The 144,179-nt window shown below is 35.1% G+C and overlaps 1 protein-coding gene across 1 annotated transcript; it reads left to right on the forward strand.

Annotated features, from left to right (window-relative positions):
* The first annotated feature begins 4,760 nt into the window (after positions 1 to 4,760).
* Positions 4,761 to 69,896, forward strand: LOC149533645 (replicase polyprotein 1ab protein). The gene is made up of 4 exons (XM_089803778.1): positions 4,761 to 5,455; positions 31,800 to 31,853; positions 36,914 to 37,039; positions 69,273 to 69,896. Exons 1-4 carry the CDS (start codon positions 4,886 to 4,888, stop codon positions 69,426 to 69,428), a joined length of 906 nt encoding a protein of 301 aa, XP_089659904.1. The 5' UTR covers positions 4,761 to 4,885; the 3' UTR covers positions 69,429 to 69,896.
* The last annotated feature ends 74,283 nt before the right edge of the window (positions 69,897 to 144,179 follow it).

Below are 144,179 nucleotides of genomic sequence, written 5' to 3' on the forward strand. Positions count from 1 at the left end.
AGTTCTAGTTTCCCATGTTGTCTTATAGGCCTAAATTTCTTCAGATAGACGAAATGCCCAATCTTTTTTATGGGTAGCTACTATCTTGGTCAAAATTGCTTCAATTTCCCTATTGGTAATTTATGCTTGTCCATTGGCTTGAGGGTGATAAGGGGAAGATTTTCCATGCCTAATGGTATACTCATTCATGAGAGACGTTATCGAATTGGAAGTAAACTGGGAACCTTGATCAATTACTATTTTCTTAGGGATGCAAAATCTAGTGAATATTACTTCATACAAAAACTCTACAACATTGTTATCCCTAGCATGTTTCATAGGTAAAGCCTCTACCCATTTAGTAACATAATCAGTGCAAACTAAAATGTATGACTTACCATTTGATGAAGGCTCTATGGATCCAACACAATCAATTCTCCATTTATCAAAAGATGTAACAATTATGTGTGAATGTAGGGGCATTCTACCAAATTTGGTAGGTCTTCCAATTCTTTGGCATAGGTCACAATTTTTAGTATACCTTATTGCATCCTTGTGTAGAGTTGGCCAGTAGTAAAATTTTGTCATTATTTTGAATGTTGTCCCCTTTCCTACAAAGTGTCCTTCACATCATTCATCTTGACATGCTTGAAGGATGTCATATGTTTCATCTTCCCTTGTGCATCTACGCATCACCTGATTAGGTCTTGTATAAAACATACACCCAACAATCCAAGAAAAGTTGAAACTTTTATCGATTGACAATCTTCTCTCTTTTAGGGAGAAACAAGTTGGCGTTCTTCCTATAGTGAGATAATTTGCAATATCAACATATCATGGATTTTGAGCTTATATAGAGAGCAGATGTTCATCCAAGAAGTTGTCATGAATTATTGTAGAATCTTTTGGAACATGTGAGCAAGAAAGAAAATCAACTACTACATTAGCTTTCCCTAGCTTTTCTACTATGTTGAAATAAAATTCCTACATGAGTAATAACCAACAATCCAATCTTTTGGAAATAGAAGGCTTATTCATCAAATATTTTATGGTACAATGATTTGTATGCACAAATATTTCATAGCCAGTTATGTGGTGTCTAAACTTGTTAAGTGCATAGATCACTACAAGTAGTTCCTTTTTAGTGATAATATGTCACATAAGGAGGGATTAAAAAGCTAGAGCCAGAGGCACACCCAACTATCCAATCACCTTGCTAAGTAAGACAATGGAGAAAAAAACACAAAGAACATCACTAAGGAGAGAAGAAACAACAACACTTTATTGATTCATCAAATTATCAGAATGCATGCCCAATTGTAAGACCTTTTGGGTTAGCACCAACAAATACAACTTCAAAATGCATGATCCAGCTTCAAATTTGCCATTCCAAAAATATCTGCTATGAACTCTCTAAGTCATTTCCTAACCTAAATCAAATACCCCTATTTATACTTACCAGAATGACTTACAAAAGATTCTAGATCATTACACAATAGAAAGGTTGACCTTAAAATGGTCAGCACACATCCTAAGACAAGACCTGAACATTAAATCCATGATCTAAATTAATTACATAAGTTGACTCAAACTAAGGATAAATCATAGACAAACTCGATCAAAGAAGGAATTGATCATCAGAAAAATATCATGCTCACTCGACACATGAGGGAATACTTGACCAACACTGGATAGCTCGACCAATGCTAGATAGCTCAACCAATCCTAGAAAGCTACAATAACTAGGCCATCACTATCTACAGTAACTCAACCATCACTAGCTATAGTAACTCAGTCATCACTAGTTGCAATAACTCGACCATCAATGAACAACTCAACAACAACAACTTGGAAACCACTAGCACTCGGCTCTAACCTACAAAATGAACAAAGATGGAAATGATAGAAAGACAACCCATGATACTCTTGCATCATACAACCAGAGTTGAAAGAAATGATTCTCCTGAATCATTGAGATGTCACAACTTGAGAAAAATCCAACTCAGATTGAGAAATCCATGTAGCATCTTCAACTAGTCTGATCTTCCACTTCACTAAATATTCATAGTAATCAAATCCTCTTGTTCTTTTACTAACTCTCTAATCCAAAATCTATTCAACCTCTTCAATCTACTTCTTAGCATAATCATCAAGTACAAAAACTTCATCATACAACTCATGAAACTTATGTAAATCAACAATATTGAATATAGGAGATATATCCATGTCATTAGGTAACTCAACTTTATAAGCATTACCACTGTCAAACTTCCTCAAGTTCTTACAATTAGGTCTAAACTTCTTCATTTTCAGCTTACTATATGTTCTAATAGGATATTTTCCTTTCTTCAAATGAGCCATCACCTCATCATCAACTTCAAAAATATGATGTCTTCTAGACTTATCAACATTCTCCTTATACTTCTGATTACTTTGTTCTAACTTCAACTTCACTTCATCATGCAAAGACTTCATAAAACCAGTGAATTCTTCCCCTTGAACACTTCTCTTCACCAAAAAAATCTCTCAAATTTGATACACCTCTATGCTACATTCCAGTAACAATCTCAAAAGGTGTTTTTCTTGTACTCCTATTCATAGAATTATTACATGCAAACTTAGCTTGTGCCAATATCATATCCTAATTACCCGACTTATCTCCAACTAAACATCTCAACAAACTACCCAAACTCCCATTCACGACCTTTTTCTATCCATTTGTTTGTGGATGAAATGTGGAATTAAATCTCAACTCAATACCCATATTCTTCCACAAAGTCCTCCAAAAGTAACCAACAAACTTACTGTCTCCACCAGAAATAATACTTTTTGGTAATCCATGCAATCTAACAATCTCTTTGAAGAAAATCTCAACAACATGCACAACATTTGATGTCTTATTACATGATATGAAATGTGCCATCTTAGAAAATCCATCCACAACAAAAAATATGGAATGATACCCTCTTGCTGTCTTAGGTAATCCAAGAAAAAAATCCATACTGATGTCACTCCAAGGTTTCTCAAGAACAGAAATAGGTTTATACAATTCAATATTCTGACTTACTCCTTTTGCAACTTGACAAATTCCACAACTCCTTACAAACTTTTGAACATCGTTATACATATGTGGCCAATAATACTTATCCTTAAGAAAACTCAATGTCTTATCAAGTCCAAAATGTCTAACCAAACCACCACAATGCCTTTCCTTAATCAAATTAACTCTCATGTAACTTATCAGTATACACAATTGAATTCCTTTGAACAACTTACCTTCTTGAATGAAATACTCATCAAACTTTCTCATTTAATTTGATAGATTTGGTGCTTTGCACTCTCTTTACGCCTCTGAAAAATCAGGCTCAGTATCATACAATTCCTTCATTTCATCAAAACCAAGAACATCAACCTTTATCTTGGTCAACAAAGAACGTCTTCTGCTCAATGCATTAACAACTCAATTAGTGACTCCACTCTTATGCTTGATCACAAATGTGAAACTTTGCAAGTATTCAACCCACTCCATATGTCTCTAATTCAACTTATGTTGACTTTCCAAATACTGTAAAGCTTTATGATCAGTATACAACACAAATTCCTAATGCAACAAGAATCCGAGGGTATCCCTATTGGAGGTAAACAAGATCCCTGCAAATAACCACACAGTGGAAGCACAACAACAAAGCAACAACAATGCAAGATCTTATACCAAATCACAACCCTTTATTCATACATAGGAAACTCATCATCAACTTGCACAAAAAAAGATCTAAATCATTAAAGTTGGTTTAGTTGGAAGGTTGTCCCATAGGCTATTCTTAGCCTTGTGGATGTTAAAAATTTATTTATCTATCTATTATAATTGTTGCCTTGTACTTATTAACTCATGGTAACTTATAAATTCAAATTATGGCAAATTTAGAAATACCCCATGATGTTATTAGCATTTTTAAGTGACCCCTTAGAGTTGCCCAATATGTGATAACTCAAGCTATTGTTTTGAAGGAGAATACACATATTGTTCCATAAGAGGAGGCAAGTTGATAATTTAAAATTAAATTTTATATTGTCATTTTTCAATTTTATTTTTATTGTTCTTCTTCAAAATTTTCCACTATTAAAATATCAAATAAATTATAAATGGCTATTGATGTATCATTGCAACTCTTTTGGTGCAAGTGGTAGTAGATATTCTGATTCAAACATACTTGTTGTAGGCTAAAGATACTTGTGTTGTCGCTGGCTGCCATAAATAGGAAGGATTTGGGTCCTGGAAGCAGAACTCCAGATTCTCGAAAATGACTTGTGTTAATCCATAATACACTATCATATTGTTTTTGCTAATTAAACTCTTGAAAAATCTTTATGTATCTCCTTACCTAAAATAATTGGAACCAATGGCGTTGTAGAAAAATGGTACTATTTTAAATTTTGAAATGAGTGAGAATTTTAGAACTTTTAATGAATAAACGAGTCCTATAAATTCTTAAATTTGATCACTCATTTAAATAAAAAATTATATTTAATTTTCACTTAATAAATTATATAGTTTCGTACATGGAAGGAACTAATAAATAGCAAGAAACTATTTTGTTTCAAATTTAATACTAGAACATTCTCTAATGTAAGCAATTTTTTTTTTTTGGGTTGTAAAGAGAATTGCTATAAAATCATTTGGCATGGCTCCACCACGTGGCAAACTATAGACTTCAAACTGCATACTCAGATATACAATCGAAGAGTCTGAAATAAAACCGATTTCATCAGTTCACATTATGACAAAACATCAGAAAAGCAAAATAGCTTTGAGAAAAACACAAAAAGTATTTACTCTTTCTAACGATTCGCGTTGCGGGAAATTGATCAGAAACCCTTAAAAAAATCTTAGATACCAACCAGTTCGATGGCTGTACAGGCCGCTCCACGAGCGGGTCTGCCAATAAATTCACATCGACCGACCTCAAATCTTATTCATGGCGATCATTTCCATCTGCAGACTAGAATTCTGAGTTTTCCTCGAACTCCAGATTTCAATCCCCTGTATATAAATTCATTATCGTCGCACAAGAGCAGAGTAAGGGCGCATGCCGCCAGTCGCAGTGATTTCAATGAGTCCGCTTCTCGGCTCACGGAGGAAGCCCGCAGAAAGGCCGCGGAAGCCGCTAAAAGCGTCTCCGACGCTGCCAAATCCATGGCGGACGCTGCCAAGGAGCGCGTTGAGGACTTTCAGAATGAGCGTGATCTTAAGCGGCGGTTTCGGCGGGCTGCGGACGCCGCCAATGAAAGACTAGGGGATTTTGCCTACGAGACCCGGAGAACCCTGCAGAGGTGGAATCGCGAATTCAGGATTTCTGATCGCATAGAGGAAGCGGCGGACTTGTTCAGGCAGGAGCTCAAAAAAATCGATCGTGAGCTTGGCGTTGGACAGAAAAGTCGCGCGCTTTCCATGGATTTTCGAAGGAATTGGCCCAGGGTATGTGCTAATCTACCATTTATTTTTTCTGTAGTGTGGATAAAAATTACTCTAATCTACAAGAACATAGTTGCAATTCTTTAAATTGTACATAGTTTACCAAAAAAGACTCAGTTTTTCACAAAAGGCGTACTATTTTCTTTTAATTTATAATAAAGTGCAGCATTTCTATCTAGTTTTACATGAAGTGCATAAGTTTCACTTAGTTACTGGAGAAAGTAGATGTAGTCCACTTAAACTATGAAAACGTGTTTAAATTTTACCTAGGACTCGCTGTTTTATAACAAGAAATTGTGGAGTGTGGATCAACACCACCAATCTACAAGTACTAAGTAGATTATCAATTCCACTTAGTTTTGCTATAAAGTACACGAAATTTACTCTAATCACTAGAAAATACTCACATTCAATTTAGGTTATTGGAAAATGCACATAGTTTACTTAATCTGCAAGAAGGTATACAATTTGTTAATGAGGACTGAAAGTTAGAATGTCTACTTAGGTTAATGAGAAAATGGGTGAATTTCACTTTCTGTTTTGCTTTTATGTTTTGTTTTGGAATTCATGACAAGTTTAATATTTTTATTGATAACTAAAAGCCACGATCACAAAGAGTCAAAGACAAACTGACACAACAAATGCAACAGCAAACCAGACAAAGGCTACATTAAACAAAGGGACTGATACAACTAAAGATTATTTTTATTGTCATAGACACTGACCGCTGTTGTTCCTGCGTTGTTCCTATCATAGGTATTTGGAGTGCACATCGAAGTGGGAACATGCCTATCGGTACTGTTATTATCATTAAGAATGATTGGATTATATCTAACTTCCCCACATTACCATTTATTGTTGATTTTGTAGCTAGGCCGGATCCCTTCTTTGGCTGACCTAGAGCTGTTTTGTTAGCTGCAGTCATGGCTGGGTTAGCTCCCATATGTGGCAGCCCCAAGAGTTTAAATAAAATAAATTTAACCTAATTGGTTAACTATGCCCACTCGACCAACCAAGAGATGTGCGTCTTGGATGTTTAAGGCACATATATATTGGAGATCAAAGTTTTCATTCGATTGCCAATTCAAGTGACTTGTAAAGGAGCAGCAGAGGAGATTTATATTCAGGTAGCAGCAGATCAATCTCAGATCAAGAGCAGCAGATTAAATTGAAGACAGCTGTTAGCTTAACAGATCTGTATATGGTAAGTAAGAGATATTTTCCACAGCAACTCAGATCTATATATGATCTGTATATGGTAAGTAAGAGATGTTTTCCACAGCAACTCAGATCTATATATGATCTATAAATTGCAGATAAATTACTGTCATTCTGCTGCCTTATTCATTGAAACAGTTGTAACATGATTTCTACCATTTGATCAATATAGTCTAAGAATTATTGCTGGGTTTTTCACCTCCAAAAGGGAAGTTTTCCCAGGGTAACACTATTATACTGTGTTATGTGTTGCATCCTTTGTTCATTCTATTTACTTTCAGTCTGATTGCTAAAATTAACATAGTATCAGAGCTTGGTTCAAATTAGGAGTAATCAGATTGATAGTAGTTGTCCATTCCTATTTTCATTTTTTCTACTCCATTCAAGATGGTGCAGAGTCTCAGGGTTGACGATAGATTGGATGGTGCTTCCATCTTCATCTCACGAAGATTCCAAATTATGATAGAATTGAATGGATGCAAGCTTGCAGATTTTCTGAATAGAAAATCCATCGAGCCTGAAGATGAAGATGAAGATGAAAAGATTTAATGGAAGAATAAAGATTTCCAAGCTCCGAAGATTTTGATTGATTTTGTGAAGGATCACATTCTACCAATCATCTCTAAGTTGAAGGCTGTAAGCCAAATGTTTAGAGCCGTGGAGGAGATGTATGAAATCAACAACAGCAGCCGTGCCCTAGCCTTGAAGCAACAACTTCGTTACAGTAAGATGTAAAAAGGAAGACTGTCATAGCCATACTACATGAGAATTCCCAATTTGAGAGATCAACTCATCTATTAAAAATGTTGTTGATGACAAAGACCTAATCATGTTAGCCCTCAATGGTCTTCCAACATCCTGGAAATCCTACCTACAAGGGTTAAGTGCAAGGTCAAAACTCCCTAAGTTTGATCTTTTGAAGGCTGATTGCTTTCAAGAAGAATCAAGATTGATCGCAAGAGGTGTTATCAAAAGCTCTCATGGAGAAGACAACCTTGTTCTTGCTGCCCAGTCTAGCAAGAAGAAAGAAAGCTAATGGAAAAGAATAATTTCAAGAGAAAAAGAGATCAAAGGTTTGATTCTGGTCTTGATTCAAATAGGAAGAAGTATCTTTCTCACATCAAGTGCTTTAGATATAACAATTATGCTCACTATACAAGGAGCTGTTTATCTCAGTCAAAACATCAAGAAGCAAATCTAAATGAAGTCTCAAACCAGAAGGACGCTGAAAATTTCCTCTTCATTTCAGCCTTGTCAATAAATATTACACTTGTGCGAATTGAAAACAATATCCAATTGAGGAGAATTAAGTATAATTCGATTGGCCAATAGTAGATTAAGCTTCATGCTTGTAACAAAGTACACATTGAGAAATGTCAAATCCCTCCCTCAAAGTGATATCCGTACATTTCCTTTACCGACAACTATAACTGGGGGGGGGGGGGTGTGTGTGAATCAGTCATCCAACAATTAAAATATCTATCTTCTTTAAACAAACTTAACCATTCAACCAAAGTAAATATCAACCATATTAAGATGCACATAGACAATTACATCAGATATGTTGACTAGGAAAACCTTTGATCAGAGGGAAAACCCCAGTGAGAATGATGCCCACAAGATGATGTACTAATATAAATATTCCTTCTTAGAGGATGGACCCTATTAGGAGTCTATTACAACATTTAGTACATAGAGTCCCTATTAGGAGACTTTGAATCCCTATTAGGGGATTCCAACCCTCTTAGGAGCTGTGCCAACCTTGTAAGGAGTTGTAGTACAATGTATGCAAGAAAAGCCCACTGCCCAAACATGCAATTTCAACTACAAGAAGAGCTCACTGCTCAAACATACAGTTTACTATTATTTTCTTCCTTCTTTTGTTCTGTCAACCGAACCAATCACTGTCAGACCTTGTAGACCAAGTTACGAACCGCGGATCCAAATATCAAACCTCAGATCACTTAGCAAAACCTCGACAATGAAGTTTCCTTCACTTGCGCACTGCTCAGCTCAATTTTGCATTCCACTTTTACTGCTGCTTTAATCAGTCATCAACCATGTCATATGATAAAGGAAAATGTCCTTCCTTTATACCAAGTCCATAAAACAATTCCCTGAGTTGGCTGTTAGACCTTCTCAATTAATCATTATAGGACCACATTAGGAACACGTTACACTTGGCAATAATATTAATCTTTCGCCTTGCAACTTGAATATCTTTCCATACACAAAATATTATGATGAGCGATCTTAGTGATGTCATCACTAACATGTCTTCTTCAAATCCTCAACCTCGATTATCAAAATAACAACTCTGCTAAGAGATATAACAAGTTTACCCGAACATGCCTCAATAAACTCTATCTTAGAACTGACATCACCAAAACTTACATAACTTCTTCCAGACTTATCATTTCTTCTTCCGACGTTAACTGCATACACTAGATACTTAGAAGTATCTCCCATAACCTCAGATAGTTAGAATACTCAATTAGGCTTTCGTACCAACCTGATCTTTCCGTTGTTCTTCTGTTAGATACCACATAAAACTACTATGTTGACATCAATGACAAATTCAGTCATGAATGTAACATATCATTATAGTAACATATCTACCATACTCCCTTATAGGAATATCATCAGCATTCATGCTTGCAACAGTCTCCCCCTTTGGCATTGATGACAACATAGATGAAAAACATCTAGTTCCAAGAGTACCAACAAAAGACTGTTCATCTTTCTTTTCAAATCCTCTTCATCAATCATTCTCCCCCATTGATATACCTCAATGTGCTTTCTGTCAAACTGTCATTCCATTCTGTGCTTCTTCCGAACTTATTGCGCTCATGCCGAACTTCTCCAACTGTCATGTTGTACATGCTGTTTTTCCATGCTTCGAACTTCTCCAACTGTCATGCTGTACATGCTATTTTTCATGTCGAACATCTCCCCCATTGACCTCAATGTCAAAGGTTTTGGCAACCAACTTTTCTACATCAAACTCTGCAACAACTGATTCTTGCTTAGCTCAAGTGTCAAAAGACACTGTTCAAAACAATATTCAACAAGAGTCCTAGATGACTCTGTCCATCATAGATACTCCCCCATACAGGAAGCATCAGCATTCAGTCCAGACAACAATGGTGCTCTGTTACATTGAACTGATGCACTTTTGCATCTTCTTCTCTGATATAGGAAGGGGCATAACCCCAAGCATAGTTCGCAAATACTCAAAAGTCTCTTTAGGATGAGGCTTAGTGAATATATTTGCAGTTTGCTCTTTAGTGCTCACATACTCCAATCTAATTTCCTTTTCTGTAACTTTTTCTCTCAACATGTGATACTTAATAGAAATGTTCTTAGTCCTTGAATGCAACATTGGATTCTTAGACATATTTATCGTGCTTGTGTTGTCACAATATATGACAACAAGTTCATTGATTTCTATCCTTAGATCCTTCAACATCTGCTTCATTTAAACAACTTGATTGCAATTGTTTGTTGTTGCAACATACTCTGCTTCCGCTGTACTTTATGATGTGCAATCTTGCTTCTTGCTTAACCAAGAAACCAATCTTCCTCCAAGAAAGAAGGCTTCACCATTGGTGCTCTTTCTGTCATCCATACTGCCTGCCTAATTTGCATCAGTATAAGCACTTCGAGTAAAATCATTAAATTTGTCATACCACAATCCGAACTTAGATGTTCCTTTCAGATATCTAAATATTCTTGTAATTGCTGCATAATGTGCTTCTCTGGGATCAACTTGGAATTTTGCAACAATTCCAACTGTATTTGCTGTATTCGGCCTTGTGTGAGTCGGATATTGCAATCCTCCAATCATAGATTTGTACTTCTACTCAAATGTAGGTGTCTCATCTTTTGTAGATAACTTGTGTCCAGTTACCATAGGTGTTCCAATGAGGTTACATGTTTCCAAACCAAACCTTTTCAATAAATCCTTTAAGTACTTAGTTTGAGAAATAAATACTCCTTTATTCTGTGCAATTTGTAATCCTAGAAAGTATTTCATTTCTCTTGTCATACTCATTTCAAATTCTTTCTTCATCTCTTCTGCAAACTTCTCACTTTGTTCATCATTTCCTCCAAATATGATATCATCAACAAATATTACCAAAATCATCAAACCATCATCAATTTCTTTCCAATATAGATTACTGTCTGCCATACTTTTGCGATATCCAAGCTTTGTCAAATGCTTGTCCAACCTTACATACTAGGTTCTGGGTGCTTGAGTCAAGCCATACAATGCTTTCTTCAATCTGCATGCTATGTCCTTGTCATCTGTCAAAGGACAACTTTCAGGCTGCTCAATGTACACTTCTTCTTCAAGTTCTCCATTCAGAAATGCTGACTCGACATCCATTTGATACACTTTGAATTTCTTCTCTGCTGCATAGGCTAAGAATAATCTTACTGCTTCTATTCTAGCCCCTGGAGCATAGGTCTCCTCATAATCTATTCCTTCTTGTTGTGAATAACCTTTACATACCAATCTTCTTTGTTCCTTACAACTTCGCCTTGTTCATTCATCATGTTTTTGAATACCCATTTAGTTCCTTTCACATTCTTGTCTGCTGGTCTACGGACCAATTCCCATGTCTCATTCTTTACTATCTGATCCAATTCCTCTTTCATAGCTTGTTTCCAATTATCATCTTTACATGCTTCATTTGCATTCTTAGGTTCAACTTGAGATATCAAACATAGTTCTTCATTGATTCTGCTTTTTATCATCACACCTTTATCTTTGCTCCTGATGATCTGCTCGGATGGGTGATTCTTTATCATATTCTTTCCTGAAGTAGGAGTTGCTATCTTAACTCTTGGCTCTACTGAAGGTTCCGAGCTTTGTTCCTGTCTTGGCTCTCCTTCATTCTACAAATCATTTTTAGTCTCAAGAAATACCTCATAATTCCTTGGTTTAGTAACAACATCATCATCTTAATTGTAATCAACTATTCTTTTTTGTATCCTGAATTTCTCATCAATTCTTACACTTGCACTTTCCATAATAGTCTTAGTTCTCTGAATATAACATCTATAAGCTTTGCTTTTCAATGAATAACCAAGAAACATACCTTCATCACTTCTAGCATCAAACTTACCAATATCATCATCTCTTTTGATATAACACTTACTCCCAAAAATTCTGAAATACTTAACTGTAGGTGAATGACCAAATCATAGTTCATAAGGGGTCTTGTTTGTCTCTTTCCTGACTTGCATTCTGTTCATAGTGTAGATTGCTGTATTCACAGCTTCTCTCTAAAACATCTTGGATACATCATTCTCAGCTAACATAGCTCTTGCAGCTTCTGCAACTGAAATTCCATTCTGTTTAGGGGTTCTTGGAGCTGATAACTGCCTTTTGATTCCATTTTCTTGACAAAACATGTTAAACTCATTTGAAGTAAATTCTTCTCCTCTAGCTGATCTTAAACATTTAATCTTCATACCAGATTCAATCTCAACTCTATTCTTGAAAATCTTAAACCTATCAAATGCCTTAGATTTCTCTTTAAGAAATGTAACCCACATCATTTTAGAAAAGTCATCAACTAGAATCATAAAATATCTTTCACCATAGAATCCTTTAGTCTTTGTAGGACCTCTGAGCTCTGTGTACAATCTCCAACTTCGTTGTAGTAGTAAACTTCTTGCTGGGAAAAGAAGTTCTGTTATGCTTTGCCAAAACAAAGTCCTTATAAATTGTGTTAGTAGGCTTTACAATCTTTGGCAAATCTCTAACTGATACTACTAGTCTTCACAATACTGTCTAAGTTTATAAGACAATCTCTTATGCCATAACCAACTGTCATCTACCTTTGCAACTAAACATGTCTTTTTAGTAGGATTCAACTGAAATACATTACCTCTAGATCTAGTTCTTGTTCCAATTACTTTTCCATCTTTGTCTCTGATCATGCATGTCTTCTCTGTGAACTGCAACTACTAACCTTTGTCCACTAGTTGTTCAACATTCAAAAGATTGTGCTTTAAACCAGCAACAAAATATACATCCTCAGTGTTAGTCTTAGTTATTGATCCAATACCTTTAACTTGGCATGCTGCATTGTTTCCAACTCTGACAATGCCTCCATCCTGATTTTTGAAGTCAATAAACTTTTTCATATCACTAGTCATATGATGTGAACAACTACTGTCAATTATCCAATCAAATTTCTTCTTTGCCTGTGACACCAAAGCTACTCTTTCTGGTCTTTCTTCTTTAATTGCCACAAATCCTATTTCATCATCACTAGCACTCACTGCTTGTTCATCAGAATCATTTTCTTCATTTGCATACAAGCACTCTCTATCTCTTCTAGGTTTGTAATTTCCCTTATACTTTTCCTCTCTTTTAGGACACTTAGATGCATAATGACCATATTCACCACAAGTCCAACATTTAAAGATTTTCTTACCTCCTTTTTCTCTTTTTATCAGAAGGGCTACTCTTTCTTCAATCTTTCTGTCCTCCTCAAATTTGCTGCTGCTAGCAAAATCTCCTCTAGCACTTGTGCTCCTTGATAAATTAGGTCGAATATTCAAGGCACTGAAAGCTATCTCTGTTTTGGTCAATTCTCTGGATTGTCTAAGCTCATTCTTAACTACTTCAAGTCTTCCAAGCAATGACTCCTTTGTGAAATCTTTGGTACAAGATATCAACAATTGTATCATCTGAATTGTTGACTTAAATGCTGGTGTTAGAGTCCTCAATAGTAATTCCATATAACCTCATCATCCTCTTTGGTTCTTCCTTGAGATTTAATACCTACAATAATTTCTGATATCCTGCCTATATATGTTCTTGCAAATTCATCTTCCATCATTTTAGCATCTTGAAATGAACAAATCCAACTTTGTAGCCTCAACTTCTTAGAATGTGCATCACCTTCAAAACTATTATCCAAAGCTTTCCAAATCAAATGTGAAGTAGCAAGTGATTTTACCTGATTGTACTCAATTTCAGGAAGTGTAGTGAATAGTGCTTCTTTGGCTGTCGCACATAAAAAGATTTCTTTCTGCCTCAGTACAATTTTCCAAATCCTTTTCAGCAATGATTGTCTTTTCAGTTTTTGTCAAGATCCAATATCTCGAACCCATACACAATAGATGTGTCTTCATCTTTTCCTTTCAGCTGTCATATTTTGTTCCATCGAACGTCAGACTATCTTTCTTGAACATGCTCACCATGGATCTCTCAAAGTTGTTAAACTTTATTTTTAGGGACTTGATGCTCTAATACCAATTGTTAGAAACAATAGTCCACCAAGATAATTGGGGGAGGGTGAATTAGTTATCTAACAATTAAAACATTTATCTTCTTTAAACTAACTTAACTATTCAACTAAAGTAAACAACAACCATAATAAGATGCACATAGACAATTACACCAGATATGTTGATTAGGGAAACCTTTGATCAGAGGGAAAACCTCGGTGGAATGATGCCCATAAGATGATGTACTAGCATAAATATTCCTTGTTAGAGGATGGACCTTGTTAGGAGACTTTGAATTCTTGTTAGGAGCTGTGCCAACTCTGTTAGGAGTTGTAGTACAATGTATGCAAGAAGAGCCCATTGCCCAAACATGCAATTTCAACTACAAGAAGTGCTCATTACTCAAACATGCAGTTTACTAGTTATTTTCTTCTTTCCTTTGTTTTGTCAACCGAACCAATCACTGTCAAACCTTGTAGACCAGATCACAAACCTTGAATCCAAATATCAAACCTCAGATCACTCAGCAAAACCTCGGCAATGAAGTTTCCTTCACTTTCACACTGCTCTGCTCAACTTCGCATTCCGCTCTTACTGTTGCTTTTATCAATCATCAACCATGTCATATGATAAAGGAAAATGTCCTTCCTTTATATCGAGTCCATAAAACAATTCCTTGAGTCGGGTGTTAGACCTTCTCAATTAATCATTATAGGACCACATTAGGAACATGTTACACTTAGCGATAACATTAATCTTTCGCCTTGCAACTTGAATATCTTTCCGTACACGAAATATTATGATAAGTGATCTTAGCCACTTCATCACCAACATGTCTTCTTCAAATCCTCAACCTCGATTCTTAGAATAACAACTCTGCTAAGAGATATAACAAGTTTACCAGAACATGCCTCTGTAAACTCTATCCCAGAACAAACATCACCAAAACTTACATAACTTCTTCTAGACTTATCATTTCTTTTTCTGACGTTAACTGCTTACACTAGATACTAAGAAGTATCTCCCATAACCTCGGATAGTTAGAATACTCAACTAGCGGTCTGTACCAACTTGATCTTTCTGTTGTTCTTCTATCAGATACCACAGAAAATTGCTATTTTGACATCAATGACAAATTTAGTCATGAATGTAACATATCATCATAGTAACATATCTACAATACTCCTCCATAGGAATATCATTAGCATTCATGCTTGCCACACAATCTAGCAAAAAGAAAGAAGGCTAATGGGAAAAGAATAATTTCAAGAGAAAAAGAGATCATCAAAGGTTTGATTCTGGTCTTGATTCAAATAGGAAGAAGTATCTTTCTCACATCAAGTGCTTTAGATATAACAATTATCTCAATCAAAACGTCATGAATCAAATCTAAATGAAGTCTCAAACTAGAAGGATGTTGAAAATTTCCTCTTCATTTCAGCCTTGTCAAGAAATATTACACTTGTGCGAATTGAAAACAACATCCAACTAAGGAGAATTAAGCATAATTCGATTGGCTGATAGTAGATTAAGCTTCATGCTTGTAATGAAGTACACATTGAGAAATGTCAAATCCCTCCCTCAAAGTGATATCTGTATATTTCCTTTACTGACAACTGTATACTCCCCTCCTCAGAAAAAAAAAATTGAATGAGAGAAAGGCGTGAACTATGTGAACCAATTCTAATGATGTGTGAAATGCCAAGATGCACTAGAGTCAATGTACAAGGTTGTGGATGTGTCATTATTTAATGGGGATGTGGCCATGAATGCATAGGAGGTAGGCTCCTTATTAGAATGCATAGAAGCTTGGGCTTTCTATTGAGACTCTTGCTGTTAAGACTGCGCAATTGTCAATTGTTTCTTGTAATCTATCTTCAGGTGACCAAATTGGTGATAGTAATTACACTGAACGCTCTTCTTCTTAGAAGAAGTCAAAAGTTTACCGGACCCTTTCTGTGGGGTGGACATAAGGTTATCTTTATTCTTGTTCAAAAGAGGAGCTAGTGTAACTTCAAATTGTTGCTTCGATTTATCCTATTACTAAAGCTTGTTGCAGAGATCAAAGAATGTTAGGGTAACACTAGTAGAAGTGATATTGAGTCTCTATGAAGTGCTTGTAGGATTTAGGTAGGCTTTCAGCATGATCACTACCATATCTTCTTCCTCCATCTTGGTGCCAATAGCCTCTAACTGGTTGTCATGTCCCCTTTTCAAATAATTAAAAAAGAAAATCTTTGCTAAGGCAGGCGGGCCCAAGAAAGTGAAGTTTCGGAAAAAGGGGGTTAATCTTTGGAAACCGTTGGACTAATAAATGAAAATTATTATTAAAATAAGTTTCATTAACCTCTCTTGGACGTGAGTTACAGTTATGCCCTCTTTTAAGGGGTTTGGAGGCATTTTGGGCACATTCCAGAACTTGATTTTTGCTCATTCTTTGTTATTCTTCAGAGGCTGCCAAACCTGTGGAGAAGGAGACCCAAGAACGGGAGTTTGCAGGTTTCCAGGGAGACCCAAGAACGGGAGTTTGCAGGTTTCCAGGAAGGCTAAGGACGGGAGTTTGAAGCCATTCCATGTGCATGCTTATACAGAGTTTGCCTTTGTGCTAAACAAGTGCAGATTTGTGAGTTTTCGGGTGTATTTTGGTATGAGTTTGGTATTTACAGTTGAGTATTTCATATCAGTTTGGGTTGCTGCTGTATATCAGACTTTTAAATGTTAAAATAGAGCTGAATATATATATTGGGACGTGATTAAACTTCTGAGATAGATTATTAGTGTTTTTGTGGTGTTTCCGGGCATATTTTGTGCTATTTCGGGAGCCCGATGAGCATAGTTTTGGTCCTACATTTTCGAGCTGTTGTGTAAAGGCTATACGGATCTGGAAATGTCAATTTGTAGGCTGTTATGCTGCTGAAAGTTCTGTAAAAATTTTCACTTTCAGATTTATTAATGATTGGTGAAGCTGTGAAGCTTTTGGCACAATTTCTGGCATACCCGATTTGGGGTTTCTTAAGGAATTTGGTGGATCTTTGGGATATTAGCTGTTTGATTTTAAAGATCTGATTAGAGGTTGGAAATATCATGAAAAATCAGAAAAGGGACATTTCAGTGGTATCAGAGCCATGATCTTGCCAGCCTGAGGGTTTGTAGAAGTTGCAGGTCAATTTTGACAACTACCCAGATCTTGCATGTCAATTTTGACAACTACCCAGATTTTGCATGTCATAATTTATGGTTGCATGTTTCTTCTAATCAGATGCATGTTAAAATTTATGGTTACATTCTACTTCTAATCATTTTCATGTTAGTTCTTGGTGAATTTGGTGGTTGTAGAAGTTTGCATTTCAGTTTTGACAAGTACCCAGATCTTGCATGTCAGTTTTGACAACTACCCAGATCTTGCATGTCATAATTTGGTGGTTGCATGTTGCTTATAATCAGTTGCATGTCCAAATCTATGGTTTCATGCTACTTCTAATCATTTGCATGTTAGTTCTTGGTGAATTTGGTGGTTGTAGAAGTTTGCATGTCAGTTTTGACAAGTACCCAGATCTTGCATGTCAGTTTTGACAACTACCCAGATCTTGCATGTCATAATTTGGTGGTTGTATGTTGCTTCTAATCAGTTGCATGTCCAAATCTATGGTTGCATGCTAATTCTAATCATTTGCATGTTAGTTCTTGGTGCTTGAAGAAGTTATATCCTATTGGGGTTACACTCTACTTTATCCAGAATGGACAGGTATAGTACAGAGTCTCAGAGGAAACGATCTTGGACAATTGATAGCCAAAGTCAAAACAGTAGAAAGGATGGTTATTTAGACATTCGAGATAAACTTATGAAAATAAGCCATGACATGTCTAAACAGTTGGTTGAGCACCACCGTATAATGAATGACATGTTATCTGACCCAGCTAAGGTGGATAAGTTGACTGGATTTCTATTTCGCAAATTTTCTCATAGGACAGATGACATAATTCCTAAGAACTTGCATGAGGAGTTTGAGAAACTAGTTGATAGCCAAGTAGAGGTCTCAGATTCTACTCTTCCACAGGAGGTGGTGGGAAAGGATATTACACAGATTGATAGTAATGGTCAACTTGATACTCAAATTGAGACAATTGTTTACAGATCGTCAAAGGGTGATGCCACAGGTATTCAGGATGGTATAGTTACAACAGGCAGTGATTACAGTGTAGTGGGTTTAGATGAGGATTATGAGGATGTTGTTCTGCATGATGGTGAGATACCTGGTGTAGATAAGCAGACATTGAGCATTCATGACTTTTCTGAGAGAGAGTACCAGGCACAGTTAGATGCTTCAACACATGAGGTTGAGGTTAGTAGTACTTCACATGATTTATCCCTCCAGCCGAAGGTGAGTGAAGACAGTATTGTCACTACATTATCTCATCATGACAGGTATGTGGAGTTGGTTGGTATTGGTCATATTACTCAAGTCAGGATTTTGCTTGAGTTACCCGCTAATTCTAGTTTACAAATATGGACTCGAGATTGTTATATTGGCATTTGGGATTCAGTTGACTGGAGATCTTTAACACTTTTTGGTAGCAGTGTTTGTTTGGGTGCTATCATGGATTTGATTAGCAGATTACACGGTGTTGTCTTTTCTTGTGCCAGTATCTTGTCTGATGTTGGTATTAGTTTTTATACACCGGTGTTGGGCTTTGTTCATATATCCAGTCGACCATACTTGCTGGAATGTGTTGATGATATTTCATATTTGGCAGTGTGTATAGATGAGTCCCAGGATCACATTGGCATTGATGACATCCAGAAGGATGCAATGGGCAGTTTTGAAGACTTAGTTTCCTTGGGTATAGAGGAGTTGGACAACAATGCTAATTTTTTTGATACTCCGTATGTTGATATGAGCTTTAGATTTGATTCACAGGATATGGATGGTAATACTCTAGAGACTAGTAACTTTGAGGACACTCCTTCAGACAGTGCATTAGAGGAGGTTTGTAGGAGACATTCAAGCCAGTGCCATCATGTGTCTAATCAGTTGAGAGTTAGTGACCAAGACATTTCTATCACTTGCCAACATTTTGATGCTGCTCGTCAGTTGTTAGCAGTTTATGGATGGGGTTCTCCTACTAGTGATGAGCAGGGAGGAAGTTATCTTTCCTTGATAGAGATCCACTCTTTATGGGAGGCTATTCGGATTTTGAGACAGAATTATATGCAGTTGGTAGCCGACAGAGATTATCTTATGGAGTGGGGCAGTACAACATGTGATGCATTGTTGGCCAAGGAAGATGAGGTGAGTGATCTTACTGAGCAGCTTGAGGTGACTTCTGAGATTCTTGAGAGTACACAATTGGCTCTCAAGGAGTCACAGTTTCATTTGGCTAAGGTGACCATGGAGTTAGAGCGACTACAGTCTTTACCTGATTCTATACAGTCACAAGCTATGGTGTTTGGTGATCCGAGGATGTCCATGGCTGAGATTGTTAGAGACAGTGGAGATGGGGATGCATCCATCCTTGATACTAACATTGGCATATCAGGTTCATTCCCACTAGAGTCAGGTTCAATTGAGTTGGGTGCTGTAGCAGATTTTTGTGGTGTGCCTGACATGGTGGTGACCTCTAGTACTAATGGCACGAAGACTAGAGATGTTGTATCAAAGACCATGTGTGATGTTGGTCAGCTGATAGTTGGCATGGTTCCTACTAGTAATACTACTCCCTTCGCAATGTCTTCAGAGGTAGTAGTCAGTTCCAACTTGGTTAATGATCGATTGCAGTTAGTCACATCTGGATTGCAGTCTAAGCCACTAACTGAGATTGGTGCATTCTATCGGAATTACACTGTGAGGTATGCTCATCTATCTACCTTTGATGACCATGTTGATGAGATGATGGTACAGAGATGTACTTTGGTTCCTAGTGCTTATCATCGGTTATGGGATAGTTTGATGCCTCGGGATGAGATTTGTGATGGGCATGACATGGTGATAGGTCCTGCAATTGACAGGTTGATAATACATGACTTAGAGCAGGATTTTTGGAGTGATGCTTTAGCAGGTGTTGTTATTGATTCTACTCCTTTGGCTATGACATCTCTTGACTTAGCTGGTGATCAGTGGGTTGTATCACTTCTTCATGGTGAGCTGTTGACCGAGGTTGGTTTTTTTTATCAACATTATATTGCAGGGTATGTACATCAGTTAGCATTTGATCCCTGTGCTGAGGAGTTGATGGCAGATAAATTTGGTTTGGATTCCATTTCTTACTCGTTATCTTGTAATGTCTTTTCACCATCAGCAGTGTATGGGAGTTATGGTTATGAGATAGTGGCCGATGATTTGCAGAGTTGTGTTGACTGTAGGAGTTGTACAGTGTGTGGATTCTCCATACTTGGTACAGTTTCATTCAAGAGGGTTCACCATTGTTGCAGAGTTGGATTGTACATTCCATATAGGCCAGTGGGATGCGTTGATGGTATTTACTATGTTGGTAGTTTGATTTGTCCACTTTACTTGGGTTCTGATGTTCTAAGAGTTTGTGCCTCATGGGTTTTTGATTGTGGTAGTGGTGATTTTGGAGTTTGGTTGAGCTATAATTGTCAATTTGATTATGGATTCCTCTTGGTCATATTGCAGAGGATATTACAGGAGCCTGTGTTAATTGGTAGTAGTATAGTTCATGACTACATTTGGGATCCAGGTGGATTGATTGGTTTATTGTTCAGCCATTGCTTGAGGACAAGCAATGATTGGGAGGGGAGGACTTGTCATGTCCCCTTTTCAAATAATTAAAAAAGAAAATCTTTGCTAAGGCAGGCGGGCCCAAGAAAGTGAAATTTCGGAAAAAGGGGGTTAATCTTTGGAAACCGTTGGACTAATAAATGAAAATTATTATTAAAATAAGTTTCATTAACCTCTCTTGGACGTGAGTTACAGTTATGCCCTCTTTTAAGGGGTTTGGAGGCATTTTGGGCACATTCCAGAACTTGATTTTTGCTCATTCTTTGTTATTCTTCAGAGGCTGCCAAACCTGTGGAGAAGGAGACCCAAGAACGGGAGTTTGCAGGTTTCCAGGGAGACCCAAGAACGGGAGTTTGCAGGTTTCCAGGAAGGCTAAGGACGGGAGTTTGAAGCCATTCCATGTGCATGCTCATACAGAGTTTGCCTTTGTGCTAAACAAGTGCAGATTTGTGAGTTTTCGGGTGTATTTTGGTATGAGTTTGGTATTTACAGTTGAGTATTTCATATCAGTTTGGGTTGCTGCTGTATATCAGACTTTTAAATGTTAAAATAGAGCTGAATATATATATTGGGACGTGATTAAACTTCTGAGATAGATTATTAGTGTTTTTGTGGTGTTTCCGGGCATATTTTGTGCTATTTCGGGAGCCCGATGAGCATAGTTTTGGTCCTACATTTTCGAGCTGTTGTGTAAAGGCTATACGGATCTGGAAATGTCAATTTGTAGGCTGTTATGCTGCTGAAAGTTCTGTAAAAATTTCCACTTTCAGATTTATTAATGATTGGTGAAGCTGTGAAGCTTTTGGCACAATTTCTGGCATACCCGATTTGGGGTTTCTTAAGGAATTTGGTGGATCTTTGGGATATTAGCTGTTTGATTTTAAAGATCTGATTAGAGGTTGGAAATATCATGAAAAATCAGAAAAGGGACATTACACTAATCATCTAGATCCTTGATTTTCAGCAGATGTGCTCAGAGAATTGTCTTCTCATCCATCATGATAGAAAACAACAAATTCTTTAGAAAAAAGGTAGAACTCTTGTCAGACTTTTCATAAAGATCCTTCAAGATGTCCCAAATTTCTTTAGCTGTTTTACTAGAAGGCACTTGAGGGAGTTGATAATCTGTAACTAAAAGTTTGAGTAGCATGACAACATCTCGATTACGTCCATCCCATTTATCCTTATTTGTTTGAACTCGAGTAGGATGTGCTTTTGTACCGAAAACGATCATATCAAGACAACAATATTCAAATATCGTCATCATGTGCTACTCCTAGGTGTTGTAGTTACTACCATTAAACCGTTGATTCCCTTCCAACATAATGTTGGTCAAAGATGTGCCATCAATGAAGTGAAGATTGTTGGTCAACCTTGTGAAGACATGGAAATTGAGGCAGACTAAACATGTTGGAATAAAATGGAAATCAGATAAGAAAATTGGATGAACCTGCAAAAAAAGTTAATATTTTTTGGTTTGAAAGTAACAGATAACCCCAAACAAGTTTAGGGCTGTGAAACTTGATCTCAAAAAAAATAGAAAACCTAGTTGCAAGAATATTAGAATTTAAGATTAGGGCACAAAAAAATAAAAATTACCAAAAAAATAACTCAAAAAAATTGGAATATAGAAATCCCAAAATTGCTGGTACTAAGAAAAATGCTGTAGAGAGGCAATCTTAGGCAAAAGAAACTGGGGTGGAAGTCGCATATTGGAAAGTGTTGAAACATGGGTGGGTCTTAGATTATTAAAAAAAAAAATCGGACGCTTAAAAAACAACTAATCTCCTTTGACCAAGTCCATATCACCTTGAAAGAAATTGCGAGCATTGGAAACAAACAATTTTTTTTTTTGTCCTTTTCCACTTTGCTGGATAGGCGTGAAAAGAACAAACACCGCTAGGAGAATGCAAACGAAATCACTGGGGCAAGCCAAAATATTGTTTGTTGCAATTTGATGGGAGAAGAAAAAAGATGTTGACCGCTTTTTCAATCATCATGGTTCTAGTTGAACCTTCAAAGAATGATTTGGATCTGAAAATGCATCCTCCTTGTATATGGCTTGCATTTGTTGGCTTGCATGATCATATGAACCTAGGATGAGATTTCCTTCTTCACATTTTCGTTATGGGTGTAGTGGGGTAGGTTTCTCATCTATTTCATCTTCATATTTCTCCATCTCTTGATTCAGACATACTTCATGATACCTTGACCTTTGTGCAAATTGAGATGAGGCCTCTAATGAATCATAATCAAGACCAATAACTTGAGAAGGTTTCATAGTACAAAGAGGATCACCTTCTGAAGCATCATAACATTGATTGAGCATGTATCTTACATAGCTTCAAACATCATCATGAACCTCCTTAAGTTTATCAACATTCAAACATTTTTGATTACATTCCTTGAGATGGTCTGCGATAGTTTTACTCATAGACATAGAGTTGATCTCTTCAAAAATTGCATCATTCTTGATATTAACATTGTTCTTATCTGGAGATTGATTTTGAATCCTAGGATCTATAATTTGCATCTGTTGCAATGAAAAGCTCTTGTCTAAGTCATTATGATAAACAACTTCATTAATCTTTCCTCGACTTTCATAAGATCATCATGAATTCCATTGCTTAGTAACATGTTAGAGGAAGACATACATGAGTTCATACCTTGAATTATATTGCCATTTGTCTCCTATTCAATGGGTAGTGATGGAGGAATGGGAAGATCTTTTCTGCATAGGAAGTCATCGTTTGGAGCATCAAGACACCAACTTGGAATAGTGATCACATAAGATTCATCTTCTGGTACTCTCTCTTGGTCATTCTTTTTAACTTATGAGTGCACGCATGTATGAAACAATTTTGATGCCTCTTCATCAAGATCCTTGTTTTCAGATTCATGAATGACTTCTATTACCTTGTCAAGATCTTTGCAATTCTTATGGAAAGGTTTGATACAAACTTCATTTCCCATTCGCTCACTTCTTCTTGATCATCTTCTAGGCACGTGCCTTCTGATAAATCTCTTTTGACATTCTTCTCACAAGGTATTCCATTGGCAAGGAAATGATTTTCACATTTATCTTCTTCAATTTTCTGCAATTTTTGAAGTAATGAAGGGTGTGTTTCAGTAGGATCAAGTCTTTGATTATCATAGAAGCTTTTCAAAAACTGAATTTAATCAAGTTTGATTCAGTTGAGTAATAGGTGTAGGCGCTTAGCTACTTTCTTGGTTGCCATTCTCCAACCTGGACTCCCATAAATCATGCTTTTGAACAAATTCTTCTTAATCTTTATATGTAAAATCTCTTCCTAACAAAGATTCCTGTGTGTGAGAAAAATTGATTGTCTCTTCTATCCTCCTCATTGATTTTTTGCTAAGTTTGAAGCAAAGACAGATGAATCTTTGTTGGATCAAGTCGTGCACCATCGTAAAAACTCTTCAAGAAGTCAACTTGTATAAGTCCATCAAGATCCTACTTTTTCTGAAATGCAAAGTATTCATCGTCACTATCACTGTCATTGTCACTTCTACCTTTCCTTTGTACCAAACCATTGTTTTGAACTCGAACCTTCAGATAGAGTCACCAACATTTAATCTTTCAAACAGAGTCGCCAACCTTCATGCCAAGGAAGGTACCTTTGAAATTTGAGGAGTAATGTGTACAAGTCTTTTTGTTCAATTCCCTAGTAGAGTCGCCAAAAATCTGTTGGTAAACAGATTTGTCACTGTGAGATTGTTAATGAAATTGACCTTGTTTGCCTTGTGAACAATAACAACTGTGCGAATAGTTGGATAGGCTGCAATCGATCACTATCAACTTGTAGTCTTCCTCTGCGTTTGAGAGGGGCAGCTCTCTTGTATGATTAGGTGTATTTGGGTTTTTGTGTACTTTTCACTTGAAAGTGCAAAATGATAGAAATCATAAAACTAGATCAAGTAAATAGCAGAAACCCCACTGATAGGCCTAAGCATATTGAATCAAACTTCCACAACGGGCAATTGGTAACAAGGAGATTTTGAGAAGATAAATGTAATGATGACAAAACATTGATAATAGAGCTTGACATACGAAAATATATGCTATTTTGATAATTTCATAACAAGATACTATGAAGTGAATACATTTTGTGAAATAGGAAGACTATCAGATTGCATAATCACATAAGAGATCACTGACTCGACATACAAAAAGTAGGTGATTCCATAAACAATGAACACATTCAAGATATGCAACTAAATGAATTCTTTATTATTTTCTTGAAAATATACAAGTTCAAGAACATTGAGTCTATAATGCAAATCAAAGAGTCTGTTTTTATAAATTTCTCCAGCATTTCCCCTTTGCAAAAGTTCTCCCCTTTACATTACAAATTGCCTCATATTTATAGGCTTCATTAGGTAACTGCTTTCTCTTTGGGTTAATAACTAACTCCAATTCGCGTGTTTTGAGAGAGGTTAATTAACCTCTACAAAATTAACCCAAACTAACATCAATTGGAACAATTTGGTGTTCAATCCACTTGTTGAACAATTCATTGACTTATTACAACTTATGTGCACGCGCTTCATACATTGCATTTATTGTGTCATATGCGACTACAACGCTTGACCAATCTCTTTGCATTTATCAAATCTGATTCATGAGGCTCTTTCAAAATGCAAGAGAGCAAAAAATAGAAAATCTAAAACTAATTGTTTTCCAGCCAATGCTTGGTTTGATAAGGAATGCAAGAGGGCTAGGAGAAATCTAAGGGAGTCAAATAAAACTAACCTTGACATTAAGGCCTACAAACAGATCCTAAAGAAGAAAAAACTGATTTTATGTTCACAAGGAGAGAGGAGCTAATTTTCTTGGGCAGAAATAACCCTAAACGTTTTTGGAAAGAACTCCAACCGAGGAGAAAGCAAACTGAAAATAATATTATTGCCACCCAATGGTTTGAATATGCTAAGAAACTTTATGAACAAGAGGGTGGAGTGGGACAGCCACCTTTGGTCAACGATGCTACAAATCTTTTCATTGTGCAAGAGATAGAGACAAGGATTAAGAAGTTAGGTGGAGGTAAAGCAAAAGACCTTGTTGCACTTCAAGCAGAATATCTGAAGTGGGGTATGAAAACTCTTGCATCGCACATCACTGAAATCTTCAACAAAATCTACCAAGAAGGGTTTCCGAAAGATTGGACAATCAGCCTTCCAATACCACTTTTTAAGAGTAGTGATGTTAACAATCCCTCCAATTACAGGACTAAAATGATCGATCCCCTCTTTGCTAAACTTTTTGGCAGCATGATAGAAACTAGGATCAGCAAATGGGCAGAAGAAAACCATAAACGTGCTAAAGGCAAGCTGGTTTTAGGCCAAAGCACTCGACAGTGGATCGCTGTGTCACTCTGAGGCACATTATTGAAAAAGAGTGGGAGAAAAAGGAAGAGGTTTTTTTGTTGCTTTGTTGACTTTAGAAAGGCTTTTGACACCGTCTCGAGAGACAAGCTTTGGTTCAGGATGGAAGAATTGGGGATTCCTATGCATCTCTGAGCTGCTGTTCATAGGATGTACGAAGAGGTGAAAGTCAAAATCAAAACTTCAGATGACATTTAAGAATGTTTTAAGAGCGATATTGGGGTCAAACAGGGCTGCCCTTTATCTACTACTTTGTTTGGTTTATATATTGACAAACTGGAAGCGTGGTTAAACATGCAAAAGGGTGAAGGCATTCAGCTAGGTGAATTTGTTATAAAGCTGCTCTTATATGCAGACGATCTCATTTTAATTGCCAAATCTGCCTGTGGTTTGCAAGATCATCTATCTTCTCTTGAGCGCTTTTGCAGAATGTTGGGGATGTAGGTCAATATCAGCAAGACTAAGGTTATGATTTTCTCTAATAATAAAAAACAGCATCAACATGAATTTTATTACAATGGAAGTGTTCTTGAAGAAGTTGCGGAGTATAAATACCTTGGCATCGATTTCAACAAAAAACTAAGTTGGTCTAGTTGCAGGTATAAAAGGACATTAGGTGGGTGGAAGGCTTTTTATGCACTTCAGAATAGGTGCCGTGAAGCGGAGTTGTGGGATTGGAAAACTATTCAAACCTTGTTTGGTCTTCTTGTGCTGCTAGTTGTTCTTTATGGGTGTGAATTATGGGCCAACAACACTACTATAGCACAATGGAAACAAATCGAAGGAATCCAAAAGCGCTTGATCACAAGCAAGTTTAAAATCAAAAGCACTGTTCCATATGATATCATGCTAAGTGAAATGGGGGTTGCTCCTATCGAGGCACTTGCTATGGTTCGCCTTCTAAGCTATTTAAAGAGAATTGAAAAAATGGAAGAGGATAGATGGCCTAAAGTTGTCTTTAGTGACACACTATGTAAGCGAAAAAGGACATGGATGCAACAAAACATCAAATGGATGAGCAAATGGAATATTCAATTCAAAATGTGCCCCACAAATAATAAAGAAATAAAGGTCTTTGTTATGGAGAAATTCTACAAGAGAAATTGGGGAAGTGAGATCGGGAGGAAGAAACTATATTATATAAATGAGTTCAACCTCACTTGTGATCAACTCCAAAAAGCGTACATAGGAGCCAACATTTCTTGGAGGGCTAAAATTCTTATTGCTCAGCTGAGAACCAACTCTCACCAACTTCGTTGTGAGATTGAGCGTTGGAAGAGGCCAAAGGAGGCTTGGGAAGAGAGAATTTGCAGATTCTGCAATTTTGGGAAAGTGGAAACTGAACAATACTTTATTTTAGAATGTGAGGCCTACAAGGATAGCAGAGATAAATTTGCGGATACTATATGTGATAGTTTTTGGCATAACCTATTCAACAAAGAGTACATTGAGCAATTGGGGGGACTCATCATCATCCTACATAAGAAGTGAACAGTGCTACTTAAGTCTGCTTTAGTTGTTTTGGTATCCCATCGGCTATTTTTAGCCTTGTGGATGTTAAATTTTTATCTATCTATCTATCTCCTCGGTGATGCCTTGCTCCATTATACAAAGTATCTCATAGATTCTAATGCTTGATGTGAATCTAAACTCCATCATATATGAAGGTTCCATTTGGATGATGATAGATTTGATCTATTCATTGATGAATCTCATAACAAAAGGATTTCCAAGTGAGCCAATATAATCTAAAGGAGGTTTGAACAAGAATGAGCCATGACTGAACACTATTTACCTTGTCATGCAATAGGAAGAGACGACACTGTTGAAAATACCCATTGACTAGGACTGTAAACTCTGGCTCTACACCTCTCAATTCATTCATCATATTGTGCATAACCTCCATTGATGAACTCACTTACTGCAAATCTATGACTATTGTGATTCATCCACTAAGAAGACATCCCCTCGAGACTCGATTGCAAGCTACTAAGTCAAGAAATTAGTTCCTTGGTTCATGATCCCAAATTTTGAGGTTCCCATCTTGCCGTGACATTAATAATTACAACATCGACCAATTGCCTTCGCTTGGAAGTTCCTGCAGACTTCAACAAATCAATTTTGAGCTTATGTCTTACTCTTTAATTTGCGTTTTCATGCACTTTGAGGCATTTTGTTAAATAATTCATGGGCATCCCTTGTATAATGAGGCATTAAACAACTTTGCACATATCGTGCAGGTTCCCTTGCTATACATTTTGCTTGGGTGGCATTGGGCTGTAAAAATTATCTCACCAGCTCTCCGTTAAAGCAAAACACAGATTATATAGCATCACATACAAGCCACGCGGTTGATTCAGTGACAAACATGCATGACACGGGTGCTATTTCCTTGAGAAGGTGTTTGAAACAATGAATCTTCTATCAGCGATTCATAACCTGCCAATACTCGATATTACCATCGTGGCCTTTATAGAAGCTGTTTCCATTGACATGCTGCTAATGGTTTGGTGAATTAATCAGTATTTGCTAAACATCCAACCATTCTGACTCACCCTTGTTGGGAAAAACATCATCAGTGCACAAGGCAATCATTGCAGAACAGGGTTATCGATCTCCTACAACCACGCGCTTCGACTTCTTTTCTTAGCTGATGTTTAATATGCCGCGGGCTGAGAGGTATGCGTGGGATACATCTCACATTCTTAAGGAGTCCACCTGTCACAAACAAAGGTGAGCATTCAAAACATCTTCTGCCCATGTGGAATGTGTGAATCATCGCAGGTAGACATTATCATTTTCCCACCATAATGAGCTATGGCTTTATTCATCAATCCATCACTCAGTATGCAGTGAATTTCTTTTTCCAACATGCTTTGCATTGGAGACGTCAAGCACTATGGTATTAGTTGCTCAACTTCAGATTGATTCTGTGTGCAGTTGGGATGAAGTCACATGGCCCTTGAGACTTTAATCAAATTCTTTTATTTTGGATGGGATCTGCTATGAGTTTATCATCATTTCTTTGCAACATTAGTTACAAACACTCTGCCGCCTTCCATCTGCATCTTCAGATACACACCCATAACTTCGAAATTTTATACTCCTGCGTGAAATGAACATCTTTTTGAGAGTTCCCATCGAAGTCCACACCATATTGATATTGATTTCACCTTGGGCATGGAGGATTTCAAAAATTTCTCAAACAAATTCTTGCGTTTTCAAGAACTCCAAATATATCTCTATTGTGAACTTGATCTGCTTATTATGAGTCCGCGGAGATAACTAACTTTAAATGAGGTTCATTAAACTCTCAATTTGGGCAAATGTAAGAGTCCAAACTTAGAAAATAATTGGCATGAACTAGTCTAACTCAAAACAATGTGGGAAGTGGTGATGATGGTTCTATCCAGCAAATAAATTCTCCGCAATAGGACAGTGGCAACAATGTAACAATGATAGCACTCAGAATAAAGTCAGACTTTACAAAATATTCAAAAATGCATCCAACCATATATTTGATTTTTACCTCGTGTTTCTCATTCCAACCAGACTTGTGATAGCAAATATTTAGACATATCACACACTCATACCTTAGGTCTGAACAATAGTCCTGGCGTTTTATATAAACAAAATGCAAAGTAAGACAGATAATGAAACCTGATGTGGCCATGAGTGGTCTGACTTTACACGTCCATGGTTTGGTTCGGATGATTGTCATAGGAGTCCTTGTTTGCCGGCGGTGATCAGACAACTAATATGATGCACTGGACCTGCTCTTCAGCAGACGTGACTCTTGATGCCCTGTGGCTGAGTTCACCAATGCTCCCACGGCTGTTACTGGTGCCAGTCATACTCGCAACTCCCGGTCTGTTCTCGTATCATATCAGAGTTTCCATTGTAATGACCAAGCATCTTTGCCTCTCTCTGTAGTGAAGGAAATGAAACACCTGATACCTCTAACCCCATGTTATTGGCTGGTACTGCTACGTCCAATGCCCAGGCTGACAGTAAAACTACCTACCACACTGTAATCTGTAATGACCTTTATCCACACCCTGCAGATGGATCTCGCAGCCCCTAGATAGTATCTGAAAAAATCATCCCTGTGTATGCCTGTTTAGAGAAACTTACTCTTGGGTGCAGATCCAATATTATCAATGTATCACCGAGTACATTCCATGCTAGAAAGAATGAAGTCTCCAATGAGCAGCTGGGGCTATGTCCAACTCCTCACACTGCCTCAAGGGGTTTCGTCCTCAAGAGCAACCTGTCACATTTAAGCAACCTCTATCAATTTGAATGATATTCTATTTAATAGTGTCAATCCCAAGGAAGCTCATTGCTTTTATAACCTCGATATGAGGGGAAGTACAAACAACTAGGCAATGTGGGATAAAAACCATTTTCGTCTTTTAGTAACTTAAGTTACTTTTGTTATAAAAATGACTTAAAGTTACTAACTTTTGTTATAAAAATGACTTTAAGTCATAAAGTAACTTTATAAAATAAAGTGACTTAACTATAGAAAAGCTCCTCAACTTAAATATTTCCCCAAACGAAACCAAATAAATTCCTGTGATTGGCTGACATCCTCTAGATTAATGCCGTTAGCCTATCCAGATGGAAATATAGACCAACAAGGTGCCAAAAAGGCCTAGCACGGAGAAGGAGACATTACAGAAAAGAAATTAAGAATTGTCTCCAAAACACATGTTTTGGGTCTTACACTTAACCTTTTTGGTTTTTAGAGGTTAAGGTTTGGTGTTTAAAATGTGTGTTTGAAGTGCTTTTCTTAACTCCTTTTTTTGGGTAGGGAGGTTAAGAATTCGAATGAAAACACATGTTTTGAACCCCATTTCTTAACCTCCTAAAGTTCAAAGGTCAATGTTTCAATTGAAAACGCACGTTTTGAGAGCTTTCATTAACCTGTCATAACTTGGGACCCAGGTGTTGGATTTCAGAAATTCGAAGTGCTATCCAGAAATTTTGAGCTAGAGATGAGCCAGAGGCATTAAGACCATAAAATTATTTAAAAGGCAATAAATTGCAGGTTCTTTTAAAACTTGAATTTTAACACACTTGAATTTGCTTGGGCTAAATAAGATGCAATTTTGGCATAATCTGGTGATTATGTAGACAGGCAACAGAGTTGAAGTGGGTTTGAACACTTTAGTTTTCATTTTTTTGTGTGTGCTTACATATAATATTTTTTGCATAGTTGATGATTTATTTCTCTGTTCAAGTGATCTGCATGTGTTGAAATGGTAGACTATCTGTGGTTAGTCAGATTGGATGCATGTTATAGTATTTGAGGTGTTTCATCAATTGGGTCTGTTGTTGATGAAATTGTGTGAGAACCATTTTACTAGTTTATAGATGATTAAGAAATGCCTCATAGTCAGGTTTCTGCCCGTCTTATGATCAAAATTATGAGTTGTCAATGTTTATAAAGATGTGCTAAATACTTATAAACTTATAGCCTTGTAAGCATATGAAGTTGAATGCATAGAGAGATCAATTTTTCTTGTTCATTTGAGGAAGAGAATATGAAGTTCAATTTTAAATTATATTCAGTTGCTTTCTTTCTGAGATAAAATTCAGTACTATAGTATTCCTTTATACCATTTTTCTGGTACATGCTCTTGTTGGCTTTTGGTAGTGTGCAGGCATTGATTCAATATTATTACTATCATTATATTGCTTGCTGACATTTGCTCAATCTGTTTCAGTACAAGAGGGAACTGAACGACTTTTTTAATACACCTTTGGGTAGAAGTGCAGCTGTAAGTAAAAGCTTACTATCATCACCTGCATTTTAATTTTTGAATTTTGTCTTTGCAGTGGACTTAAATATCAGAAATGTCTCAAATTCATTGGTGCGATTAATCTTTTAGAATGAATATTTTTAGCTTGTGTAAAATTGATTTAGCACTTAATTTTTATGGCGCATTTGTTTTGGCTTTAATATACAGGTTTGCATTATAATTGTTTATATTTTCTTTGTTTGTCTCAGCCTAGTCTCGAGTAGAAAAATAATGTATGCAATTAATATTCCAATCCACGCTTGGGGTTGGATTGTATTTTTGAAATATAAATGTTACTTATTTGTTAGTTAACTGAGTAATGACTAGTTGGATTGTTGTGGTAAATTGGTAATTAAGCTGTGGGATCAGGATTGCACCTTCTTTTTCCTTAGGTTGTTACAAATAATACATCAGCTATGCATCATTTTGTTGATAATGCAGATGGCATTTTCATGTTTATATGGGTATTGAATATAAGCACCTACATTACATGCTGTTGTTATGTAGCCGTTGGTCAGGTTTCTGCAAAACAGTCCAAACTCACAAATAAAATTGTTCATAAATGATAAGTTATTTTTATCTAGGGACTCTGCTTATTGCCAACTGTGCCTGCCAGTTTAATGTTGCAGTTCTTTTATTTGGGCTGTTATCCTGAGACCAAAGGTGTTGCTAAAGAATGATTTCTCAGCCAAGCATCCGAAATATAAAGAAAATGGGAAACTTGGAAATTTTTAAGTATTTGTTTTATATCATACCTCAAAGGAAACAAGGCTTCGTGCCTTACATATTGAGTTTGTAAACCACCCACAGAGTTTTTCTCGCCATAATAATTTTTCATATAATATGGTTTTTGGTCTTCATTTATTTGTTTATGATTCCCATTATTTATTACGAAGTAATTGGAAAATATTTGCTTGTTATTAACAGTGCTCAAGAGATCAGTTTATACAAGAGACTGAACGATGTTTCCTTAAGAAACAATCATAAGGAATAGAAACATTCTATTCTAGAAACAGAAAACTAAATATTAGAAACAATAGATAACCATTAGATATTAAATAGAGAATATAGAAATTATCAATTATCGTAATACCCTCCCTCAATGGTTAATCTATCCAGAGCATGAAGCTGTCAAAAAGTGTAAAAGGTAGATTCTATTTGTTCAAGGTGCTCCACACTGTTCATTGTGGGCTGCGAACCAGTTTGGTTAGATATGGCAGCTAAGTGCTTTCGACATTCAACCTTCATGTGCCCAAACTTGTGGCAATAGTTGCATTGAATGTTTTTTTTTTAAGGAGCTTTTTGAATCTGGAGTAGAGGATGTCTGCTGATGGTACGATACTTTGGATAAGGCTCCAAAACTTTGTAAATGAGCAGAATTCTTCAAAACAAACTGCTAAAAGCCATGATTTTTGAAGTGAAAAATCAATCAAAATCCAATATGATTTTTGAGGTGAAAAATCAATCAAAACCCAATATGATTTTTGATGTGAAAAAACAATCAAAACCTGACAATACAAAGCTTCGTCATTTTTAGGAAAAACAGTAAAACCCAACAGATAATTTTTGAGGAAAAAATACAAACCCACAAAGGAATCCCACACAACTTTGTGAATTATAGAATTAGAAATTTTTAAGGGAAAATTTATAGAAACCCACAAGAAATTTTTTTAGGGTAAAATATATGAAAACCCATCAGAAATTTTTTTTGGGGAAAAAAATTATGAAAACCCACCAGAATTTTTAAGGGAGGCAAAAACATGAGACTTTGCATGGTAAAGCAACACATGCAAACAACATGCAAGTACATGCAACCCTGAAAAGGTAGAGACCTAGAAAATTTGAAGGGTGACTTTAAAGAGAGCTTGAAAAACCAAAAAATAATATATTGTTGGTTTCGGAATCGACTTGATAAAAAATCAAGATACCCATAAAAAAAAAACGACAATCCAATCGAGATCTCAAAAAATCCACCAAGAATCTATAATTTGTTTTTGGATCCAGTATAGAAAATTAGGGTTTTGAACAAAAACAACCCTACTGCAAAAAAACCCCACAAAAAATGGTGGAAATGTGCAGAAAAAACAAACTAGTTTTAACAAAAATGGGTTGCAGAACCGAACTAGAAATTGACAGATCCAGATCTCTCAGAATAGAAACCCTAGTCGGATTATAGAGAGAGTTGGAAGCAAATATGCATGTAAAATAATTTCAAAAATAAAAGGGCAAATAATTTCAACCAAGAAATTATAATTATTTTCGAAAAAATTTAGAGTATTGGCTTTGATACCATATTACGAAGTAATTGGAAATTTTTTGCTTGTTATTAACAATGATCAAGAGATTAATTTATACAAGAGATTGAACGATGTTTCCTTCAGAAACAATCATAAAGAATAGAAACATTCTATTCTAGAAACAAAAAACTAAATATTAGAAACATTCTAATATTTATAGAAGATTACAATAGATAACCATTACATACTAAACAGAGATAATAGAAACTATCTATTATCGTAATATTACTAAGTTGTAATGTGAAGTTTTATGACAATTGAGCAACCTAATCCACAGATTTGTAATATACTTATGTTGTTTTCATGAACATACTATAAATAAAGCTAGACATATTGAATGGACCCTTCCATGGATCATATCAGCCATAATCAGTGCCATTACAGAGCAAATTCATCCAAAGAGGAGGTTTATTGGCTTCATGGGAGAGTGGAGTACTTTCCTTTGACCCAAGAAAGAAAAGCCTATGATTAAGGGGAATTTTCGACCATGGGAATTGGGAATTGGGAATAGAGTCAAGGACCTAAAGATTAGCTTTTCAGACATTACACTAGAATCTAGATAGAAGATGAGTATGAAGCTTTTTGCAAAGTTGAGATCAATGTTGCTAATCTGGTTGCTTCCCTGGATAATTTTTTCATGCCTCTTCAACATCAAAATTATCAAGAGAAAAGGAATAACAAGATAATGAGAATGGTTTTGTAAATCAGTTAGGTGAAGGAGAGTGCATGAGTGGACAAGCAACATAAGCACACTTCAAAGTTGAAGTAAACTGAGTATTATGAGGGAAAAGTTTATACCCAAAAGTTCAACAATTGGCTTAGCCATCTCAAAGTATATTATGGGCTATATAGCTTCAGTGACATATGGAAGTTCTCATTTGGTCATTTCTGCGCAGTGTTTGATTTGGTGGGAACTCTATGTAGATTCATTGAGATTAAGCAAGGAAATAATAGTGACAAAATGACACTCTATCAAGGAGCGAGTCTAAAGTCAAGTTTACTTGTGTGTGTATGATGAGGGGTCTTTTTAATGTGGTAATACATTTGATAAAATGAAGGAAAGGTGTGAGAATATTTTGGAGGGCTACATGGTCACTAACAAACACACCTAGCACTCTTCAATGTGAACTGGAATAGTATAGACGAGGCATGTAAGAAAGATTTTTGCCTCAGAGTGAAAGGTGAGAAGAAACAACAAATGGGTACCAATTCAGAAAAAGAATAGGCCGTGGATGAGAAGTTTTCTCATCCATTCAATAATCTCAACAAGCAGATAAAATACTTGCATTGATATAACAACTGGTTGCCTTCTAGTTTGCATTTTTCCATGTCTGCTCTTAATGCTTCTCCATGATAGTCACTCTTTTATAGTAGAGACAAGAAAATTCTCTTCTCCACTATAGTCTCTCTTTTATGGTAGAGACATGAAAATTGATATGCCTTCATACCCTTCTAGATTTCAATATATGTAGCATGTCAAAGTATAAACATCAATTTTTGTAGGGCTAATACAATCCCTTGTTCTTTAGTTTGGTCCAAGGAAAAACAACTTTTGTTTAGAATCTATAGAAAATCAACCAGTGATTTGTTTTTTGGATATCCATTCTTAATACAAACTCTTGTTCCATTTAGCTTTGTTTGAATGCACAACCCTTTTATAGACTTCCATGCTCTGCCTTAGATTTCTAGCAGCTGTAAAGAATGTTCCTTTGAAATGATTTCTCCTAAGTTACCAATTCGAGTTCAGGGACAGATTCGGGTTCAAGTTAGGGTTCAGGCAATTTTTTTTTTTCCATTTGGGTATATATAAATACAAAAAAAAAAGAGAAACATGCATAATTGCAAAACTTAGTCATTTCATAGTATGAATATATGTTGCTTGATCATTGATCAATGCCAAATGTGAAAGATATACATTAAATACGTGCTCATTAACCTATGTTCATGATTGTGAAGATACATTGAATAACTAAATTGGAAAATGAAATTTCAAAACATAGCATAGTTCATCAAATAATAAAGTTTGAAACATAATGATAAATGGCAAATGTTTAATAGTTTATCAATGATCATAGTATCAAATGCCCTTCAAGGGTCAAATGGGTCATCAAACAACTAGGGATCAATGGCTTCATCCCCGGCTGCAACTATATCTAGATTTTCATCATCTGAACACACAATCTCTACAACCTTCTCTTAAAACTTGCAAAATGGGCACACCAAAATGAGAGAGCAAATGAGAAATTAGATTTAAATTTTTTTTTTTTAAGGCTCCTTTAAGGGTTACATAAAAAAAACATTAAAAAAAAAAAACATTATTTTAAGTTGTTCTATTTTATGTTTTGGACCCTACTGCTGTGGGTCCTCTTGGGTTCACCTGGATTGGTGCCAGCGAGGACCCAGACAGACCCACAGTCTGGAATTTAGACCCTGCTCAGACCCACAGCGAACCCGGAGTGGCACAAACTGCGACCCAAATCCAGGCTGCAGGGTGTGAACCCTGCTTCATAGGATTTCTCTGATTCTTATACTCAACCTCTTTGGGACCAATTTAGTGACAATTTTTATGAGCTAATTTGCAAAACAAATTATCTAAGCCTACTCCTGGAAGTTCAATAACTTTATGCAGGTGTTATTAGCTATTGTTGCTTAGAAGTTACCAGTTATTATATACACATTGCATTGAACAAATGAATATTTCTAATGCCTTTTTGACCTGGATAAATTTTGCTGTTGCTACAGACATTGGTATTTCTCTGGTTTGCACTCTCTGGATGGCTATTTAGGATTTTAATCCTTGGAACATGGGTACTACCCTTTGCAGCACCTTTTCTAATTGGAGCAGTTGCAAGGAATGTTGTGATAGAGGTATGCTTGCTGATCTATTGTTTAATTTTTAAAATGTAATCATCTTATTTATGGTGCATATTCATGTTTTTTTTAGGTAAATTATTGAGGTGAGTTACAAATTGCAATGTATTACTTGTTGTATTTGATCTGAAGCTCAATTATTATTTAACATTTCAATGATCACTTCAGTGACGATTCATGGGTGACTGCAAAAATTACGAGCTTGATTATGTTGGTAAATATTTAGTTTATATAGTTTCTGGTGCTATATTATTTATATCATAGCAGCAAAAATGTTTTGGGGAAAAATCAGCAAAGTAAAAACTGTATTATGTTATTTAAAAAAATCAGTAAAATTTGGATTTGAAAAAAAATGTAAAATAGTCTATAAAAAAGAGAAAAAGCTACTTGTTTTTAAAATTTGGAGGCGTTTCTATAGCATAGAGATATAGAGAGCAAATAAAGTGGAGAGTTTAGCCCATGACTTGTTAAAATACAGTGTTTAACCCATGATTTGTCCAAATGATTTTTATTTTTTTTGGTCTAAAGTAGCAAAATGCACTGAAGCATGTAAGCTTTGCTCATAAATGATTCTTCTGCAAGCTAAGTATGACATTGAAAAGTTATTGCCAACAACAAAAGATTTCACTGAATTATATGCAAGGAAATCTTTAATCTTGTTGTGTGATGTGAGTGGATGGTAAAATTGAAAATTCCTACTAACAACACTGCATTCCAGATTTGTATTAATATAAAAAAGAATGTTAAATTGTAAAGATTGCATTATCATAACAAAAATTGTAAAGATTGCATTATCATAACAAACTTTGACACCTTTGAGAACTTAGAATACCTCGACTACAACAAAAACATGTTTGCATTGCAGAAGGACAAAAGAAAAAACCATTTTATCACTGAGAAACTTTCAAGTAGGAAGCTTCGCAGAATATATCGTCCAAATAAAATCCTAATCAAATGTTAAAAGAGGAACCATTTCTCGTAACAATTAGTGACAGATGGGCACGGAGTTGGCATTTTCAAAAATTCAAGATGCAAAACCAAAACACATTCAAAAGCTCTAGTATTACACCAAACCTTCAAATGTAGTCATAGTATCAACACACAAAGTTGAAGTGGAAGATAGACACATAATGCATTTTAGGATGGATATGCATAACATCAAAATTATTGTACAAAATAATAACCAAGACTTCGATGTTACAAAGATTGGACATCTTACCTGTAAACATCTTGCTGATGTATTTTTGGAGCAAAGGGAATTTGTGTTATAACTTGGGAGAAGGATAGCATATTATGAATACAAAGATTGACCTACACAGCATTACCTGTTCACTTCTAGTAATGAGACCAGATTAAAAAATGAAACAATTGGATTATTATATTAATCAAGTGCTGGTGAAATACAGATTTTATTTGCTTGGGGGTATGAAGATTTAAAATTTTTTAGGAACGGGGAGTTCAGACATCATATCCCCTTGAAGCCTGGAGCGACTCCCTATCGTCAAAAACTCAGGAATTACAATCCAAAAGTGTCTGAGGCCACACTGGAGGAAGTGGAGAAAATGCTAAAGGCCAGATTTATCTACCCTATTCACCATTCAACTTGGATAGTCAATATTGTGCCCATAAGGAAGAAGAATGGCGATATTAGAATTTGTGTGGATTTCAGGAATCTTAACCAAGCCAGCCTGAAAGATATATACGCACTCCCAACAATGGAGCATGTCTTGTAGTCTGAAGCCAGATCTGAAGTCATGTCAATGCTTGATGACTATTCAGGATATAATCAAATAAGTGTATCTCAAGAGGACCAGCATAAAACGACCTTTATCACACTGTGGGGTACTTATACTTACAATAGAATGCCTTTCAGGCTGATTAACACAGGAGCAACATTCCAGAGGGCAATAAATTCTTCTTTTAAAGATCTATGGGATAAAATTATTGTGATCACCTAGATGACTTGACCGTCTACTCTAAGAGGAGAAAACACCATCTAAGAGATCTTAAAGATGTTTTGCACTAGTGTAGGCAGCACAAAATATCCTTAAACCTTAAGAAACCAGTTTTCTTTGTAGAAGAAGGTAAACACATGGGACATATTATTTCTAAAAAGGGGATAAGGATTGATCCCGACAGGATTAAAGCAATTCAACAGCTCTCTCTCTTAATACGAATGGAAGTGATCTGAAATCCTTCTTTGGTCAAATAAATTTCCTGAGAGGCTTTGTGCCTGAGTTCTCAGAGAAGGTAAAAGGCACATGTTAAGTATGATAAGTGAGAAATGTCCATTCAAGTGGCTTGAAGAAGGGAGGAAGGCTTTTGAAGACATCGAAATTGCCATTTCCCACGCTCCAATGTTGGTCAGTCCTGATTTCAGAGAAGATTTTATCATATACTGCTATGCCTCAGATTATACCTTGTCTGGCATCCTGACTCAAAGAAATGATCAAGGTGAAGAAGCTCCTATTGCTTTCATGAGTATACCTCTAAAAAAGCATGAACTAAATTATTCTCAAGTTGAGAAACATGCATTTGCTTTAGTTAAAGCATTAAAACAATTTAGGTATGACATTCTGCATTCGCACTTAACTGTATATGTATTGGAGACTACAGTCAAAAGTGTGTTGATTGTATATGTATCAAGGTTAATAAAAGAGCAATATGGATAGCTAGAATTCAAGAGTATAACCTCACTATTAAATCCACTAATTTAGTCAGGGGGCAGGGATTGTGCAGGTTAATAGCAGAAAACAAGGAACCAATGCAAGAAGAGACACATGATGTTCCCACAGCCTTTCTGGTCAGCTCGACTGATCCCTAGTACTTGAATGTGGTATACTATTGACCCTATGGTGAATGCCCTGAAGACTTGAATTACAAAGAGAAGTGTATTCTTAGGTTAAAGGCAGCCAAGTATGTAATTTCTCAGGGTACATTGTACAAAAGGGGGATCGATGGAACCTTCCTGAGATGTGTGGATAGTGAGCAACAAGAGAAATTATTGAAGCTATATCATTCCGATGTATGTAGTGGACATTTCCTCAGAAACTGTTTTTATTGGCCGAGGATGTTCAAAGATGCGTACTAGTACATCAAAAACTGTGAGAAGTGTAAACTTTTCACTATTTGTCCTTAGTTGGCGGCGTTAGCTTTAAAGCCCGTGGTGGTAGATGAACCTTTCCACCAGTGGGGCATAGACTTTATAAGCCCATTGAACCCGCCATCCAGTGCCAGTCATATTTATATCCTGACAGCAACAGACTACTTTACTAAATGGGTGGAGGCAATTCCTACAAAGAAAACAAATTCTCAAGTGGTGTGCGATTTCCTAATGAATTTTATTTTTGTCAGATTTGGGGTCCCTAAGAAAATAGTTGAAGATAACGCCACATATCTCTCCTCTGAAGAAATTCAATTTTCATCTATGAACATGGCATATCTCTGGCTCACTCTCACAATAATGAAGAAGTTAGTGAGTGGCAATGCTTGAAACTGGCACAAGTAGCTATATGAGGCATTATGGGTTGATAGGATCACACCAAAAAGAGCTATTGGAATGGCTCCTTTCAAACTAGTCTATGGAGTGGGAGCACAAGTATCCTTACCATTGGAATTATCAGCTGTGAAGTTACAATCGGTGATTGAAGATCCATTTTTTCAGCTCTTTTTAGGGAAAAGAGTAATGTTCCTAACCAGACTTGAAGAAGAAAGGGATAAGTTGGTAGATCACATCATTGAACATCGGATGAAGGTTAAAAAATTTTTAGACATTAAAGCTTGGGCCCACAACTTCATGAGAGGCGGTGAAGTTCTGCTGTGGGATAGGAGAAGGGAACTGAAGGGAGTGCATGGCAAGTTTGATTCTTCATGGAAAGGCCCCTTTGTTATTTCAGAGGTCATTGGTTCAAATGCATTCCGCTTAAGTTATCCGAATGGTACTCATTTGCCCTTCACTTACAATGGGTAGGACTTGAAATTGCTCAAGTTGTAATTCCTTATGTGTCCTTCCCTCTTGTACATACTTTGTTTTCTTTGCTTTTTCTATTCAGCCTTTTTGTTTCTGTTTCTTTCCCTTTCAGTCAGTTTTTGTTCCCAACGATTTGAGTTCTTTGCGTACTTCATGCACGCAGTCCCTTGGTAGAGCCCATGTTAGCCCTACTTTTGAGTCGCCATGATTGATCCTCTATTTTTCTCTTCACTTACTAAAGTCAGCCTTTTGAACTACGCGCTGTTGCCCTTGAGATGTTTTGAGTTAGGCGCATAAAGTCGAACCTCATTGTGAAGTACTTGTGATTAATTCCCTTGAACCACTTTGAACCTTGGTTCAAAGTAGTTCAAAGCAGCTCAACCAAAGGTTTTTGGACTAAATTTTATCTTGCAGGTGGAACCTACCAAGTACGTCGTTGGATTTCTTCTGAACCACTTCGAACCTCTTTGAACCTTGGTTCAAAGTAGTTCAAGTAGTTCTGACACTAAGAATTGACACTTGAGAATGTAATTGGTGTCTGACAAGACAACTGTGTAACAAACGGACTTTCATATCGAAAACAAAGACGGTTTAAACTAAAAACTCCATTAATGATTAACTAATCATTACTGTATTCATGATCAACTGAAATAACTAGATTAATGATCAACTGAAATAACTAGATTAATGATTAACTATCATTTCTTCATACAAGTAAAGTAAATGCTTAACAAGGAAAGAAGGAAAGTACATATAAGATTCATTCAGAGAATCTTTAACTAGTTGTGCAAGCCTCGGCTTTGGTGAGAGGAGAAGCATTGACATAGGCTTAACCTCCCAACCTCGGACTATACTTATCCCCACACATTCTATTAAATTAGAATGGCCCTCCCTACCTCGAGATCGAGCTTGAGATGTTCTCAGTCCAACCACCTAAGCATTTTGGTGTTTAGAATGTCGGCATAGTTATGAAATGGACATGCTTGCATAACTGGCGCCTCTGACATCAAGTGATCATTAGATGGCAACCATGCCTTAAACTACCTTGGCCAAGGATTTCAAATGGGTTCATTGACCCGATCACCACCACTTCACTTGACAATAGGTTTCATTACAGGGATGAGCATGAGCTATTAAGTATATTTAATTTAAGTTATTGGTCTGATTTATCTTTTGCTTTCTTACAGGTTTATTCCACCTCTTCACCATTCATGGCTACAAAGCCAGTGATTCCCAGGTATTTTGGAAGTTAAAAAGCATTCCGCCCATTTACACCTCTTCACCGTTTCATGGCTATACAACCGGTGAATCCTAGGTGTTTTTGGAAGTTTATGAGCATTCTGCCCTTTATCATTGTTTAAATCTTTATCATAAATTGTGGCAAAATAAAACATGTACTTAAGTTCAGTACCATTCATCCATGTTCTTAATGCAGTTAGAAACTTTTCTTCAAGAGATACTATTCAACTCTCTTCATGATGATTCTAGAAGTTATGAATGTAAGAAGAAAATTCATTACAAAAGACAGGGATTATTCAACACATTAAACAATGTGATCATAGATAAAGAAAAGAAGTTTCTATGCTTAGCCGACTGCTGTGGAAATTGTATTTAAAACATTGGAATGGTGATTCATGACCTGTTAAGAACTCGGCTTTGTTTGAAGAACTTGCAAATAGGATCAGTTTCCTCCAGTTGCTTGAGATGTCACTTTCAATGCATAAATCTTTGTTTTACAGCTCGGGTACTTGCACAACAAGGAAATGGAAATCTTGAATAAGCTTATCAATTGATTTCGGGGTATCAACAGAAGCAAACAATGGTAAAATGTAATGGTTGGGTGTTATGGAGACAAGGGGAATTTCGAAAAACTTAGCAGCAGAAAGCATTGAGATTACGGATTGTGGTCTCTGTCTCTCCCTCACGGCTTCCATATATGGAGAGCAATCGAGACTTCTTGGCTTTCGCTGGTTTAAAGATTATATGCCAATTCAAATTTCCAAGTGTTTAAATTGATTGAAAAAGAGAGGGAAAGGAAAATAAAAGGTTGGAAGAAAGAGTTGGAAAGATTTATAATTCAGTTGTATTTTCATAATATGTATATATGTACATTCATGTGAATATATCAATGGGGTGACATCATTTTATTAAGTTATTATAATATAATGGTACCATTTCATTTTTATATTTATATGTACGTATATATATTATAATAATATGATGAAAGATCAATTAAAATCTTTTGAGGTATGTTTTTATATTTTAATTAGATTATTTTATGCTTTCTTAGTTTATTTTCTATTGATGCGAGTTTTGTATCACTTACATAACATATTAGCAATTGAACATTTGATACAGAGTATCAAACATACAATTCCTCTTTTGAAAAGTTATTGCTCATAGGACATGAGTATAACTCCAATGTTCCTTACACCGTTGGATACTTGCTCAGTTTTATCGATGTGATTTGCTCATAATCACGTAGGCAGCCTTACGCAAATTGTTGAGGATGATTTGGACTTTGGTGGGATGAAGGTGATGGTGGCTCGGTTTGTGAAATGTGCGGAGGCAGATAATGTTGATGGTGGTGATGACGGAGGGTGTGTCTGTTGATGGAAAGAGGTGGTGGTGGAAGGTGAATGGGTGAGTTCTGATATTTGACTAACTTCCTTAACTTCCTTCTCTAAACTTCGACTACCCAGCTACTCACTATTCTACTCCTACTCCTATGAATGGAAGGTTAGCAGATGGAAGGGGATCGAACCTAATGAGCGTTAACCAGCGGCCTCACTTCCACAAGTGCAATGATTCGAAGGAATAATAAACTAGTTTACCACACAAAGCTTCCCAAGCAGCCGTTAGGATGCTAGTGGCCTAGTATTGACCCCTATCAAACATTTACCAATGCTACCGTACAACTATCCATCTGCTTTACTCTTGCTTAAACAAGTTGAAATGAAATTTGCTTCAACAACTTGAAAGGAAATCTAAGTGGAAGTAGAAAACATGCAATAACACCCAATGTTCTTAATCAACATGCAAATCGCAACAATGAAAAAGAGAGCAATTTTGGTATTAGCTTCGCAACAATTTCTCCAACACTTTACAAATGAGAGCAAATGGCCTTATATAGGGGCCAGAAATACAACGGATGGTGGAGATCAAAACAAGATCAACGATCCAGATTGGATCCTAGAAACCCTAATCAGGGTTGCCACCCCATTGGCCAATGAGAAGCTGACACCTCATCAATGGACCAATGAAAAAAGTGCAAAAAGTGGCAACCAATGAGAAGACTCCAAAATGGTGGCCGATCAGAAAGAAAAATTTGCCACTTGGGCTTACATCAAATGATCTTCTAATATAACTCTTCCCTTTTCTTTCATCTTCTTAGCTAAGGCAATGAACTTAGCTAGCCTTTCGTTAACTTCTTCCATAGGAGGACAAGGTGTGTGCTTCGCCTTGAGTTCCACTGGCTTCACTACGTAGCTTGCTGCTTGTAGCATCTTTTCATGATCTTTCTCATATTCTTTCGCAAATCCAATAAAAGCATTGAGAGAGGAAAGGGTGCCCAAATGCCTTTTTCTTGGTGGCAACCTTTCCCAACTCATCCAACCTCGATCCAAAATCTGTCTCATTGATATCCTCTTTGCCAAGGGGGATTGTCCTTCCTTTAGTCTTTCCCTCATCCATATCATGTCCACTGTACCGATATTGGTGTCGGTTATTCTCTTCATTTTCAAGAAGGGCGTTTTGGGCATCATATCCTCTTTGTCTTTCTTAGTCTTGTCCACTTGGGATTCTTACTTGCACTAACATCCTCCATGTTCGTCGCTCTATTACAAGATGGTAGAGTGGTGGACTAGAAGGCAAGTAGAACCAAGGGAAGCAATCCTAAGACTAGAATAAAAGAAGGATGTCAGCTTAAGGACCCCTTGCAACTCTAGATGATGAAAATTCACCTTAACGAATAATTTTACAGCAACTTTTCAGAATTAGGACTTGACCTTAAGAACTTCAAATCCCTTTCAAATCAGAAATTTATCATGTAATTCACCTCCAAATAAAATTACCCAACCTAGGGCAAAAATGGCAGACTCTTGCAAAAATCAGAATTTTATCTCCCACAAATTTCGGCCTCCACAAAATTCGGCTCGCACAAATTTCGGCTTCCACAAATTTTGCCCTCCACAAAATTCGACTTCCACAAATTACACCTTCCACAAAATTCGCCAAGCAAGAAGAGTGCAGATCTGCTCTTGCAAAATTGCCAATGCCTTGAGAAGGAGAAGTGAGAAGTGAGGAAGAAATGGGAGAGAGGCCTCCTCTTATACCCAACTTTCTTACTCCCCCCAAGCTAGCCGACTTGGACCCTGGGAGCAAGAAAAATAATAATTAATGCAAAAATTATGGCCCACAATTAAATACTTAGCTAAATATTAATTTTGCTAAAATGAAAATTGCCTTTTAAAATTGCCAATTAGTTCTAAATTGCAAAAGGAAATTAAATGGTGCCTTGGAGATGTTAAATATTTCCATTTAATGAGGATTTAGTAATTAATACGTCATTAAAATTGGATTTTGGCTAACCAAAAGCCATTTTTCAATATTAAATTACTAATTTCATTAAAAGCAAAAAGTTTTCAAGGCAATTTTAATCTATTAAAGCCAATTTTTTGCAATTTTTACCCAAATTGATTTTGCTATGCCAAATATTTTTTTTGACAAAAATAAAATAAAATTTCTTCTAGAGCCAAAAATCGATTTTTGCAATTTATTCTCATTTCAACAAAATTAAAATTTTCACCAAAGAAAATTTTGAGATTTTCCAAAACTTAAGTCTAACAAAATTTTCCTTTTGAAAGATTATTCAAATTTACACATTTATATTCGGATTTTCAAAAGAAAATGTCTAAGTACAAATTTACAATTTTATTTTGCCAAATATTGTTCTTTAAAATTTTGTCCGGCCTAAGGGGGCTCTGGAAAATCAAGTGAAGCCGGGTGAAAATAAGCTAAGCCTCCCCACATTTGTCCTGAAGGTGCCAAGGCGTGAAAATTCTCCAAAAATCAAAATTGTTGGACAATCCAAAAATTTGCTGAGGCGATAAAAAAAAAAGGGGGTCCCCAAAGAATTTGGGACAATGGTGTGAGAACTTGACAACATTTTCTTGATAGCTCATGCGGGTCCCACAAATGTATCCTGTGTTCAAGTCATTGTGTCCTTTCCAAAGAAGTTTAAGGTCATACTTGCCAATCTTGATGACTGATCTAGGTGAGCATCCATTCCAATGATCCCCGTCTTCATCTTCTCTTGTAATCACCCAAGAAAACACTTTTGCTATAATAACAATTCTATATAAACATTGTAAGAGACTTTAAATTATTAATCATAATTTCAAATCAAGCAACTGCTAATCATCTAATAACAGTTAATGGTTAACGACCATCTTCATTAACAATTGATACAACGTATATAAATAACTACCTATTTCACATGATCATGAAAGAATAATCCATTAAATCCAACGGTTATGAACAATTTTAAAATTTAGGTCAAAATTTTGGGATGTAACATGTTGTCTTGAAGGTACAGGGGATGACGTCCTGATGATGATGTAAACACCCCCTTTGAATCATTATTGCTTAGTACGGGCCAAATCTTTTATTTTGAAGGTTAAATCGCATTGTGAGAAAAAATAATGATGATTGTAAAGACACTTCCCTCAAGCAAGCATTTAATGAAGAAACATCATGACTCTTTGAAGCATGTGTACTGGCCTACAATAATATCGCCATATAAACCTCATCATTTAGTAGTATTGTCCCCGGTATGCTAGTTTTTCTTAAAAATCAAGTGTGAAACTCATTTGCTTTTATCCTGCTCCATGGTAAATCGAGAGTTGAACAACGGGAGAAGAAAGAGAAGTATTTTGGTTATTCAATGACTTATAGGCGAGAGTTGAAAAATCTTTCCTTTCTGCTTCTATAATGTCATTTTTCTTTCGGGAGAAAGGTTTGGAAAACTTGTTTTTCTGTTAAAAAATGAAGTCCATGCATTTTTTCGGAAATACCTCTAATCTTGAGTGCTAGAAACATGTAATTTCCGATACTAATTTGATGGGGGTCGAGGTTGAGAAATTACAAGAAAGATTCTTAGAACAAGATGAGGTTAAAGGATGTCTGGAAGTCCTAACAAGTGGTCTCCTCGAAGCAACCGCCTTCCTCTTGCATTACTAAGCCCAAAATTACTCCAATTTTGTATAGAGCATTATGACGTAAAAGCTAAGAGCATACTGAATAAAAATGGGGAAGCCTTGTTGTCTATTACCAGAGAAACCATCTCGTCTGTCCTAAAGTTGCCAGAATGTGCCTTTGCTGGTTTCAGTCCTACCCAATCCTTAGTTCAATATCGAGAAGATCCTTCAAAATACTGTACCAAAATGGCTAGGAAGTGGACAAAAACATTTTATAGGGGAGGTATAAGACTGCCTAAAGTACTCACTAAGGATCATATGAAACCCCATATACACGACTTGATGGTTTTGTTGCACAGAATTAAGGGGTCAGTGATGTTTTGGTTTTCGAAGAATGGATGTTTCATTTTATAGACATTGTTTTAACTGGTAAACAATTTCTAGACTGGGCAGAGTTGATAGCTAGTTCATTAAGGAGCCAACTTAAGCACTCGCAAGCCTCTAAACAAGAATTTTATATGTCTTCCTATCTGACTTACTGTCTTGCATTTGTGAGTGATCTCACTTCTATCCCTCATGAACCTTGGAGTAAAGACATAACTATATATCAATATTGTCCCTCATTGAATTCTAAATAACAAGACACTTGAGAAAGCACTCATAGAGAAGAAACCAAACGTAAGTCACCTAATAATATTTGGATGTCCAGTTTTCCAATTTCCATACACATACCCAAAGATAAAAGAATGAAGCGAGAGCCAAGAAAGGAATATTTATAGGCTTTAGTGAAACATCAAAAGCCTACAGGATATATATACCAAAACAAAATTCAATTGAGTTAAGTTGTGATGTGACATTTGAAGAATACATTGCCTTTAGAAAATCCAAGGGTGCTTTTGAGGCAATTGGTGAAGATGAAGAAACTCCACAAAACATGGAAGAAGACTATACTCCTGAGATTCATAGGGAGAATCATGAACCTAAAGAAGATGATGAATCATTAGATCCTATCGACGGGCCTAGGGATATTCTTGCAAACCAAAAAGGCCTCTATGGGCAATCAAAATAATACAAGAGGCTGAAAACTTTGCAACACATAGAGGGACATATAGGGAAGTAAGAAACCACACAAATTTTCTAGCCATGCTGCATTAATGAGTTAAATCATTAACTCAGAACCCACTGGTGCAGAGGAAACCACTAGTTGGCAAGTTTGGAAAGATGCAATGACTAAAAAGTAACTATCAATATTAAAAAATAATGTTTCCGACATAGTACCTAACTAGAAGCAAAGTCAGTGGTTTCTTTTAGATGGCAAAACATGCAAATAGAATAACCAAGTATAAAACATGCAAATGGAATAACCAAGTAATAACAAAGTAATTCAAACATTTACACATGAAACATTGACACAAGTATATTTCATGTGGAAACCCTTGGTTAGAGAGAAAAGACACGATGGGAATTGTCACCTACAAACCTTCACTAGCAATAATCAAGTTGCTTTGATAGGAGCTTTTACATCCATCCAGTTAAGGTTTCACTCAGTTAAAAGTCTTAAGCCTTGTACAAGCTTTACAATTAAGATTTGAGCTTTACAGTTAAGATCTGTTTGAATCTACCCTATCAAGGGATTTACAACTCCTTCTAAGGGTCATTTGGTTAAAGTATTTCTTCTTCTGACTTGTTAGGATCATGTTCATCCTTGTTAAGAGCAACCTTGTTAAAGGATTTTCCTTGTCAACCTGTTAGAATCAACATGTGTGGCTTGATTTGAAAGTTGCACCTATTGCATGACAAATCATTTATGCTACTGATCAATTCTTTGGCCTAGATTCAGCATAAACACATTATACTGCAAGTGTACTTCACAAACTTCACATCAACTCTTGTCACGCATTGATCTAACATCACCTTTATACTATTCTTTGAGGCGGTGGAAAATGTTGGAGATTGTAGCTGCGATAGAGATCTTTATCTCTAGGAACATGGGTGTTATTATTGTTATGGTCACCTTCAGTTGAAGAGGACACTTATGATTAAATTGTAATATTAAATATAATGATGTGTCATTCGACATGCATTGGCATGGAAATTTGAGGAGTTGTATTTGAAAATAAAGAATTATGTTTTGGGAAATTGAAGCGACCTTTAGTTATGATGTGAAGAGTCACTATGTGTTATATATATTGCATCAAGCGAAAGGCATTGTACACTTTAATATTTCATTTTCAATGAAGTGATCTTTTGTTGTGTGGCTGGGTTTTTCCCTTCAGTTTAGAAAGGTTTTCCTAGGGTATCTTCTAGTTTTTGTTTTAGTATTATGTTTCCCTTATTGTGGTCTATCATTTATTTCTGGGCTAATTCCAACATGGTATGAGAGCAAGGTTTTGATATCAACAATAAAAGGAAGTTTTCTAGTATTAATTTTATGTAGTTTTTAGATCTTCAGTTGTTACTTTCCCGATCATGATTCTTTTCTTCATATGATACAACGATGCCTGGTTTCATTAAGTAGTGTCTCTCTTTCAATCCTTACTATTGTTTTATTTGCTCCTCTTTTCCTTGTTTATGATGCTATTGCTCTTAGTTGTTTCTATCCTTGATCATTATGTTTTATTGAGCACGGGTATCGCATACAATTGGAGTCTTAGTATTTCTTATTTCTAATTGATCGATGTGTTCTTTGATTTTAGGCTCCCTCTTTTATTTTATTTTTTGTCTTGCTTGCCTATGTCTTGCATTTGTTCAGGAATCTGCCAAAGGATTTCAAATTGATGATATTGGTGTAACATTTTTGAAGTCGAGATTTTGATAGTGTGCTTGTAAAGGAAAGATAGGCCCTCCAAAATGTTTATGGCATAGGATATAACCATTTTCTTTGTCAATTTTATCTCTTAATCTCTTGGTGGCATCTGGTACCATGGATGTCTTTACCTAGGCTGGCAGTATTGAGTTTTTTTTTTTGGTCGGGCATTATTTCATTACTTTTTTCTTGATTGTTGTTTTTTCTTTTTACCGTCGTTATGAAAAAGGAAACTCTCGAAAAATGCGGGAGATTATATACTTGTTATTTTCGGTGCCTTGACATGAGATCGAAATATTTTTAGTGCGCAGTGCTATGTTTGTTATATCTAATACGTTTTTAGTGGAAGGAGTGTGGAGAATTTCATGGTACCTATGTTGAGTAACATTTTTGTATTTGCATCTTACATGCGATATTTTTTCAAGAGTTTGTTTTTGGGTTTTTGCTCCTATTCTATTTTTTATACTCTAAAATTCAAAAGTCCTCATCTGTGGGGAATTATTAATGATTACTTATAATTTAAGTCATAGGATTCATCGAATTTCCTCCATGAAATTCAAATCTCAGCAATTTTTCACCCTTTCCAAACTTCATCCAAATTTTATGAATATTATTTTATTTTAAATATTATTGAGTTATTTAGTTTAATTATTTAGAAATTTCAAACTATTTTGACTATTTTGTGGATATTTTACTTATATTTAAAAATAAATAGACTCATACGAAGTAATTTTAATACCGATTTTTTTTTTTGAATTTTTACCCTTGCCGAATTTCATCCGAATTTCATGATCAACAAACTCAAATTCGAATTCAAACCTTGGACTTAGCTTATAACTATATCAGATTGACTTCTATAAAAGACAAACAATTGAAGAAATCCTTGTTGATGTGACAAATGTTCTTGCTGATGATAGTGGAACAGAGATGACCTCTTTCATTAGCTTTTTCTTTTTCCTTTAGACATTCTCTTTAGGAGAGGACGCTAGGGGAATGTTTCGCAAATATTTCTGATGGAGGACATATCCCTGGGGTAATCTCATCATTCTGGGCTATTAGGTGGTGTTTCATATACACTCCCACGTCCCCAAATTGCCACTGCTGCAGGGAATAGGAAACAAGTCATGAATAAGTGGTCCATGAGAGCAACACATCAAAGTCAAGTATGTGGAATGCTGAATGCATACTTCTTTCTGAGGCCAATCATCTAATTGGCCAGTAGTGGGGGGTCTTCAAATCTGGACATAAGGGATTCCATTTAATTGTGTTGTTTTATATCACTTGGATGCTTTGATCTAGGACAAGGATGATTTTATTGTCAAGGCATGTTGTGAAAAACATGTAGTATTCAATCCGTCACAAGAGGTTGCAGATAACAATGAGGAAAATTGCAGAAGAGAAAAGTATTATGTATCTTTGAGTATAGATTATGATTTCTTGTTATATTACTAGGAATAGTGCATGATTTTAATATTGATCTCTATTAGAGTTGATATAATAAGTCATTAATATCTATTGATTGCAAGATGCAACAAAATTCAATGAGATGAGGAATTTGCTTACTAAATTGAACTAATGATGTACATATTTGCATATGAGATTCAAAAGGAGCTCGTGATTCAAAGGCAGATGTTCAACTTCAGAGAGAGTTGTTCTTGGTTGAGAGGGCGTCTTTATAGTATCCCTTCCCTTTTTATACATGCTTTTAATGTTGTGATATTATTGAATTTGAGATTCTTGTTGGGAAAGAGTTTCAGCTATGATTTCCTTTATTGTAGATTTTGACTCTTGATGGAAAAGAGTTTCAGCTGTGATTTCATGTGTTATTCTTCATGTGAAATTAATAATAAGTTGTAATGACAGCCTGATAACTCTTTTACTTATGAGAGATTCATAGTGAACATGTAGAGAGAGGCCATGATGTCATCACATTGAGAGATTCCGTGATGGGAGTTGGAAGTCATGTTGAGAGAGAGTCCATGATTGTATCACGTTGAGAGAAGCCATGATAAAATGCTGCTTGTAAACCTTACCAACTTGTCATGTTGAGAGATTCCATGACAACATCATGTTGAGCAAGTCTGTAATGAAAATTGAATGTGATTTTTGCAGATGTTTCATGTTGAGTGATTCCATGATCGTGAGTAATTGTTACAGGACTATCATGTTGTGTGATTCCATGATTATTAACAATGAGTAAAATGTTCTCCTAGTGTCATTTCGAGAGATTCCATGACAACATCATGATGAAAGCTAGCTATGTTTCTTGCAGGGTTTTCATGTTGAGTAATTCTATGAATTTTATAGGATCTATGTGATTAGATTTTATCATTGACATTTTGGTTGCAGCCTTGTGTGACTATTCAGCTAAAAATCTCTCTGGCTAAGAGGGAGTGTTGAAGATTGTAGCTGTGATAGAGATCTTTATCTTTAGAAATATGGACGTTATTATTGTTATGGTCACTTTTAGTTGAAGAGGACACTTATAATTGAATTTTAATATTAAATATAATGACATAATGACATGTGCCATTCGACATGTGTTGAGGCATGGAAATTTGAGTAGTTGTATTTGAAAATAAAAAATTATGTTTTGGGAAATTGAAGAGACCGTCGGTTATAATGTGAAGAGTCTATGTGTTATATATATTGCATCAAGTGAAAGACATTGTACACTTGAGTATTTTCATTATCAATAAAGTGATCTTTTGTTGGGTGGCTGGGTTTTTCCCTTCATTTTAGAAGGGTTTTCCTAGGATATTTTCTGGTGTTTGTTTTAGTGTTATGTTTCCTTTATTGTTGTCTATCATTTATTTCTGGGCTAATTTGAACAGAAAAACGCTAAATGTGTTTCCATTAGTCGACCTCGAAATCAATTCAAATCTAATGAGCAAGAAAATACCTTGAACTCTGTGCCTTCATGTTGGCCTACACAACTATCTTCTCGCTTTACCGATTTCAATCACAAACTGTATCGGTTCATCAAATCTTCCAAGTAAACTCTGCCAATTTACTGTTCTTTATTTTGTTACCTATAAACCTTATGAAATCTTTCCTTCCCGCACATACTCAGTAGATATTATTCCATAATCATCTCCAAATACCTCGAGTCATTGACCTAAAAATGCAACTCCCCTTATTTTTCCTTATCATATTATGCTTATTATTCCCTCTTAGTTGTACTACTCGACATACAATCTCCTATATACACAATTTTCACCTACACCTCTCCCCCTTTGACAACATTGACAAAGTTGTATGTAACTTGTCAAAACTTCAAAAAGTGTATTATTAGTAAGGATTCAAATCCTCTTGAAAAGCTCGTCAAAATTTGTCTTCAAGACCTGTAAATCAAAGTCCCATGCCATTTTAAGATTTTTCACTATATATATTTGACTATTGATTTGATGTAAACCTTATGAAATCTTTCCCTCCTACACATACCCAACATATATTATTCCATTATCATCTCCAAATACTTTTGATAGATGTATCCTACTTCAAATAGATGTATCCTATAAGTCATTCCTCATAATTCACCAAAATAATCATCACATCCAAATTACTCCGATTGTCTGTATTGACCCAGTCCATCCAACACTTAAACTGTTTTTGCTCTTTGATCAATCCTGTCACCGGTATTACTGATCTATTGCTTGTAGATCACTTGGTCGCCAATAATGACAACATAAATGATGATCTAACCAAAACTTTTATCTAAACTTACTACACATCATCATCACAATCATCATGCCAACAATCTCCTTGTATGGCATTGATGGCAATGCTTAGAGAAAATTTGACTAAGTGTCGAAAAACTGACGAAATTAGTTACTGACCCACAAATGTGACTCCCCTTATTTCTCCTTATCATACTATGCTAATTACTCTCCCTTAGTTGTACTACTTGGTACACATTCTCCTATATACACAAGATTTTTTCCTATACTACTTTCTGACAACAATGACAAAGGTGTATATAATTTCTTGAGATTTCTAAAATGTATTACCCGTAGGGTTTCAATTCCTCTTGAATACCTCATCAAAATTTGTCTTCAACACCTGTAAATCAAAGTCCCATGCCTTTATCAAATTTTCCACTATAGCTATTTGACTTTTGATTTGATATAAATCTATTGAAATCTTTCCTAACTGCTCATACTTGGTGTTGAAGTTTGTAGCTGCGATAGAGATCTTTATCTTTATTCTTATAAAATGGAAACATGTTTGTTATGACCATTATGGTCACCTTCAGCTGAAAGAGATATTTGTGAGATTATTTAGGTCAATATTATATAAAAAGAAATGTGTTATACGTCATGTGAAGAGGCATGCACATTAAATGACATATATTTGGAAATCTGAATGGTCTTAGATTTGAGAATTGAAGAGACCTTGTGTAAGACGAAGAGTCAAATGCAATTTATTTATGTGATTGCTTAGTGCATTGTAATTAATCAAGTGAAAGCCTTGTACTATGAACATTTCTTGATCAATAAAAGATATATTTTGCTAGTGTGGCTGAGTTTTTCCCTTCAAGTGGAATGGTTTTCCCAGGATAAATGCTTTGTGTCTTTTGTGTATTGTGTATGCTCTGTTATTGTTGTTTATCTATATTTTTGGGTCAAAACATTAACATGATATCAAAGCCAGGTTATAACAGCAATTTAGGAAGTCCTCTTTTTAGAATGATCTTTTGTTCACCCCTTATGCGGGCAAAGTCATATCTCAGATGGCTTGGTGTACTCTCTCTATCTTAGTTCGGTGGATTTTGTTGTTATCCATGATCTTCATGTTAGTTTTAGCATTCGCTTATACCCATTGCAAAGAGCATCAAGCGGTTATGATATATTGTCGGTATTCATCTTCGGCATCAACTAGTGAGAGCTTCTTTGTAACGGATTAGAGTAAGCAATTTGCATGATGGCTGAAAATTTGCATAGTATAGTATGTAATGGTTTTGGTCTCTTTGTGTGACTATTTTTCTTTGTCTTGTTGTATTATCCTATATACTTTGGGTCCCACAACTCTATCCCTCATTTAGTTTGAAGGCCATGGAGGTTGTGGCAACAGTCTCTGAACATAGCCCAATCTTTTTTGTAGTTGTGTGCAGATATCATATGACCTTGAGAAGGATTATAACAACTCTCCTGAGGTTGCAAGAGGCAAGTTATGTTCAGTCAGAAGATGAATCGTTGCCTAAAGATCAGAGAGTGGAAGCCATAGCAACGATGATCAATTGGGAATGCAAAAGTCTTCTTTGCGTGGTTGCGAATAATAAAGCACACTATTTAGTGCCCATCCACCTTCATTGAACAATCCGATGAAAATTGAGAAGTTGACTAGTCACCATGCCGGATTCTATTAGCTCGAACATTCACTCATGATGTTCTACTTTAAGTCTCAAGTAAGCAAAGAAGATGATCTTGTTGTTTTCTGGTTGACTCGAGGTCCTGGATGAAGCAACAATCTAGATGTGTTTTTAAATCTCTATGAAGGGAGATGGACATCTCCAGACTTGCGGAGGATCAATTTCCTTCTTGATTGCCATCATCGTTTCCTATTCCTCTCATCCATTTTCTTGTTTATTCTAGTCATCATCTTTTATTCATCGGTTTTTCTGTCTTGGTAACTAATGTCTTGCGCATTTACTTTTTTTTTTGGCTTCTTGTAGTATTCAATTTGGGACTATTCATGTTGCCCTGATTGACATGATAAAATTTTAGTGGCAAATATATGATGGTCACGAGGATTTTTGAAGATGCAATGCGCACATACATAGAGGAAGCAGATTTGCTATAGCATGCTCAGACGTAATTGAATTCCATTTACAACTGAGTGAAGCAAAATGCGTGGGAAAATGAGGGGTGGGAGTTGGAAGAATCACTTAATCCATGAGGAAGAGCTCGAGAATTAAACTTAAATAACATCGCTAATGTCGCCGCTATGCTAAATTTGAGTCCTAAGACTCTCAATTTGAGTACCGGGCAAATCTTTTGCGTGAACAAAGTTGGGAGATATTCTGCATTTTGATAGATTGAGGAAATCAGGGTTCTTGACATTTTATTGCCAGCGGGGAGATGTATGCTTAAAATCAAGCTCATCAAATATCTTGCCATTTGGCTATTTAGACTTTGTAAGATGGATCGGATGTCAGCTCAAAAAAAAGCTAGGTTTTTCTTTTGTACTCTTCTCTTGTCTGGAATTGGCTTCTCTAGTGTGCTTGAAGTAGTGTGCTTGAAGCTGCCTCGCCTACAAAACAAAGCGTCAAAACCACATATGCTAGAATGATGTACGTGGGAACACTGAGAGACTGTGAAATTTATGTAACTATCAAGGTTATGCTTTTGTCGTTGACTCACTGTAAAGTGGATGCATACCTCATCGTTATTCCTTCCATGGATGTTCCACAAAACTGGATAAGGACCCTGATGCAATGGGATGGTGAGAGATTATGCAACGTTGTTTGTAGTCTTGATGCTAAACTAGTGGCACATTTTTAAACATGGGGAAAATCATATTTAGAGAAGGAAACTATACAGCTTCAGAGGTTATGTGACAAAGGGAGATGTCCAACCCTTTGTCAGATTATGCAATAGTCAACCATCTTATTGTGGTTATTAAACATGTCCCTCCTGAGAGGGAGACATTGTTATTAAAGATGTCCCTATTGAGAGGGAAACTGTGTTATTAAATTTGTCCCTGCTGAGAGGGGGTCTTTGTTAAGAGAAAATCATAGTTATTAATGCACTCTTCTCTAGGAGAAGTTCGAGGTTAAAGCCTTCGTTCCACCCTCTGTGAGTAGGTACAATGGACCACCCAATACGAGTAGGCATGATGGAAATGCATACTTCTCTAAGAGAAGTCTAAGGTAAAAGCTCTCGTTCCACCCTCTGTGAGTAGGTAGGTATGGTGGACCACCCTCTACAAGTAGGCATAGTGAAAGCTATGTGTGTAACCCTATTTTATGTGTTTTTAAAGCTATCTATGGTGAATCATGTTATGCTGAGATAACATGTGTTTCTCATGTGAATTTATCATCTTTGGTTGCGGCTATGAGTGATTGCCTTATTAAATATCTCTTTCTTGCTAAGAGGGAGTCTTGAAGTTTGTAGCTGCAATAGAGATCTTTATCTCTGTTCTTATAAAATGGAAACATGTTTGTTATGACCGTTATGGTCACCTTTAGCTGAAAGAGATATTTGTAAGAATATTTAAGTCAATATTATATAAAAAGACATGTATCATATGTCATGTGTATTAAGTGACGTATATTTGAAAATTTGAAGAGACCTTCATGTGTAAGATGAAGAGTCAAATACAATCTATTTATTTGATTGCTAAGTGTATTGTAATCAATCAAGTGAAAGCCTTGTACTATGAACATTTCTTGATCAATAAAAGAGATATTTTGCTGGTATGGCTGGATTTTTCTCCCAAGATAAATGTTCTATGTCCTTTGTGTATTGTGTATGCTTTGTTATTGCTATTTATCTATATTTCTGGGACAAAACATTAACATCTGGTAGATATTATTCCATATGTCTCTCCAAATACCTCTGATAGATGTATCCTATAAGCCATTCCTCACAATCCACCAAAATAATCATTGCACATCCAAATTACTTTGACTGTCTTTCTTTAACCGATTCATCCAACACTTAACTATTTCAACTCTCTGATCAATCCCGCCACCTGTACAACTGATTTGTTTCTTGTAGATTACTTGGTTATCAACAACGACAACACAAATGATGATCTAACTAAAACATCTATGTAAACTATGACACATCATTGTGATAATGCCAACAATTCCCCCCCCCCCCCCCGTTGGCATTGATGGCAATAGTTGGAGAAAATTTGACACTGTGTCCAAAAATTGACAAAATGAGTTACTGACTCAAAAATGTAACTTCCCTTATTCTCCTTATCATAATGTATCTTTCATCTAAATGAAAATTCTTGATTTCCTTGTACCTGTGATATGAATATCATTGTGAGGTAACAATCTCACAATGATAAGACAACTGTACATTGTTATCTTCATTGTGAGGTGACAATTTCATAAATAAGGTTGATTATCTCATAAGTAATGGATATCCGTCACTTCATGAGATCTCTTGAAATCCATTATAGTAGATAGTGCATGAGGTGGTATCCGAAGACATGCCATAATGGTGGGTGTCCAATGTTCAATATCACATGAGGTGATATCCAAGGACATGCCATGTGGTAGATATCTAATGTTCAATATCACATGAGGTAGTTTCCAAGGACATGCCATATGGAGAGAGCTAACATTATTCGTGATGTTTATGGTGAACCATAATGATATATTCATTATTTCATTATGACTTAACCTAATATGGAAGCCTCTCTAGCCAAGAGGGAGTGTTGAAGCTAGCTTTAGGAGGCATGCATATATGATTCAAAATAACGTCTCAAATTATTTATTTAAATGCAACTTATTCTCTCATGATATATATATATATATATATATATATATATATATATATATATATATATATATATATATATATATATATATAGTCCTCTTATAAAAATAAATCAATTAATCCCCTAGTATCTCATTTGGGCTGTGAACTATTATAGCAAACAATTATCCTCTCCTCCTCTTATCTTAAATAATAATTATGCTTTATACATATATAGTATTACAATAATAGATAGTCGTCTATTATTAGTTAATGGTTATCTATTGTAAATATCTAGTTAGCTTTAATTTTTTAGCTTTCTCTGTTAGAATAGAATGTTTCTATTCTTTACGATGATTTCCTAAGGAAACACCGTTTTATTCTTTTGTATATAATGACCATTCGGTCTCTATTAATAACAAGCAAGTATTTTACCAATTACTTTTGTAATATGGTATTAGAGCAAGGGTTTTACATTTTTTCGAAAATAATAATTTCCTTCCAAAATTATGTCTGGAATATTTGCTTCGAACTAGGGTTTGTCTAGTTTTGTTTTTGAAGAACAAATCACACCTATACACAGCAAAGGCTGCCATTTTTCCATGGTTGTGATCTGAAGCAAACTCCTGCTTTTTTTAAGATGTTTTTAACAACCAAGTTTTTCTGTCTTTTAAAAAAAAAAAAACTTGAAACACCATTTTTTGGTGTCTATTTCTTCATAATCTGTGACTTTTTGGCAGGAAACCAATCTTAATAGAAGAAATCGACCATTTTTTTGCCTGCAAATGATTTTTTTGCCTCCATTGCTGCCGACTTAGGTTTTTTCGAAACCCTAATTTTTGGGCTCGAAAAATTATTTTGATTTCAAATTCTTGGTTGGTTTTTCAAGAGCTCAATTGGGTTAGATTTTTCTGGGTGCCTAGATTTTCGTGTGTTAATTTTTGAGCCAACGGATCCAGAAAACGACAACTTATTCCTTTTGGGTTTTTTGAGCTCTCTTCTCAGTCACTCTCTGAACTTTCTAGGTCTTCCATTTTTTGCCTTGAAGAACGTGACTTCACAGATTTTCATACTTTCATTGAAAAACGTGTCATGGCATCTTTGACAAACATTTTGCTCGAGCACAACTCCAAATTCAATGGTTGAAATTATGGCACTTGGAAGCAGTAGATCATCGCAATTTTTTAATATCGAAATGCCGATCAACTTGTTCCGGGTGTTACGAAACATCCGACTTCTCTTGGTCCTAATCAAGATACATGGGATTTGAATGATTGAGAGGCAGTGATGTGTCTCAAATTATTCGTGGCTGATGATTGAATTTCTCAGATTCCATCTGGCAAGACAGTTGCCAAGATCTGGACACATCTCAAAGGTCTTCATGAGACTTGTGACAAAAGCAGAGCCTTCCTTTTGAAAAACATTTTGTTTTCTATTGTCATGGATGAGCGCATCTTGCTTCAGACACACCTGAATTAGATTTAGGAAATCTGTGATCAATTACTTGCCATCGGTCGCAAGATGAAGAGGATATTGTGGTTATCACTCTTCGGAGTTTACCAAAGTCCTATGAGCATTTTATCGAGACTCTCAACATCATGTCTTTTGGTGTTGATTGGAAGTTCATTGATCTCTACACACTTTTGCTCCAACAAGATCGGTGGAAACAACAGTTCGATAGCAACTCCAACTCCAACTTCACAGAGTAGACCTTTGCTACAAAATCCTTTCAAAAGGATAAAGGCAAGTTTCAACAAGAATATCAGCAGAAGTTTTTTGGTCCAGCATTAGATGGTTCTCGAAAGAAGAACATTCAATGCAACTATTGCCACAAGTTTGGGCACATGAAGGTTTAATGTTGGAAACGCTTAGTTGCATAGTCTAAGCAATCAAATTCACAACCCAAAGCAAACAGTATAGAGTGTACTGAGCAGGCGGAATCTGCCTTTTACGTCTTCATGGCTAAAAGAATTGCAAATCATGTCAAGTCATTTGCTTGATACATTGATTCAGGTGTCTCGTAATTTCACACACTGCAGAGACTAGTTTACTAACTACCAGCCTTATTCGAACTTTGTTATTTTTGGTGGCAGAGAAGAGTACACGATTGTCGGCAAAGGCAACAGTCAGATTCAGTCTGTTGGGAGGAAGCTCATATTCCTTGATGTGCACTGTGTTACAGGGATGGAACTAAATCTACTCTCAGTCAATTAGTTGTTGTGACATTCTCCACACTTGGCAGTCACCTTCGGTTCACATCAGTGCACCATCACTGATCGGGCAACTAAGTCTACTGTTGCAGTGGATCTTGAGGATCATGATCTTTTCAGATTCATTGATTCTGGTGATTCTCAAGACTTAGCTATGGCTGCTTGGCGGTCTTCTGTCAGCACACTTTGGCATCAACGATATGCGCACTTAAATGTGCATTTTCTCTCACAACTTGCTTGGGATGAGCTTGTTCCTAGATTGCCAGAGATTCAGACTCAACAACTTGGAGTTTGTGACGCATGCCAAGCTAGGAAGCAACATTGCACACCTTTCACCAGTGGTGACTCATGGTGAGTTTCTCAAGTACTTCAGCTTGTACATGTCGATATTTGCAGCCTTATGGCCACACCTTTTGTTCTTGGGTCCAGGTATTTTCTGTTGTTTGTTGATGATTTCAATAGAAAAATGTGGGTGTATTTCCTTAAAAAGAAATCAGATGCATTTCCTGTATTTTAGAAGTTTAAACCTTTAGCTGAAAGAGTCTAGGAAATCTATTATTACTCTTAGATTAGACAATGGGGTGAATTTTGTTCTAATGTTTTCTCCAACTTCTTGGATACACATGGCATCAAACGCCAGTTAACCACACCCCACATGCCACAATATAATAGTGTAGTTGAGTGTTAGAATAGGACAATCATTGAGATGGCTCCATCCATGTTCGAACACAAACATGTTGTGAAGAAGTTTTGGGCAAAAGTAGTTAACACTGCAGTTTATTTGTTGAAGTGGTCACCTATAATGGCGGTCAAAGGTAAAACTTCGGAAGAGGTCTGGTCAAGTCGCAAGCCCAGAATCAATCACTTGAAGGTTTTTGGCTCCCTTGCTTTTGTTTGGATCCCTAATGCATCACACACCAAGTTGGATGCTAAGAGTCAAAAACTCATGCTTGCTAGATATAGCAGTCTTCACAAAGCCTACCGCTTGATCGATGTTGAGACATCTCGTCTCATCTACAGTCATGATGCAGTCTTTGATGAGCAGAGAGGACCTTTCATGCATGTTTCTCCTGTTCCTGAGCCAGTAGACCAACCTATGCAGACTCATGATTTGGGAGTTCGGCTTCCATTAGGTCCTCTTGATGGGAGGGCTCCAGTAGCTCCCGCAGCTCCAGTTATACCAATGATACCTATATAGACACCTTCGGCTTCTCCTGCAGGATCACCTTGTTTTGTAGATGCTTCACCTGAGTTTGATCCAGATTCTATTGATGAGGAACCTGCTGCTCAAGCATTTCCTGGTACTAATGTTGGTCATTCTCCTATCTGGCCTAAGTGGTGGGCTAAGACACTTGCTGATCTTCATGATGATGAGCTCATTGATGGGAGAACTGCTTGGAAAAAGAGCAAAACTACAGATTTTGTTAACTTTGCTCTCATGGCCAACATTCACAGTGTGTTTGAACCTCAAACGTACTTCGAGGCTAAAGGAATTCCAGAGTGGGAACATGCCATGCAATCTAAACACCAAAGCCTGCTGAAGAACGACACTTGGGACTTTTTTGATCTAACACTAGGGAAGAAACCCATTAGCTGCAAATGGGTCTACAAAATCAAATACAAATCAGATGGTCCTTTGGACAAGTACAAAGCTCGTTTAGCAGCGAAAGGCTTTTCTTAGCATTAGGGCATTGATTATGAGGAGACTTTTGCTTCTACTGCAAAGATGAGCACCATCAGACTAGTCCTAGCCATGGCAACACAATTTGGTTGGAAGGTCCATCCGATGGATGTCAAGAGTGCTTTCTTGAATGGTGATCTCCATGAAGAGGTCTACATGACGCAGCCTCCTGGTTTCAAGGTTGTTGGTAAAGACCGTCAGGTTCTCAGATTGGTAAAAGCCCTCTATGTCTTGAAGCAGGCCCCTCGGGCATGGAACATAAAAATTGATAAGTACCTCAGTGTTCAAGGCTTCAAGAAGAGTTCTTCAGATTCAAATCTATACATCAAGACTACTGATATTGACATCATCCTTCTGGTTATTTATGTAGATGATTTGATCATCGCTAGCAATTTGGCATCTTTGATTCAAGGAATCAAACATAATTTATGCCAATCTTTTGATATGAATGACCCTGGGCTCATGCATTATTGTCGAGGTGTTGAAGTTTGGCAACAGTCTTCTAGTATATTCATCTCTCACTCCAAATATGCCAGGGCCTTGTTAGACAAATTTTGTATGCAAGATTGCAAGCCCCTCTCTACACCTATGGAGAAAGGTCTCAAGTTATCCGCAAAGTCTGATTTTCTTTCGGTTGATGAAACTACATACAGGCAACTAGTAGGCAGCCTCATATACCTCTTTGCTACTGAGTTTGATATCAACTTCGTAGTCAACTATATTTCATACTTTATGATAGATCCTAAGGCTGATCATTGGATGGCAGCAAAGTTTGTGCTTCGTTATGGGAAGGGCACTTTAGATTATGGACTTCTATACTCTCAAAGTTCTAATCCTAAACTTAGTGGGTTCACAGATTCAAATTGGGCAGGCTCTGTTGATGATAAAAAGTCGACTTCTAGATATGTGTTCAGTTTGGGATCCGGTGCAGTCACATGGACCAGTAAGAAGCTGTAGGCAGTTTCTCTCTCCTCTACAGAGGCCGAATTCGGAGGGACAATTAAGGCAGGATGTGAAGCTGTTTGGCTTCGTCGAATGCTTGGGGATATGTAGATGTCACTAGCAGGACCGACTACTCTGTTTGTTGATAACGAAGGCGTTATCAAGTTAGCACAAAATCCAGTCTTCCATGAACGAACCAAGCATGTGGATGTTCATTGTCATTACATATGACAGCTGGTTGAAGACGGGACTATAGATATGTAGTATGTTCCTACCACAGATCAGATTGCAGACATTCTCACCAAGCCTTTTGGTCTTGATAAGTTTTTCAAATTCAGAGGACAGCTTGGTGTTCTAGATAGATTAACCATTAAGGGAGGGTATTACGATAATTGATAGTCATCTATTATTAGTTAATGATTATCTATTGTAAATATCTAGTTAGCTTTAGTTAGCTTTTGCTTTTTTAGCTTTCTTTGTTAGAATAGAATGTTTCTATCTTTACGATCGTTTCCTAAGGAAACATCATTTTATTCTTTTGTATATAATGACCTTTCGGTCTCTGTTAATAACAAGCAAGTATTTTACCAATTACTTCCATAATATATAGAGAATTATCAGTATCCATCCATCCATCTATCTATTAAGAACTCATCTTCAACTAATATTTTCACTAGTTGACGTTTAACTAGTCATTAAGTTATCCTCATCACAGTATTATTGTCAACCGATTATTTTTAATATACATCATTTGTTGACTTGTCTGTATGGTTGCATCCCTTCCTGCCAACCATTCTTTCTTTCGTTTCCCTTTGTCTACATACTTACACAGGTTCTTTCTCAGTCATTGGATACATAGATGAATGCTCATAAAAACAGAAGCATAAGAATTACAACCATACTATTGTGGACAGAGTAGATAATGCGGTATGTGAAATACGAATGTGAACTGAGCACTATTGCGGTGTATTAAGGAACGAGGTTGAAATGCAGAAATTTGTTGAAAGCTCTTAGACTGCATTGAGAAATAGAACAGAGAAGCACAATTCTGCAATTGAGTTCTGAGGTGGTCTTTTCTAGCATTCATCAGGTGTCTGCATACAATTAGATCAGAAATTGCTCAGAAATATTTGTCGGGAGTGATCTGTCATTTTTTCAGTCAATAGTCAAAGTTTCAGCAATTGAGTGATATATAATTCAGCTCTTCTCCTCAGGTTTATAATTATTTTCTGGAAATCAATTATTATCTCAATTGATATATTTCCATATTCAGTTAATAATTGTTTTAATTGGGCAAGAGCCTGTAATACAATGGCAAATTGTTCGGCTCTTGTCTTGGAGGTCTTGGGTTCGAGTCTACTCGAGCTTAATAATAACAATAAGAACAATTAATCACAACACATAATAATAATTAATCTTGGCTTTGGCCTCTTACCGATCAAAAAATAAAAATTTGTTAAAGTGATTATCTGCAAATAATAAAAATTATGAATTTAAAGTTGTTATTTGTCTCAAATTGAAGAGTAACATATGTGCCACAAAACCTTAATACTCATTGCAGTGTCCAATTATCTGTGGTTTTTGCAGTGTACATTAAAAGAGGACAGAAATAAGGAATAAAATAAGTCATGATTTCATAATGAAAAGAGGAATGTTATGGCTGGAGAATGAACTTAAATCATTTTTATGAATAAAAGTCTTCACAACTTGGATATTACCAAAATAAATGCAGACCCTAAGTTCTAAAGAATGATCGTTGAGCTGAGAGTTGGTGCCATTCCATGAGTAATGACATTTGTGTAGTCCATTAAAGGAGCTCTTAACAGTTAGGGCCCTTTAAAAACTTAAATAGTCACGCCGAAAGCATTCCTTATATGAAATGGGAGACCTACTTTTTGAGGTCAACTATTCATTATTGGGGAGGAGGATGCAAGGCATAAGACCAATCGCAACCACCTAGTTGAAAAAGGAATTATCATTTTATGATAATGAATTGAAAAGATCATATATTGATATTAGTGTTAAAATATTTTTTGCTTGATAACAGGCCTTGGCCTTGATACTTTTATCAATATCAAAATAAATGTTTTACACCTCGTTCAAGTGCGGGGATTGGGGGAAAAAGAATGGGGAAAGAAAACTCCCAGTGTAGCCCGGGGCTTATTCAGCCCTGACCACAGAAACATATTGTAAATTTGCCCTGGACTAGCGATAACCTAAGTTGCTGGTTAGGATTTGGGTTGGAAATTTGTTCAATTTGTTTGGGGGTTGGGTTCAGATTTGTTTTGGGTTCGTCCATACAAGAATATATGTTTTAAATAAATATATATGTATGTATATATATGTACATAGATGCAGCAGCAAATACACCACTATGCTAATATTAAAACAACATAGCAAAATACACCACCATATCAATGTTTCAGTTTAAAAACAATGTCAACATTAATAATCAACCATCACTGATCAAATATCATCAAAAAGATCAAGTAAATCATCATCATTCTGCTGATGCAAATTAGAAGCACAAAAAGTAATGCTCTAGGCCCATTTAAGGCCAAGGTTGTGATATTTGCCACATTGCAAGCTTCACACATTAACTATCATACTGGATGTGATTCAAAGAAAGCAGTTTTGAATCAGACTGGATGAAGCCAAGAAAGCAGGCTTTGGATCCAAAATTATCCACAGTAAAGATCTCTTTAGATTTTGTTCAATCCATAGTGTTTGATACATGTTAGGCTATATGCACGAATTATGGTATTACATACATTCCATAACAATTCTTCTCAAGTAGCATTGAATTCAAATTAAATATGATTATTAATTTGAGTCTAATTTGGTAAAATAAAAATTTGAAAAAATAAACAAAAGGGTGTTATTTCGACCAAATTCTCTCAAAATTCTCCGAAATTATGTTCAAGTTCCTCTACTGGAAACCAAAGTTTCCCAAAAGTCGTCTGAGTTCTACCAGGATTCCTCTCACAGAATTCCCATCAAAATTCGATCTCTGCAGCAGACTTCGAGAGAATTGAACCAGGAATTTGTAGGTCCAGGAGAGAATCTGGTAACTTAGGCAATAACCAATATACATTCCTCTCACAGAATTCCCATCAAAATTCGATCTCTGCAGCAGACTTCGAGAGAATTGAACCAGGAATTTGTAGGTCCAGGAGAGAATCTGGTAACTTAGGCAATAACCAATATACATGTCCAGCTTGGATAATGCAGTTGTACTGCTTACATTATCACTTGATTTAGTTATTTGAATGCATTAACATTATAATGCATTTATTCTTCTATCATTTCAGCAGGCTGCCTTTGCTCGCACTAGTCAATCTGCAAAAAAGAAACCTACTCCTGCCAGCTAAGATCAGGTTATTAGAATAATTTGATTTCAAATGTTTCTTACAAACTTCAATAATTATATGATCAAAATTAAAAAGAACCTTTCCTGGGTATGGGGAAGTTAATGATAAAGATTATTTTTATCATCAATCTTATCAGTGAGAGAGAGAGAGAGAGGACTTTCCCCCCACCCCCCCTTCACCTCTCTTTGCTATCCCTCTCCCTTTTTCTATCCCTGCATTTCTATAAATTTTTAATTCTCTCTCTCTCTCTCTCTCTCTCTCTCTCTCTCTCTCTATGCCTTTCTCCTTCTCTGTCTTACTCCTCATCTGTCTTATTTATCCTAGTCTTTCTGATGCAAACCACCCAGGAAACTCAAACAATCTGATAAGATCCTGCTTATCCTTCCTAGATCTTATCATAAACAACTCCTTGAGAGGCATACAACAACCAACGAAACAATATTCCATTGAGAGACTTCAACTATTCAGTGCAGATTTACCGATTTCACCATTTTGCAAGGGTGCATTTTGGTACCTTGTGAAATAATGAAACTGCATGTTCCATTTACTGATTTCGCCATTCCGCAAAGGTACATTTAAGTACCCTGCAAAATAGCAAAACTGTATGTCTCATTAATGACTTATTTGCCATTCTGCAAGAGTGAACATTGGCATGTTGTGAAATGGAGAAGCCATCACTATTTCACAAAGTGGAAAAGAAGCAGCTTACAAAGTGGTGAAAATGTGTATATCAAGGGTTCATTGACTCTGTCAAGCAACAAAATTGTGACACGCTGCCTGCTAGGGCATCACTGTGTTTGCACATGCCTTAATCTTTTGGACTCAAACTAAATGTTGTCTAAAGTACATTGAGTGCACCACATCTCCATATCCATTTTTATTTATCTAATTCATTTGCATGTATGAAAATGTTTATAACTAGAGGGAAGTGTGACTGAAACAAAAACAGTTAAGCGTTTCAAACTAAATTGCAACAAATCTTATCATTCCTATCAAAATACAGTACAAATATGATTTGGACAATGCTGTCACTTCTTTGGTTAACCCTAACTTCATTTGGAGTCTTCACACCTCCATTAGCCTGGACTGAACCCTTCTGCAGCAGGGTGGCCAAAGGGGTTTAAAGTGAAACTTTATGTTTTAACCCTCTGATCTCCAATCTCCCCAAACTCGACCATAACAATGATTTTATAACATTCTTGGACCATTACAGACCTTTCAACTTCCCCGACTGACCAGAAGTTCAGAACCATTACACTTTAACTGCCCATATACTGATAATGACATATACTGACAATGACAACAATTTTCTGCAAATGTTGCAAAAAATGTATTTTTGCATTATACATGAACCTTTGGTTGACCCAAATACATACTGACTCTTTACAAAGCATCAATGACCCAAACATAATCATCAAGTGACCTTGAACATCCTGATTGTGCTTGTGCAAAGGGTGCTGCTGCACCACTCTCTCTCCCCCTCCATCTCTCCTACTCTCTCTATATATCCATTCTCTACCTTCCTCTATATATTGCTGTGTCTCTCTTTATCTATTTCTCTCTCCATGGCATCCTCTCTCATTGTCTCCCTCTTCCTCTTGCTTTCTACTTCCATCTCTCCTTTCTCACTTCTCTATCTTTCCCAAGTTATATTCTGTACCTTTCATTTCTATCCTTTGTGACCTAAATCTCTATCTCTATAACTCTATCTTATGCCTCACCCCCCACCTCCCTCCCTCCCCCATATATTTTTCTATTCCTCTCTAGTCTCTCCTCTCCATAGCTGTCTCCTTCTCCATCTCTATTGTTATCTTCTTATCTATCTCTATCTCTATATGGATCTCTATTTCCTTATTCCTCCCTTTCTTGCTCTTCTCCTTATATTTCTCTTTTTTTCTATCCATATCTCTACTTCTCCTACCTCTCACCCTATTGTAAACATCACATGAACATGTTGGAAATAGTTACTGGTTATCTTCTTTATTCATAAGTTCTGTTTTAGTTACATGTGGATTCTTGTAAGTATATGCATAGTTGATTTGCAGCTATCACTTCTCCATGGAGACTTGTTGCACAAACATCATGATTTTCCAAATGGCCTAACAATTATCCTAATGTACTCTGCACAAATGTATGCAAAAAATAGACCAAAATTTTTCTTCAGCATACAAAATGCACACCAAGTTGTGTTTGCTAGTATATGTAGATATAAATTTCTTTTATTTCTTTAAATTATTTAGAAAAATGTCTTTTATTTCTTTGTATCATTTAGAAAAATGCCTTTTATATCTTATGGTATATTTGAAAATTTTGCATTTTAACTATTTTGATTGCTTTTATCTATATCTGTTATTTGAAATTTGATTTATTTCCTTATTTGGTTTTTTTTCCTTAATTGACGTACTAATACACTTGGTTAAAAACGTAGTGTTATGTTTGGTTGGATCCCTAACTTTGAAAGACACTTTCCTTTTAAATCAAGAAAGCAAACAGAAATTTCAAGTTATCATAATGAACACTCCAATTTTGGCACTATAATGTAATTAGGCATGCCTCCAATTTTCTCCGTTTCACTAATTTAATTGGTTATTCAAATATTTTTCACTTCTGAATTGCAGGGGGCATGTCCTGCTTGTAAAAGGCGTTTTGTAGGCAATCGCAGTCAGGTAATTCAATGCATGAATTGCAGGGCTGTAGTCTGGCAACCTCGTGACGATTTCTCAAAAGGCAGTTCAGATCCTGAAATCATTGATGTTGAGATAGAGGAGAAGTGAAATATCATTACGGGAATTGATCATTGTTCTATTTAAAGAGACCATTTGGTGTACATTAAATAACTATCCTTAAGATCAAGTATACCAATGTATAATCTTGCATTTTTCAACTGTATATTTAATATTTATTGCAAATCTCTTTGAGAAGTTATCTTCAGAGAGATTTTCAATTCAGGGCCAGTCACTATATTGCAGCCTTCTCATGGGCTTGTGATTTTACTTAGGATTTACTTTCATAGTTTGAGAAACTGATCAGAAAACGAGTCTTGCTTTGCTGGTCTGTTGCAGTTTTACTCTTTCACCAAAGGTGTGTACCGTGTAGTGTATCATATAGGAACACACTTGCAAATGTAATTGATCGTAACATTTTTACAAGATGCCTCTGGGTCAAATGAAGGGCTTGTATATCATTAAGAGACTCCCTTGTACCATTTTAATTTAACGAGAATACTCTTGTTATAGTGCAAAGTTAGTTTTCAGAAATTATAGCTGTCAGCTGGTATGGTGATCGTTAGCTGTAAAATGTTCCTGGATTAAATTCTTTGTTTGTTTTTTCAATTGTAAGGGTATCAATCCAACCTAAAGATTCATTAAAAACTTTTGACCATGTTATCTTGTTTCAGGCATGAGGTAGTATGAAAACATTTTTATAAATGCATTGTATTTCAAAAGGTGACACATGCTTATTCTGAAGACTTAAGTTTGATAAAATGCCGAAGTAATTGTTAACATTATATGTGCCAGTAAAATGACGTCAAGTATCAATAGGACAAATTCTGCTTAGTGTCAACCGGACGTAAGTTAGGGCAATTATATTGTGCTAGAAAGTACAAAATGCTGAGTACCTTCTGCAATCTTCACTATATTTATTTTGCATCTTAAAAAACTTCTCTCAATGGTTTTTAATATGCCCATCATATATAGGTTAAACTTTTAAGTGCTTGTATAATATCGTTTTATTTAATTATTGCTCATGCTATGGTATCAAATTGACCAGGTTGAAGGGGTGATGGCCTTTTAGCTCATCAGGTATTTAGAAAGGCGAAACATTTATATTTTGAAGTCACCACATCAGCCTGTGGAGAGCTCCAAAGTTCTTAAAACAAGTGTGACTCGGCCATAAAAGTTGTCAACAAAATAATTCTTTTTAAGTTTTCTTTGTACGGAATGGCAAAAAGAGCTGACAAATTGCATATTGATTTTTAATTTTTAAATGTGACCTCAACATAGCAATAAAGACACAAGCTACCAGTAGCGTTCATGCCACATTCCAAGGGGACTATGAATCAAAATGCAAATATTTGAAAAGGATGTATAAAGATAAATTTCCTTTTTAAAATGTGTCAATGATATCTATTATCCAGTGTAACACTCGCACTACATCAGGACGTTGGTATGTTGGGACGAGAAGATGAAGGGCCTCAATTTTGGGATGGCGGGGACGGTTGGGGGATGGTGGCAGGAGGGCAGGGGGGTGACATATGTTATTGATATGGAACTTGAAAAACTAGTTATGAAATGCTTGAACATAGCAAAATTGCAACATGAACCAGAATTATTAAATATTCAACATAGTAACATAGTACATATCCAATAGTAACATTCAAAAACCGAACTTCAAATAGAAATTCAAGTACCCTTCCCGATGGTGACGTGGCTGCAGAATGGTGGAGGTGGGGGTACTCGGGTATCAAGTACCTGGTATAGAGACATTTCCAGAATGGGTACTTCAAGGTTTTGGCATTGGTGGGGGCGGGGAGGTGAGAGTGCCCAGATTTCATTGCTATTATCATACTAAAGTGGTCAACCTGGATGTGTGAGACGTGTGCAGGTCTATGTTTTGTACAGATGGGAAAATCAATTTTAGTGCAGCTTTCACTGCTTCGAAAGCAACTTGCTTGGCACCTGAGGGCAAAAGTCATTGAGGCAATAATCCTCTTGGAAATGAAAAACCCGCAGGATAATATATGCATGGTGCGAGACATTTTTGGATTTGCACAAAGATTCAAGGATTACTAGGGCTAGCAGTTTGATGACTACGTGTGCTCTACAGGATACTTTGCATTTTCCCACTGAAAGGTTTGTGGTGAACCAAGTTCAGCTCTGCAATAAATGGTGTTTTCTCTTTGCTGAAGGTGCTTTCTGATAGCCCACCTCCCGCTTTTTATAAACTAAAGGAAGTATATCAGTGCAAGGTCACAAGGAAAGCTTTCAAAGAGCTGGATAAAAAAAGTTGTACAAGCAGACTGGCAAGGCAAAAGGAAATTGAGTACATGAATAAAAGGGACCGAGTCCATTAATTTAGAAAAGACTAATCCTCTGCTTAATTTAGGCATTTCTATTTTAGTAAAGCAACTATTGTTAATTGGAAATAAGCTACAGGAAAAAAGAGGTCTGAAAATAAGTAGCACCTGCATATAACGAAAAATGCTACTTGGTTAAAAAAAAAATAATGTTTCTTCTTTTCTAGCTTTTATATTTTATTTTTTGATTAAATCATAATTGCTTAAATTATAATTGTGATTTAATATTGAAAAATATAAATCTAAATTGACTGAAAAAAAAAAAACCAGAAAAACTAAATGTTCATAGCAAATAATGTAAATAGATTGACGTGGCTGCTATTTGCTAGCAGCTATATGGCCCCTGGGTGCTTTTAGAGAGAACTTTAATAAAGAATACCATACTTCAAACATTAGAGCTAATAAATAGTTCACATATGCAAAACAAATATGTGAGAATGGATCACAAGCATACAAGCACATGTAAAGTGTACAAGAGTTAGGCACCTTATTTATGTGGAACACAAGCACGAGTGAACCACCATGTTTATAGATGTACGCTTGAGCCAGTCAACATATGAACATATATGTAAAGACGACGGTTGTGTACTTGTACTCAAATATCGGCTTTGATCTAACGTTTGATTGGAATGCATTTGTCATAGTATTGTGAATAGATTCAACTATGAATATTTTAGATGTTTTAATGAAAAAATAGTAGTAACCAAGGATTTTATAATATTTGTTTTAGAGCGTGCTTCAAACGTCGGACTTGTTAAGTTTACTACACTATATAGGTGGTGTAGAGTGGAAATATCACTCAAATTCACAGAGATACAATATGCTAACCATACAAAATAGTCTAATTGAGATATATATGAAGTAACATAGAACATATCATTCATACCACAATAGTAGTAGGCGAGGAAATGATTTATTTATTAATACCAAAAGTCAACATGAGTACATTGACAATGTTCCAAGTATTTATAGAAGAGTGGGTTGGAAACCGACACATTTCCTCACCTTCTAACTATTTCACCCAACTAACTATAACAGGTATTAAACACGATAGTTACTTTATTCTGACTACATTTATCCCCCCAAAAACGAAGTCGTCTTCCAAACGATTGTGGAATATGAAAAAAAAAAAACTTTGACTTCAAGAGGATGGATGGAAGACATCCTTGTGCTTGGCGCTTCCCGTAGTTGTTGCAAGTCTTGTTTAGCTAATTTTTGTTTTGTCCGCACCCTTTGCAGCACCCTTAAAGTGTTCATCTTTTTGGTTTTTGCTGTGGCAAGCTTGCTTTCCAATTCAACTTTCTCTATTTTCCAAGCTTCCTGCATGGTAGCTTTTTCCGTTTCCTAGTGGTCTTGAAGTTTTTGCCTTTCTAGTACCCATGCCTTGGCTAGGCTTTTTTTCTGTTGAAGTTGTAGGAAAGTTCCCCGAGCCGCAAGGGCTTCCATGAGAGAGGGCAATTGTTCTGGACCACGGGAAATTATAGAATCGCTTGTCCACGTAGTGGCAATGTCTTCCTTTGAATATCCACCCTGTGAGAGTTCCCAATCTGCATGGCAACCAATTTGCATAAATGCGGCCAATGCTTCTGCTGTTGCTAGGACAACTTCCAAATTTTGAGACGTGGCCTGCTGCATGAGCTCCTTGGTAGAATGCTTCATGGCATGCAACTCAACTAAAAACACTTCTGCCTTGACAGCAAAAGCTGTGTCCAGATATTCCCCATGCTTTCTTTGTATCTCTTCTTGTTCCTTAGCAACTCCTTGGAGAGGGGAAGACACCATGCCTTCTTCTTCAAGTAACTTATCAGCCTCCTCCAGGATCGTGTTCGCCATAGCTCTAGGTGTCATACTTTCCTGAGTGTGGATTTTCTGTTGTTGTTGATCTACTGTTCCTACTGGTTGTACTACAAGAGCAATTGGATCTACTACTTTTGGGCTTAGAGGTGTTTGCAATTTTACTTTATGGGCACACTTTGTTTGGCACCTCAATTCTATGACTTTAGAAGGAGAGTGCAATTCTAGAAAGATAAGTGGCTCCATCTTCGGGAGTAATATTTTGGAAGCCCACCATGTCAGAATTTGTTGCTTGCCACCTGTTCCTTCCTTGACTTCTACCTGATTTGGATTGGAATGATCTGTTGCATCAATTTTGTAAGAATCACCAGGTGGGTTTTGGTAAAGCTCAGGGGGTTCTGATACTCCTGTTGGAAGTGGTCCCTCCATAGGTGGTAAAAACGTGACTGCTTGTGGAGTCCCTTGCAGATGACTTAGGTAGATCTCTGCCTCCTATGAGTCGGATGAAGATGAATCCATATCGCTCCCCTCTTCTTCTGAACTTTTGTTATCCTCTTCCTCTTCTTCGATCACCGTTGTTTGTTTGGGTTTCTTTTTCTTTGGCTCGTCGCGCCTACACCCATGGTATCCATATGGAGCCAGTATGTCATAGTCGACTTGTAGGGCTCCACTCTATTAGTCGGTACTAGTGTTCCTCGGTGCTCACTGCACACCTGAGTGCGTACGGCTTCTAATAATAGCGCTACAACATGATGAGGCATGTAAAAGGCTTTGTGTTTTAACTCCATGAATTCTCAAAGCCTGTCAGAAATAAATTGAGCCCAATTATATGTTTATCCTTTATAAAGACCCTCCACAACAAACAACATCCAAAGGGAAATGTCAGACGTGCGACTGCCCACTGTGAGCTTGCTTTTTACCAAATCTACAATACATCGCCATTCATCATTTACAATGAAAATTTTCTTGAGACCCCTATTGTTCTTCAAAATTTTGTCCCATTCTAGACTTGTAAGATCTTTCCGACACATTAGTTTTAACGACTTCTTTTTGTCTTCAACTATCATAGGAGTTTTTTCCAATTCCTGCCCTCTATGGGGATTTAAAAAACCCTACTTATTTCTTCTGCTGAATAAGAAACTGTCACCTATTGCTGGAAATATTGTATTGTAGATTTATGACATGGTTTCTCATTACATGTGATTAAATTCCATAGTATAGGTTCAAACCCTTTTAATTCAAAAATTGGCATGAAAATGATTTTATCTACCTTTGTTGTGCATAAAGCCTTCTTTAGAGGATGATCCACCTCTGCTTTTTCCCACCATGTCCTGCACTCGCTTCCCATCACACTTTCAAATGTAATATTATCAGCCGTGATTGTGATTTTTTTGTGCCACTTTCCCTTTTCTTTTTGTCATTTTCCTTACCTCCTTTGCTGTTAATGCCGTAGGTTTCTTCTTTTAGGAGTCGATAATGTTTCCTCTGCTCGGATTTCCTATGCTTAATTTCACCATTGTGTGTTGATGCATTAGTTCCTAGATCTTTTTAACTGTTTCTATACGCCACCTGTACCAATTTGATGCAGGAGCATCCAGAGGTATAAGGGCAATCCTGTGTCACCCAAAAAAATGTACTTAGACTTAGTTTCTGTTTCATGTGTTTTCACTTTTGGATACCCATTTGGACCAAATAAAGGTTCCAACTCTCACAGTTCAACTATCAATGTGCTAGAAAATCCCGAAAAAATAGGAGCATGCAAATGGGCCATCATTTTGGTAACCTAGAAGGTGTGAATTGGCCAGATGAATGTAATTGTGATTTAGAGCATTCCAGAAAAAGAATCAGATCAAAAGGCCCCATGGTTTGAAAGTTATTGCAATTTTTTCGGGTTTTGGAGACCTCCTAAGAATGCTTCAAAGTCAGGTTAGGGGCATTAAATGACCTCGAAAAGGGCTGAAAAATGGGGGATGAGCAAAGCTCGTCCATAGGGCTATAGAGCGCTTCGAGAGCTTTCTGAAAATGTAAACGGTTCGTCAATCGGAGCTACGGTTCAAAAGTTATGCCTCCCGGAAGTTCGGTTACCGTTTCTAGATTCTTCTAGATTTGCGCCGACTTCTAACGTAGCTTCTGGAACCTTCTATTTGGTCGGTGGATGCCTACTAGCACTTTCTAGAATGTACTCCTAGTCCTTAACCCTCCGAAGTCTATTTAAGGAGATTTCTGGCATTGTAAAAGGCAGTTTGGAGTGGAGTTTGAGAGGAGGTACTGAAAGGAGAAATTATCTCCAGAGTTATGCTATTGTAAGCCCTTAGGGCATGTTTTGAAGTTTATTTTCTTGTACTATTTGTACTAGCTTATTTTCTCAGTTAATATAATTTTCCCTTTCTGTTGTGTCCATTTTTGTTCTTGGGTTGTGTTCCCATCACAATTGTACCAACCGTTCTTGTGATGTGATTGCTTGCAACAAAACCCTTCTTTTGTCTTAGAATTGATAGGTACGGTTGCTTGTAATGTCTTCTGTTATTGTACAAACTCCTCACATACAAATGTTACCTCTTCCTCTCGTACAGATGTTGCCTTAGGTACAAATGTTACCTCTTCCTCTCGTATGAATGTTGCCTTAGGTACAGATGCCTTCTAAACTCCCCCTATCACTTGTTGTGTCTGTTGTACGGATGCCAATGACTGCTGCTATCATAGGGATGTCCTCCATTGTCGTATAAATACCTACCACTATTGTACAGATACCTGTCGTTGTCATATGGGTAGCTGTCTTGTGAAAGTCTGTCATACAAGTAGCTGTCGTATAGATATCTTTCGTACGAATATCTGCACTCCCTTCCTCCTCAAGGCTAACCCTTTCGTATGCCTTCCTCCTATGCTTCCCTCCTATGGTACAGACATCCGTACGGGTGTTCCTTTCTCTGCTCATACTGGATGCACGACTAGTGCTTCCTTTATTACTATGGCAAATATGGTTTGTAACTCACTCTCTTTATATTGACTTGGTTTAAGTTTTTCTCCTTCGATACTCTTATTTTTTGTTTTGCGTACTTGTTCTTTTTCTGTACTTGTAAAATAGGTGCTTGTTAATTTATTTCTGTCCTCATATGCTTTTAACTTAGACCCATTTACTAAGTCTCTGATAGGTTTATTATCTAAAGTAGATAACTTTATTGCTCCATTCTCCTTTATCTAATATTCTAAATGGTCCTAGCCATCAGATTTTAAATTTTCCAGGCTTTATTTCATATTTCCCCTTATACCTTAGTACCAGTTGTCTTTGTTTAAAATTCATTTTCTTCAAATTCTTATCATGCCAAAATTTTTGCCTTTGTTGGGCCACCTCTATACTCCATTGAGCAAATGTCCTCCTTTCGTCCAGTTTGAGTAAAGTACATAATCTTTCCTTGAGGCTCTCTTCATCACTCAATCTGTTTTGAATTGCCACCCATAAACTTGGTAGTATGTGTTCCATTGGCACCACCTCCTCTTGTCCATACATCAGATAAAATGAAGTGAGTCCATTAGTGGCCTTGTACGTTGTCTTGTATGCCCAAACTACTACGAGAATTCGTTCTTTCGTGTCTTGCCCTTCTACTCCACAAGTTTTATATAGGATTGCCACTATTACTTTGTTAGTGGCCTTTACTTGGCCATTTGCCCTTGGATAATAAGAACTCGAGAAGGAATGAAATTTTTTATATTCACGTGTCAACATGCTGATGGTATGATTCACAAAATGTACTCCTTTATCACTTGTCAGTTGGAGTGGAATCTCAAATCTTGTGACTATTTGCTCATCCAAAAATCTGGCGGTGCTGAGAGAAGTGTTGTGTGGAAGAGTCTGTACTTCAGCCCATTTGGTTAAGTATTCTATTGCCACTACTATGTACTTACACCAATGAATTTTGCTTACTGGTAAGGGTCCTACAAAGTCTAGTCCCCACCGTTCAAATAATTCCTGTGGTTGAGATGAAAATAGTGGCATGAAGTCTCTTTTGAGTGGTTTGCCTGCTCTCTGACAAGTGTCACAACTCAATACCCATTCCCTTGGATTTGTGTACAATGTCGGCCACCATAGTCCTGCTAAGAGTACCTTCCTCACTGTAGTATCTGGTCCCATGTGACCTCCCATCGGTCCTTCATGGGATTCTTTGAGAACACTTGGAATTTCTTCCTCCATCACACTTCTCTGCAACACCTGATCTGGTCCCATTTTGTATAATAACCCTTCAATTAGCTGGAATGTTTTGCTTTTTAAGGCATTTTTCCTCCTCTATGCTCTAGGCATTTCTTTTGTGAAGGTTGTTGTTGATATGTACTATCCAATTTTTTCTTACTATTGAGGTAACATGGCAATCTGAAACAAGTGTGCATCTAGAAAGTTTTCGCACACCCCATTACTAGAGGCTTCTCCTGACTTGATTCTAGACAATTGATCAACAATTAGATGTGTTTTTCTTGGACAAACTATGATTCTGAATGTAAATTCTTGTACCAAAATTAGCCACCTGCTTACTCTCCCTTGGATCACTAGTTTGTTCACTAAGTACATTAGTGCTTGGTGGTCAACAAAAAATGTCAAGGGTGTAGCTAATAGGTAATGTTTGAATTTTTGCACTGTATACACCATACCTAATACTTCCCTCTCTGTAGTGCTATAGTTACGCTCAACTTTGGATAGGAGCTTGCTTGCAAAATATATAGGATGGTCAAGCCCTTCCTTTCCTGTTTGTGCCAAAGTAGCACCAATTGCATAATTGGAGGCATCTACATGGACACAAAATTCTTTGTCCCAGTTGGGGTATATGAGAATAGGGGCCTCTACTAATCTTTTATTCAATTCTTGGAAGGCGGCTTCTTGCTCTTCCTTCCACCCAAACCGCTCTCCTTTCCTAGTTAATTTCTCCAGTGGCATTGACACCTTAGAAAATCCTTTTGTAAACCTTCTATAGTATCCTATATGGCCCAAAAATGATTTGATACCTATTACATTAGAGGGAACTTCCATTCCCAAGATCACCTTGATCTTATCAGGATTTGTCTTCAATCCTTCTTTGCACCAATATGCCCAAGAAGCTTGCCATGTGAAACCATAAACCTGCATTTTTTCGGATTGAGGGCTAGTCTCGCTCTTCGACATTTCTCCATGCATTCTCCAAGGATTTTGAGGTGTTGCTCCTTCCCACTGTAAACTAACCAGTCATCCAAGAAGGCTTTGAAATTCTCCACTGACATGTTGTCGAAGATATGTAGTATAATTCTCTGGAATGTGGCTGGTGCATTGCATAGCCCAAAGGGCATCCTATTATAGGCATATACCCCGTCCTCAACCACAAATGTTGTTTTTAGCTTATCTTCCTCCGCAATGCTAATCTGATTGTACCTTGAAAATCCGTCCATGAAAGAATACATCTCATGGCCAACTACCTCCTCCAGAATGCTATCAGTAAACAGAAACGGGAATGGGTATTTTATTGTTACTGCATTCAAACATATGAAATCAACACATATCCAAATCTGAGCACCATCCTTCTTAAGTGATATGACTATAGGAGATATCCATTCACTTTGCACTTTAAATATTATTCCTGCTTCTAACATCTTTGTGATTTCTTTCCCGACCCTTTCTGCATAGTTTCTATTCATTCTATAAGGTCTTTTTCATACTGGTCTTGCTCAGGGTACTAATTGAATCTGATGGATGCACACCTCCGGGGGTACTCCCTTCAAGTCTTTGTACGTCCAAGCAAAGATGTCCTTATACTCCAAGAAGATTCCAAGGGCTGCCGCTTTCAATATTGGGTTCCAATCATCTGCTATCCATATTTCCTTAGGATGATTTACTTCTCTGAGGTTTAACACCTGGAGGTTGGCCTCTTTGTATTCCATCCTTTTTTAAAAACGGTGTTGGTGTCTTGTTGAGAGTTGCCATCCCTTCTTTATACTCTGTGTATCCTTTTGGGTATTGTTCCTCCGACTCAGATTCTTGTACTTCTAGCATATTACATTCCACATGGAAAACTTCATAATCTCTCATCTGTTAGTGAAATAATCCATTAAGGGAACTTGTGTCGTCTTTTGAGCATTCCCCTATTCTAAGCACTCCTTAATCTGGTTCCATCCCCCTCATAGTCTTCTCCTTCCAAGTCTGATGCCAAGTCCTAACTTACTGACTAGTTCTTGAAGTCTATGATGTATTTTCTTCCTTCAGACTCAATAGATAGAGTGTTCCGTTTCCAGTTATGGGTAGTTTTTTTTGTAACCAACGATCCCCTTCCTAATAGAGCATCATATCCTTTCTTCTCTAGGGTGATGACGACAATTGGGAAAAAATTGTTGCGTACCAACTATGACTTTTTGTCCCATCAGTGCTCATATACTCTTGATTCCATGTTGGTCTGCTCCCACTAGTTGAAATGTCAGTGGCCAAAGTGTAGGTTTCCTTATTTCCTTCCATGTTTCCTTTGATAAGACATTTACGTTGGAACCTCCATCCACAATAGTATTTGAAAGTTTGCACCCTACTATCTCCATCTCTACTACCACTAGTGTTCTCCCCATCCCTATGGGGAACATGGTATTTTCTTTTGTCTGTACTTCTTCCTCCTCTTTCTTTGAGGTTATCCCTTTCGAGTTTGCCCCCTGTGTTAGTGCTACTTGCAGTTGGGGTAATGTTTCTAATAAATTACCTATTTTCATTGGGATAGTAGTTTCAAGTACTTGCCACACAATATTCATTACGCCCCTATTTGAAGTAGGTTTTTCTGGCTTTGTCTTTCCTTCCTCTCTCATACTATCTTGAATGTGTTTCTTTGTTTTCTGAAATCTTTCAGTCTCTGTAGTAGCATCTGAATAGGTTAATTTTTTGGCTTGCATCCTGGTGACTGCAAGAAATTGCCTTCTGGATCTTCAATGTCTAGCATATTTACCCCCTTTTGTCTTGGGCAATTTGCATCCTCATGATTGTTTGGTCCACACCATTTGTAGGGCATCCCTCTATTTTGTCCTTCTTCGCTTTGACAATCTCATGCAAAATGTCCCCATTCATTACATCTCCTACATTGAATCATCGGCCTCCCCTTGGAATCATACTGGAGTGGTCACTGCAGTGTGTTGTTATTGCTATTATTGTTACTTCCTCTTTTGTTATTTCGATATCCTCCTGGTGAGGCTTTTGTATTTGTGTTCTTTGGTGGAGTGGAGGGAGGTGTAGATTGCCCCCCTTAGGTCAGGAATACTTGAGCGCTCCTTGTTTTGAAATTATAGGGGCAATCTTTGATTGCATGCCCCAATACCTGGCAAATATCACAAAATGCTTTCTTTGGGCATGCTCCTTTTATATGGCCTTCTTTTTCACACTCAGTACACCAAAGTTCTCTCCCTTCTTTCTTTTCTTCTTTACTCCTTACCACTTCCTTCATCAAACGCCTCAGGTCTTTTCTCAGGGCTTGAATGGTTTTGGATTATTCTTCGCTCTCCTCCGAGCTTTTACTTGCACTTACATGCCTTCTTGCCTTGGAAGTTTTACTCTCGCTTTCTATATCCATGACACGGGTACATGCATCTCTCAATGTCAATGGTGGGACCATCTTCATCTTTTTTCCTGAGAGACGGTGTTAATCCTTTGATAAACCATCGTTTCTTTAGTCCATATGTCGGCTTGTTATCTAGTTTCCAACTCTTTCATTCTTCTATTATAGGCTTTGATGGATTCACTTTTCCCTTGTCTTGTGTTATAAATCTTCGTTACTATTTCATCATCATCTCTTAGGAGTCTGAATTCTTCATCAAAGGCTGTGTGGATATTATCCCATGTGTTTCTCTTTGTTGCCTCCAAATTCATATACTAATCAATGGCAATACCCCTTAATGTGGTCGGAAAGGCTTTTAACCATTCCGCTGCATCATTTTGCCCATTCGCTTGCCATATGGTTATACATGTTTTATAGTGGTGAGCAAGGTCCTCCAAGCCATCCCATGTGAACCTTGGTAATTTTTGTTTGTCTATTTCCATAATTTGGAAACCTCTCGATGGAACACTCCCTCCCGACTAGAAGTTTGTTCTCGAGGAGGAACTACTAAAAGTATCCCCTTCTTCTTGACTTTGCTCTTGTCGGAGGTCTCTCCTTGCCGGTGTCTCTAGATTTTTGTATCCCAACATCCTTGCTAGTGTCTTTGAGATGACCAAATTTTCTATACCTTTGATTGTATGCTCGATCTACCCTTCTTGGATTCTCATGGAATCCCCTTGTCCTCCCTTCTAGTTACGATGTCTCTCATCCTGCTACTAGAGACGTAGTATCCTCGAAGCGACTTCTTCCTCAGTTTCTTCTCCTTGGACCTGCCTAGGATATATGTTTGGAATAAAGGGAATGAATCATTTTATTGTTTGTCTCTTTTTGAAATCTTCATGTTCTTTGCACTCCTTGGCCCTCCTTTCTGCAAATTTTTGTAGTACTTGTTGTCTCCTTCGTTCCCTTTGTGTCTTAGCTCTTTCATCTTCCACTCGTAACAAATTTTGTGCTAATAAGCGAGGGATCTCTCCCAGGAGATCGTACACTGCTGGTGGCACTGAAAGTTCATCATGTACTGTACCTTCAAGGACCATTCACTCACAAGCTTCCCTTTGTACATACTGATCAACCACAACTTCCCAGGCCGTTACTTGATCACATGTCAACTAATCTTCCTTGGTTATTTTCTCCTCTTCCCCGTCACTATTTGTCAACCTCCAGGTTCAAACTTAGGAAATGACACCAAAAATGTAGAGTGGAAATATCACTTAAATTCATAGAGATACGATATGCTAACCATACAAAGTAATCCATTTGAGATACATACGAAGTAAAACACAGAACATACCATTCATACCACAATACTAGTAGGCGAGGAAATGATTTTTTTATTAATACCAAAAATCAACATGAGTACATTGACAACGTTCCAAGTACTTATATAAGGGTCGATTGATTGGAAACCAACTAAAACATTCCTCACCTTCTAACTATCCCGCCCAACTAACTATAACAAGTACTAAACACAATGGTTACTTTATTCCGACTACAAGTGGTTCACCTTACCCTACTAGCTTGCTATTATTGAACCGGTAAGTATGAATTTGGCATTGAATTTTCTAAGTATTTTAAGCTTATAATAACCAATAAATCTAGAAGACCAAAATTGGCTAGAAAACATCTCCATGGTATAAGAAGATTTGAATTTGCACATTTCATTGCATATTTGATAGTCTAAAACATCTCCATGGTATAAGCACGACTCATCAAGATTAAATTGTGAATAGTTGGGAAATGCTATGGTGTGTCAAAAAGACAAGAATTTATGGTACACTCATATAGTTAGGTTTGTTATAAACTTAATACATTTTGTTACAATTATATATTTTGATATAGTTTAACATCCTAGTAAGGGGGTCGACTCTTGCACAATCACAACCAAAAGGTATTAAGAGATCAACACAACAATAAAGATGTGGGCAATTACAAGAGAAAGATTTACATCAAAGTCCAGAACAAATCATTAACAACACAATAGTAGTAGGATTAGTAAACCACAATAGAGTGTGAAGAACTTGCAAGACAGGAGGAGAATGAAGACAAAATGATTCTTCCTTTGTCGGTAGACAACTATCCATGCAATATAATTGGTCTAGGAGCACCCAAGGGTTCATGGAGATCTCAAATGCAAAAAAGACATGTTTGGTATGCTTGAGGTGTAATAGTGTCTTTTATGACCCAAAATGATGTAATATGGCTATTGAAAGCTAATTGATGTAACAGGAGGGCCATGGACTTAAAGCTATCAATACTTGTCAAACATGTAATAATTGCCCATGTGAGTCAAATTAGTCAAATATGTTTGTCCAAGGGAAAAACCTAGATTTTAGGGCATTTTTGATGTAATAACACTAACCTTGAGTTGGTAGGGTGGCTAGAAGGCCAAGTTGCATAAAAGTTGTAAATCTTGCACAAAAAGTTGTCAGGCAACTTTTTATTTTGTGACAACTTTTGCATAAATGATAAGTTAGTTCAATATATATAGGAGGTTGATATTGGTTAAGAGGGGAAAGACTTAAGTTTAAATGGTCTATTGGCATGCCCAAAAGTGGGGTGAAGAGATTTGATTGTAAGAAGAATCAATTTGATAATAGATGATTTGGATTAGCCTTATAGATGATTTTACAATGCTTGGATGTGTTGAGAACAATTTTGAAGTTCTTCTAATCCATTTTGCATGTACTTTATTGATTGTTCTTGTGTATTACTTTTGTGGACAATTTGAGGAGTTTTGAGGGTCCTTACGAGGAAATAGACTCATTCCACATCATGGCATTGTTGTTTCTTGTGGAGTGAGTCTAGGACGATGTACCATAACCTTTTGATGTTGTTTTGCGTACAGGGGAAGTCAGATTGAGAAGATGTTGATCACCTATTCAGCAATTGTGCATATTTAGGGTATAGGGTGCACGATGCAATGTATTGGTTTGGGGATTTTCACTAAATAAGGGTACTATATTATGTTGGATTATGTTATTTCATGTTGAGTAGACGGTGGGAGATCCTTTGGTTGAGTCTAGAAGTGATTGGAAATGGTAGATTGAGAAAGCTCTAGGTTTGGGTTCTTAAAAGTGAGAGTTTGATAAAGGAATGGTCAAATGGGCATGATACCCCAAATAAACTTGAAAATTTGTTGATTGGGACCATGATACAAGATTGTTGAAGGTCTGGGCTATTGGGTTGAAGGAATGAGTAGGGTTGCTTTGTAAAAGTGACCTAATTAAGCCAAATTCTAATAGGTTAGTCTATAGGATTTGGGTATTGATGTATGTAATGTCCCCTTTCTAGCATTCATAGCATGATGTTGTCGTTAGCCTATTTCCCCACAGTCCCGTAGGCTAACTAGGACATTAAAGGGGCTTAGAGGCCATTTGGCCTAGACAGTTTCAGTTGCAGGTCTTTCTGAGGGGTTCTGAGGCAACTTTGGGCATACTTACTATTTATAGTAAGTCATCTTGGACATGGCCGGACATTCAGTCACAGTGGTATGTCGATGGTAATTGTTTAAAATCGACAGGAAGACTTATTTATCATTGATAAGATTTGTTATGCATTGATAAAGCCATTTTATAAAGTTAAATTTAAATATTTAACTTTATTAATGCATAGACTATAGTTTGTGGGAAATATTTAAATTAAAAGAGTTCCCTTTATTTTTATAACACATTGGAGACATAAGGTACATAAAGGGAGTTATGTTTTATCCCACATTGAGAAAACGAAGGATTGAGCTCTTGTGAGAACACTATAAAAGAAATGGAAGAGCTTTTTTTTTTTTGGTATGCTTGGATGAAGATTAATGTTATGTTGCTGGATATCTAATTATCGGGCTTGGAGGACGGAATCCCTCTTTTCTAGCATTCTCTTCGCTGTTGGAAGACAGTTAGGAGGATCAATGATGTTTTCACTTCAGGAAATACACTGGGTTTCATTTGGGGCGTTCGCATAAAGAAATTTACAAGGGTTTGAGGTGCAGATCTGAAGTTAGTTATTGCTATAGTGCCGCATGAGCAATATTTTGCTACAGTCGGCATGAACAGTATTTTTCTACAGTACGACGTGAACAGTGTTGGTATCAAGTTTACTTGTTTTTCCAGCTGATTAGAAGTTTGGAAGGCTACCGACTACATCTGCAAAATACTACGACAACTAATTCCAGGTTTCTTCTGTCAAATTTTGATACTTTGCATAATAATTGTTGAATACAAGTCTGAATAGTTGTTGCAGCCTTTAAGGCAGCTGTAAGTGCACATCGACATTTAAAAATCACCCTTTATCAGCAGATTGAAAGAGTTTCCAGATTTTTCATATATTGTTGAATGTGTGCCAAGTGTTTGTGAAAATGTTATGATGTGTATTATGCATTTTAATGTCACTTCATAGTTGTTCGTAAATCTACTCATTGGAAAGCAATTTATTGAGGAAATCAGCTTTATGAGTTTGCATACAAAGTGTTTGACAATATTCCTTAAGTTAAATTTCTACAAGTCAAAGTTCAAATCAGGGGAGGATATTACAATGTAGGATAACCACACTTGGTATTGAGACATGTTACAAGGCTAAAGGGGTGTACCTCGATCCCTATTTTGTCAAGTGTTTTGGAAGAAGTTTGACAAAAGTATGAATTACCCAATTTGGAGGGCTAATAGCATTAGGCCTAGAATGAGTAGTTTGATCTTGGGAGGGGAATCCATGACATGGACCAGTATAGAACCTTGAGATAAGTTGAACCAAGTGTGTTGAAGATATTGAAAGCATTGAATGAGTCTTGAATTTGGTAGAATCTAATAGTGAGTTTTGAGTGTCACATAGTGAATGTAAGAAGCAAATAAGCATTAGGGGTTTGAACACAATTTGGCAGAGAACATATTGATATTGTTTTAGTGATAATATACCTTTGAATCATAGTGGTATTAGAGCTACAAGTAGATCCTTGAGGGGATAGGAGTGGATACTTGTGTTGAAGTTGGGCGATAGGTTATTAGGATGCCTCCAAAGCTACAAGTTGCAAGGGAAATGTGAGAATTGAGAGAAGTCCTAAATGCCATAAAAAGATAGTTGAGAAAAAAAGAAAGAGAAAGATGCTAACAAGGCAAGAGACCTAAAATAGGTAAAAGTTGTAGGAGACCTCCAAGAAAGATGCATTGAATGAAGGAAAGACCCCTATTTAGTACATTATATTGTGACGAGATAATTTTTATGGGTGGGGGGTGGGGTGGGGGGAGCATGGCACAAGAGTACCTATTGTTGATGGATCTCGAATACAAAAATGACATGTTTGGAGTGCTTGTGGTGTAATAAGGCTATTGGAAGCCAATTGATGTAATGGTAGGGTCGTGGAGTTAAAGTTGTCAAATACTTGTCAAATATGCAAATATTGCATATGTCAATCATATAGGTCAAATATATAAGACCAAGGGAAAAGCATAGATTTTAGGGAATTTTTTATGTAATAACACTAAATGTAACCTACTTGGTTTGTAGGGTGGCTAGAAGGTCAATTTGCATAATAGTTGCAAATATTGCACAAAGAGTTGCCAAGTAACTCGTTAATTTTCTCACAACTTTTGCATAATGAATGGTTAGTTCAAAAGGTACTTATGAGGTTGATATTGGCTAAGAGGGGAAAATTTCAAGTTTAAATGGTCTATGTACATACCCAAAAGTGGGGTGAAGAGATTTGGTTGTAAGAAGAATCAATCTGATAACATAATACATGGTTTCTCTGTAGTTTTGGCTAAAAATATTAGCATTCATTATGTTGTAAATCTTTTCTTTCGTCATTTTGGTTTAGATTATCATTATAGATAATTTACCAATGCTTAGACATCTATTGAGAATCATTTTTAATTTCTTCTATGCATTTTGTCCAGACTTCATTGATTGCTCCTGTGTATTGCTTTTGTTAATAGTAGTTTTAATGAGGGTCCTTATGAGGAAATAGACTCATTCCACTTTATGTCATTGTTGTTGCTTATGGAATTATTCTAGGACAATGTATCATAACCTTCCATGTTGTTTTGAATGCAAGGGAAGTCATATTAAGAAGATGGAGATTATCTATTGAGTAATTGTGCATACTGAGGGTAGAGGGTACATGATACTATGTATTGGTTTAGGAGTTTTCCATGAATAAGGATCCTATTTTATGTTGGATTATATTATTTAATATTGATAAGATGTGTGAGAGAATCTATTTTGAGTCTAAAAGTGACCGGAAGTGGTAGATTGAGAACGCCCTAGGTTTTGGTTCCTAAAAGTGAGGGTTCGATAAATGAATGGTCAAATGTGCATGGAACCTCAAATAAAATTAAAAATCTATTGATTAGGATAATGATATAGGAATTTTTAAGGTTTTGAGTGTTGGGTTGAAGGATTGAGTAGAGTTTCTTTGTTAGATTGGTATATTAGGTATGGGTATCAATAAAAGATAACCAAATGTAGTTTTGAGACATGTTGTAGAGACTGAAAAAGGGTATCTGAATCTCTATTTTGAATATCAAGTTTTTTGGAAGAATTTTGACAAAGTTATGAATTGTCCAATTTGGAGGGTTAATGGCATTAGGACTAGAATGAGTAGTTTGGTCTTGGAAGGGGAATCCATGAAATGGATCAATATAGAGATTTGAGATAAGTCGAACCAAGTGGGTTGAGGGGATTGAAGGCATTGGATGAGACTTGCGTGTGGTAGAATCTAATAGCGAGTGTTGAGTTTCACTTAGCGAAGGTCAGAAGTAAACAAGGATTAAGGAATTGAAAACAAGTTGGTTGGGAACTCATTGATATTGTTCCAGGGATCAGATACCTCGACATTAATGATCAATAGGGTGTCCACTACATGACAGTAAGACCTACACTGTGGGACAATTAGGAACAAAGTGTTGGCAACACTATACAACTCCAAAAGTGGAAACTCCTCCACCTCTAGCATCAAGAATGATAGTTTGTGCACCTACATTCAAAGATGTTGCAGAAAGATAAGAGGAGGTAGGTCCAACTGAATCATCTCATATTTGGGAAATAAAATCCCCGTTTATGTTGGAAGGAATCATTTAAGTTAGTAGTATGGTCAAAGGCATTTTTCAAAAACTTAATATACTATTTTTATAAACTTTGGTCATAATCTCTAGAGGCAAGAAGAAGCCCCACTATTTCACCAAGGGTCAAAGTCGACAACTCTCTATTGAGAACCATATTAGAGAGAAACCTTTTGGGGGCTTGAACCTTGGTTGTAGGCACTACAAGAAATAAGCCCCATCATTTCACCAAAGAGTCAAGCCCAAATATGTTAAACTCTAGTTGTAATCTCTATATAAAAATAAGCCTCTCACTATTTCACCATGGGTCAAGGTCAACAATTCTCCATTGAGAACCATAGTAAAGAAAGCCCATGGAGACTTGAAGCTTGGTTGTAGGCACTATAAGTAAGAAGCACAACTATTTCACCAAAGGGTCAAGCACTCAAAAGTTTTAAACCTTGGTTGTAAGCTCTATAGGAAAGAAGTTCGGCTATTTCATTAAGGGTCAAAGTTAGTAGCTCTCTATTGAGAACCATGTTAAAGAGCGACCTTGTGAAAACTTAAACCTTGGTTGTAGGCACTAAGGCAAGAAGCACTACCATTTCACCAAAGTGTCAAGTCCTAAAAAAAATTGAACCTTGGTTGTAAGCTCTACATGCAAGAAGCCCCAAAATTTCACTAAGGGTGAAAGTTAATAACTCCCCATAGAGACCAATAGTGGAGGGAAACCTTGTCGAGACTTGAACCTTGGTTGTAGGCACTATAGTAAAGAAGCCCCGCCATTCCACCAAAGGGTTGATCTTTTTATAACTATATGTTATGGGTTATTTGTTGTATAGTTTTGTCACATATAACAATGAAATTATATTTCAAAGCCTATATAGAGGAAATGCATCCCAAAATTGAGTACATTCTATTAAGGTTTTTAATATAAAGGAAGTGCATCTTAAAAGAATAATGACACCCCAAGAAATATCGATTACATTTCTTTATCTGTTGAATTATTAGTGAATACATATGTTGTGTGGCCTAAATATTGACTTATTCTAAGAAATTTAATGCATTAACTAAAAAATAATTTTATGGATAAAAATGAATTGCATATTTAGGGGATAATATGAACCCTTAAATCTTATGAACATGTTCCAAATGTTGGTCAACCTTGGAAAGGAAACCCTTGATAGTGGATGCAAGCCCAAATAATTTGGCTGATGATCCTAAAAAAATCAAGATCTTGTTAGGTGAAACTTGACAAAATCGACCTTGCCATGATCTCATAAGAAGACATATCATAATCCTATTTCTAAAAGTTCAATGGTGGATGTATCTATTACGAAAACATGTATAACTTCAAATATATATATACATGAACCTTTGATTATCTCAATCAAATTATAGACTTATAGAGTCTAGTTGAAATTTATTATAAGGAAAATAAACATAGTATAGTAGAAACCTTTTCAATAGGTAGAGAACTTAATGCTATTAGAAATATACTTCTTGGCAAGTATCAAGCTCATCTTTAGATTTATAGTATCAATGCCAACATGAACCTTTCGCTTTCTCATTTTCATTTATTGTGTGTTCTCCCTTCCTAGGTATGTTTTTCTCCTCTTGAATCCACTCCCCCCTCTCAAACTTTTGGATTCTTCTTTACTAGTATGCGCATTGCTTAACTCCCAACTCCCCATCCTATAAGTTTGAGTGTTGTGTTATGGCCAACCCCTAATCCCTAATATTTCTTCCTATGCTTAGCCCCCTCTAACTTCCCAACACATCATAGTGTTTCTTTCTTGACCCCATAGCTTCCAAAGTGAAGTCTTTCTTTCCCGTGATCGAATAAAAAATTGTGGGTATACATGATGTTTGTTCCATTATCATTGTAAAAGATATTAAAGAATGAATTTTTTCATCTATATGATCATCCTATACATTTAACCTATTTTTTAAAAAAATTGAGCACTTGCATTAGAGTGTGAGACTTCTTGAAGGAAAATCCTAATGATCTCAAAGTGTAATCTCATATCCTAGCACTTTTTTTGATTTGATTCACCATTGCTATTAAAATGAATCACATGTAGTGGTAAAATTATTCAAGTTTAATAGTAATCATTGTAATAGAAAAGAGAGTAGGAATCACATATGTTGTTCATTATAATATGATGATTGGGTGTTATGTTTCCATTATTGATTGAAGTTTTTGATTTGTTAATAGTAATTTAAGTAAGTTGCTTAAGATTTGATTAAATAGGGGTCAATAGTATTATTCAACTAATACGCATTTGTCTAAGACCTTTAGAACTAGATTTGTATTTTTATTTTATTTTTCTGTTTAGGACAATAGAATGGTATAAGAATTTAATTTTAGATTTTTCAATTAATGCAATACAAATACAGTGCGACTAGGTACCAATTAAGGGAGATCAAGAAATACATTTGACACAAGAAATGCATCTGATATTTCAAAGGAGAGAATAAATGCAAATGGTAACCTAAAGAGTTGGGTTGAAAGAAATTTTGATCAAATGATCTATGACACAAATGCTTTACGAGATGGACAATACTATGAGTTTGCCTAGATAGTCAATGTGTAAAACAAGTGATTATTAAGACTATAATCTAGATGTATCTTATAGCTATACACAAATAATTGTTCTTGTTAAGTTGCAAGACCAACCCAAATTACCATTTTGAATAAGAAGATGGATACTCCAAAGCCTAAAGCCTAAACCTCATTGTTTGATGATATTCGATCTTTCCATTCAAAACATATAAATTTTAATAAGGAAGTTCAAAGTAAAATTTAACTCATCAATTATATAAATATAAAGAAGACACAAAATGATCATAGATTTTAGCCTAGGACATGTCATTCAAAATGAAGTGTAACAATGTTTGATGAAGTTGACACTCTCTCCCTATGATGGATCCTCTACGTGTGCATAAGTATATATACTAGACACAATATTGTCCCTTAGACCATTGTTTGGAGATGAAGCATTCAAGTTTGCCAGTTTTGATTTGTAGCGTACATGGTGGTATCATGGTTTGGTCAAGGTCTGGGATCCATCACTTGAAATATTGAGCTTAGTTCATATGTGTGATTTAATGGAGAACTATGTTTAAAAAAATTAAAATATATTAATGATCCTACCAAATATGATATATATAACATGCTAGAAAACTCGACTTTCCTTATTAGAAACTAATAGAATGCAGTTGGAAAACATAACGACCAATTATTTTCTCACTTCAAGATGCTTAATTGTAGATTACTTGTATTTTCACCCTAAAGAGGACAACAAAACTTAAGGCACGAAATAACTACATATGTGATGGGGATGTAGAAGTTCAATTACAGAAACTTGATATTGACATTCTCAACTATGGTTTTTACCTATTCTATTTTACTTCTGTGGAGGATCACAATTTTGGGAGGGATAAGAGTCCATAGTTTTCTGGTCAGGTTGGTTGGTCCATTTCAACTTGAACTCGTTTCTTTGATCTTGAGGCTGCTAAGATCATGTGCATTCCTGTCTAAACCAAATTGTACTATCTTCCTTTGATCACGTGTGCATCCAGACACATGGATAAAATGATTGAGTAGTTTGGATCCTTTGTGGGATTGAACTCTTCTTTTACGACCCATAATAATAGTATATAGCAGATACTCCAGGTTTTGTGCTATTATTGACATTTCTAAGCTGATTTAATATTTTGTTTTCATCCACTCCTTTCGAGGTACTTGGACTCAATATGTCAATTGTGAAGGCTTCTATTTTAATAAGATCAGGCACAAGATTGTTGGTTTATCTTGTCTCAAACTAATCACCACAAAGAATATTAGTTTCAAGAAGCGGTTCAATAAGTTAGGTAATTTGGATGTTGATATTTTATGATGTAACAATGGAAAAAATATTCTACTCAAGAGAATTCAACTCCTGGAACCCTTGCAATTTTTTTCAATCTTTTGAGTAGCTCTCTACTCCTATTAATGCTTGTACTGTGATCCCTCCTCAGAATTATGCAGACCCCTCGGTTGATTACTGCTTGTCGGGGTGGATGGAAATGATTCTGATGGCTCCTATCCTTTCATGGGTGACTAAGAGGCTAATTATTCTAATTTTTTGTAGTTAGATGATTTTGTTGTTTCAATAAAAAAATGCACTATTTCCGAAACTGCTAGTGAAATCTCCAAACTGAATTTCTCAGCCAAAAAGAAGAAAGGGGGTAAATCTAAATCTGTTGAGAAGCTCCATTCCAAAGGGATAGATGCAGTTGATGAAAGAATTCAATGGAAAATGGAGGCACTCCTCACTAAGAGCACGAGAAAAGGAATGGCCAAATATGCTAGATGAATAGTTTCTTTTGGCATATGCCTTTTTACTTATGTACTGATAGATAGTCTAGTCTTCATATCACATATAACTTTATTTCAAATATAATAGTAATCTTCAAATTTACTGGACAATTTCTATATTTTTTGTGCTTCCCATTCCTAGTTTTGAAGCATCTGTATTTTTATTTTTATTTTTAATTAGGAGTAGACCTTAAACTTTACATTTTACCTATAAAAAAAGAGATCTCTCAGTTAAATATTAATAAGAAAGGATATGATACGAAAGATGAATTATATATTATCAACATAGGAGATGGGATATGGTCCTAGGTACTAGTGACCACTCTAGGAGAGATCACATACAAAATTCAAGTCATGGAATTGAATTTTTAATTTGAACAAAAAGATCAATAAAACACCAATTATTGTGTAGAGTAAGGGAATCGAGAGGGTTTAAGTAAGGATCAAACAACACATGCTACTCAATTTTTGGTCATTATAGACAAATTTAGTAAAGGAAAGATGTCATATTATGTAAATTCATAAATTAAGTTGGACTGGCACAATAATATACTCAACAACATTCCTTCAAGTCACATCATTAAGTTGGAGGCCACTAGGCCCATCTTCACTACTCTATACTACCATCTTAGAAGACAAGGAGGAAATTAAAAAGACCTTTAAGGAATTGTTGCAAGTGGGGAATTGATGCAAAGTATGATCATACCTTTAGTTGACTAATTACTTTCTTCTTCATACCACTCTCTATGAAAACAATACTCCTTACACAACAACATTCCTCACATTGATAATTATTCTCCTTTTTGAAGATTTCCATTTCTATGATGGTGCTTTCCATGCCCTCTTAAGACTACATAATGTCTGCAAACACATTCAAATTCCTTCAATACGGTAATCAACTATTGGACTATGTTTGTTCCATTTCAACAATCCCTCTACTCACCTTTTTGTAATTTTACACTTCCACCTTTGGATCCTTACTACCCTCAACATGAAAGATCCTTATCACACTATATTAGACACCTATGTGACTTCCAGAACCCCAACTAATACCTTACAAAATTTTGATCTTCAATATTGTCATTCTATGATAGTCACATCTTCTATTAAAAAGTCACTTTAATCCCCACCATGTGAGCGTCTCTTGTGCTTTCAAAATATGGGATGTACTTAAGACTCCCTAATACACCTTCCTATTCCTTTAGATCTATTCCGACTATTACATTGTTCATGCCCATCAATATTTTGATGCCTTACATAGTATGAGATAATGATTTTAGACACTCTTCAATCAAATTGAATGCATGGTTGTTTGCAAATAAAACGTAGACCCTCTTCCACCATTCCACCAATTTTGGGTCCTTGGTATGACTCAATTTAACCCATTTTCCCAATTATTTCATCATTGACAACTTTGATTACAAAACATTTATCATGTACTTGTATAGCCTTATTATCCTTAATTGCATCAAAAATGACCATTTTGATCTTATAGAATCAATTTTTCCCATGGATCCTAGTATGGCCTTAAGATGGTCATTATTGCCTTAGGTGGTCTTGTATCATACTCCCAAGCTTCAAAAGTTTCCAACTCCCTTGGAAACAACTACAAAATAAACATTATTTCTTCATCTTCAAAGCATTCACTTATATCTAATCCCCTAGGCACTTCCCATTCCGAAATTGACTCCCAACCCATAAGAATGTCTTACTCAAATAAATTTTTGACCACTCTCCTCACCTCCTTCATGCTCTCACTCAACTCAATGCCCTAGGTGATCAACATAAAGATTACATCTAAGTTTACCCTCCTCTTCTTTTCTCTTCCCTGGAACTGTGGGCCCAAAATCACCCTTACTACATCAATAAGATTTTCCTCCTTAATTTTCAATAACCCATCGATTCATTCTCTTGAGGTTGGGCCTTTGATGGCTTTTTTTTGTTTCCCTATGTCTACAAAGAAGGTAGCTTCTGTGTCTTCACCTCACTGCAAGCACATCATTAGTAAAATTTTTTTTTAAAGGACTTAATCATTTCTTGTTTCACCTTCCAAATTAATACCTAAAGCCAAGTAATTAGAACTTGAATTTGATGGTGATGTGATAGGTTGAGCTATATCAACACATATCACCAGTCATTTGCAACCAAAAACATTATTATCACACCATCCAACTTAAACATCTAACATTACAGCTAACAAAAGGGAATATATGTGCCAACAATCATCAAATAAACCCACATAACATCTCACTAAACATCCTACCTATGCCTCAACTATAATTCTGGAATCCCCTTCCAAATGGATTATGCCCACCTTTAGCCTCCTACCTTTAGCCTCCTACCTAACCTATTTGTCATTAGAGTTGCATTTACTTTCATTGCATTATTCGTCCCATCCAAAATCCTATTCACCACTAAGGCTACAACTTCACTATTTTGATCCTTGAAAATTTCCCGTACCCTTAAGGGCCTTGGTTTTCCTCTTGAAACACCATCAAAGTTAACTTTAAATCCTTCATCTAGTTTATATCCCAAATGCAATTCTCTCTACCCTTGGTCTTTAGATCCTACACCCTACCTTAAGTTTTATAACTAATCTAAATGTGTCAAACCAACCTTTCTGAATTAAACTATCCATTCTAGTAAAAGTGTGTCTATTTTACAAATTTGTTCAACATGCCTGATGTGGTTGAGGGAAGGAGTCATCGTCACATATGATTCAAGATCTATACAATGTATCACTCTCTGTCATTGTTTGTTTAGTTAGATATATATTAGTATGTGTTCATCCTTTATGCAGGTTTGTAAGTACCAAGCATCAACTTCCTTGAATTGCCAAGATGAGAGTGTTGTATCACAATAATTTAATGGTAAGAGAGGGGGGATAATGTTTAGGTCCAAACCTCAACCTAAGCCTAATTATTTTCCTAAGGAGGATAAGTATCTAACAAACTTCCCATTTGAATCCATGAGTCTATCCTTGTGCATTTTTAATTTTGGATTTGGTCCATTTTTCTTGTGTTGGCTCTAGTTCATTTGACGTTAATTTTCGACCAATAATTTTGATCTAAGGCCTTTTTGGCTTGTTCAATTCAAATTTTTCGTTTATGAGCTCGATAAGGTCAAAATTTTGATGTCACTTTAGTTTGGCGTTGAAATTTTGACATTATCAAGCTCATAAATAAAAATAAAAATAAAAAGGTAGGAGATGTTAGGCTCATTGACTATTTGGGATCATGGGTGGGAGGTTGGAGGTCTTTCTCTACATGCAAGGGAGGTGAGCCACAATTTGGAGATGTCAATGCCAAATTTGTGACACATTTTCCTTCACATATTTACCTTGACACACTTTCCAAGTTCCATCACATTTTACTCGCATTCTTCCATTACATTTTGCATCTGAAAATAGGTATGCCCTCCATAGACCTCTGCATTTTGGTTTTTGATAGCTCATTTTTCTATTTGATAGCTCATTTTTTTCTTTGTTCTTCATTGTTCTTGTTTATATGTTCCTGTGGCTAGGGTTTGATTTTGTTCTTTGAGCTAACAAATGGTAATGAAGATGAAATATTTCTAAAATGTGCCATGAATAGATTGAATGATAAGCCCTCTGACCCATGAGTTTTGGCTCTGACCCACGAGTTTTGGCATTCATAAACCCTCTGACCCATGAGTTTCCATTGAAGAAACCCTATAACCCATGAGTTTCCATTTAAAAAACCTTTTGATCCACAAGTTTCCATTGAAGAAACCATTAAAACAATATTTTCAAAGTGTATATCATTATTTTCAAATTAGTCTTAATGCAATAAAAAACCCACATGAAAAAGCTCTAAATTTGAGAACAATTTTACAGTATCCAAGCTTTGGGGATTCAAAGAAACTAGTTTAGTTGTTAGTGAAACTACTACATTTCTTGTCAAACTCAATATATTCTAGGACAATTGCTACAATATTTTTGCCTTGATCAGATTACAATAGTTGCAATAAAAAACCCCACATAATGAATTTGAAAACAAATTTATGGTATCTAAGTCGTGTGCATTCAAAGAAGCCAGTTTGGCTATCAAAGCATGGTAGAGCTTAACCAATTGGGTATTCCAAAATAAACTAAATGAAGATAATGAAATCACAAGGAAAAATAATGACCAAAGTATAAAAGGACATTGTCAAATTTAAGGTATATAATAGGATAAATTTGTTCTAGTATCTAGGAAGGAAGCTAAAATATTTTTTTCTTTATTTTCTACTTATAAGAATTTTAAAGCATGTCAAATGGATGTTGAGTCAACATTTTTTAATGGAGAGATAGAAGAAGATATTTCTATTGAGAAACTATATATATATTTTACTTTTTGGATAATCTAAATGTGGCCCATAGGATTAAAAAACATTGTATAGACTTAAGCAAGATCTTAGAGCTTGGTATGCAAGGTTGGAAAAGAAAATGCTATAACAAAATTTTGAGAAAGGTATTGTGAATATTTATATCTACTTTAAAGTTGAAGATGATAAAATTCTATTAATATTGGTATATGTTGACGAGATCATAGTTGGAGGATATGATGATAACTTTCAAGATATTTACTAATGAGATGTAAAAGGACTTTGATATGCATGTGTTTGGAAAGTCAACTTTATTTCTTTGTCTTAAAATCACTGAATAAAGATGGAATTTTCATTTCTTAAAGCAAGTACATCAAGGAGGTTGAAATATTTTAAACTTGAGGATTGCAAACCTATTGGAACCCCCATGGTGAGTGTTAGTTAATTTAAGAAATGATGATTAATACATGGATGTTGGTCAGAATATTTACATATCTATTATTGATAGATTATTATAATTGACTACTTAAAGGCCATATTTTTGGCTTGAAATTTTCATGGTTGCAAGATATCAAGCTAATCAAAAGCAATCACAAAATACACGATAATTAAAAAAATTCAGATATTTGACATGGACTCTATTCTTTGGATCATAGCACAAGAGGGATACTGACTTTTATTTGAAATCTTCTAATGTTGTTTACTAGATAGTATGTTAAAATGATAAGATGTATAAGTAGAGGTGCATTTTTTTAGGGAAAAAAATTAGTCTTTGGATGAGAAAGAAATGGGATTCACATCATTATGTACAATGGAGGGAAAATACATTGCAACAAAATCTTGTTACATACAAGTATTTTAGATGAAAAAAATCCCAAGATAGCAAGGTTGCATACGATGTAGTTACATCTGACAATTCACATCCTATCAATATTTCAAAGAATTTGATGATGCAATCAAAGATTAAACATATTTCTTTTTTGTATCCCTTCTTGACTAAGAATGTTGTAGAAAAGCAAGTAAAATTAGGGTACGTAAGGATCAAATTATAAATATATTCACTAAAGCATTGACAAAGGATACTCTTGAGTATCTCCAACAAAATTTAGGAGTTATTGCACCTCCTTCTTCAAACTAGATGCATAAGAGTGGTGCATCTTTCTAAGGGCAAGTGAATGTCTATATTTTGTATCTTGGATTTATGTAGTGTAGGAGGAGAAGCAAAAATTGTTGGTTCTTGGTTGCAGTAAAATTGTTGAAAAGATGATTTATTCCTAACATAGGGATCATTATTATTGTTAGAATTATACCTAGAATAGGGAGAGTTATCTTGAGTTTTAATAAGAAGATAGTATTTGTACTCAAAAGGAGGAGAGATGTTTAATAATAAAACTAAAATATTATAAATATTGTGACATTTGTACTTGATGTTAAAGGGTGAGATAATTATTGATAGCGTGTAACTACGTTCTGTTCATTTTTATTTTATTTTTAGTATTTCCATGAATGATAATGGAGAAGATCACTAGAAATATGTGTTAAGTGTTTTCATTGATGTCAACCTTCATTGTGCATTAATATAAACTACTAAAGAACTTTATGTGTTTAGTATTGTACCTAACAAAGATAAGTTCCATTTGTGTGTATTGAAGAAAACTATCCAATGGTGTCATGTTTTGTCATGATTATCACCCTATCGTGCGCACAAGTATACCTAATGTATGAGAAATTGAAATATAAAGGAAGGAGTATTTTAAGTCTCATATTAGATGTTTAGATTTTGTTTTGATGTTTTGTGGTTGTAACAAGTCATCTTGTGGTATATATAGAGGGTGAAAAGTATAGAAAGATAAAAGATTTAGGAAAGAGTATCTTAAGTCCTTATGGGAAAATGATCAACATTGTTTCATAGAAGAAGCTAATGACTTGTTTTTTTATTTTATTGTCATGAATAGTATTGAATGTTGCACTATTTTAATATTAGGTATACGTAAGTGTAGAGGTTGAAGTTATTTTTGTTTGTTGATAATGGTGATGGTTGCCAATAATAGTTCAAATTGGTTAACAAAATTATCCACATTGATGATTCTAGGTGTATTTTTGGGTGGACACTTTATTAATATTTGTGTAGTGTTTTAGTTTTAAATAACTTACGCTTATTGTGAAGTTATGTTGTTCTATATTCAATATTATTTTATATCTTGGTCTTTGGCTGATTTAATTAATTTTGGTGATTTAATTTATGAATTATTGGTTTAGATATGTGTTGGAGAAATAGTTAAGAGGTTGATATGGATGTTTTTGTGGCATGCCGATATATGCATGGATATGTATGGATTGGAGATTTTTTTTGGTTTGATTGGTTAACATGTTCTAATTTCTTACTATATGTTATATCTGTTACTAACTTTGAAGGATGTTGTAGTTCATGCACTTTATTCAAATAATTCGCCATATGTATTTGTTCAAATAAGTTGCAATTAAAACCTCAAATAATGAATTTGAAAAAAAAAAATTATGGTATCTAAATTGTGTGCATTCAAAGAAGCCAATTTTTCCTTTTTCCCCTCTCTTGAGGTGACCAAGAAAGATATGTGCACTAAGTTCCATAAAGATTGAAAATCCATACATTATAAAATAACTATTGAAATTATGCCATGAGCATAGACAAAGACTCACTTTACAAGATGAGACAATTATGTCATGAATGTGGTAATAGATTCTTTTGTCATTATTGAAGCTAATGGAGGACCTTCTATTTCAAGTTTGACTTCTCTCTCTTTTGGTAGACATATTATTTAGAGATACAAAAAGACATATAATTGATTATTAAAGGGAGGCTCTAAATATTTTAAAGGTGTCTAATCAAATTGGAACTTCAAACATAATTGAGAATAGACATGAAGAACTTAGTGAAAGCTCAATTTCTAGGTCACCTTTAAAAAAGGAAGGAAAAATGATAAGATAATGTACAATTCTCTGGACCTCAAATATTTCTAAAAATGTAAATCTTTAGCTTGTTTTAAAGGGTCATCAACTTAATATATTTCTTCCTCTTGCAGATCAACCAAGGTGGGAGTTCTCTTTCCTATAGGGGTGGGTGGTGGGTCATAAAAAAAACTAGCTTACATCCACTTATACCTACAACTGGCCCTATACACATGTAAGATATTTTGTATGATGTTTGTATCACTATTGTAGATCAATTACAATAGAATTCTATAGTTTCAATGGATTCTACTACTCTGGCTTTTGATATGTCCATAGAAAGAATTCATCGAAGATTTATTGGAATATTGATCACTTTCCTAATTAAAGTCTCAGGCAAGAGCTAGATTGGGTTTACATAAATTGGAGGTATGCAACCAATTTTGAGTGTACTATTAAAGCTACAATTATACATGAAACCTATGCTTCCAAATTTACAATAGTTCAGCTACCATGCACTGTTAAGTTAAGAATATAATCATGTGACATTAAGAACCCCTATGCATTTCTTAGCCCAAAGACATTCTTATTGATCGTACCAGATTCCATTTTATGCAGTGAAATAGGGCACATTTTTCACCTTATGGGCATTTCCTAGTTTCTAATGTAGCATTTATGCTTACTTAGTGTTTCCTAGTTTGGTATTTAAGAAATGATAGATACCAAAGAAATGATACATAGTTTGATATGTAAGAAATGATATATAGTTTGATATCAATCCCTACACATTGTAACATTTCTCCTATCACCTTTTATACATTTCTAGCATATATATAGTAAATTATTGTTGCTAGTATATTTCCAGCTATGGCTAATCTAGAAGCAATTATATCACATAAAATAGTCCATTCCTATCTTTGTAAATATTGCATAACACATGCTATTCCAATAAGCCCAAATGAAAGATAGCTAGTAAGAAAAATACATTCTAGATAACTTATATGTTTGTATATGTGCATGTGTGTATGTGTATGTGTCTATATGTGCATGTTTGTATCATGTGTGTATGCATATTAGTTCATCATGTGAACTAGTATACATGCACACATAGTACATACATAGTTCCTCTACACAAATAGATATATTATTTCTTTCACCTTGGAATCAAAGCAACCATTCTTGCATCAAATTGAATCACTATATATAATTGTAAGTATACTAAAATCTAATTGTAGATTAATCTTCTCTTGGCATAGATCAAGGAATGATCTAATATAGAATTGATCTAGTTATGATTGAACATGACTTGAACATGTTTGAGCCTGCTTAAGGTGGAGAAAATGATCTATAAGTTATATGTAGATCAAAGACTTAGTATGTGAAGTTATTAACTAAGTCCTAACCATCTTTTAGGATAATAATTAGTATTTATTTGTCTAAGAAAGTCATGTCATGTCCTTTGACTACAAGTCTATTGGAAATAATATTAATACCTAGTTTATTAGACCAAGAAGGATATAGAAATCAATTAATTTCCTATCTATAGTAGATCATGTATTGCCAAAAATAAATTTAGACTTGGAAATATTTAGAATTTGTTAACATAGAAAATTGTGTCATATTCATAGTTTCAAATGAGATTTTGGTTATTGTAATAACTAGGTTTGTTTAAAGATCAAAAGGGGTCCTAAGCTTCAATTTTGGGTACTTTTGAACCAAATGTTTCTAGCATGATTTTCTTATTGTGATATACTAAGCAATATATAATCACTTAGCTAAATCAATTTAACGATAATTAAATAATGCACAAGAGTAGCATCAATACATAAAAATTATTTTTATCTTCAATCCAAATATTCACAATCCATAAAAAGATAACACATGAATGAATTATGATCATTTAAATCAATGTCAATCTATATATCTCTAATGTTAGATCTCAACAAATCATCAATACATGCTTACAGTTTTGATAAAAAAAATTCTCTTCAAGGAGTATACATACAACATCAATGCATACTCCTAATGGTACATAGCATGATACAAATGTACAATAAGAATCATTAAGTTGCAATGAGGATGCAAAATCCATCCAATATATTCTTGAACAACTCTTACAACCTAAATGGAGAAGAAAAAAACACTACCACCTAAATAAAATTGGAAAAGCTACAACAACACATGAGCAAAACAAATTTAGCTACAGACAAGACCTTCCATAAGTATAACTAACTATCTTAATTACCAAGAAACAAGAAAAATCATAAATGAGAATGTTTGTTATGGATAACCAACCTATAGACAAGATCTTCCATAAGTATAATTGTCAACTCCTGAATTGATATCAATATAAGTTTTACCATTGAATCATATGTTGGATATCAAATAGGTTAAATCTTTCTTAGCTTACTTTTGTTTCATGAGCTTCACATTATATATATATATAGTTCATTCTATGTTTTCATATATTTATCAAAAAATAATTTAGATGCCACCCTTACTAATTAGATAGTAATATTTTATTATTTTATTATTTTCAGTCATATACAAGATACTACTAATTCTTGTAAGATTATATTTGATATAAGTTTATAGCCTGAATAGTTACTAGTGAAGAAAGTCCACGGCTAACACTATGAACCTAGAACAAACTAAGGAGACAATTGCTAGATTGTGGTATTAGTTCAAAAGAAAAGGTGATGGAAAATGTTATTGTCCCTGAAAAAAATGTAAGGGCCTAAAGAATCAAAGAATTCTAATTGTAACAGCTGAGAGACATTGTAGGCAACAAGATCACATTGAAGGGGAAAATCATTTTTGTCTATTGGTGAATGTGGATTTGCAACTGGGGGAACATGAAGGTGTGAATATCAAAGTAGAAGGTAATGCTCCCATGGAAGAAGATGATCTTGAGGTAGAGAACACAATTGAATATGTTGGTATTGGTGCAATTGATCATGTGCCAGAGAACACAATTGAAGATGTTACTAGCACAACTGATGAAGATTATGATACTAGCGCATCTAATGATGATGATGAAGAGAATCTTGATATACTTGTAATAGAAAAGGCATATGAGCCCCTATACCAAGGCTCCCAAACAACTCTTCTCTTAGTTGTATTGTTGTTGGTGAACTTCAAGGTTATGAATGGTATATCCAATGTAGCAATCTCACATATGTTAAGGTATATTGTTATTTTTGTCATCCTCTATGTTAGTGCACCATTAATGTTCTTTATATTAACAATTTTTTTTCATAGGTTTATTGCTGACTATTTTTTACCACTATCAAACATTCTTCCTCACTCTTACCAAGGATTATTGGTCATTGTGAAAGATACTAGAATGGAGTATCAAACAATATATGCATTTCCCAATGATCATATTATATATCATAAACAACATGAATTTGTACTAGAATGTCTTGATTTTCTCATTAGTAGATATTGATAAGATAAAATAAGCAAAAAGGTGCCTCACAAGGTTCTTTAGTACATTCCCATTATTCCACATCTATAACGATTATTCAGGTGCACTAGCTTGGCAAAATTTATGGATAACCATGTACGCAATAGAAGTCAAGATGATGTTATGCAAATGTTATGGATGGTTTTGCATTTAAGGACATAGAAGATAGGTGGCCACTCTTTAAAGAAGAACCTCATAATTTGAAGCTTTCATTGGCAGCCGACGGTACCAATCCATTTGGAGAGATGAGATATGTTTACTCATTGCCTATTTTTGTTACTAACAATAACATTTCTCCTTGCCCGTAAAGAAGGAGAACATAATGTTGGCAATGATTGTACCAGGTATTTTTTCATTTAAAAATCATCTAAAATAATTTATAAACAATGCATCAAAATGGTCATAATAATTATGTTTTGTAATGTCCATTCAACTAGGTAAGTACCAAGTGAAAGATATGAATGTATATATTGAGCTCCTTATTGATGAGTTGTTGGAATTATGGAATGGGTCACTATGTATGACATCTCTAGATCAATAGGTCAAAGACAATTTCAATTTTGTGCAATGCTTGTATCAACAATACATGATGCCCCTTTTGTGGTATGTAAAACTATCACTACAACATTTGGGGTCAAATTGCAATAGCAGTTTGTGACGATGGTGTAATTTATGGTGATTTTCATGTTTTTTTTTGCAATTGTTTTTGATGTGGTCACAATACCAATGTTGGCATCATAATTATGATGTCGGCGTGATTGTAAACAAAAAAAAGAAATGTGACATTAATCATTTCCATTTGATCGATTGTGGAGAGTTGCACGCAAAATATTGTGGAGAGCTCCGAATGAGGATTTTAGAGAAGTTGTGAAAGAGTGTGGAGATCTATGATTTTGTAGCTGTGCCCTCGCTCTGCATTTTATTTCCCTTTCTTTATATTTTTTGTTATTGTGGTATTTTGTTTATAATGCATTCTCCTCATTATTTGGTCTTTCTATTGTTTCACGCTATCTTTGAATATCTTCCTCCCTATATGATATCTTGAACTTAATCAATTTATTTTTTGTTGTCCATGGTAGCGAATGAGCTTGACTGTATTGTAATAATCTCTAGTCAACCTATGGTCGTGCCCTAGCTCTACAATTGCATTGTCGTGCCATGCCCTTGTGATCTTCATGCCCTTGGCCTTGCCCTGTCCTTTCTACATACATATTCTAGAATCCAAAAAATAAAATAATAAAATTCACTCAACCCGTGCCAAGTGACTTACCTCAAGATCGTGCACAAAAATTATGTTGACTAGGAAAAATGGGCAGAGTTTACAAGAAATTATACAAAAACATATCATAGAAGATATTTTTCGAAAGAAACAAGCCATAACCTAGTTAAATTGGTCTAGTTGCTAATTAGTTGGGTTGATTACAAAATCTTTAAGAACTATCATCATATTAGGTACAATAAAATGAACAATATGTTGTTCCCAGCTAGCAGGATCAAATACAATTTTCCAAGGTGATAAAATTGCATATGCAAATGCATCACTTGCATGCTAGAAATGAAGCACATTCCCCAATTTATAATGAGTGATTAAATATAAAGGCTCCATACATTGGCCCAACAATGGAAGCCAAGGATGTAACCATGTATGTATCGACACAGTCTCCCTGCGAGGATCCCAAGTATCTACTACTGCTGTTAATTTGGCTCACAGGAATTTGTAGTAGCTATTCTCACTGCTGGAAGAATAACTGTAGTGAAGAGTTGAGTGCAAGGAGTTGAAGAAGCAAGTTCTTCTTCTGTGTAAATTCCATAATCATGAGGCTCATTCCCTTGTAGAAGCCTTTGCTACAATGACATTACCTCTAAACCATGCAAAGGATGTTGAAGTGGTTCCCAACCTTGGAACGCTCTTATAAGCATTTGATACTTGGGATCGTCACAGGGAGATTGTACCAATACTTGAAACACTATTATAAGAAAATGTAGATGCAATACATGAAAAATTGCACAACTTATAGTCCTCCTGATATTTGGACTGTAAATTCTCAAATAAACTTGCAAGTGATTCCAATGTCATAGTACCTACACCAACACTTTCATGGATTCTATCCAGTGCTCCCATAATATCCTCTATGTTGTCTAGCTATTGTTTCTTCCATGTAGTCTCTTTCTATAGATGCTCCTCCTTCTGGTATATTACCATAGACTCTCTCTTGTTTGATTACAGTGCATCTCAACTAGTCGTTCCAATGATACAATCACCCATCTATCTCCAGATAATGCAAGCATTTGTTGTTTTACAGAATCTAGATCGATACTAATAGTTCCAAAGCCATAAATCTAAATACCATCATGTGTGTGTCCCACTTTAGGGAAAAAATGGATGTCATTTTCTTGTGCATATGTTGTTAGAGTAAATAATTAATTTATTAATTATTTATTCTATTTAATTAAGCTTACTTAGGTAAATGCATTTATTTATTAATTGTAGCCTAGGAGTTCGTTATAAGTTTTTGACAATATGAGAGTTTGTTCTCTCCTAAGTCATACTTATCCTATCACATTGTTCGAGGACTTTCCACCTTATGTGGATGTATGCTTAGTTGTCACACTTATCTCTTAGCATCTTTTAGCTTGCTCTGGAAGATTCCTAGAGCTCTTTATATTCGAGCTCCCTCATTGTATTTTCATAACATCAATTCTCATTGTAAATACATTTTCTCTTTGTTTGCATACTTGTTGTCTCTCATGTCCGTTTAGGGTTTTTCCCTTGCTCCACACTCTTCTCCTCTTGGCTTCTCTTTGATAGGTTTTCGCATGTAGGTGATCTTGGGCATCTTTGGAGTTGGATTTCATCAACTCCAACATGGTATCAAAGCCTCCCTGCTACTACTTCGTTGAAGGATTTTTGAAACTGTGATTTGAAGTCACAAACCCTAGTTTGTTTGTGCATTTTTCTTCAAATCAGGGGGTCAGCAATTTTTCAAAGCACTTTCAGCCCAAACAGATGCTGCCATTGGATTTGGAAGGCCGTTTATAGTCATGATTCATATAAAGCTTTTCAATTTTGGAGACAGAGCTCTGGGAGGCAAATTTTTTTTAGCTCGAGCCCTTTCGTACGATCGAACAGACGATCTGTGAATTAAAAAATTTTAAAAATCTCATTTCAGGCCGCGCCATTGCACCACCGCCTAGTGGCCACCGCGGAGTTGCCCACGCTCAACCAAAGTGCCACCTACGCCTTGTTGCGCTACCCAAGCTGCTCCCGGCCCTCGCCTCTGCCTCCGCTCCACTTCTCCGATGGTGCCATCAGTATCCTTGCCAATTTCTGCCGCCCCGCTCCACCAAGGAGCTACTTTTGCTGGTGGTTCTGCAGTCTGCCGCCTGTCCTAGTCACCTGCTTGCATGGATAGTTATGTGGAGGGGTCGTTTGCGTCAACACGCTAATCAACAGTCGACCACTACTTAGTCAGCACCCGCGTGGGTCTTTTGCCCAATCACAACGAACCCGAAGGTGACACGTTGTAGTCTGCCACCTGTACCAGTCACTTTCTCACATGGATAGTTATGTGGAGGGGTCGTCTACGTCAACACGCTAATCAACGCTCAACCACTGCTCAGTCAATGCCCGCGTGGGTCTTCTGCCCAGTCACAGTGAACCCGAAGGTGACACATGGCACTTTGTCATGTGGACCTTGCCACGTCATCTTATCTACCACATGGCCTCTTTTTTTCATTGATAGCTGGCAAGACGTCAAATTCAATTCCTATTTCTACTGACGTCAGCATGACATCACTGCATCATAAGGCCTTGCACCTCTCCTAGGTCAGTTTTTGACCTACTCTCAGTTTTTTGGCCATAACTTGAGCATACGGAGGTATTTTTTCGATCTGAAAGAAGTGTCAAAAAGCTAGTTCCGAGACAGAGACATTCTTATAGGTATTTTTAAGTTTTGATGCTTTTTCATTGCCCTTTTTTTTAGTTAAGTCCGAAGTTATATTTTTAACTCCGACATGCATATCTTTTGCATCCCATGTCAGTTTTTTGAAAACTTTATATTTTTGAAAAGTTGGTTTTGTGTATTTTCAACAATGTGGTCCTTTTCCTTAGATTTTGGACCATGCTCTTTCTATTATTATTTGGCATTTTTTCTATATGGTGGATATCTTGAGTGTTTTAGGCCCGAGGATCATTTTCCTAACATGGTTTCCTTTATTTTGAGCTGTACTTTCTTTTGTATCAGCTTGTTTTTGGTTCTAATCATTGTAGCTATCATTTTGAAGCACTTTTATGTATCACACTAAGATAAAGTGCCACTTTTGCATTCTGAAGATTATGAACGTTGTTTTGAATCAGTTGTACATGCACTATTTTCATAAAGCACCATGGAGGGGATAGCTTTTTGCTATTTTAGGCATTCTCCCTTTGTCAAGTGAGTATCCCTTTCATGAAATTAGCCCCATGCAGAGTCAGTTTGACCGTGTCTTTATAGGTGTTTGTACCTCTTCCTCTCTCATCATTCTTGGTTCGTCTGTAGGAGACTTTGGCCCACCTTCTCAGTTTCCTATCATCACACCCCATTTGCATTAAGGCGGGTTGTTCTGTTGTTCTAATGCATCTGTGGTTCGATGGTTCAATAGTGTGAACTATGTATTTAGTGACTGATCCTATGTACAAGGTGATTGTAGTGGCTGGCTACCTATGCAGTTCGGTGAGATGGATCATCTACCATATAGACACTCTCGGTTAGTGCCTTCTTCCATGGAGGTTATTTAGACCAATAGTTTTTTTCTGATGGCAGATTTGTGGCTTCTTTATGCTTCAGTAATGCTTCTTCATGATCACTCCTTGTTCATGTTTTAGGAAACATTTCCCTAGTTGGAGGCATCTTCAGTTCTTCACTAGGTTCTTACCTCTTTTTGGGGGAGGGTTTTTCCCACGTGGTTTTCTCTCTTTCCCTGCTTTCAGAGGTTACATTTTGTTGCATTGTTCATGGGTACCTAACATGGCCTCATTTTCGGGATCCATTCTGCATTTCATCTTAGTTTTGTGAGCTTAAGGCATTTCCCTAAGTTGCACTTAAGGGGGGGTGTTAGAGTAAATAATTAATTTACTAATTATTTATTCTATTTACTTAAGCTTGCTTAGGTAAATGCATTTATTGATTAATTAAAGCCTAAGAGTTCATTATAAGTTGTTGACAATATGAGAGTTTGTTCTCTCCTAAGTCATACTTATCCTATCACATTGTTCGAGGACTTCCCACCTTATGTGGATGTATGCTTAGTTGTCACACTTATCTCCTAGCATCTTCTAGCTTGTTCTGGAAGATTCTTGGAGCTCTTTATATTCAAGCTCCCTCATTGCATTTTCATAACATCAATTCTCATTGTAAATACATTTTCTCTTGTGTTTGCATACTTATTGTCTCTCATGTCCATTTAGGGTTTTTCCCTTGCTCCACACTCTTCTCCCCTTGGCTTCTCTTTGACAGGTTTTCACATGCAGGTGATCTTGGGCATCTTCGGAGTTGGATTTCATCAACTCCAACATATGTTTCAATCACTTTGTCGATAACTTTCATTTCAGCATTCAAGTTTTCAAGATTGGTCAAGATCTTGCACAAAAATAATGCAGACCAAGATAAATGGGCAAAGTTCGCAAGAAATTTTACTAAAACATATCATAGCACATATTTTTAGAAAGAAACATGCCATAACCTAGTTAAATTGGTCTAACTATTGATTAGCTAGGTTGATTACAAATTCGTGTAGAACTTTCATCAGATTAGGTACAATAAAATGAACAATGAGTTGTTCCCAGCTAGTAGGATCAAATACAGTTTTCCAAGTTGATAAAGTTGCATGTATGTATGTATGTATGTATGTATGTATGTATGTATATGTATGTATGTGTGTAAATATATGTATGTATATGTATATATATGTGTATATATAGATACACACATATGTGTGTCTATGTATGGATATATACAAAGAAATCTTGTGGATTATGGATTATAAACAAAAATAAAAAAACATGACATTAATCATTCCTCATTTATTTTGATTGATTGTGGAGAGTTGCATGCAAAAGAGGGTGGAGAGCTTTGAATGTTGGTGGAGATCAATGGAGATATAGGATATTGTTGTCGTTCCCTTGTGATCATTGCATTTCATTGTCCTACCATTGTGATCTCTATATATGTATGTATGTATACATATATATACATATGTATACACATATATATACATATACATATGTGTGTGTGTGTATATATATAGATATATATATACACACACATATACATATGTATATGTATATATATGTGTATATATGTATATATACATACACACACATTCATATGTGTGTGTCTATGTATGTATATATATAGAAAGTGGTCTTTTTTAAGGTGCTTATTGATCCAACTACATAATATTTTAGAATCCAAATAATAAAACAATAAAACTCACTCAACACGTAACATGGACACAAATGTGACGAAAAAGACTATTTGTAAGTAGATTCCTTTTTTTCTCTCTCTCATTTTTCATGTGTTTATTTTGCTTGAACTATTATTTCTTAGGGGGAATTTTGTAATAGTGGATTCATTTTATGTAGGAGGTGATGAGGACATTTTTGGATGTACCTGTGTTATATGTATGGGAACACTAAAGAATTGTAATGAAGATGGAATTCCCCTAAGAGTAGCTCAACTTCCAGGTACTTTAACGATTGATCATTTCTTCAATATTTTAGATGTTAATAGGGAATTTAGATATTGGGGAGGTGGGACCAAATGAACTTCTATCTTAATGTGGTTGGCCCTGATTAGTAGAGAATATCAAATTATTCTTCAAACCAAGTGAATTTCAACATTAACATATGATTTCATGACAACTAACTATGTGAATCTCTTAGTTTTGGACAATATAGAAGGAGGCCATAGTTTAATATGCAATCTCAATTCATATACATATACATATGACATCAAGTGGAGCTGAAAAAATGCAACAAGTTTGCATTTTTATTAGAGGTATTAAATTAGGTACTTTAAGTTATATACCATGATGAACATTGTAACTTTGACTCTTATAGGCAAGAGTAATATCCTCACCATGCAAGCAAATCAAGACTTTCTATATGTTGGCTTTCTTGTCCATAGCAGCTAGAGTTCTAACGTTCATGATGGTCTATAACTTTAAAAACTTAATAGACCTATTAAATAAATGTAAACATGGTGTATTTTCTTAGCTCAGCCTATTGTTTATGCATATAGAACATAATTGCACATGCATTCTCGATTGAGAATCTAACAAGTAGGGTGAGAACCTGCAACTTGATAGATGATTCCTCTATGGGGAAGATTGTATTATCGATAGAACCCTGTAGCTTGGACACTATATGGCCTTTTGTCTTTGTAATATGGAGGCACGGAGACCAATTTAAGGATGACCTAAAATAAAAATGGTTAAGTGTATGAATTTTCTAGAACTTATGTCAATTGTTTTAATCAGAAACTTATGTCAAAATTTTTAATTATGGCAGTTTTCTAACATTAGATTTTGCTATTCTTGTGTTTGTTGATGGTGACAAATGGATTGTTCTTGCTAGATATAATGTAAACAAGTTTACAAGGATTGCATCAAAATATGATGTGAGGTATGTAGTGTTTGGTACTTTTCTAATCTATATAGATAATGATCATCAATTTTTTGAAATTGTTGATGAGTTAACTTTTTTTTTTAATTAATTGAATTAGGCATGTGAATTTTATTATCACGTTCTCATTACAACTTGTTATGCTGAGAAAAAATGATCATTCACAAGGATTAATGATTTTGGATATTTAATTTTATGGTTTCAAATGTACAACCATTTATCCCAACATCTTGATTTTACAATCTAGTTTCTTCAAATTTGACTTAATAATTTTAGCTTCTTCCTTAAGAATAACCCAAGTCCCAAAGTATGATCATCATCTTTCCAAACCCATATGATACCTTTAAGAGAAGGTTTAAGTTTTTTATTACATAATTTTTCATATTTTATTATACCTCCATTGGCTTTTCTCAACTCCACTACAAAGATGAAGGTGTCACCTTGAATTTTTTTACAAAAGATACCGTGTTACATTTTCTTCCATTTTTATTTCCTTGCATCTTGATTATGCAATCTAATTTCTTCATATTGAAGAGTTATCCTATTTACCCATAAACAAAACAACATTGGATTAAAGTATTTACTATGTTATACTTTGCATGCCACTTCTTTCAATATTGAAGGAGGAGAAAGCTACGATAGATACAACTTTCACTCTGAATATTGATTTGGCCATGACTAATATTTACTATAGTCTATATAACCTACCACAATTTCTTCAATCCTTTTTGGAGGATGACTCCTTATTGAGTAATATTACTAATGAGTGAATGACTTGACTGGTTGTTATTCATCACTTTTGATTACCCTCCTTTAAATAGAGAGAATGAGTAGAGCTTGGAATATAAAAGTATTCCTTCACGTAATGGATTATTTTCATGTGATAAGTCTACCTATATTCTCATTGGAAAGAGCTACATATTTGCATATGGTAAATCTTCTTATATTCTTGCGGGCAAAAGGGTTATTTGCATTTTGATAAAGTTGTGGCATCTAGTAACACTATAACAAAAACACATATTCTTGGTGCTATTCTATCAATTGTTATTTTTGACTCATAGAATATTGGTTAGGAATGAGTAGTCATGGTGGGCCCCCACCACACAGAGGCAAAACTCGAGGTGATTCCAAGCTCACCTTCAAATCTACACTATGCAATATATAGTCCAACATGTTCCCCTCTGTGATTTGCATAATGATCCACATTTAGATCCATATTGTTAAGAATACCACTCTGGTGAGAACCAAAAACCTCCCCACATTGAACTAGACATTTTTCAAGTAAATTGTTACCATAAATATCATTGACAATATGAAGATAATAGATAGAAAATACAGGTTCAACATCTTTACTTTTATGTCGTGTAGAGAAATACCATTCTTGTAAGATTCAGCTTCCTCCTCACACTGAATTATTAATTTAATTTTTTTGATAAATATTTTGACAACAAGAAGAGAACATATAGAAAATATATAGAAAATATATTGAAAATATTTTTTTGGTTTTGGTGTATCCTAAAATGTCTTGAAATTTTCCTTGATTTGATCCCCTAGATGAACCTAAGACTCCTTCATAGATGCTAGAGAAATGAGAGTCTCATAATACATTCCATATTAAAATAGTTATTGGTATTTCTTCCCAAAATGCCATAATCATGAGGCTCATTCCCTTGCGATGGCAATGCCTATTGGTAAGTAGATTCCTCTTTTTCTCTCTCATTTTTCATGTGTTTATTTCACTTTAACTATTATTTCTTAGGGTACATTTTGTTATATTGGATTCATTTTATGTAGGAAGTGATGAGGACATTCCTGGATTTACCCATGTTAGATGTTCAAGGACACTAAATAATTATGATGAATTACTTCTAAGCAATGAAGATGGATTTCCCCTAAGAGTAGCCCAACTTACAGGTACTTTAAAGAAAGATTGATCCTTTCTTAAAGATTTTAGATGTTGGCGGGGAGGGGCGGGTGGAGGAGAATGAGTTTCCACTATGTGGTTGACCCTGATTAGTAGAGAATATTAAACTATTCTTGAAACCAAGTGAAGCTCAACTTTATCCTATGATTTCTTGACAAATAACTCTATGAATCTCTCGGTTTCAAGCAATACAGAAGGAGACTCTAGGAGGACCAACTTATCAATGTTTTATTGCTTGTTTCTTTTTTCATTATAATTTCATCATTTAATGTGATATGGGAAAGACAACAATTTACCCATTTTTATTTTTTCAGCCTCCTAATGAATTTACTATTTTTATCTTGTACTGTGTGATTTGTAGGAATATGTGAAACTAATGAAGGACATGGGCTTGGATGCATATAGGTTTTCCATATCCTTGTCATGGATATTACTAGGTGAGCCCATTTTTTAACACTTAAACAAAAGTGACTAGCAATAATCGGTGACTTTCTTTAAAATGTTTCTTATCTTTGATGAGAACTGATGGCACAATCAAAGGTGAAACTAACAAAGTTGGAGTGGCCTACTACAACAACCTTATCAATGAACTCTTAAAACATTATAAAAATTAATCTTGTTTTCTATTATGGACATAGAAAGCTCTATAATTTTATGCAAGTCATAATCAAATCATTTTTGACAAGTTCTAACTTAAATTTGATCCTCAAGAAGTTTTTCTCCTCGATTAGCTTATTTCTTTTTAATTTTGAACTAATTACATTTTCTATTATTGAGCAGAAGGCACACTTACAATTTTTTTGTTTCAATAATAAACAATGTTACTTACATTTTTTTTGTAAAGATCTACAATCAATTGGTTTTATGGGTCCAAGAATAGCACTCCTTTGTCTAAATGTTGCCCAAATCCCAACTATTGCAACATTGTGGTTAACAACGACACTTAGTTTGAGTTCATTCAGCCAAGTTGGTTTTCTCGATTGATATACCAATATCTTCATATTACAATTGGTCTTTGTAGCTTACTAAAGTATATCATTTTTCCATTGATTCAGAACTCCTTCATTTGAATTTAGTGTGTCAATAGCTTTAAGAAACTTGAACAATGATATCATGATTTTCTCCACCTAGAAAAATCACTTTTTGAATATTTCTATTCTTCTTTCTTTGTTGTATAATCAAAATATAGCACCATAGTATGTAGGATTTCTTCATGGTATGATGGTTGATCCCTTTTTTATCCTCAAGTTTTTGGGCAATGGATTGATTTCTTATTAATTGGACTCATTCATGACAACAGTCTTATTCTTCATATCTATACTAGGAAAGTATCACAAATTCTATTGTGATGATACGTTCTGACGACTAACTAAATATGAAGGAACCTGACAGATTATTTTATAGTTGTGATTGAAGGAAATAGATGAGTTGTGAGTAATAAGAAATTTATAAATGACCATAGCCTCCTTATTTTGATCATCATTATAGGAGTTCGATGGGCCTGCCGAAGCTCCATAGTCAGGATTATCTATGAATTGTAACAAATAACCCTAGAAAATGTGATCTATTGGCAATGTTACTGTAGAGGATAGAGAATTTAGGGCTAAATTGGTTATTTCTTTGCAGGAAGGCCCATCAGAAATATATTATGATTCTACTGAGCTTGATGAATAGTATGGGGAAAGTACAAAGAATTTAATAGTGGAGTCACAATGAGTAATCTGATTGTTATCAGGATTGGACAATTCTAGGCCAGGTAAAATTAATTTGGGTGTAATGCTACCATTGTCTAAAGAAATAGAAATGGGCTCACCAAGAAGAGGGCTTGAACATGTAGCCATCTCATCACAACTATCCATTCCATTCATTAGTGCATTGATATAATTGGTCACTTCTATAACTTCTTGGTTTTTTCTTTATACTTCCACTTCTTCTCCCTCTTGGCTTTGAAGAAGCTTCTAGAAGAGGATTTCTACCTCTTTTATTCACTGAGTTACTCATAGCCTTCATAGATTGAATGAAACGGGTACCCCCTAAATACTCCTTAACAAAATCCAATATTAGAAATATGGCACCAAAGATAAACATATATTAGACCTACAATACATCACCACATAAATGTGTTATCTTGCACATTATAGCACACATTTTTACGTCTAATACTAACCCATAATTTGGTTTGTTAAAACAAAAGAAGAAATTTGAATTGCTAAAAAAAAATTGTTCTTTGTTCACCTATTTTGTAAACAAACTGAATTGTAACAAAATGAATTAAACCTATTCTATGTTTACCTATTTTTAAGCAACACACTAAATAGTAACATAAAATACATTCCAAATATGTTCTACATCACCTATTTACCAAGCCATTGGCTGAATTGTTTAAAAAATATATTCTGTGTTAATCTATTTTCCAAATAAAATGCACTATATCAGATTCAATACATTTCATGCAATCGTAGTACCATTTGCAGAGATATATGCTGAAAGAAATTCAAATCAAAGCTCTCCAAAAAATTTCAGATTTCTACAACCTACTATAATGTCTAATTTTTTCTTTAGCTCTCTTGCATTCTAATGACGAAATAGTCCTTTACACAATTATATTAAAAAACAATGTAACACATTTTCAAACCAATTGAAACAAAAACAAACATAGATGACCAAATAAAGGGTTTATGAAAAAAGCTAATAAAATGAGCAGCCAAGCAACATAGAGAAAAAAATACCAGGGGCTAGAAAACTCTAATAACTTAATCATGTAATTATGAGCTATTCTTATAAATCTATTATAAAACTTAGCTTTTGCAAGCTGCAACATTCAAGATGGCCACAATATGCTTATTTCAGTGGAAGGACATCTAGTAATCAAATTGAGGGGTATAACATGAATTTACTATTTTTTTAATAATCCGGCTAGCTATTGTAATTGTGACAACACATTCTGATAGCTTACCATCACTTGCATGACACAACTATCATAAAACCGTCACAATTATGACATCTAGTTCTGATAGATCAAGATCGCTTCCACATCACAGTTGTTGCAATTGCAATGACATCAACATGAACTCTTGCCCTTTCCTTCTTTCAAGTTACAATAGCTTTATCCATCACAATTTGTGACAAAAAATGTCTGACGCTTGTCCAACGAGAGCCAATTCATGGTTCTATCGCTTGGGTGATGGGTGGTTGTCACAATTGTGACAGCTTGCAATCGCAATTTGGGTCCAAATGTAGTAGTGCTAACACATTTTCATTGTATATTCAATTTGTGCATGATAATTGTAAATATCAAAATTAACACATCATCCAATTATACATGATCTTGTAGGTCTTTAGGCAAAGGGAAAATTTGCATGTCCAGTTTGTTGTTCAAAGATGAAATCTCATTATTCAAAATTTTTAGCAAAGTAGGTGTTTTATGAGCATAGGAAATTTCTCCACAACAATCATAAGTATTGAATTACTGGAAAAAAAAATTATGGGAAAGAAGCGACAACATCAAAACCACAAAGAATGACACCTCACAAATAGAATTTGGAATACGATAGAATGAATCTTCAAGGTAATGTCATTCCATTTGATACAATTTTTTGTATGAAATTCATATTTTGATACTATCTTTTGTTAAGTAACGATGTAATTGATGTTCATGAAGGTCGTTAAGGCATTCATTAGCAGCTTCCAAAAGGACAAAAAACTTGTCCTAGCCAATTGAACAGATTGTTGTACTACGAGGACCTCCCAATTGTGCATTTGTTTGATGCTATGCATATTGGAAATAATGTAAAAGTGACACTATGGAAAATATTGGATGGAAGGTGTGACAAAGAAAAAATTGTCAAAAATTATAATCACATTCATGAATCAAATAGAAATGGAAACCAAATTAATACGAGTGCCCTTGCTTGGTTATTAACACAATGACAAATTGATGTCATAATTGAAGCCATACAAAAAACTAAATTTTCCATAGGATTTGTTGCGAATATAAGAAATTTCATATCAAAGAAAGGCGATTTTGGGTTAGGATTGAAAATGCATGATTGGCTTACCCTTGTCAAGGTAAGTCTCGTTCTTCACTATTTACAATATATTTGTAAACCTTCTTGTACTTTTCATTGTATTAGTTTATAATATATTGAAAAGATCATTTTATTATTATTGCAGTACGTTCTACCTCTATCTCTCCCACACAACTTTGACAACAGGAGTTTAAAAATAGTTAGATATGATTTTGAGAAATATATGAGGTCAGAAGTGTTATTTCTTAGATTTGTTGCATAGATATTATTTTTGCATCTTCCTTTTCTTTTTCTGTAATTTTTTGTATATATTTTTATATAGTCTTCTTAATATGCTTTTGCATGATGAATATATTCTAAGTGGTTGTCATCTAAAGAAATTGATAAAAAAAGACATAAAACATTGGAAGAGAAAAGTTCCTCACCTTTTGTGTGAAATGAAAAAGTATCTACCTTCAACTTTTTTCAATGCACAAGAACACTACCTCATACATCTAGTTGAGGAGATTGAATTGTGTGGACCTGTACCAACTAGATTAACGTGCATGGTTGAGAGGCAGTTGAAATTTTTGAAGGGCTTGGTTCAACAAAGAGCATGTCCTGAGGGTTCCATGGTAGAGGGATATTTGGTATATCAGACCATGGTGTATATTAGTGAATATCTTCCTAAGTTTGTATCAAAGATTCATATAGATCACATTTGGGATCCCAACTCCATTAACATGTTCGAAGGGGAGTACTTGATGGGGAAAGGTAGATTGAGAAAAGTGAGAGGTAATTATAAGATGTTATTGTACTTAATTAATTCTTATCTATCATCAATATAAGTTGTGTCTAACTAGTCTATTTATTTTATACATTTGTTCATGAGTGGGATGAACTTCATTTGTATATTGCAAACAATCTTGATTAGATGACAGTATGGATTGAATAATCTCAACAAAATGGTTGCTCATTAACATGAGAAGGTGTTGCTTCATTAGTTAAAGAAGTTCATCATAATGGAGATTATAATGTTATGCAAATGGTATAAGAGGTAGAAAGGTACGTATAAGTTAATTTATCATGATCCATATGTTTAATATAAACTCACGAATGAATGCATAATTTTGACATGTTTAAAAAATAATAAATTAAACACCACAAAGCTATGTACTACAATGGGTATAAATTTTGCATAAAAAAGTTGGACGACACAAAGAGAACTTGTGATTCTAGCATAACTGCAGTCTTTAAGGTCATTAATATTTTGTCTAAAAATGACATGCATCCTCAACAATATGAAAATAGATACTATGGAATTTTGGATGATATAATTGAGGGAAACTTTAATTACTTCAAATTAACTCTTTTTAGTTGTTGTCAAATGATATAGGCTATGAATGAATCAAAATGATCCTGATAGAACCGTTATTGAACATAATAATACATTTACAATGATTAATACAAGGTCATTTGAGCCAGTTGGAAATAAGCCCTATGTTTTTCCAAGCCAATGAGAAAGTGTTTAACTTTGGCATTCCACATAAACAAGGTTGGTCATTTTTCATTAGACATGATCCAAGAGGAAGACCAATAAAGTATAATGTGATTGAAGAAGAAGATGTTGAAGAAGTGGAAGATGAAGTAGATAATGATCATGAATGATAATTAGTGGATTATGAAGAAGAAGAACAAGATGACGATGGTGGTGGTGATGGTGGTGGTGATGATGATGATGATGATGGTGATTGCATTGATGATGATGATGGTGGTAATGATGGTAATGATGATGATAATGATAATGATGATAATGGTGGTGGTAGTGATGGTGATTACTATGATGATGATGGTCATAGTGACGATCATGATGATGATGGCAATAATGATGATGTTCATGATGATGAGATGGATGAAGAAGATGATCAATGACATGATTAATGGAAATGTATGAGGTATGATCAATAAAATATAAGAGGTTTTGATATATTCATTGAAAATTTGTTTTATTTTTTATATTTTTTCATGATTAATATATTTCATGTTCAAGTCTAATGTCATTGCATAATTATTTCATTGTGTTCAATTCTAATGATAACAACATTGGTGATTTATGATACACATGTTGAAAGTATGTGTTACGATGTTCAATTCTTGGTGTTGATTAGTTGTAATATATTTTTTGTGCATGATTTTCACCCTTTGTTGAAATAGGCTAAGGATGACACACATCATCATCTGTTTTGTTGAGGATCTTGCATAGCTAGCACACATAAAGTAGAGGTGATGAATTAAAACATATACGATGATTATGATGTATGCATATTGTTCATGTTATGTTCTATGTAATTTGTAGCATAAGTATCATGTAATTTGTAACTAACTTAAGATAAATGATTTGCATGTGGAGGAAATGATACCCCTTTGATGAGGATCCTATACAATGACATGGATTGAGAGGTATAAGTTTATTACATGCTTTCTTTCTCTTTAGCTTCAACGTCAATTTTAGGCCAACTTCATCAATATTAGCCTCATTTTATAGAAAAATGTTTCGCTCCCTCAATTATATCTCTCATTTGATGGGCTACAAGTACCACCAAATAAGTATCTGTCAAATTTTTCTTCCTTAAGTGAGTGAAGTGCAGGAATAGAAGAGGATAGTGAGACATGTAGTAGGTCTACAAAAGAGAGACAAACTAGAGGTCAAAAGATTAGAAGAAAATTCGATAAATGCATGCAATTTTTCCTTTCTCAAGGGGTTCATGTTCTCATGATGATGAGACAAAAGGCAACATCAAGGTTCCCTTGAGGTACACATATCTTCAAAAAGAATGGGTACCCAAGGAATTACCTCCAATTATCACTGATTTTGGTGTTAATGAGAGGATATATCACATAGCTCCATCATCATTGCATGGTTAATGCCTATTTTCTATGGATGACATAAGGGCCATCTATAACAGATTTTTTGAATAGATGGAGTATGTAGGACCTTGTTACAATTACAAAAATTAGATGTAGATAGTTCAATATAAAAAAAAAATGCATAGGTATGCACTGACAACTAATTATCTACAATGGATATAAAATTATCAAGGTATAAGACTTATTGTGTACATTGATAGAAGGCCAAAAGCAACAAGGAAAATTGCAATTTTTATAAATAGTACGTGTCATGTGTCAACTGATAAGTGACCCAATTGCATTTTTGAGGCACGTGAGGGAAATCATGTTTTTGTATGTGCAATAAAATCAATAAGTGCAGGGGAAGAGTTGCTAATAGATTATAATTTGAATCACATAGATACAAAGAAAGCTACTATCACAGGGCTTGTAAGTACTATATTTGTAATATTTAAACTAGTTACCTCCAATTAATAACTCCAATATATAATATACCATTTTATTAATAATTTTTTTGTTAAGTCAACTATTTGTTTCATTATGATGATGTATTTATATTTTTTCTTTGTCACTGAGTGACATGGTTCCATCGAATGACAGAGGCAAGGATGTTCCTCCCACCCCTTCTTTAGCAAAAGTAAACCTTTTGTATGAAAATTGGTGTAATTATAATTTTACAAAATGACATATTATTATGTTATTTTTCTTAGGGTTTTGGACTTATTTTTATTGTTTTACTGATATTTTTGTCACAATTTGAATTCTTAGGGAAAGGGAAAAGCACAAATTACATAAGAGCAATTAGTTGTTGATATGGAGGTCATAGTATTATGTGATGATGACATCGCATATACCACTAACCCTATAAGTGTGTATACAAAGAGCCTAAAAAAAACAACTTACAAATTCTTGCACTTGTGATGGATCCTAATCCAGTCAAGGAGAAAGAGGCGACAATATATGAATTATTTTTCAAGTCACCCCAAACTACAAGTGTCCTCTTATATATAAGTGCTCTAAAGATCAACCCAAACTATGAGTGTCCTCCTATAGTTCCAGAGATGGAGTAGAATGAAATCATTGAAGATGCAAAAGTGATAAAACTCAAAGATATAGGAATTCAACCACCACCTGATAAAAATAGGTATGTGGTAGTATTAATGTAATTATGCACAAATTAATGATCTTTATATTTATATGATCTAATATATTTCAAACTTTACATATATAGGCTGCAACACACATCAATGATTACACAAGCTAGAAAAGATAAGGTTGGCCAACACCATCTTGGCTCTAGTGGATATACAAAGCTTTATGCACAACTTTGTAGAAGTTGATGAAAGCCAACTTCACAGCTCACCAAGATCACCTGCATGCAAATAACCTACTGAAGAGAAATTGAAGAAGGAAAGGTAGGGCTTGGAGAATCTCAATGGAGTGAGAGAAATTATATTGCAACAATGAAAAATGAAATTGTTGTACAAAAATACAATAGGAGAGCCTGTTTATAAAGACCTCTAGGAAGCTTCTGGAATAAGCTAGAAAGTGCTAGGAGACAAGTGTGACAACTAAGCATACGTTCGCAAAAGGTGGATTACCCTCCAAGTAGGTGAGAGGATAAGTATGACAAGGTGTTAACACGTACACAAAGTTCTGTGTTGTCAACAAGTCAATACATAAAAGTATGCTTACTCCTAGGTGAAAAATAATAAATAATGCATTTATCCTAAGTAAACTTAAGTAAAGAGTAAATAATAATTATTTACTCTAACACCCCCCCCCCCCCCCCTTAAGTGCAACTTACGAGAATGCACTTAAGCTTACAAAAGCTAAGATGAAATGCAAAATGGGTCCTGGCAACACGGCCATGTTAGGTACCCATGTACAAATGCAAAGAAATGCAATGCAATCTTTGTAAACTGGAGAAAAAGGAGAAAATCCAGTGGGAAAAACCCCACTCCAAAAAGAGATAGCTAAAAACCTAGTGAAGGACTGAAGAAGCCTCCAACTAGAGGAATGTCCCAAAAAATAGGAACAAAGAAAAGATCATGAAGAACATCACTAAAGCACGAACAAGCTGCAAAATCTGTCAAAAGAAAACTGTTGATCTGAAGAACCTCCATAGAAATAGAAGGCTGTGAACAAGAGAATGTCTATATGGTAGATGATCAATCTCACAAAAATGCATACCTGGGTAGCCAGCCACTACAATTGCCTAATATATATGATCAAATACTAAATACATAGCTCACTCCATCAAACCATCAAACCAAGGAAGCATTAGAAACAATAGAAGAACCCCCCCTTAATGCAGATAGGGAGAGGTGACAAGCAACTGAGAAAGTGGACCAAAAGTCCTCTATAGAAAGAACTAAGAATAGCGAGAAAGGAAGAGGTACAAACACCTATAAAGGCACATGTCATTGATACATCATGGGGCTAATTTCATGGAAGGGACACTCACTTGAAAAAGGAAGAGGGCCAAAAATGAAAACAAATAACCCCCCCATGGCACTTTATAATATAGTGTGAGTACAATTGTCTCAAAAAAATGTTTAGGATCCTGAAATGTAAGAGTGGCACTTTATCCTAGTGTGTTTGCATAAAGATGCTTACAAATGTATCAACAATGATCAAAAAGGGAAAAAAGTTGATACAATAGATAGTGCAGCCCAAAAGAAAAGATCCCATACCATGAAAATGATTCTTAGACCTGGAACACCCAAGATATCCTCCATAGTGCAAAAAATAAAAAAGCATGATAGAAAGAGCATGGGGTAGAATCTAAAGGAAATTATAGCATTTATGAAAAATAGATAGAATCATCTTTCCAAAAATATAACGTTTTCAAAAAATGGAGATGGGATGCACAAGATAAGCTTGTTGGAGTGAAAAATAGAACATCCGACTTTGATTGCAAAAATAGGCAACCAAACTGCATCAAAACCAAAAAATACCTACACCAATGTCTGGGTGATCCCATAATAATGGGTTCCACTTTTTGACCAATTTTGATATTGAAATCAATTATTTTTAAACAAACCTCACGATTGAGTGATTATATCTTTAAAACTATGAATAATTTTGACGTAGGCAAGGAAAGAATAACTAGGGCCAAAGGCTCACCTAGCTATCCAAACCACCTTGCAAGAGTTAACATAGCAGAAACCACAACACAAACACAACACCAAGGAGAGAGAACAAGATATATTTCATTAACTCATCAAATATTCACCATACATGCCTAGCTGTAAGCCCTTCTGGGTTACGACCAATTACAAATTACATTCACATTCAAAGATCCAACTACAAATTTGTACTTTTAGTTCTACTCTCTCTAATCCTCTTCTCTTTTTCCTAATTCCCAACTTACTTAACTCTAAGCCTAAACACTCTATTTATACTTGCCAAAACGGCTTACAGAACATTCTAGAACATTACATAAGAGGAAGGCCGACACAAGATCCTATCATTAAATCCACAATCGAAATTAAATACGCAGGTTGGCTCCTACTAAGAACCAAAAATAGACAACTCAACACCCACTGGATAACTCGGAACCCACTAGGAAATTGGCACTCAACATCACTTTACATCCACTGGAAACTGGCACTCGGCATCAACTAAAAAATTGGCAACTTGACATTGCTCAACATCCACTAGAAACTGGCAAGTCGGCATCACTCGGCATCAACTGGGTAACTCGGCACATGAAGAGTGCTCGGCATATGAAAAAATGCTCGAAACATGAAGAAACACTTGGCACATGAAGGAATGCTTGGCACATGAAGAAAGTAACTTGGCACCAACTGTAGGATGAATAAAATGAGCAGGATAATAAGGCAACCTAGGATGCTCCTGCATCAGACAATCGGCGTTCAAAGAAATGATTCTCCTGAATCATTGAGATGTCCCAACTTGAGCTGAATCCAAATCAAACTAAGAAATCCATGAAGCATCTTCAATAGGTTTGTTCTTCCACTTCACCAAATATTCATAGTAATCTTTTTTTCTTGTACTCTTGCCAACTCTCTGATCCAATATCTGTTCAACTTCATCAATCTGTTTCTTAGGATAATCATCAGGTACAACAACTTCATCCTCTGACTCATGATACTTATACAAATTAGCAATATTAAATATATGAGATAAATCTATGTCATCTGGTAACTCAACTTCATAAGCATTACCACTGTCAAACTTCTTTAGGATCTTACAAGGTCCAAATTTGTTCATCTTTAGCTTGCTATATGTTCCAACTAGAAATCTTTCTTTCTTCAGATGAACCATCACCTCATCACCAACTTGAAAATCATGGTTTCTTCTAGACTAATCAGCATTCTCCTTATATTTCTGATTGCTTTGTTCCAACCTCAACTTCACTTCCTTGTGCAAAGACTCCATAAAATTAGCAAATTCTTCTCTTGCAGTGTTTTTCTTTTTTTCACCAGCAACATCTCTCAAATCTGATATACCTCTAGGATGCATTCTAGTAACAATCTCAAAAGGTGTCTTCCCTTTACTCCTATTCACAGAATTGTTATATGCAAATTCAGCTTGTGCCAATACCATCTCCCAATTACTCAGCTTACTCCCAACTAAACATCTCAGCAAATTTTCCAAGCTTTTATTCACAACCTCTGTCTATCCATCTGTTTGTGGATGGAATGTGGAACTAAACTTCAATTTAATACCCATCTTCTTCCACAAAGTCTTCTAAAAATAGCCAACAAACTTACTGTCTCTATCTGAAATAATGCTTCTTGGTAATCCATGTAATCTCACAATCTCTTTAAAGAAAAGTTCAGCAACATGCTCATCATCTAATGTCTTCTTACATGGTATAAAATGAGCCATCTTAGAAAAATTTTCCACTACAACAAATATAGAATCATACCCCTTCACTATTTTAGGCAATCCAAGAACAAAATCCATATTGATGTCAGTCCAAGGTTTCTCAGGAATAGTAATAGGTATATACAAACTAGTATTTTGACTCACTCCCTTTCTAACTTGAAAAACTCCACAGCTCTTTACAAATTTTTGAACATCTTTATACATTTGTGGCCAATAATATTTCTCTTTCAGCAAACTCAATGTCTTATCAATTCCAAAATGTCCAGCTAATCCACCACTATGCTTTTCCTTAATCAAATTCAACCTCATAGGACTTCTAGGAATACACAACTGAATACCTTTGAACAACATACCTTCTTGAATGAAATAATCATCATACTTACTTATGTGATCTGTCAAATTTGGTGCTCTGCACTCTCTCCACTCCTTAGAAAAATCAGGATCAGCATCATATAACTCTTTCATTCATCAAAACCAAGAACTTCAACCTTCATTTCAGTCAACAAAGAATGTCTTCTACTCAATGCATCAGCAACTTTGTTAGTAACTCCACTCTTATGCTTGATCACAAATGTAAAACTCTGCAAATACTCAACCCACTTCATATGTCTTTGATTTAATTTATGTTGACTTCCCAAGTATTGTAAAGCTTTATGATCAGTATACAACACAAACTCCTTAGGCATCAAATAATGTCTCCACTTCTTCAATGCTTGAACAATAGCATAAAACTCTTGATCATACATAGAATATTTCTTTTTAGCATCATTCAACTTTTCACTAAAGAAAGCAATAGGCTTACCTTCTTGACTTAATACAACTCCTATTGCATTACCACTTGCATCACATTCAACTTGAAATACTTTGTTAAAATCAGGCAAAGCCAATATAGGTAATTCAGCAACCTTTTGTTTCAAAATCTCAAAACTCTTATCAGCTCCATGTATCCACTTGAATTTTTTTTTATCTCCCCTCATTGTTTTAGTCATAGCATTACAAACAACACTGAAATTCTTTTAAAATTTTTTATAAAAACTAGCCAAACCATGAAATGATCTTACCTCGCTCACATTCTCAGTGTAGGCCATTCCAAAATTGCTTTAACCTTCTCAGGATCCATCTTCAAACCATTAGCTGAAATCACAAGTCCTAGATACACAATCTCTTCATGCATAAAAGAACACTTTTTCAGATTAATCAACAACTTTTCCTCTTTCAACCTCTACAACACTTGTCTAATATGCTCAAGATGTTCTTCCTTAGTCTTACTGAATATCAGAATATCATCCAAATAAACAATCACAAATTTACCCAAGAATCTTTTCAGAACTTCATTCATCAACCTCATGAAAGTACTAGGTGCATTAGTCAAACCAAAAGGCATAACCAACCATTCATACAAACCATATTTTGTCTTGAAAGAAGTCTTTCATTCATCACCTTCTCTGATTCTGATATGATGATAGTCACTCTTCAAATCAATCTTGGTAAAATACTTTGCTCCACTCAAACAATCCATTATGTCATCCATCCTCGGCCTAGGAAACCTATATTTCACTATAATCTTGTTAATGGCTCTAGAATCAATACACATTCTCCATTCTCCATTCTTTTTAGGTGCTAATACAGTAGGTACAACACATGGACTCAAGCTTTCTCTGATCAAACCTTTCTGCAACAACTCTTGCACTTGTTTGTTAAGTTCTTCATTCTCTGTAGGTGTCAATCTAAATGGTGCTTTGTTTGGAAAACTAGCTCCAAGGATCAAATCCATACAATGACTTATACTTCTTACTAGAGGTAAACCATTAGGAATATCATTAGCAATAATTTCTTTATACTCATTCAACAACTCTGCAATTTTTTCTGGCACTTGGTTAATACTACCATCTCTCACTCGGTCACCACTGACTAGCACTCGGTTAACATTTTTTTTTGGTACTCGGTCTCAATTGACAAAACTCAGTTTTCTTGGAATTATAGCAAAACAAACCTGATTTTTCTTCACTTCCTTTTCAAATTGTTTCCCATTAACCATGTAAATTTTTATAGCAGTGCAATTAACCTCATCTGGAACTTCGATCAAAGGCAACAATGTTTGTTTCTTCCCATTTACCCAAAGAGTATATTGATTAAATCTTCTATCATGTACATCATATGTATCATATTGCCAAGGTCTACCCAACAAAATATGACAACAATCCATGGGCATAATATCACACAAAACTTCATCAAAGTAATGTCCAATTTTGAACTTCACAAGGCATTGCTCACTTACCAATATCTTATGCTCATCTTTGATCCATGAAACATAATAAGGTTTGGGATGTTTTAGCCTCTGCAACTGCAACTTTGTAACCAGCTCTTTTGATGCCAGATTTGTAGAACTTCCATTGTCAATGATCACTTTACAACATTTTCTAGCCATCTTACATCTTGTCTTGAAAAGACTTCTTAAAACAGGTTCCTCATCACCTCCCTTATTACATAAGGTTCTTCTCACCATCATATTTTCTCTAGCCTCAGGTCCACTTGGTGAACCCTCATCATCTTCTTGAGTCACAACATTTCTATTATTTTGCCCACCTTCAGAAGATCTACATTCAAAAGATCTATGCCCTTCTTTGCCACATCTAAAACAATTACCATGAAATCTACCTCTAGAATAAGAATTACCTCTTCCTTGGTAAGAATTAGTGCCTCCTTGATAAGAATTACCACTTTTCCATTCAGTCTTGCCTTTGTCATCATTCTTCCATTCAGATTTGTCTTTATCCTACATAGGATTGTCAAATCTACCACTTTCTCCATAAGATCTACCTCTGCCTCTCTGGAATCTACCACCTCTACCTCTCTATCTTTGTTCATCCTTCTTTGTCAAGATCTCCTCAGCTTTCAGGGCATATTGATATGCTTCTTCTACACTTCCCAGCTTCACAAAACTTATTTCATCTTGTATTCCAAATCTCAATCCATTAATGTACCTTGCAATTTTCTCAACATCATCATCCACATGTCCAGATCTGATGTCCAGTCTATAAAATTTCTCAGTATATTCTTTCACAATCATGTCTTTTTGTTTCAAATTTTGCATCTTTCTCAACAAGCTAACTTGGTAATCAGTAGGAAGGAATTTGTTCTTTACCTTGTTCACCATCTTTGGCTAAGTTTTGATCTTCTCCTTTCCTCTTCTTTGTCTATCAGTTTGCAAGTGCTCCCACCATAGAGATGCATGACCTTTCAACCTAGTTACTGCAATCTTCACCTTTCTATTATCAAGAGTGTTTTCATACTCAAATAACTTCTCCGTATCAGAGATCCAATCCAACACAACATTGGTATCCAATTTTCCATCATAAGGAACAACTTCTACAGCAGGCTTTGAATTCGCTCTAGAAAATACTCTCAACAATCTTGCTTCATCTTGTTCTTCTTCAGGTTCTTGATTAGGGTTTGATGCTTCTGCTTCATCATCACTTACATCATCAAGATGTGCTCCTCTCCTCTGGGCTGTCTCCACAACATCTAATCTAGCTGCAATTTGTCTCAATTGATCCAATATAGCATTATCAACATTATTTCCTCTACCATGAACCATCTTTACAAATCAAGTTCCAGCAAGATCGTGAGCCTCTGCAAGTTATAGGTTAATTTCGCAGACTTGCCACCCTACAACCAAATCCAAATCAAAGTTTTACACGATTTGATCTCCACAAGGATGAACCTCAAGCTCTGATACCAAACTGACATAGGCAAGGAAAGAATAACTAGGGCCAAAGGCTCACCCAGCTATCCAAACCACCCTACAAGAGTTAACATAGCAGAATCCACAACACGAACATAGCACCAAGGAGAGAGTACAAGATATCTTTCATTAACTCATCAAATATTCACCATACATGCCCAGCTGTAAGGCCTTCTAGGTTATGGCTAATTACAAATTACATTCACATTCAAATATCCAACTACAAATTTGCACTTTTAGTTTTGCTCTCTCTAATCCTCTTCTCTTTTTCCTAATTCCCAACTTACTTAAATCTAAGCCTAAACACTCTATTTATACTTGCCAAAATGACTTACAAAACATTCTAGAACATTACATAAGAGGAAGGCCGACACAAGATCCTATTAAATTCATGATCAAAATTAAATACATAGGTTGGCTCCTAATAAGAACCAAAAACAGACAACTCGGAACCCACTAGATAACTCGGCACCCACTAGGAAACTGGTACTCAACATCAACTGAAAACTGGCACTCGGCATCAACTGAAAAATTGGCAACTCGGCATTGCTTGGCATCCACTGAAAACTAGCAACTCAGCATCACTCGACATTAACTAGGTAACTCGGCACATGAAGAAATGCTCAGCACATGAAGAAACACTTAGCACATGAAGGAATGCTCGGCACATGAAGAAAGTAACTCAGCACCAACTGTAGGATGAATAAAATGAGCAAGATAATAAGGCAACCCAGGATGCTCCTGCATCAAATTTCAAGATAACATAAACTAGTGATTTTTAGTACTCTATTCTTACTTTATAACGATATTTTAAAAAAAAAAATTAAAATTGTTTATGTCAATTTTTTCTTCTCCTTCGAAAAGTGGTACATGTTAAAATTCAATATTTTTAAAGAGTGACAGTTCGTTTGACACACAACTTTTTTTATAGAAAAGATAATGAGGTAATTATTTTGGCATTGGATTTATAACATCAATATCTAGAGGATACATTTGGTTTGATTCAATTTGGTTGAATATTGTATAGTTTATGAAGTTTTGAACTAACATCAATCGTAATTCAGACATACGTTCATTTTGACACAGATAACTTGAACTCAATTTATCATAAATCTAAATTATTATTTTTTTGAATAGAAAGTTATCTCAATAACCTATTTCTTAGATATTTTTCGAAAAAAATTTGACCTAATTTACAAATTTTCCTTAAAGTGGTGAAGTCAAATGATGTTCAATCAGTAATGAACCTATAATGAGTTAAACTCATTTTTGAAAGTCTTAATGAATATAATATGTATTACAATTATAGTTGTTGGGAAGCTTGCTTCGAGCAGCACAAATTGGCATTTTCTATTTTATAGTAGGAGATCAATCATTTTCAATTTTAGGTGTCAAAAGAGCCAATTTTATTTTTTTTTAGAAAAGAGGGTCAAAATTTTGTAATTTGACATGTTTGTTGCGAACATGGTGTTCGCAACGAACATGTTTTATGAGTTCGCTGCGAACACATGTTCACAGCAAACATACATAACTAAGTTTTTCAGTAGCTAGAAATTCAATTTGGCATGTTCGCACAAACATGTCAAATTATTTATGTTCGCGTGAACATTCAAAAAATGTTGAGGTCACTAGCAGACAGGTCTGTTTTAAAATAATGTGAAGTCATACTTGTGAAGTTGTACCAGGCGACATGTTTATATAGTTATTACACAAAATTTATCTTGAGGCAAGGGGTAAATTTTTTGTTATGATTTTATAATGGGAAACAAGAAAGAAAGGTAAAGCAAATATGCAAGGAAGAGATCTGTGAAAGTAGAACAAAGAAATCTTCAGAAGACTGTTGCACATTATCATCGAATTAAATGAAGTATGTAATTTTATATATTAATTTTTTTTATGGTCTTAAACTTAACTATGTTTCAATCTTATTTTTTATCTAATTTGATTTATTTATAAATTTGTTGTAAACAATCAACAAGGTGAAGGAAATGTTGAAGAAGGCTCAATCGAAGTAGAAGAAGTGCATATGGGAGAAAAGTTAGGAACACTCCCTACGGAATCTAAAACAATAAATGTTGAAGAAGGTTCAAGATCACTCCCTACAGATGTTCAAATAATAGAAGTTGGAGAATGGTTAAAATCTTTCATTGTAGAATCTCAAAAAATGAATGTTGGAGAAGGCTTAAGATCGCTCCTTCTAGAAATTCCAGTAACAGAAGTCAGAGAAGGGTCAGGATCAGGTGCATGAACTGGTATGGACAAACTCCTAAATATTGCCCAATCTGTAAAGAATGGTGTTTCTCATAAAAATTTGGATCATTTATTTAAAATGGATGTGGACAAGTTGAGAAGACTTGTAGCTATTGTTCAACCCTTAAGTTTGTTTAAGAAAAGGTCAACAAATAAGAAGATAAGAGAAATTATGACTAAATGTGATAACACTAAAACACTTGAACAAGCTCAGATGCTTTCACTTTTGCTTACACAAAAGAAGTTGCAAGAGGAATTGAAATTGTTAGGTGTAGACACAACATCAAAGAAGAGAAGATTTTCTAATATGCAAACTGATGTGATTGAAAATGTTAAACAAGGTTTGAGAAACACAAGAAAACACTCTCAAACTAAAGATAAGTTTGTGGTAAGAAAAGTGATGTTGATGTCTATTGTAAATAAGAATATGACCCAAAATAGACAAATCTTCAATTTTGTCTGAAATGGGTTTTAGTAGGAAAACAATGAGAGAATATGTTAAGAGAAGATTAATTGTGGATGACAATACTATGGAGGGCAATTGGGCAATCATGTGTAGAGCACCCCGTTCTGATAGGATTGAACAGTTATCAAAAAATTTAGTCATATCATTTTGGATTGATAATACTCATCCTTCATCAAATAGTGGAGTAGTTATCAGGCATAGGATTGCATTTGGTCAATATGAACATCATATAAAACATTGGTTGGACACAACACAACATGAGTTATATGTGTTGTTTTGTAGTGAACATCCTAATGTAAAAGTTGGGCAAACAGTGTTTGAAAAATTGAAGCCACATTTTGTGAGGTCAAACAAAGTGTTTGAAACATGTTGTTGTCATCATCATATTGAGTTTGATCTCCACTATTAGGTATTTCAAAATTTTGTAGAAGACACATATGGTTTTCTTGTTGCTCCTCCTAGTTGGAGAAGTGAGTTTATATCATCCATTCTACATGACAAAACAGATGATCCAATTGGTCAAATAAATTGCATCAAAGGATTATGTGAAACATGTGGTGAATTGGCTCTATTTCCTTTGAAAATTGAAAATATCGATGTAACAAAAAAAAATGAATTGCAAAATTTACAAGTATATGAAGAATGAAACAAAGTTGGGGAAAGAGACAAAAAGGTTAGAATATGTTGAAGAGGAGTTACCTATTTTAACATTTATGGATAGATTTAAGAATTTGATTTAACCTTATATTCGTCGTGCATTTTTTGCAAAATGGCAAGCACAATAGTTTCAAACTTTGAGAGATAATTTTTCACTTGGAACGATTGTATTAGTTTTTGATTTTGTAGAGAACTATTCCTTTGTTCATCAGAAAACAATTCAATTAGATTATTACTTTTCTAAGTAGGTCACTATTATGGTACATGTTTGTTATAGACATACACAGTTAGATTTGGATAGTGTTTAGAGTACAGTTCAAGCACGAGTAATTAAAAAGGAATATCATTTTTATATAAGTGATGATAAAGAACATGACATTCACTATGTAGAACATTGCTTCAATATGTCTTTTCTTATTTGAAAGAGACATAAATGTTGATAAAAATTATGTTTGGTCTGATGGATGTGTCACACAGTTCAAATCATCTAGATCATTTTATGCATTATGTAGATATCATTGCAATGAGAATATAAAACACATATGGAATTTCTTTGAGAGTGGCCATGGAAAAGGTGAACATGATGGTGTTGGAGCTTGCATCAAACGTACTCTACAAAAGTATCAATTGAATTATCAGAAAGTTCATGTAAATGATGCACATGATGTTGTTGAATGGTGTAAGACACATTTTGCATCAAATGAGGCTGGGACATCATCAACAGCATGTCGACAGTTACCATATAGAGTCTTTTGGGAGATAACAGGTATGGATGTGTACATCTATTTAAATTTTATGAAATTAAGTTATAAAACTTTATTATTAAGTTTTATCTTTCAATTCATTGAAGTTTAAATTTAATTTGTCCATATTTTCAATTTAATGAACTTTCAAGTGTTAATAGAAAAAATAAGCATGGTTGCAAGAGGATAGAAAAGACATGTTCCTTACATTCAGTCATGAGTATAGATAATTGCAATTGGACATTGAAGACAAGAGAATACTCATGTTTTTGTGACAATTGCATTGATGAAGACTATCAAGAATGCAACAATCAAAGATGTGGATATACAAGTGCATGGATTTCAGTACCATTTGATGTTACCAATACATTTGATAAAGATGATGAAAATTTTGATGATATTCTATTGATTTCTGATGATTATAATCATATCTCTGGATTGGTAAAAGTGGGTAAGTATCATAAAACTTAATCTCAACTTGTCAGTTAATTTCAACTTGTTATTTAATTATCAAGTTGAACTGTCTTATATATATTGTACACATGTATGTATACTTGTTATGCAGGAGATGTCTTTACAGTGATTGTTGAGCCTGGAAATCATGAAGGTGTCAGTTATTAGTTATTGGATGTACAGCAGAGAGGACAAAGTCATATGATCTTGAAGAAAGTGATGGAATGTTGTTCCCCATAGGTATTATACATACATGTGTGCATGTACATATATGAATAAATATATATATCTAGGTAACTTTATATCTATCAAATTTTAAAATATTTAAATTTGTAGTGTAGGTTCTATTGTGTTAGAGGGAACATATTTGAAGCAAGTCGAAATAGTCCAACATGGAATACACTTTGTTGATTATCAACCTAACAATAAGGTTTTACAATACAACCACTTGGTCATTGCTACTCGGCTTTGTCTACATCCAGTCAAACTTAAGTGTGTATGTCGCAAGTGGAGACTAGACAATGAAGATCATGAGAAGATATTACATGTGCTGTCAAATTTCTGGATTTGATTGTGTATAATTTGATGTAAAAAAATTATACACAATCAAATCTAGAAATTTGACAGCACATTAGCATGGATTGTGGAAATCTAATAGATCTCAAGATATTACATGTTATAAGTGTACATCATGGTTGAACTGACCTTTGAGATTTATTTTATAATAATTTGAATTAATTTAAAGTTATTAGTTTACTATACAGGTTCATAACTCTTAGTTTATTAGTTCATTAATGTGTTTTAAATGTGCATACATTTCAATAATATTAATTACCATGGATCATATTGGGATCCATTCTCTTGGCAATAAGGTTAATATATTTTTCTGTGAACTATCTTATCTTATTGCCTTGTGTTGTTGGATTTATTTATGACCACGTTTGGTTCAAATTAGATTGACTAATGCATGTGTTTGGAATAAAAACCTTTATCATAGTTGAGATCTATTTATACTTGATGGGATCTTGAGGTTCTTGTACTCTTGGTATGTGACCACTTGATTTCTTCTAGTATTGTGGTTGTTGGGACTCAAAATTGAAGTCTTGATTTTGAGTACCATTGAAAAATCAAGCCCTATAAGCACTTTTTGATGCATTTGTACCCAGTCATTCATTTGAGGCCTAAGAGGTGTTTAATGTTTCTAATACCTTTCATTTAGTGTGTCTGTGTGTTTCATGATGATAAATTATCATTCTGAGCCATTTTGTGAAGTCCCATTTTGAGCAATTTCTAATTCTACATTTTTGCTTGTGTCAAACAGCGACAAGAGGTTGTGTTTGCAATTGAATATCTCGCACCCAATAATGTGTCATGACTCGCCACTTTGAGAATGTTTAGTTTCTATACCAAAGATCATTTGTTTCATATTTTGAGTTGTTTTGAATCCATTTGACTAGGTTTTTGAATCCCTCAAATTTGGTCATTTATTGATGTCATGCTGATGTGAATTATTTTGAATTTTGGAAAGCCCTATTTGACTTGTTATAACTTTGACCCAGTTGACCAAAATGTTAAAAATTCCTTTTGCATTGCATTTTAGAGGTCAGAGACTTCCTATGTTTCAATTTTGAGCCTATAACAAATCTATTTGATCAATTTTCTAACGTGATTCCAAATGCAATTTGTAACTTTTTACTGGTGTCAAGAAGTGTAGATTTGTCAGAACCCCTATTTGTGATGTCATATCTCAAAATTTGTGATAGATGAGATCGAACAGATTGTACCACTATGTTCTACTCTGAAAATACTTTAAGTGTGCCAATTTTCAAGTCTTTACGAATCCGTCTGCACACTTTTCTAGGTCAATTCTATTTGCAAAAAATGTCTTTCTGCCATTGTTTCCAAGACACAAATTTTGAGTAGCCTACTTTGACCCCTTGCCATTTACGCCCAATTATTCATCATGAGCCCAAATTGCAGATTTCTATTGTCCTCATGACAGTGAACCAACACCCCAATTTTTGTTTCCCTAAGTGTCAGTTTACCCAATTTTCAAAGCCAAATCTAAACGTGATTCACGGTTTTCTGACATGTTTTCATGCAGGTAATTATGAGAAGGCAACTTTGACAGTCACCGAGAATTTTTCATGAGGCGAGATTTGATAGTGTAAGAGATTACAGAACAAAGAATCAGTTTGTATGGTTTCAGAGCTCGGTTAGGTATTTTGATCAATTTTTAAGGCCAATCAACAGATCCATTGGAACTAAATTGATAGTTGTCAAAAAGAGGTAAAGTGATTTTCAAAATTCGAATCAATGATGTAGATTGATTCCAACTATAATCAGGCATTCAGTAGATCAATTTGGAAATTCAGTTGTATGAAAACAAAAAAAAATTAGTCGGACCCACTTTGGGCCTGATTAATTTCATCAGATTTATGACATTTGTGAGGATTAAAGATTATTTTAAAACAAAATATTATAATGACATCGACTTTATAAGGTCTTGATGTATGCATATTGTCATGCAGAGTCAAATGGATATGCGGGGGATTTACATATCTTTATGATTATTGTATTATTTTTTCTTTGTGCCTTTTTTTTATAATAAGATGAGCCTGGTTGGTGTTTGGGTAATGGAGTGGAGTATCCCTCCATGCTAGTCTAGAATACATATGGGTCATCATGATAAGTTAGAAGTCTAAATGAAGTAAAAAATAAATAAATATATCGGGTAAAAAAATTAATAAGAATTAATATGACTACCTAGTAATCTAAGGACATTGATTGAATGTAAGTCAATGTATGAAAATTTGAGGATATTGATCTAGTAACTTTAATTAAAGGCATGGTAGCTATCTCTTTCTATAAGTTGATTGAAGATATATAATGATTCGAATAAGTTTCAAATGTTGATCATTAAATTAATGCTACATGGGCCTCCACATTCTTGTCATGAAACTCCATTCTTGATTCCCTACACCAAACCATTTATAGTACTAAGTAGTAACCCTAGTGTACTATGATTTTATTGCATTGGTATTGCATTATGGTTGTTTGTCAAGTCTTGGGTATTCTCCATATGTTATTGACTATTTGCATTGATTTCATTAATTGGCATGAGTGTATACCTATATTCCCTTGTGTGATTTATTCCTTATTTAGGTTGTGAAACTATCTTTGCAAGCATGGTAGGGTGATCATATGGGTTCCACATGGTCAGGTGACATGATCAACAAATATTAGGGACCAATGCATAGATGATGAACTTTATTGAGAGACTTTGTGTGAAATGGATCGTTATTTCTTCCCTTTCTCTCTCTTCCTCTCTCTTTTCTAATTATATACCCATATTGTAATTCTAATTACCGAATTATGTTTATATAATGTTTATAGATGTAATTAAGTGTAATTCACCTTGATTTAGTTTATTTGGTACTCCTTGGAGTAGATATAGGTTACACATTGGTATCAGTACTTAGATTTATGTATTTTGCACCTCAAACTAGATAGAACTACGCATATGGTTATTTCCCCATGCATACATCTAATCTTGCTATGCATAACCCTTATCTATATGCATATGTCCTTTTATTATGTGCATTCCAACTAGTGAACTACTCTAATCTTGCACATTTGGAATAGAATGCACTTGGTTAGGGTAACTTCTGTATTAATGAATGTTACATTTGATCTCCCTACATTCTCAAGAGTATTTTCATGTGTTTACTTTCACCTTTAACATGTTAATTAATTTCACCTTTTACATTTTAATATTAATTACATTAATAATAATATTAATTACCATGGTGAAATTAATCACATGAAATACAGTATTTGATTATTTTATAAAGATCACAATAAAATCTAAAATCTAAAGTTTAAATATGTTCACAATAAAGTTTTATAATGATCATGTAATAAAATCTAAAGTTTAAAATCTATAATTTAATTGATGAAGAATGTTCTACTAATTTTTTTTTTTAAATGCAAATACATGTATGTCTCAAGAATAAACATCTACATCTAATATAGACTAGATACTGAAATGCATACATATGCAAACTGTAAGTCTCCAATAAACATGTATACATGTAAAAAAATATAAAAAGTCATATACATTTGACCATCCACCTACTAAAGTACTAAATAGTCAAATAAATAGTGAAACATGTATGTATGCCATCGAGGTACTAAAACACACATGTGTAACATGTAAGTCTCTAGATTATATACAAAGTCTCCAATATATAAATGCATGCATCTAATATATAAATCTATTGTACTACTACAGGGACCCCTCAAGACGCATATGAACAGAACAACCCTCTGATCAAGTCTCCTATACATCCTGTGACTGAGCCGCATCAACCAAGCCCTACAAATATTTACACACACACACACACACACACACACATTAGAACTATCTAGAAACATATATATACACACATGTGTGTACATGTTCAAATTAAATATGAGTGCATATATATCTAGTTTGAAACATAAATAACTTTACAAACTATTTAAAACTTATACCTGAGCACTACTAGGTGCCTCAATAGAATCATCTCTCTGATGTACATGCCTTAACGCAACACTAGATGTAATCATGTTCTCGGCGACCTGTGCCTACATGATTTATTATAGTTCTCAAATTAAATATCTATCTGAGCTAAATTATTTAATTTCATATATTTAAATTTAAAAATAATGTGTGTGTGTACCTGGGTCTCTAGAGGCGGAGGATGATCTGAAGCAGACTCCATCATATCATCTATCAATGCACCTCTACTGCTTGAAACATCAGTGTGTCCTAATACTCTAGCATCATCTCCTAAAACTTTGACACATACTGAACCACCCTCAACACCACAATCTCCAACTACTAGTAATGATGAGTGAAGTGGACTATGTAACTAGCTGGGTAGTGGTATAGAATCAGTATTGGGTCCAAATAACATGTCCATGTACAATGATAATCCATGCTCAGACTAGTATCAATCTCAAAAAGCTCTCGTAATTTCTCACCAAAATCATTAAAGCCCTCAGTTGTGATCCTAACATCTCCAACTCGTATGCCTAAGCCATATGTAGAGTGTCGTGAGCTTGGTGCAGAATGTTGTGAGCTATGCACAGGTGTATCGACTGTCACTGGTGTAGTCTGTGCCTATGGAACTACAGGGATCTAATGGTGTCTAATGACATCCATCACTAAGTGAACTAGCATCCCTTGTGTATCAGAAATATAACTAATAATGTGCAACAGATCCTCCAAAAAATACAATGCTAAATCCATATGTGTATGTTGTCCTGAAAGAGCACGAACATCACTTGATACTGGTAATCCAACAGCTCTAAATGCATCATCAGAGGATGTGCCTAAAGTGCTACTAGATGCCTCTAAAGATGGTCGACCTGGACAACTTCGTCAATTGTGAATATAATGACCAAGAGAATTAGATGTGATACTAGTAGCTGCAGATGCAATGTGTCCAATACTATCAATTGCTCCCCTCTGGGAAGCAATGACAACTCTATCTACAATAGATGCATGTACTGGAGTCATTGGAGGTAGTCTCTATCCAACAAACTGTCTCACATCTAGATGTGGTAGATATTGTGCATTGCGATACTGGTCACAATCTGTGATCCAACCATGCCCCTATCCACAATAATTCAGAATGTCTAAGTAGTTGATGTTGAGCCCTATGCTAAACTTAGCATACAACTGTTGTGCAAAATAAAGAGGTATCTAGTCATTATTAGGATAATGACCATGTGCAGCTAAAAAATGAGGATAAATCATGCTAGCAATAACAGGATCTCTGCATCATGTGACTCGGTAGCCTCTCACCCTACCCTGTGCACCCTCATATGATGGAAAGAGATTTCATTTGATGACATCTTTGGGGGCCACCCTCTTGATGTCATCAAAAGATGTATCTCATGAAATCTCGGCCCTAAGCTCCCTAGATTTGGAAGCTAATATGTCAAGGGTAAATGAATGGTGAGCTCTAAATCTAGTAGTCAAATCCTGTAAACTCCTACATATAGTAGCACATATGTCTCTATATAGACCATCATTGAAGGACAATATAGACTGTTGTAATCTAGCAACCTCCTACTCTAAAAATGCAATAATGCATCAATATCAATATGTGGAGGTGGTGCAGCAGGAGTTGTAGGTGCATGACCTCTAGTAGGAGTTGTAGGTACAGGAACTCCAACAGGAGCCACACCAGGAGCCACGTCAAGACCTACACCACCTGGAGTCGCACCAGGAGCCGCAACATGAGCCCCATGACGAGCCCTACGACGAGGCACAATAGGAGCCCCACCACAAGCTACATCACGAGCCTGACCACGAGCAACATAACGAATTGCATGAGGAGCCAAAATAGGAACCACATCAAGTGTTGCAACAAGAGCTACAACAGGAGCCACAGTAGGATCCACAGTAGGAGCCACAGCAGGACGATGAGCAAGTTGATCATGTAAAGTCATATCTGTACAACATTTGATGGAGCTAATTTATATAAAATTTATAAATTGTACGTATAATACATATGTTATAACATGTACATGTATGTCTATCTAAGTCTAGTACACACAATTTTTTAGTTAAATTAAAAGATATATGTAATCATGTATATCACATGTCTAGATAATCTATAGCACATATATACATATCAATAAAATTTATATGATCACATACATATATGAGAGTTAGAGTTAAAGAAATTGAGTTTTCAAAGATCTATCTAAGGGTTTGGTTACCTAGTTTGATTTATAGGGAACTTACATGGTTAGATTAATAGGGTTTGTGTTAGATTCAGATTTGATTAGGATTTCTTTCTAGGGTTTGAGCTAGGGTAACTTCAGTTAGATTAGGGTTTCAATTTGAGTTAGGGTTTAAAGATTAGGATTTTAGTTATGGTTAGGGTTAGGTTCTAGGGTTATCTAGTTATCTATTAAGATTAGGATTTGAGTTAAAGATTAGGGTTTGATCTAAAGGGTTCAAATGATTTCTAGATTAGGGTTTGAGTGAACTAGATTTTAAAGGGTTTGGTTGGGGTTACAATTGTACATTATTTACTTAAACTTGGTTCGAGCTAGTGTTTGATTTAAAGGGAACTTTCAATTTAGATTATTAATTTAATAGGGTTTGAGTTAAAGATTAGGGTTTGGTTAGCATTTGATTTAAAAAGAAATTCTAGGGTAAATGAGTAAATATTAGTGTTTGAGTTTTTAGTTAGGAAATTATTATCTAAGGGTTTGATTTAGATTAGGGTTTGAGTTATAGATCTAAGGGTTTCGGTTAAATTTGGTTTGAATTAGATTATGGTTACGATTCAACCTAGGGTTACATTAGCTCGTTTCAGTTATGGAACTCTAGGGTTAAAGATTAGGGTTAAAGAGTTTTCAAATTAGGATTAGAGTTTGAGTTGGGGTTAGAAATTAGGGTTATGGTTAGTGTTATTTTTTAGGGTTATAGTTAGTTTTAGGGTTATGTTTAGATCTAGCTCGTTCTAATATTTTTTAATTTTCTACACAAATTTATTTATTTTGTTTTTTCTAATAATTCAAGTTTAATATTTTGTAATATTTTTTTCAAATATTTTATAATGTTTTTCTAATATAAAATGTTTTTTCCTAATATTTTGCAATGTCATATATACTAATTTATTTCCTTTAATGTTAAATACTAATATTTCCTTATGTTATAATACTAATTTATTTTTCTAATATTGTACAAGAAATTAACATTTTTTTAATATTTCACTTAGTAATGCTTTTCTAAAATTTTCTAATTTTGAAGAAGTTAATATTTTTAAAAATATTTTCTAATATTTTTCTAATATTTTCTAATGTTTTTATAATATTTTCTTATAATTTTTTAATATTTTTCAAACTAATATTTTTAAATATATTTTCTAATATTTAAAAATGTAATTTTTTTCTAATGTTTTTCTAATAAAATTAATATTTTTCTAAATTTATTTTTTCTAATGTTTTTATAATAAAACTAATATTTTTCTAAAAAAAATATTTCTAATTGAACTAATTTGTTTTCTAACAAAACTATTATTTTTCTAAATTTTATTTTTAATATTCTACACTATTTTTTAAAAATATTTTATCATGTTTTTCTAATATTTTCTATTTTTCAAGACTAACATTTTTAAAAATATTTTCTAATATTTTTCTAATATTTTCTAATGTTTTTCCTAATATTTTCTCATAGCTTTCTAATATTTTCCAAACTGGTTTTTTTTTTAAAATATATTTTCTAACATGTTTTTCTAATATTTATAAGTAATGTTTTTCTAATAAAAACTAATATTTGAATGTAACTGTTTTTCTAATATTTTTTATGTAATGTTTTTTCTAATGTTCTCGTATTCTAGAAATTAACATTTTTTTAACATTTTCTAATGTTTTTCTAATATTCTAAACTATTGTTTTTCTAATATTCTGAACTATTATTTTTCTAATATTTATCTAATTTAACACGAATTTTTTTCTAAATTTATTTTCTAATGCTATATTAATATTTTTCTAATATATAATGAACATATAGAAAAAAATTATAAACATTAAATTAATAGAATTATGTAACATAAATAAACAATAAAAATATTAAATTAACATTAAAATATGCTTTGAAAATATTAAAAACATAAAAAACATTCAAATAATAACACATAGACATACCTGAAATATTGCAACGACGAGAATCTGGAGGAGAATGACGGGGCACGCTAACTAGGTCAAGCACAGTCGCTCCAACGTATAAGTCAAAATCAATTGGTCATAAAAGTGAATAGTCAAATTAAGAAAATGGCATTTTAAACTATTGTAGTTGCTGTAAAATATGTTTTCAGCGAACATATTAATTAGGTATGTTCACTGTGAACATACCTAATAAATTTACAATATGTTCGCTACGAACACTGTTATAATATATGTTCACAGTGAACATGCTTAATATTTTTGCACGAACAAATGATAAATGCAACTAGCGCATTTTGCAAAAATTTTGAATTTTCTTCATCCCACAAAAGTGGAACCCGTTATTGTGGGTTCACCCGTCTCCATCTCGGAACCAGCTTTTCAGCGCTTCTTTCAGATTGGAAGAAGACCTCTGTATGCTCAAGTTACGACCAAAAAATAAGAGTAGGTCAAAAGGGACCTGTGGAGCTTGCAGGAAGACTGATGCAGTGTTGACATCATGTTGATGTCAGCATTTCACTATCCTAAAATTGACAGCTTGGAGGCCATCACAGAAAAAAAGAGACTGCCATGTGGCATGTCACATGGCAGTGGCATCCATGTGGTAGTGGGCCAAAAATGAATTGTTGCTCCAAAATCAAGCTCACTAGAAAATTACAGTCATGGGAAAAAAATTGACAGTCGTATGGCCGTCAATTGCCTGTCACCGGAAAAAAATCCAACTACCAAAAAAGAGGTCAGCTATCGTGGAGTGACTCAAAAGTTGGATGCAGGAGCCGAAGTCGGACGCACGAGTCAGAGCCAAATGCAGAACTTAAAGCCAAATGCAAGAGCTAAAGCCAATCATAGTAGCCGAACGCAGGAGTTGGATGCAAAATCCAAAGCCAATCATAGGAGTTGGACGCAAGAGCTAGATGCAAAAGCCAAAGTTGATCGCAGGAGCCAGACGCAAAAGCCAAAGTTGATCATAGGAGCTAGATGCAGAAGCTGAACATAGAAGCTAAAACTACCTCGTAAAAAAATGCACTTCCTCCTAATTGAAGAAAAAAATCATAAACAAGCTAGGGTTTGTGTCCAAATTGCGACTTCAAAAATCCTTCAAACCAAGAAGCAACAGGTAGGCTCTGATACCATGTAGAAGTTGATGAAAGCCAACTTCACAGCTCGCCAAGATCACCTACATGCAAATAACCTGCTAAAGAGAAACCAAAGAAGGAAAGGTAGGCCGTAGAGAATCTCAATGGAGTGAGAGAAATTATATTGCAACAATGAAAAATGAAATGGTTGTACAAAAAAATAATAGGAGAGCAATTTATAAATGCCTCTAGGAAGCTTCTAGAATAATCTAGAAAGCACTAAGAGATAAGTGTGACAACTAAGCATACATTCGCAAAAGGTGGATTACCCTCCAAGTAGGTGAGAGAATAAGTATGACAAGGTGTTGACAACACGTACACAAACTTCTGTGTTGTCAACAAGTCAATACGTAAAAGTATGCTTACTCCTAGGTGACAACTAATAAATAATGCATTTATCCTAAGTAAACTTAAGTAAAGAGTAAATAATAATAATTTACTCTAACAGACTTGTAAGTAGCAGTAAATGAAATTTTGTATCAATTTTTATTATATAAAATTAGAAACAATAAATACATTCAATATTGATGATATTATGAAAAAATGCAAGGCTTAGAATTTAATCTAGCGCCTGTGGAAGAGGATAGACAAATTGGCTTCAACAAGGCTATAAAGCAGTGTTTTCCCACCACTGCACAAATTCTAGTAGCCAAAGAGAAGATTTTGACGCATCATCCCACACACATGTAAATAGGCCTAATGATTAATAACTCTCATTCAGAACTTGAGAAATAATCAATTTGATGTTAATTTCAAACTATGATAACAATGTGCATGGCATTTCACTACAACCTTCTAATCTTGACATAGATCTTGCACATGAAAAAGGCCATGATGTGCATCATATTTATAGAGGTATATAATCAATTTCTATTAAAAATTAAAAATATAATTATTAATAAAATTTAACATCTTAAATTGCAATTGGTGTAACCTTTTTGTGAATATTGTAGAGTATGTAGAATGCCATGGTGACAAAGTCGAACATGATGCTAGTGTTGAGCATGTTGAGGTTGAAGATAAACAAAATGTGATAGTAGATGATGTGGTACTATCAGGTAAAGAAAAATCCATGTTATGTTCTTTTGATTAATAAAATACTTATAACATTAAAAACAATATTTTGAATTAAACCCATTTATTTGTTATTATAGGGGCGCATAAGCCTTGCACTCAAAAAAAGAAGAGGAAGCATCATGTCATAAGATCATAACCGCAAGAGCCGAAGAAGAATGTCGAAGATAGTCATAATGTTCCTATTAGTCTTTACCTTCGACAAACATCAAAGAAAAAAACAAAAGAAGAAATGATTGCTAAAAACCTTGTTTGATGATGTTAGAACATTGTCTTAATGAATGTGTTGATGACTTATTGATGAATCTTGCTTATTGATGAGTTTTATGTCATGTTATTGAATATTGTTAT

This window comes from Cupressus sempervirens, chromosome 10 (assembly GCF_028749045.1).
Source record: "Cupressus sempervirens isolate cs-2001-9-10 chromosome 10, ASM2874904v1, whole genome shotgun sequence".
In the NCBI taxonomy this organism is placed as follows: Eukaryota; Viridiplantae; Streptophyta; class Pinopsida; order Cupressales; family Cupressaceae; genus Cupressus; species Cupressus sempervirens.

Coding starts and splice junctions, on each gene's coding strand:
- LOC149533645 (XM_089803778.1), top strand. CDS start 4,886: ATGGCTGTACAGGCCGCTCCACGAGCGGGTCTGCCAATAAATTCACAT. Junction 5,456..31,799: donor TTCGAAGGAATTGGCCCAGG/GTATGTGCTAAT, acceptor AATCTGTTTCAG/TACAAGAGGGAACTGAACGA. Junction 31,854..36,913: donor CTTTGGGTAGAAGTGCAGCT/GTAAGTAAAAGC, acceptor CTGTTGCTACAG/ACATTGGTATTTCTCTGGTT.